At 47.1% G+C, this 137,981-nt stretch overlaps 14 protein-coding genes, 1 long non-coding RNA gene, 1 other non-coding gene and 1 pseudogene across 21 annotated transcripts; 12 read left to right on the top strand and 5 right to left on the bottom strand.

Moving 5' to 3' along the window:
• The first annotated feature begins 22,755 nt into the window (after positions 1-22,755).
• LOC112872390 (tropinone reductase homolog At5g06060-like) lies at positions 22,756-25,232 on the top strand. Its single transcript, XM_025935470.1, has 5 exons — positions 22,756-22,782; positions 23,721-23,783; positions 23,934-24,137; positions 24,552-24,878; positions 25,033-25,232. Exons 1-5 carry the CDS (start codon positions 22,756-22,758, stop codon positions 25,198-25,200), a joined length of 789 nt encoding a protein of 262 aa, XP_025791255.1. The 3' UTR covers positions 25,201-25,232.
• A 590-nt stretch (positions 25,233-25,822) lies between these two features.
• Positions 25,823-28,304, top strand: LOC112902683 (tropinone reductase homolog At1g07440-like). Of its 2 annotated transcripts, XM_025971851.1 has the most exons (4): positions 25,823-26,271; positions 26,358-26,583; positions 26,940-27,046; positions 27,973-28,304. In XM_025971851.1, the coding sequence occupies exons 1-4, from the start codon at positions 25,978-25,980 to the stop codon at positions 28,135-28,137; spliced, it is 792 nt and encodes a 263-aa protein (XP_025827636.1). In that variant the 5' UTR covers positions 25,823-25,977; the 3' UTR covers positions 28,138-28,304. The 2 variants fall into 2 exon arrangements, with proteins under 2 accessions (XP_025827636.1, XP_025827637.1); XM_025971852.1 differs by lacking the exon at positions 26,940-27,046.
• An 8,955-nt stretch (positions 28,305-37,259) lies between these two features.
• Positions 37,260-38,574, top strand: LOC112901963 (tropinone reductase 1-like). 2 transcript variants are annotated; one of them, XM_025970841.1, is made up of 4 exons: positions 37,260-37,657; positions 37,726-37,986; positions 38,063-38,178; positions 38,263-38,574. In XM_025970841.1, the coding sequence occupies exons 1-4, from the start codon at positions 37,387-37,389 to the stop codon at positions 38,428-38,430; spliced, it is 816 nt and encodes a 271-aa protein (XP_025826626.1). In that variant the 5' UTR covers positions 37,260-37,386; the 3' UTR covers positions 38,431-38,574. The 2 variants fall into 2 exon arrangements, with proteins under 2 accessions (XP_025826626.1, XP_025826627.1); XM_025970842.1 differs by having other exon boundaries at positions 37,262-37,674; positions 37,761-37,986.
• A 7,216-nt stretch (positions 38,575-45,790) lies between these two features.
• LOC112872389 (CASP-like protein 1U4) lies at positions 45,791-46,396 on the top strand. Its single transcript, XM_025935469.1, has one exon. The coding sequence runs from the start codon at positions 45,791-45,793 to the stop codon at positions 46,394-46,396; it is 606 nt and encodes a 201-aa protein (XP_025791254.1).
• An 892-nt stretch (positions 46,397-47,288) lies between these two features.
• On the top strand, positions 47,289-48,147 carry LOC112903258 (CASP-like protein 1U3). Its single transcript, XM_025972491.1, has one exon. The coding sequence runs from the start codon at positions 47,369-47,371 to the stop codon at positions 47,975-47,977; it is 609 nt and encodes a 202-aa protein (XP_025828276.1). The 5' UTR covers positions 47,289-47,368; the 3' UTR covers positions 47,978-48,147.
• A 3,714-nt stretch (positions 48,148-51,861) lies between these two features.
• LOC112903460 (CASP-like protein 1U3) lies at positions 51,862-52,903 on the top strand. The gene is made up of 2 exons (XM_025972732.1): positions 51,862-52,323; positions 52,418-52,903. Exons 1-2 carry the CDS (start codon positions 52,145-52,147, stop codon positions 52,806-52,808), a joined length of 570 nt encoding a protein of 189 aa, XP_025828517.1. The 5' UTR covers positions 51,862-52,144; the 3' UTR covers positions 52,809-52,903.
• A 2,015-nt stretch (positions 52,904-54,918) lies between these two features.
• Positions 54,919-55,646, top strand: LOC112872387 (CASP-like protein 1U1). Its single transcript, XM_025935468.1, has 3 exons — positions 54,919-54,963; positions 55,043-55,218; positions 55,298-55,646. Exons 1-3 carry the CDS (start codon positions 54,919-54,921, stop codon positions 55,644-55,646), a joined length of 570 nt encoding a protein of 189 aa, XP_025791253.1.
• Positions 55,647-66,264: 10,618 nt separating this feature from the next.
• On the bottom strand, positions 66,265-71,250 carry LOC112903290. Its single transcript, XM_025972529.1, has 6 exons — positions 71,165-71,250; positions 68,492-68,662; positions 67,736-67,987; positions 66,904-67,003; positions 66,610-66,817; positions 66,265-66,518 (listed from the first exon to the last, which is right to left on the bottom strand). The coding sequence occupies exons 1-6, from the start codon at positions 71,200-71,202 to the stop codon at positions 66,403-66,405; spliced, it is 885 nt and encodes a 294-aa protein (XP_025828314.1). The 5' UTR covers positions 71,203-71,250; the 3' UTR covers positions 66,265-66,402.
• A 1,944-nt stretch (positions 71,251-73,194) lies between these two features.
• LOC112872386 lies at positions 73,195-88,279 on the top strand (annotated as a pseudogene).
• Positions 88,280-94,031: 5,752 nt separating this feature from the next.
• LOC112872385 (protein FAR-RED IMPAIRED RESPONSE 1-like) lies at positions 94,032-95,254 on the bottom strand. The gene is made up of 2 exons (XM_025935467.1): positions 94,896-95,254; positions 94,032-94,326 (listed from the first exon to the last, which is right to left on the bottom strand). The coding sequence occupies exons 1-2, from the start codon at positions 95,252-95,254 to the stop codon at positions 94,032-94,034; spliced, it is 654 nt and encodes a 217-aa protein (XP_025791252.1).
• A 7,297-nt stretch (positions 95,255-102,551) lies between these two features.
• On the top strand, positions 102,552-106,485 carry LOC112902685 (kinesin-like protein KIN-14O). 2 transcript variants are annotated; one of them, XM_025971855.1, is made up of 13 exons: positions 102,552-102,720; positions 102,868-103,094; positions 103,194-103,253; positions 103,472-103,689; positions 103,793-103,876; positions 103,957-104,118; positions 104,188-104,294; positions 104,400-104,587; positions 104,681-104,845; positions 104,946-105,152; positions 105,279-105,316; positions 105,416-105,543; positions 105,629-106,485. In XM_025971855.1, exons 4-13 carry the CDS (start codon positions 103,575-103,577, stop codon positions 106,250-106,252), a joined length of 1,818 nt encoding a protein of 605 aa, XP_025827640.1. In that variant the 5' UTR covers positions 102,552-102,720; positions 102,868-103,094; positions 103,194-103,253; positions 103,472-103,574; the 3' UTR covers positions 106,253-106,485. The 2 variants fall into 2 exon arrangements, with proteins under 2 accessions (XP_025827640.1, XP_025827639.1); XM_025971854.1 differs by having other exon boundaries at positions 102,614-102,720; positions 102,819-103,094.
• Positions 103,883-104,482, bottom strand: LOC112902687. The gene is made up of 3 exons (XR_003230637.1): positions 104,356-104,482; positions 104,135-104,284; positions 103,883-104,028 (listed from the first exon to the last, which is right to left on the bottom strand). It is a non-coding gene; the product is annotated as an uncharacterized LOC112902687 (long non-coding RNA).
• A 2,656-nt stretch (positions 106,486-109,141) lies between the features above and the next one.
• LOC112902686 (sodium/hydrogen exchanger 1-like) lies at positions 109,142-113,450 on the top strand. The gene is made up of 13 exons (XM_025971856.1): positions 109,142-109,309; positions 109,418-109,536; positions 110,128-110,225; positions 110,305-110,364; positions 110,448-110,689; positions 110,761-110,807; positions 110,885-110,951; positions 111,059-111,159; positions 111,279-111,386; positions 111,469-111,607; positions 111,701-111,763; positions 112,565-112,648; positions 112,842-113,450. The coding sequence occupies exons 1-13, from the start codon at positions 109,142-109,144 to the stop codon at positions 113,184-113,186; spliced, it is 1,641 nt and encodes a 546-aa protein (XP_025827641.1). The 3' UTR covers positions 113,187-113,450.
• Positions 113,451-113,574: 124 nt separating this feature from the next.
• Positions 113,575-121,759, top strand: LOC112902684 (sister-chromatid cohesion protein 3). The gene is made up of 22 exons (XM_025971853.1): positions 113,575-113,735; positions 113,839-113,989; positions 114,387-114,499; positions 114,574-114,666; positions 114,834-114,997; positions 115,078-115,314; positions 115,484-115,628; positions 115,732-115,910; positions 116,420-116,565; positions 116,663-116,790; positions 116,891-117,064; positions 118,063-118,224; positions 118,304-118,504; positions 118,579-118,716; positions 118,811-119,011; positions 119,107-119,251; positions 119,390-119,496; positions 119,649-119,789; positions 120,430-120,695; positions 120,774-120,898; positions 120,978-121,265; positions 121,379-121,759. The coding sequence occupies exons 1-22, from the start codon at positions 113,703-113,705 to the stop codon at positions 121,390-121,392; spliced, it is 3,351 nt and encodes a 1,116-aa protein (XP_025827638.1). The 5' UTR covers positions 113,575-113,702; the 3' UTR covers positions 121,393-121,759.
• Positions 121,760-122,023: 264 nt separating this feature from the next.
• TRNAN-GUU lies at positions 122,024-122,097 on the bottom strand. Its single transcript has one exon. It is a non-coding gene; the product is annotated as a tRNA-Asn (tRNA).
• A 123-nt stretch (positions 122,098-122,220) lies between these two features.
• Positions 122,221-129,393, top strand: LOC112902682 (nodulin homeobox). 3 transcript variants are annotated; one of them, XM_025971847.1, is made up of 17 exons: positions 122,230-122,451; positions 123,515-123,640; positions 123,708-123,863; positions 124,240-124,323; positions 124,423-124,548; positions 125,368-125,583; positions 125,764-125,895; positions 125,993-126,088; positions 126,198-126,359; positions 126,468-126,756; positions 126,837-126,959; positions 127,047-127,116; positions 127,294-127,354; positions 127,618-127,728; positions 127,818-128,282; positions 128,375-128,409; positions 128,534-129,393. In XM_025971847.1, the coding sequence occupies exons 2-17, from the start codon at positions 123,515-123,517 to the stop codon at positions 129,072-129,074; spliced, it is 2,793 nt and encodes a 930-aa protein (XP_025827632.1). In that variant the 5' UTR covers positions 122,230-122,451; the 3' UTR covers positions 129,075-129,393. The 3 variants fall into 3 exon arrangements, with proteins under 3 accessions (XP_025827634.1, XP_025827632.1, XP_025827633.1); XM_025971849.1 differs by lacking the exon at positions 128,375-128,409 and having other exon boundaries at positions 122,221-122,451; positions 128,534-128,703; XM_025971848.1 differs by lacking the exons at positions 122,230-122,451; positions 123,515-123,640 and having other exon boundaries at positions 123,819-123,863; positions 124,406-124,548.
• Positions 129,394-134,379: 4,986 nt separating this feature from the next.
• On the bottom strand, positions 134,380-135,479 carry LOC112872384. The gene is made up of 4 exons (XM_025935466.1): positions 135,417-135,479; positions 135,143-135,340; positions 134,886-135,059; positions 134,380-134,817 (listed from the first exon to the last, which is right to left on the bottom strand). The coding sequence occupies exons 1-4, from the start codon at positions 135,477-135,479 to the stop codon at positions 134,380-134,382; spliced, it is 873 nt and encodes a 290-aa protein (XP_025791251.1).
• Positions 135,480-137,981: the final 2,502 nt, after the last annotated feature.

Here is a 137,981-nt window from a genome sequence, read left to right as displayed (position 1 = left end):
CTGTCGTGCAAACCACTTGACCGTTGTATGGGCAACGGCTTGGCCTAACCCCACTAGTTAGTCTGATAGCCATCAGGAGAGCTGGGAGCAACGGGTGATCAAGGAGACGGGATAAGCTCTGTGTGACTTATGCCCCGGTTAAACCTCGGTGTTAGGTCGAATGACCCCTTGATAGATCCCGTGGTGGCTAGTCAGGTCTAGCTAAGGTGGGTAAGGGCTTCGATGGGATCTGCACCGGCACCAAGGTGTTCGTGCTGTGGTACCCCGCCTGTGGGTAAAGTTGCACACCTCTGCAGAGTTAAAATCTATTCGAATAGCCGTGCCCACGGTATTGGGTAGGTTACGGTGTGGTCACATAACTAGTGTTTCTCTCTGGAAGGGTTGAACTGGTGTGAGTTGTTTGGAAAGTATCCGACAATGGTGCTGTTCGCTACGACGGACGGGGAGTCCGGTAGCGGCTTGAAACTTGGATCCGTGAGGATCGACATTGTGCGACACTTGAAAACTTGTTTTGGAAAAATGCTTTTAAAACGAACCCTTGCATATAATTGTGTTTCCGCAAAAGAACCGTAACTTTATCCTTGGATTATCCTGTGCATTTAACTCTGTTATAACCCCCCCCCCCGTGGGTGTGATTGGACTTGCTGAGTACGTTTGTACTCACCCCGTTCTTACTTTACAGTGGAGGATCCCGACTACATCCCAGAGAACGACGAGTAGGGTCCCGTCCTGCACCCAGTCTTGCCTGTGGGTGAGATCACCGTTGGAGCTCCGCATGGCGCAAGACTCTGATGATCCTTTGTTCGTAGCTAGTGTAGTTGTGTGGGTACTGGTTGTAATCCTCGCGATAGTGGCGCTTCACTGCCCATTGCCGCGTAGAGTTGTACGGTGATGTACCATTTGATGTAATAAAAGTGTTATCAGCCTCCTGGGACTGATAAAGTGACACTTTTAAGTCTTCCCCGATGGGGGGGACGCTTCAGGTGGTATCAGAGCCGTAGGCTGGCCGTAGGACGTGACCCCAGGAGCGAAACCCCTTTTAGACCCTAGGACTTGTTCTGACTTCGACATTTTTCTGCACGAACACTCACCACTGGTTTTTACCCTGTTCCAGATGGCTGACAACGGATGGGTCAACGGAGTCTGCTACGCAGAGCCTGGCCTTCCTAAGTTATTGTTGCTCAGCCTGGAACGCGTTGGGGTCATGGAAACACCGGAGTACGCCTACCGAGAATACATCTCCGGTGGCACCCTTCGGTGCGACATGATGATTTTTATGGAGAGAAGCACCCGCTACCCTGAAGTAGACCCGTGGTTCATCTCCACAAAGGGCTTCCGATTCCCCGACACCTACCGAAAGGCCGCCCGTAAAGCCCTGCGCCGGTTACGTGTGCTCTACAGGCACTACCTTCAGCGGACTCCTATGGGATTTTTCCCACCCGCTGAAAGAAGTGGACGCACTTGGATTGCCCGGATGAGGGGACTTGGACGAGAAGAAGAAGATTTAGAAGACGCGGTCTCCCACCTATCCATCTACCTTACTGGCTTGGATGCACTCTGCCACGAACAATCGGCACAACTGAAGAAGCTAATCCATGGGGTTGAAAAGTTAACCCAGGAGCTGGAAGAACAACGGACAAGAGCCGCAAACGCCGAGTATTCCTTAGCCGCCCTCCAAGCCCAGATGCAAGAATACGAGAGCCGCAACGGGATAGGTGGATGGATCGAAGAAGAAGAAGAAGAAGAACCCATGGAGACCCATTGGGATAAGGGTACTCAGACCGAAAATGAGATGGATCGGTTCCTTCCAATAAAGAAGCGCTCTATTAGGACTGAGGAAGAATCCCCATGATAGGATTAGCACCCCTAGCAAAAACCCTACCCTAATGACCACGTATCCATGAAAACTGTACCACCCTTGTTGTAATAATAAATATCACCTACTCGCTTTTGCACCTGTACCATGCTGTTTACCCTACTTCTGTTTCAGATGGCTGAGGAAGGATGGACCCAGGGCGATTGCCAAGCTGCGCCTGGATTCCCCAGCCTCTTGATCAACACCCTGGAGGACCTTGGCGTTACGAAGCGCCCAAGGTACTACAGCCGGGAGTACGAGCACCATGGTACCCTCCGCTGCAGGGTGATCCTGGTCATCGCCAGGAGCAACCGCTACCCCGACATCCAGCCCTGGCGGGCGACCGCCACAGGGTTTAGACACCAAGACACCTACCCCTTGGCCATCAGAAAAGCACTCCGTTACTTGTGCCGGATTTTTGAAGAACACCTCGCCCCTACACCAGCGAAGTTCTTCCCGCCGGCCATCAGAACCCCAGTCTGGGAAGCACGCATGAGAAATCTGGAGCGACGTCGCCACGAAGAAGGCCCCCTGTACCAAGTGGCCACTTACCTAGCCGCCCTGGACCAACTCTTTGACGAGCAAGCCAACCTTTTGAGGGAGCAGACTCACCGAGCCGAGCAAGCAGAGCTCGCGGTGAGGATACAGCAGATCCGAGCCGCCCATGCCGAGGCAAGAGCCGCAGCCGCGGTCAGTAGCGAAGCAGTCGCCCAAGAGAGCCTCAGGCAAGCCCGAGACCGGCGTATGCAAGATTGGACCCAAAGCGGAACACCAGTCCCGGCGATAGGGGAAGACCACGTGTTACTCGGGACACCCGTCATAGGGTGGGGATCACTCTTCGGGAGCGCACGAGCCCCACCCGAGAACCCTGAAAGCTCTGCTGCCGCCGGCGAAGGGGATGCTGCGATGCAACCCCCGACCGATGGGAACCCAGAAGACGGCGAGCGAGAACCTCTCACGCTTTCCGCCCCAGAAGAAGGCCTGCCCCGCGAGTAGCATGACCGACGCCACCCTAGCGGTGTAAACCCCAGCCCCTTTTTTTTTAAGCCGTGCCCTCGGGCGTGGCCCTGGACAAGTAGTGCGAAGCCTAGCCCTACCCCAAGCTGTACCCCCTTTCCGCAGTAATAAAGTTGTTTGTGCCTGTTGTGTGTGATGTTGTGTGCTGTGTGCTGCTTGTTTAAATATCTACTGGCAGGAAGTAGATTCCACCGTATATACGTATTAAACAACTTAAACATCACCTAATCGTAATCTTACTCTACCCAATCAACAGATAATTCCCCGGAGCGTCACGAGGGCCTCCCGTAGCCGGAACCCCGCAGCTGCTGGTGCCAGCGCACAGCCTGCTGGGCAGAACCCTCCTCAGGCAGAACAAGAAGTAAGCCAGAACCGAGGGGGAAGTCAAGAAGGAGAACAACTACCACCACCCCCACCCCTCGGAGACCTAGCGCAGATCATCCATAACCAAACCCTCATACTGGAGACTCTGGCGAATGCCCTCATTAACCGGCAGCCACGAGGGCAGAATATGAACGACAAGCTGACAGCCTTTCTAAGGACCAAGCCACCTACCTTCGCCGGATCCTGCAACCCGTTGGATGCTGACGATTGGTTGCGAGTGATTCAGAGGAAGCTCGAACCATTCGAATGCCAGGACCGGGATAAAGTCCTACTGGCAGCCCACCAGCTCACCGGAACGGCATTATCCTGGTGGGAAAATTATTGTGCTGCAGCCGAAGATGCCTCCACCATCACCTGGGGAGAATTTGTAAGGGAGTTCCGCCGCTACCACATCCCTTCGGCCACTATGAAGCGCAAGGCGGATGAATTCCGCGCACTACAACAAGGGAATATGACGGTGGAAGAATACACCCACCGGTTCATAGAATTGGCCCGATATGCGCCGGAAGAGGTGAACGACGACGATAAAAAGCAAGACATGTTCAAGAAGGGGTTAAGCCCGGAGCTACGGACCTTGCTTACTCCCCAGATCTATCCGGACTTCAACACCCTGATGAACAAGGCCATCCTCACAGAAAGGGCCAAGGCCGAAGAAAGAAAGGACAACAAACGCAAGTTCTTGGAAAGTAAGGCTCGCCAACAAGACCGTTTCCAGAAGCCGAGAAATTCCAGCTATACTGCACCAGGAACTCAGGCCCCGATGCAGTATAGAACTCAGTCCCAGGTGACAGGATCACAGGCCCCGCCTAGAAGCCAGAATACCTCGAGGGCCCCACAAAGCAGTGCAAGTCAGACCACCACCGACAACAACAATGTCAGGGCCTGTTTCAACTGCCGTGAGACGGGGCACTTCATCGCCAATTGCCCCTATGCCAAGAATAAGCCGGCCACGTCGGCCTTCTCCAACACGGTGAATGGGCCCAGACCAGCCCTGACTGGTGCTAACCGAGTGCCCGTCCGCAACAACGACGGCAGCCAGCAGGGGAAGCAGCAGTCATTTGGACGAGCCCGCGTCAACCACATCGACGCGCAGGAGGCTCAAGAAGCTCAGGGTGTAGTGCTCGGTGAGTACTTAGTCAACTCAGCTCTGGCGACAGTGTTATTTGATTCTGGAGCATCGCACTCGTTTATATCCTCGAGCTATGTGGAAAAACACAAAATACCTACAGTACTACTAAAAACACCCCTATTAACCCGGACGCCTGGAGGCGACATCAATTGCCAATTAGGTTGTTCACGGGTAAGGATCAACTTAAGTGGGGTAGACTTTCTAGCAGATTTGGTAGTACTTAAGCCTGGGGGAATAGACGTGATCCTTGGGATGGATTGGTTAAGCCGACACAATGGTCTTATAGGCTGCACTGACAAAGTGGTACACTTAACCAACTCCGAAGGGATACAAGTGATCTGCCATACCCGGGATAGTAAATTTGACCCAATGGTGTTTAGTATGGAAGCCAAACCCTTAGAAGGAGTTCCGGTAGTAAACGAATACCCAGATGTATTTCCTGAAGAGCTTCCCGGTATGCCGCCGGACAGGGATATAGAATTCGTCATAGACCTTATTCCCGGAACCTCTCCGATAGCCAAGAGACCCTATAGGATGGCGGCCTCGGAATTGACGGAATTAAAGAAGCAACTAGAAGAACTGCAACGGATTGGTTTCATCAGACCAAGCTCGTCGCCTTGGGGAGCCCCTGTCCTGTTTGTCAAAAAGAAAGATGGGAGTATGAGGATGTGTGTGGATTATCGGGCACTGAATGAAGTTACCATCAAGAACAAGTACCCTCTTCCCAGGATTGATGACCTGTTCGAATCAGCTGAAGGGAGCTAAGTACTTTTCGAAGATCGATCTAAGATCAGGGTATTTCCAGCTCAAGATTAGAGAAAGTGACATCCCCAAAACGGCCTTTGTCACCCGCTACGGGCAGTTTGAGTTCACTGTAATGTCCTTCGGACTAACCAATGCCCCTGCCTATTTTATGAACCTCATGAACAAAGTGTTTATGGACGAACTGGATAAGTTTGTCGTAGTCTTTATCGACGACATACTTATCTACTCTAAGAGCATTCAGGAACATGAGCAACATCTGCGGGTAGTGTTGGAAAAGCTGAGGGCACATAGGTTATATGCCAAGTTCAGCAAGTGCGACTTCTGGCTGGAGAGAGTAGCTTTTCTTGGTCACATTCTGACTGCGGAAGGTGTAGCAGTGGACCCGGAGAAGGTCGAAGCCGTTTCCAATTGGCAGCGACCAACTAACGTCAGTGAAATCAGGAGCTTCCTTGGGTTAGCCGGGTACTATCGGAGATTTATCGAGGGATTCTCCAAGATAGCCCGACCCATGACGGAACTTCTTAAGAAGGAGAAGAAGTTCGCCTGGACGGAAGGTTGTGAAAGAAGTTTTCAAGAGTTGAAACAAAGGTTGACAACTGCCCCAGTGCTGACTCTACCGGACATCCATCGGGACTTTGTCATTTATTGTGACGCATCCCGACAAGGATTAGGGTGTGTTCTGATGCAAGACGGGAAAGTCGTTGCATATGCCTCCCGCCAACTCAAGACTCATGAGCAAAACTATCCGACCCATGATTTGGAACTAGCAGCTGTAGTGCATGCCCTTAAGATTTGGAGACATTACCTAATCGGGAATAAGTGTGAGGTTTACACCGACCACAAGAGTCTGAAGTATATCTTTACCCAGCCGGATTTAAATTTAAGGCAAAGAAGATGGTTGGAGTTGGTCAAGGACTATAATTTGGAAATTCAGTATCACCCCGGAAAGGCGAACGTGGTAGCCGACGCCTTAAGCCGGAAATCCCATGGGCCCAAGGATGACAACCTGCGCGAGGAAATGGCACGATTAAATGTGCACGTTGTTCCTCGAGGTTCCAGCCATGTGTTAAACGTCCAATCAACCCTAGAGGATAGAATTAGAGAGGCTCAAAGCTCGGATCAGGAGTTAATGAGAATCTGCAAACAAACTGGAGAAAACAAAGCGCCGAGTTTCAGAGTAGACGATAAGGGGACATTATGGTACGAGGATAGGATTTGTGTGCCCCAGAATGGAAACTTCCGGCAATTGATCATGGATGAAGCCCATAATTCGGCTTACTCCATCCACCCAGGATCCACCAAAATGTATATGGACATAAGGCAAAAATATTGGTGGAATGGAATGAAAGCGGATATTGCACGATTTGTGGCTCATTGTGATACTTGCCAAAGGATCAAGGCCGAGCATCAAAAGCCGGCAGGATTATTGCAACCCTTGCCTATTCCGGTGTGGAAGTGGGATGAGATAGGAATGGACTTTGTAGTGGGACTACCCCGAACACAGAAGGGACACGATTCCATATGGGTAATTGTGGATCGACTCACTAAATCGGCACATTTCATACCCGTAAGGACCACTTATGGTGGAGAGAAGCTGGCAAAACTTTACGTGGAAAATATAGTGAAGCTACATGGAGTGCCCAGCAGAATCGTCTCGGATAGAGGGACCCAATTTACGTCTAGGTTTTGGAAAAGCCTGCATCAAGCCATGGGCACTAAGTTAGATTTTAGCTCCGCATACCACCCACAGACGGATGGTCAAACCGAGAGGGTGAATCAGATCATGGAAGATATGCTGAGAGCATGTGTCCTGACCTATGGAAACGATTGGGAACAGAGTCTGCCCTATGCAGAATTCTCGTACAACAATAGTTACCAAGCTAGCCTGGGCATGTCACCATTCGAGGCCCTCTATGGGAGGAAGTGCAAAACTCCCTTGACGTGGTCGGAAGTTGGAGAACGTGCACTAGAAGGACCCGACTTTATAAAAGAGGCAGAAGAAAAAGTAGCGGAGATCCGCGAGAAATTGAAAGCAGCCCAATCCCGACAAAAGAGCTACGCAGATAAGAGAAGGCGAGAAATAAGTTTCAATCCGGGAGAATTTGTTTATCTCAAGGTCTCGCCTATCCGAGGAACGCGGAGATTTCAGGTACAGGGAAAATTGGCCCCTCGGTACATTGGACCGTATCGAGTTCTGAAGAAAGTCGGAGCAGTGGCATACCGACTGGAGTTACCAGAAGGAATGTCAGATATACACCCAGTATTTCATGTCTCGCAATTAAGAAGGTGTCTAAGAGTACCCGAGGGAGAACATGTGCCGGTGGAAACAATAGACCTGCAGCCGGATTTGCGATATCAGGAAGTGCCGGTCAAGATTCTAGACACTGTCACTAAGAGGACCAGAAACTCTGAGGTGCGGATATGCAGGGTTCAATGGAGCCGACACGGAATAGAAGAAGCGACATGGGAACGCGAAGAGGCCCTAAAGAAGGAATTTCCCCATTTGTTCGAGAGCCAGCCGAATCTCGAGGACGAGATTCATTTAAGTGGGGTAGGTTTGTGACGCCCTGAAAATTCACCAATTTAAAACATGCGATCACAACTTATTCGTCGTCAAACCCTAGCCCTAACCCTCCGCATTTCCCCGCCACCCTGACGGCTGACGCGAACCAACCGCCTTTTCGTCCCGCACCGCTCGGCGGCTTGTCACCGCTCTCCGCAATCAGCGCCGGCGCGATGTTATTTTTCCCAGCGCAGCACTGCCGCGCGCGTGGCCGACCAGCCGCGGCTGCGGCCGCGATTGGCGCCGACGTGTCTTCCTTTCCCTCGCTGTTCTCCTCGCGCTACGTGCTTCCCCGCGCGTGGCCGACCGGCCGCGGTTACCGCCGCGACCGGCGCCGGCACTCCTCCCTCCCCCTTTTTCTTTCTCTCTTTCTCTCTATTTCTTTTCCTTTCCCTTTTTTCTTTTTCTTCCCTTTCCCTTTTTCCTTTCTTTCTTTCCCCTTTTTCTTCCTTCCCTCCCTTTTCTTTTCTCCCTCCTTCCTCCCTGCCTCTCCCTCTTTTCCCTCTGCTCCCGAGCGCCACGCCGCGCGCTGCCGTGCCGCGCACGCCCCCGCGTGCCCCGCGCGGCCGTGCGCCACGCCGTGCGCTGCGCCGTGCCCGCGCCCCGCTCTGGCCCGCGTCTCGCCGCGCCGCGCGCGCACGCGCCGCGCCGCCCGCCGACGCTGCGCCCGCGACGCCGTGCCGTCCGCCGTTGCCGCGTCCTCCCTCGCCACTGCTCCCACGTGCGCACGCCGCACCGCCCCGCCCCCTGGCCTCGCCGTGCCGCGCCGTACACGCACGCGCGCACAGACGCCGCGTCGCGACGACGGCAAGCGGCCAAGGCGCCATTAATGGCGCCCCTCACCTGCCGCCGCCGCGACCGCCCTCCACTGCCCCGGCCGCCTATAAAAGGGGCCGAGGAGCACCCCCGGCACCCCCACAAGCCACAGCGCCAGCTAGTCCCTCACATCCTTGCCCCCACCACCGCCGCCACGGACGCCATCACCGGCCGCCGCCCCCCCACCGCGGTCTCGCCTCCTCGCTGCGCCCCAAGCTGAGGTGAGGAGGGGAATACGACCCCCTCGCCTCCCCCCTTCTTTTCCCCCACCCCCGGACCGCCGCCGTGCCCCGGGCCGCCGCATCCGGCCGGCGCCGAGCCCCCCCTCCACCCTCCTCTGTTTCCTGTGAAGAGAGGAGGAAGAAGAAAGGGCATTTTGCCCGTAACCCCCTGCCCTTTCCTGTATTCTTCAAAAAGAACCCCCCCCCCTCCTTTAGCTACTTCTCTTTGCTAAATAACCCTGCTCCTTTTAATATTCCAAACCAAGCCCCTCCATTACGTAAACCCAAATATATTTGACATCCTTTAGCATACCCTGAATGTTTATAGAATTCGCAAATAAGCCCCTAATCTCTTTATATAATTATGAATAGGCCCCTGGACCCCCGTTTAAGCCCTAAAACCCCCTTTAGCGCGTCATTTTATGTGTGAAACAACCTCCGATTGACCCGAAACTTTACCACGCCCTTTCTAGTATAGTTTTAGCCATGCCATTAAGAAACCACCCAGAGATATTGCCCCTAACTCCGTAACTAAATTATTTCCGATTCAAGCCTATCGGTAAAAGCTTTTAGTTCTTTCGCTTGATTGTGTGTCTGTTTGTTTGCGTCGTAGGACACGGAGTGAACGACGAGGTTCCCGACCACGACCAAGCAACTGAGGACCAGTACTGCGACCCCGAACCCGAAGGACAGTGCTTCGATCAGGACTTCCCGCAAGGGTTTGACGATGGCAAGTTCAATTCCGCCCTTTGATGCATGTTTTTGTCCTAGTTTTTATAAACACAACCCAGTGGCCTGTTTTATAAAATTGCATGGTTTTGCATGTTGAAAACATGGTAGGATAGCCACCCTTGTTGTGATAACCATACCTTGAACTCCTGATTTTATAAAGGAAATGCGTGTGTGTGTGGGAAAGGATAAAAATGTGGTTTTGAAAAGCGAGTTAGACGGGATGGATGGCATTTCTGTGTGAATTGCTGTTGGTGTGCTCGTACCTGTGTGGTTGAGCGTGGAAGGGAGATGTCCGTCCTGTCACCCCTAAGGACCGAGTTGTTGTGACATCTCACCTAGCTTCCTGTCGTGCAAACCACTTGACCGTTGTATGGGCAACGGCTTGGCCTAACCCCACTAGTTAGTCTGATAGCCATCAGGAGAGCTGGGAGCAACGGGTGATCAAGGAGACGGGATAAGCTCTGTGTGACTTATGCCCCGGTTAAACCTCGGTGTTAGGTCGAATGACCCCTTGATAGATCCCGTGGTGGCTAGTCAGGTCTAGCTAAGGTGGGTAAGGGCTTCGATGGGATCTGCACCGGCACCAAGGTGTTCGTGCTGTGGTACCCCGCCTGTGGGTAAAGTTGCACACCTCTGCAGAGTTAAAATCTATTCGAATAGCCGTGCCCACGGTATTGGGCAGGTTACGGTGTGGTCACATAACTAGTGTTTCTCTCTGGAAGGGTTGAACTGGTGTGAGTTGTTTGGAAAGTATCTGACAATGGTGCTGTTCGCTACGACGGACGGGGAGTCCGGTAGCGGCTTGAAACTTGGATCCGTGAGGATCGACATTGTGCGACACTTGAAAACTTGTTTTGGAAAAATGCTTTTAAAACGAACCCTTGCATATAATTGTGTTTCCGCAAAAGAACCGTAACTTTATCCTTGGATTATCCTGTGCATTTAACTCTGTTATAACCCCCCCCCCGTGGGTGTGATTGGACTTGCTGAGTACGTTTGTACTCACCCCGTTCTTACTTTACAGTGGAGGATCCCGACTACATCCCAGAGAACGACGAGTAGGGTCCCGTCCTGCACCCAGTCTTGCCTGTGGGTGAGATCACCGTTGGAGCTCCGCATGGCGCAAGACTCTGATGATCCTTTGTTCGTAGCTAGTGTAGTTGTGTGGGTACTGGTTGTAATCCTCGCGATAGTGGCGCTTCACTGCCCATTGCCGCGTAGAGTTGTACGGTGATGTACCATTTGATGTAATAAAAGTGTTATCAGCCTCCTGGGACTGATAAAGTGACACTTTTAAGTCTTCCCCGATGGGGGGGACGCTTCAGTCGGCCTTGGAGCTCGATGATGTTCTGCTCGAAGCCGGCTCGCTCCTGCAGCAGCTCATCGATACGCCTGGTGGACTCTTCCAGCTTCGTTGAAGTCTTCTGGTTCATGTCCTACATGTTTTTGGGCGTCAGAGGATATCGATTACAGTTACCAGCGGTCCAGTCAATACTCACCAAAGCAAATGAGTCGATCGCCTTGATCATTTGGCGCAGGCGGCTCAGATCATCCCCTGGGAGGTGCACCTCTTGGAGCATATTGGTGTTTTCCCCTACAGGGGTCCGCAACTCGGGTACCTCGCAAGAAGCACCCGCACCCTCCAAAGTTGACGGCTGCGAGGTCCCTGCAAAGGACAAGTGTTAAAGTAGCAATGATTGTGGCACAAGGCAGTGGGATCATTTACCTGCACCGTCGGCGGGAATGGCGGTGGTAGCTTCGACTTGCTCATTGCCGGGGGCTTCGGCTTCTGTGTGCTGGAGCTCGGGTAGTGGCGAATCAAGCATGATTACATCTGCCCTCCCTGCTGGCTCCTGCGCGTCGGGTAGCCCAGGCGACAGCTCGGGGGCCGGTGGCGCCAACTCGAGTTCTGGCGTCACCGCAGCTGTTGATCTGCTTACGACAAAAGCACAACATTTTTACTGTGATCTTTACACATGGCTAAGGGCAAGGTCCAAGGCATTACTTACATCTGGGATCGCGTCATTATCGGCTTCCTCCATACCAGCTTCAACGGTTTCCTTATCACGGTACTCGTGGCTGGAGGAGTTGGTGTACAGGACGAGGGGGCTGGCAGCTCAGGCACGGCGATGTCTGTGACACCTATTGCCGGCGGCGGCGCTGTTTCGGTCGAGGGCGTGAGCTGCCCTGACATTGTGCCTGCCACGGCAATTGTCACATCGCCTGCGACAGAAGGCGATGGATCGGCCCTCTCGCCCTTTATGGGCTCGGCTTCTGGTGCACCTTTTCTGCTGGGGGGCACTTCCGCTACCTTTTGGCGCTGGGAGCCGGGCAAAGAAGACGAGGGGCTGCAAGACAGGGTTGTCATCAGTATTCAGCAAAACAACTCGACAGTTTTCATGTTTCGACAAACACTTACCCGGCAAGGTCAGTGGCGCTGGCTTTGCGTTTCCTCATATCCCGACGTCACCGGGGAATGAGAGGTGCGTCGTCCGACCAGTCCACGGATGATCCGGAGGAGTCGTCGGCTTGCACCCTCTCCCCAGCCGCCCGGCTGCCCGTAGCTGATTCGCTGCCAACTTGTTCTTTCTGTGCTTTGGCGGCACTGGGCAGCGTATGGTAAGGCCGGGGCAGATCGGGGTGTGGCGGGTAACTCCGATATAATGCTGATGTTTCCTGTATTAAGACAAATCGACAATCAGTTAGTATCAACTCTTCAGATCAAGGGAAGAAGTCGAGAAAGTCGAACACTTACTGCTGGTGGTCGATTCTGGGCTGTAAACCCTGCTGGAACATACGGGACAGCATCCACATCTAGTAGAATTCGCCTGACGCGAACAAGCGCAGCATCATCTCCAAGCTCTTCTGCGCACATACGGGATGGGTCTTCAGTACCCATGTACTCGAACCCTAAGGTATGGCGCTGTTGGATGGGTTGAATTCGACGTTTAAAGAATGATAGCATCACAGACGCCCCGATTACCCCCATCTCTTTGTGTGCGGCAATCAACTCAAGCAGCTCTTTTACTTGGTCCATTTCGGCTTCACTGGGCTCCAATGTCCACTCGCTGCGTTGAACAGGAGGCCTGCCGGACCGCACAGGGAGTTGGGGGGCATGGTTCGTAATGTAGAACCATTGGTGTTTCCACCCAGGGACATTGGAAGGAAATTTGTAAGAAATGTATTTGTCACTAGCGTGTTGCCTAAGCTGGATCCCAGCACCCCCAATTGTAGAAGGATTTTTTGAGGTGGGTTGGGGCTTCATGCGGAAAAGATAGCGGAAAAGCGCCCAATGGGGCTCAATTCCGAGGAAGGCTTCACAAAAGTAGATGAAGATGGAGATATGGCAGATCGAGTTGGGATTGAGGTGTTGCAGCTCAATCCCATAGAAGTAGAGAAGACCGCGGAAGAATGAGCAAGTGGGGAGGGCGAATCCCCGTTCAGAAAAAGAGCAGAAAGAAACAATCTCATCGACGCTTTCCATGGGGAAGGGATCACGAAAAGGAAGGCGCCAATTAATGAGATCCCTCTCTTGAAGCAGACCTCCCAGTACTAAACTCGCAAGATTTTGGCGAGAGCACTTACTAATTGACCATTCGCTGGTCGCCGCCTGCGCTTCCTTCAAGTCTTTTTGGTTGATCTTCTTCGGCGCCATTTCCACCCCTTTTCCGCCACGAGTTGTTCGCACAATGCTCGGGGGCTACGGTGGTGGGCTCGAAGTTTTTCGACTACGCAGGGCGGCGAGAGGGTGATGGTCGGACAAGTCAGACTCTAATTGGGATTTTGTTTTTCTGGTGGCGGCATCAGATCTGAAGGCACAGGAAAAACCCTAACTGACTGCGGGGTTAAATAACCAGCGTTCAGGCAGTGGTTTACTGTGTGAAAGATGAAGCGTCGTGCAATGGGATTAATTGGATACAGGCAGTTTTTTAGCAGATTTTTTGGGCCGTTACTCGATTTACCATTTTTTCTGGGTTAGTTTTCCCGAAAAAAGAGGTTTTTCGGGTTTCGAGTCTAATTTTTTGCTAAATTGCCTCTTCTTAGACTTTATTTTTTCAAAAGGAACTCTTTTTTGCCACGACCTTTGGGATCCTTTTTTCCAAAAGATTTGGATTCAAGGCTCGGGGGCTGTGGGACACGTGGCGTCAACTACTTATTTTTCGAAAGTACTCGAAGGATAAAGAAGAGAAGACTCAAGACTAATTTGACCCTCAGCCTGATTCTTTGATTCAACCTAAGGCTCGGGGGCTACTCCATATGGAGTGCGATTATTCATCGCACCCCATATAAAAGAAGGAATTCGGGGCATGAGCACCTCATAGCTTCGATGCAGCCAAAGGAGTACTCGAAGAAAGATTTCAACACAGAGTTGCGAAAGAAGTCGAAGACTACTTCAGAAGTACTCGAAGAGCCTGCAGCACTCAGCTACGAAGAGCTCGGGGGCTTGTCAGACCCGGGGCCACGGGGCTGTGTACATTAAGGAGTCCGTATTGGACTAGGGGATAGGACATGTCCTGTACCTCATTTATGTTGTATTCTACTCGCATGCGGAGTAGAACTAGTCGATACAGAAGGAAACTACTCGAGTTGTATTTGAGTACGATTCCTAAGCTAGTATCAGGCTAGGATTCATGTAACCCTGTCCCCCCGGATATATAAGGGCGGGCAGGGACCCCTCTCAAGGGATAAGATCACCAGATCAACACCAAGGCAATACAAACCATCATACAGGACGTAGGGTATTACGCATATTGCGGCCTGAACCTGTCTAAATCTTGTGTTGTCTGCACCTTCGAGTTCCTGATCTCGGCGCATCCCAACCCAAAACCTACCACCTTGGGGATACCCCTCGGTGGGCAGCCGGATAAAACCCGACATATCTGCTTCTTAAGATGCCAGGACTCGGTGGAGTACTCACCCTCCGTGGCGACTTGAAGAAGTCATACGACTGCAATCAGGAGGCGATCCAATATGCTTCGACTACTCGCGTGCCAGATGCTTCGGGAGAAGTACTCGCGGCCGCGCAGCAGCTTTCCCAGTCCGGGCTGGAGATCCCCTCCAAGAAGGCCAGCAAGTCGAGTATCCAGTCGACTGACGGCGTGGCCCTCAAGACGATCCAGCTCCAGGAGGGAGATTCATCTAAGACCGCCGTCATTGGCGCGGGCTTAGGTGACAAATAGGAACTCGCGCTCGTCAGCTTTCTTCGGGCTAACCGAGACATATTCGCATGGAAACCTGCGGACATGCCAGGGGTGCCTAGGGAGCTGATCGAGCACGCTTTGAATGTAGACCCGAAGGCTATGCCTAAAAAGCAGCGCCTGCGAAGATTTGCCCACGATAAGCGTGAGGCCATTAAACGGGAGATCGCTAAACTTCTCGCGGCTGGATTCATTAAAGAGGTAATCCATCCAGAGTGGGTAGCGAATCCCGTTCTTGTAAGAAAAAAGAATAATGAATGGAGAATGTGTGTCGACTACACTGATCTCAACAAGCACTGCCCAAAGGATCATTTTGGGCTACCGCGCATCGACCAAGTTGTCGACTCGACGGCCGGTTGCATCCTCCTTTGTTTTCTTGATTGTTATTCAGGTTATCATCAGATCGCGCTCAAGGAGGAGGACCAAATCAAGACAGCGTTTATCACCCCGTACGGGATATATGCCTACAAAACTATGTCCTTCGGGTTGAAAAATGCAGGAGCAACATACCAGCGTGCGATCCAGATGTGCTTCGCGGATCAGCTGCACCGGAATGTTGAGGCCTATGTGGATGACGTGGTCATCAAGACTAGGGATACAGATAACTTGATCGACGATTTGGAAGAAATATTTAGCAGTCTGCGCAGATATCGGTGGAAACTTAATCCCACCAAGTGCGTTTTTGGAGTACCTTCAGGGAAATTGCTCGGGTTTATCGTCAGCAACCGGGGCATCAAAGCCAACCCTGTCAAGATCACGGCCATCATTGATATGGAGGCTCCGGCCACAATCAAGGATGTGCAAAAGCTGACAGGTTGTATGGCGGCCCTGAACAGGTTCATCTCCCGACTCGGGGAGAGAGGACTACCTTTCTTCAAGCTCCTAAAACGCCAAGACAAGTTCCAATGGACGGAGGAGGCCGAGCGGGCTCTACAAGATTTGAAAACTCACCTTCAGTCACCTCCGATCCTTACAGCACCGCTACCAGAAGAGGATCTACTACTCTACATTGCGGCGACAACTCATGTTCTCAGCAGTGCTATTGTAGTCGAGCGAGGCGAAGAAGGCCATGCGTTTGGAGTGCAGAGGCCTGTTTACTTCGTCAGCGAAGTCCTTTCCGAGTCAAAGGTACGGTATCCAGCTGTTCAAAAGCTTTTATATGCAATTTTATTCACATCAAGGAAGCTGCGCTATTACTTCGATGAGTACAAGATCACTGTGATTACGGACTTCCCGCTGGCGGATATCCTCCATAATCAAGATGCCACGGGACGCATATCTAAATGGGCAGTGGAACTGGGGGCTTTGTCAATCGACTTCAAGCCACGCTCTGCAATCAAGTCACAGGCTCTAGTCGACTTCATGGCTGAATGGAGGGAGAATCAAGTCCTAACCCCAGTGGACAAGCCAGAGCATTGGACCATGTATTTTGATGGGTCCCTCAAGCTCGACGGTGGCGGCGCTGGTGTTTTGCTTATCTCCCCAAGAGGCGAACAACTGAAGTACGTCCTTCATATCCTATGGAAGGTATCCAATAATGAAGCCGAGTATGAAGCCTTGCTTCACGGGCTTCGTTTAGCGATATCACTAGGGATCAAGCGATTACTTGTGTATGGCGATTCTCTTCTTGTTGTTCAGCAGGTCAATAAGGAATGGGATTGCAACAAGGAGACAATGGACGCATACGTGCAGGAAGTGCGCAAACTGGAAAGCAAGTTCTCCGGCTTAGAGGTTCACCATGTGCTACGAGAACACAATGTTGGTGCGGATATCCTGTCCAAGTTGGGGTCAACACGCGCTCAGGTCCCGCCGGGAGTTTTCGTCCAGGAGCTCGAGCAGCCATCCATCAAACCTTCTCCGTCGGTAACCATCGATTCCGGTTCCCAACAACCCGATCGAGAGGTTATGGTGCTGGGGGAGGACTGGCGAGAGGCTTTTATCGACTTCATTCGAGACCAACGGCTACCGGCGGGAATCGACGCCAGGAGCGCAGAAGCAGCGCGCGTCTTGCGGAGAAGCAAGGGCTTCGTCCTGGTCAACGGCAAGCTCTATCGGCGCGGTGCTCGGTCAGGAGTTCTCATGAAGTGCGTCACAAAGAAAGATGGTTACGACATACTGCGGGAGATCCACGAAGGCGTCTGCGGCAACCACGCAGCTTCAAGAACGCTGGTGGGGAAAGCATACAGGGCCGGTTTCTGGTGGCCCACCGCAGTAATCGACGCGGAGGATCTCGTGCGCAGGTGCCAAAATTGTCAATTCTTCGGCAAACAGACGCATGTTCCGGCTCACAGCCTCATCACTATACCGCCATCTTGGCCCTTTGCTTGTTGGAGTCTCGACATGATCGGGCCCTTCATGATGGCGCCAGGCGGTTTTACCCATGTTCTGGTGGCTATCGACAAGTTTACTAAGTGGATCGAGTACAAGCCGATAACCAAGCTCACGCCAGACCGGGTTGTCGACTTCATCTTAGATATTTTGCATCGTTTCGGCTTCCCCAACACCATCATCACTGACTTGGGATCAAACTTCACGGCAAACAAGTTCTGGGAGTTTTGCGAGAATGCTTGCATCGAAGTTAAGTATGTCCCGGTTGCACACCCAAGGGCCAATGGACAAGTCGAAAGGGCGAATGGCTTGATCATTGACGGTCTCAAGAAGAGGCTTTATGATGAAAACAGCAAGAAGGGAGGCAAATGGGTGCATGAGCTACCACACGTCATCTGGGGGCTTCGGACCCAGCCGTCCAAAGCCACAGGTCATACGCCTTTCTTCCTTGTATATGGATCTGAAGCCATTCTACCAGCCGATATCATGTGGAAGTCTCCACGGGTCGAAATGTACAATGAAGGCGAGGCGGACGAGGCGCGGCAGTTAGAGCTCGATTCCATGGAAGAAGCTCGTTGCACCGCTCTTGTCTAGTCAGCTCGGTACCTGCAGGGGATCCGGAGATATCATGATCGCAACGTCCGGGAGCGGTCATTCAACGTTGGCGAACTGGTCTTGCGCCGCATTCAGGACGAGTCTGGCCTACACAAGCTCAACTCAAGGTGGGAGGGCCCCTTCATCGTCAAGCAGGTCACACGGCCAGGGTCATATCGACTACAATGCCCCGAGGGTCAGGACATCCCAAATTCCTGGAACGTCCAAAACCTACGCAAGTTCTACCCATAAGCAAGCGCCCGGTGATATCAGAATCCCCGGGGGGCTCGGAAGATCTCTTTTCCTCGGTACAAATTGGAGGCCGCGCGCCACAACATTCGGGTTGAACACTCCTCCACGGGCGCGCGATGGCCAGTGTCACGTGCAAACATGTGTATATATAAATCGACTTCTTGTCGCGCATGACGCGGGGGCCACAGCCACGGTCATCTCCCTTCGACTCCCGTTTCTGACGGAGCCCTCGGTTCCGGCTAACTCCTCGGCATATCGAGTTCCGCCGCGACCTTCGATGGTCGCACGCGACAGCAGTCGCATTTTTTCCAACACAGCCGATCCGTTCGACTGGCCTACACCTAGTACGTTGGAAAGGCTCGCATAAAGAGCTACATCGACTACATCCTGAGTGACTGAACAGTCTTGTTTTTGCCAAAAAGAGAATGGCAAGCTCGCGGCGCAGCCCGCACCCGCTCCTTGCAAGCTTGATCCGTCCGTCCGGGTCTTACCTAGCTTACGGAGCACGCTCACAGAAGGAGCGCTCTTCGACTACACTTCGAGTCGCCGTACTCGGGGTAGTCCCTTTTTCTTTGCCCTATGCGCGGCAACCCCGCGATGATGCTCGCATTCTTTCCTAACAAGTCTAGATCCGCTCGATCGAGTTGCGGCTATTCTGTTAGACGAGTACTAGTTACCCTTCGGGTCGTTGCACCCAGGGAAGCGTCTACTACTTGAGTCTCGTAAGCCTGGATCCCAATTCAGCTCAGACACACTAACAAGTAGAGATGTCGAATAAAGCATTTACATAAGAGAATGATTCATTGTTTCATACACCCTAATCCTGCAGTACACTGTGTACAATTTGCTCGGCTACAGGTTGGGCCTCTCGCAGGTACTCCTCGAACCGCTCGTCTGTGCAGTCCGCCGCCATCCCTTGCGCAAAGATGCTCAGCTGCGCGTTCGGCACGAAGGACTTCACATAGGCGAGGGCATTACTCACGCACGCAACTGGAGCTTCGGATAAGAATTTGAGCATTTTGTTTGTGGCCCCGCGGAGCCGCTCCAGCAGGGGCCGCGGGCCTGCTTCGCCTTCTTCTGGCGGATCCACCATATCCACCAGTTCCTGGGCGGCCCCCCGGAGATCCTCCAACTCCTTGCGCCGCTGCTCGTCCTTCTCGCCCAGCGCTTTAACTTGCTGAAGGCAGTCGACGAACTGACGTTCAGTATCGCCGATCACCTTCTGCAGCCGTTCGACTTCATCTGTACGACGATACAGCATATTCTTCACGTCAGTAAGCAGCTCCTCTTTGTGTTTTATTACTTTCCTAAGCTCTGTGGTGAAGATATTTCAGCAACAAGCGAAGTTATTAAGGAAAATTACTCGAGGGAAGCGGGGGCCTACCTTGGTGCGCCTTTCTCTCTTCCTTGAGCTGCTCCTGGTACTTGGCTTGTTGCTCCTTGAGCTGTTCTTGGAGCCCGGAGTTGGCCTCTTCAAGGTTCTTCAGGTCATTCTTGAGCAGCCAAGTCTCTCGAGTTCTTTCTTGTTTCACTATATCAAGCTCTCGCCGCAGATAGCAATTCTTCGTCTTCTCCTCGGAGATGCGCTCATCCAGGGCAGCTAACTCTCGCGCGTCACTCACAACCGCACGGAGTTTCTCCGACTTCTTCTGGGACTGGGTGATTACATGTTGCGCAAAAGGCGGAGATTGAAACGAAGAGTTCATCATACATCTACAACTGGAACATCACCCAAGCCTTACCATGGAGAAGTCGTACAGCTCCTTGAAGGTGCTCTTGAAGGTCCTCAAGTTTTCTGCTGTCAGCAGGGGGTCGTCCACCAGGTCGGTGGTGATGACGTTCTGGTACCCCGGCCCGGCCCTCAGCACCGCACGAGGACTCCCCGAGGACCCGGCGGCATCTCCGGACTGCGGCGGCCGGACACCTGCAGGTATCACCGATGGAGAATGTCAACACAATGTGCACAGATCTCGGTAATCAGTCGCGGGCAGGAAAGCGCGTACCTGTGCCATCGGTAGGAGCGGCGTCAGGGGTCGCGACTTGTTCTCCGCCACCAGGTCCGGCTCCTTCTTGTCGGGGCTCGGGAGGCGGCAAGTCGGGAAGCGCCGCGTCTGCCTCAGGGGCCGCCTCCGCGGGTGCTGGCCCTCCAGGCGCCGAGGGCTCGGAGGCCGCAGCAGCCGGGGCAGGCTCCGCGCCTGAGGGATCAGTCCGGGTGGGTGGCTCCGGGGCCGCAGCAGCCGTGCCCGGGTCCATCTGGAGTTGTACTGCGCTCGCAGCCCTGGCGATACCGAAGACATCGTTATCCAAGTGGGCAAGGGCAAAATCTTCAAGTGATCGGAGGAAAACTCACAGTGTCGACTTCTTTTTGGCGGCCTTTTTCACCCGCCAGGCCCGTCGAGGAACACTTGGTGCTGGCGGCGAGGCTTGGTCGGCCGATGGAGGGGTCCCCGCCACGGCAATAGTCACGGCGGAGACGGCAGATGGGCCTGCTTCCACCCTTTCGGGCTCGGTCCCGGGTGGCGGAGCAGGGAGACTACAAGTGGATACCGTCAGTATTCAGCATCATTGATACTTTGCAACTAGCCAAAACAGCAACTCAGTACCTGGAGGACTCGACTTCTTGGGCCTTGCGTTTGCGTATCTGTCGCTGGCCCTTCGGCACCGCTGGTAGAGCGCCGGCCAACTCCACGCTATGGTCGGAGGAGTTGTCCCGGCGCGGTTCCCCTTCGATTCCTTCGCTCGCCGGCGAGTCCACGCATTCGGTGGACTCGCTGCTGCCTTGAACCGCAGCAAGGCGAGCCGTCTTGGTGGCAACGGCGGCAGCAGGGTGTAGTCCTCCCTCGGCTTCTTTCCCCGCCTGCGAGTCCACGCATTCGGTGGACTCGTTGCGGCTTTGAGCCGTAGCAAGGCGAGCTTTCTTGGCTGCCGTGGCAGCGGAAGGGAGGAGGTGATATGCTCGGGGGAGGTCCGGCTGCGGCGGGTAGCTGCAGTACAGCTCCGTGTGTCCCTGCAGAAAGTTCTTCAGTTCAGTTCCGGTGCAGTAACAGATTTCTTCAGTGAAAGAAGTCGAAAACTTACCGGCTTGGGCGGATTTTATGCGGAGAACAAGGTGGGCACGTACGGCACGGCGTTCACGTCCAGCAGCACCCGCTGAACTCGCTGGAGCGCGACTTCGTCTGGCACCTCCTCTGTGCACATGCGAGAAGGGTCAGCGGGGCCGGTGTACTCGAAGCCCAGGCAACATCGTTGTTGGATGGGTTGGACGCGGCGTTTGTAAAACGAGAACATGATGGAGGCACCGGTCACTCCTTTTTTCTTCTGTGCCTCGATGGCCTCCAGCAGCTCTCTGACCTGTATCATCTCCATGCCGGAGGGTTCAAGGTTCCATTCCCCCCTCACCACTGGCGGCCTGCTCGACTTCGTCGGCAGGTGGGGAGCGTGGTTTTCGATGTAAAACCATAGGCTTTTCCATCCAGGAAGGTTGGAGGGGAATTTGTATGAAAGGTATTTTTCGCCGGCCTACTGTCGCAGTTGGATGCCGACGCCCCCCACCACGGCAAGTTTCTTTGTGGTAGGTTGGGGTTTGACGCGGAAGAGGAAGCGGAACAGATCCCAGTGGGGTTCGATTCCGAGGAATGCTTCGCAGAAATGGATGAAGATGGAAATATGGCAAATGGAATTCGGGTTGAGGTGATGGAGCTCAATCCCGTAGTAGTAAAGAAGGCCACGAAAGAAGGAACAAGTGGGGAGGGCCAATCCCCGTTCGGCAAAATGGAAGAATGTGACGATTTCGTCGACATTCTCCATGGGGAAGGGCTCACGGAACGAGGGGCGCCAGTTGACAAGGTTTTTCTCTTGAAGCAACCCCTCGGAGACTAGTTTTTTCAGATTGTTGAGGGAGCACTTACTGTGTGTCCACTCCGCGGTCGATGGCTCCGCATCCTTCTTCATTTCCTCGATCTCTGACTTCTTTGATGACATCTCCGATGCGCTAGCCACGAGATGCTCGGGGGCTGCGGGGGGAGGGTTGGGGAGGTCGGAGCGGGAGGATCTCCTTGAGGGGATGGCGGCGGCGTTTGGCTCTGATTAGGGCTTTGGTGGTTTTTGGCGGAATGCGGACTGAAAGCACAATTTTCCCTCCTATTGCCGCGGGGTTAAGTAACCAGCGGGATGGGGAAAAGTTACTGTTTTGAAGTTCAAGAGTCGCTTTATGGAATATTCCGAAGGTGAGGGGTCATTTGGTGATCTGATTGGATTAAATATTCGATTAATCATTTTTTCAGGGCTAATTAGCCCCAAAAAAGGGGTTCTCGAATCTTTGGTCTAATTTCATCATTTGTATCATCATTTTGGTCTCTTCTTAAGGTGCCATTGTTTAGCCTGCACGCCACGATTTTTGGACCCTTATCTCCAATTTTGCGGGATTTGGAGTCAAGGCTCGGGGGCTGCGGGGTACGTGGCATCGACTACTTATTTTTCAAATTTCTTTGAAGGATAAGGAGGATTATAGACAAATGGGACCCTCAGCCTGATTCTCCGATTCAACCTAAGGCTCGGGGGCTACTCTATATGGAGTGCGATTTTACAATCGCACATCATAACAAAATTTCGGGGCATGAGCACCTCATAGCTTCGACGCAGCCAAGGAAGTACTCGAAGAAGGACTTCAAGACGAGGCTTCAAAAAGAAGTCGAAGCCTACTTCAAAAGTACTCGATAAGCCTGCAGTACTCAGCTACGAAGAGCTCGGGGGCTTGTCAGACCCGGGGCCACCGGGCTGGGCACATTACGTAGTCTAAGAGATTAAGTTCGTCTTATCTCTTATTTGTTTTATTTATCTCTTGTTTATCCCGTTTAAATAGGAGATAGAGCTAACCAACACGGAGGGGATCTACTCGAGATATGATCTGGAATGATCCCTCGGCGGAGGTTGGTTAGCGCCCTTGTAACCCTGGCCTCACGGATATATAAGGGAGGTCAGGGACCCCCCTCAAAACAGAAGATCATTAGGTCATTCTACACCAAAGGCAATACAAACCATACAGGACGTAGGGTATTACGCTCCGCGCGGCCCGAACCTGTCTAAATCTTGTGTTCCTTGCACCTTCGAGTTCCTGATCTCGGCGTCTCCTCACCCAAAGCTTACCACCTTGGGCATATCCCTCGGTGGGCAGCCGGTTAAACACCGACAGCGCGAGGCGGCTGCGGCTTGGGAAAAAACCCTAGGGTACGGGCGGCTCTTATAGGGGGCCGCGGAGGCGCCTAGGCATGCGGGCCCGAGGCGGAGGCGGCAGGGACGGCACGGGGCGAGCCGGACTCGAGTTCGAGTCCGGTGCGGTGCCGGGGGGGGGGGACGAATGGCCTGACAGGCGGGCCCCGCCTATCAGCACGAGAGGGAGAGAAGGAAGGGAGGGGCGCGCACGGCTGGTGGGCCGTGGGGGGGAGGGGGGAAACGGCCGGGCCAGCTGGTGGGCCGCGTGCGGGGAGGAAAGGAGAGGAGGGGAGAGGGAGAGAGAGAGAAGATCGTGGGCCGGGTGCGAAGGGGAAAAGGAGAGAAAGAGAAGGGGGAGGAAGTGGGCCAGGGGGCTGGGCCCAAGGAGGAGAAAGAGAGGGAATTTTATATGCTATCCAAATACAAATGAATTTGAGTTTGAAGTTTAAATTCAAATGGAAAGCAAACACTGAAATAATGCAATGAGGCATGAAATGCACAAACCCTATATCTCCTTATATTTATTTTTATAGATAAATAAAAATACTTTTAATTCACGATAACCATTCTAAATTCAAAAGAATTTGAATTAAATATTATGAATTCTAAATAATATCTAACCAAGTTTATTTTAAATCTCTAGTCTGAAATTTAGGGTGTTACATGGAGCCTCGCCGGCGCGACGGCGCGGGTCACTCGGCAAAAGGCACTCGGCAAAGACGTCTTTGCCGATAAAATCGCTGCCGAGTGCCCTTTGCCGAGTGTTACACTCGGCAAAGCCTTTGCCGAGTGTAATCGGGGCTTTGCTGAGTGTCCCAGACACTCGGCAAAGGGTCTGAATCTGGTAGTGCGTTAATGCCGCAGGCATGCGATCGTGGAGGAGCTGGCCGGATTTGGGGCGCGGGTGCACACGTGCTCCCGCAACGCGGCGGAGCTGGAGGCGTGCCGCCGGCGGTGGGAGGAGAAGGGGTTGCAGGTCACCGTCTCCGTCTGCGACGTCTCGGTGCGCGCGGACCCTGAGAGCCTCATGGCCACCGTCGAGGCCACCTTCGGTGGCAAGCTCGACATCCTTGTAAGCATCATCAACCTCGAATTTTGAAAAACTATGATCAGTTAACTCACTAAACTAAGAGCCTCTTTAGTTTGGCTAGTATGGCCAGGAATTTCTTTTAAGGACTCGTATCATGTTGATGTAAATCTTTAGAAGTAATAAAATTTCTCTTATCCAAAAAGAGCCTCTTCAGCAGGTCTCCTAGATTTATTCTAGAAGAAAGTGTGCCAAACAGTTGTTTGTATATATGGAACCACTCCGGATTAATTTGGTGGGAGTGATTACTTAAAATGAAATAAGATGAGACCCTCCTAAAACTTCCTTCGTAAAGTTTATCATAGAGAATCAGGTTTTCTTACGTGATCGTATTTTTCGGGGAATCACTTTCAAGGAGACTTCAACCAAATATGTGCTAATTCCTAGGCACCCATGCAGGTGAACAACGCCGGACAGTCACTGTTCAAGACCGCCGTGGAGTGCACCGGCGACGACTACACGCGGATCATGGCGACCAACCTCGAGTCGTGCTTCCAACTCAGCCAGCTGGCGCACCCGCTCCTTCTCGCCGGTGGCAGTGGCGGCAGCGTGGTCCACATCTCCTCCATCGCCGGCTTCATCGGGCTACCGGCGCTCGCCGTCTACTCCATGACCAAGGGCGCCATGAACCAGCTCACTAGGAGCCTCGCCACCGAGTGGGCCCGTGACGGTATCCGCGTCAACTGCGTCGCACCTGGCGGCGTCAAGACTGACATCAGCAGTGATGTAAGCTTAACTAAACTTATTAATCAGTAGTTCAGTACCCAACCATCCATATATAATTATTTCTCTTCGTAGATTAATGATTTCTCGTCAATTTGATCACTATCTGATAGAAAATTTTTGAAACTAACTCTCGATGAACTGTCGGATTAAGCAGAAGACGATAGACCCAGAGCTGGTGAAGAACGAGATGGCGCGGCTTCCCATGGGGAGGATCGCCGAGCCGGAGGAGGTGGCGTCCATGGTGGCGTTCCTGTGCATGCCGGCGGCGTCCTACATGACCGGCCAAGTCATCTGCGTCGACGGCGGCCGTACCATAACTTAGCAGCCAGATACTTAAGCAGCCATCGATGATGTTCATGTGGGCCTGCTAATGAAACAGGCTGTGCAGGCATACATATAGATGTCAATATGTCATACACTTGAGTGCATTGTGCTGAGGATCTGATTTTGAGCCAAATCCTTTTGAAGAATACATAGATACATTCAAAGTAGATAAAGAAAATTATACACTATGTCCCAAATTATAATTTGTTTTGATTTTTCTAGATACAGATATTTTGTTGTGCACTTAGATATACACTATGTCTAGATACGTAGCAAAAATAATGTATCTAAAAAGGTCAATACGGATTGTAATTTGAGACGAAAAGAGTATGGCACAGATGATTCCAACGGCTCTCGTAGACGGATTCGACAACCAGGGAAGTGTGGAGGGACGCTCCAAGGTGTACCATTTTGTTCTGTTCCAGCTGATGAGCCACCTACTAATGGCCGGAAACTTATGTTATCTTAACAAGCCATACTTTCCATGACTGTGTCCAAAGCTATAGTTGATAAGAACAAAAATAAAATATTATTGCATCTGACTGATCAAGCATATCTTAATCCTTCTTCTATATGTGTGCCCCCAAATGTGTTTACGCATAATGTCGTTAGTTGTTGGAGTTTAGCCTGCTGCCATCACAATGCATCTGAGCATCCGTCTACTGAAAGCAGAAGAATCAGTCACCCATGCAGTTAATTGCCTGCTTACCTCGCTGATATACGCTGTAAACATACTTGACAGTAGTCAAGAACAGTAGGTTGCGGGCAGACGACGATGGCGGCCGCCGGCGGGAGTCGAGAGGAGAGGTGGAGCCTCGCCGGCGCGACGGCGCTGGTCACCGGCGGCAGCAAGGGAATCGGGCACGCGATCGTCGAGGAGCTGGCCGGGTTCGGCGCGCGCGTGCACACGTGCGCCCGGAACGCGGCGGAGCTGGAGGAGTGCCGCCGGCGGTGGGCGGAGAAGGGGCTGCACGTCACCGTCTCCGTCTGCGACGTCTCCGTGCGCGCCGACAGGGAGAAGCTCATGGACGCCGTCACGGCGACCTTCGACGGCAAGCTCGACATCCTGGTAGCATCGACGGCAAGCTTGCTTGTTTACAGTGGTCAGTGGTGTCGTAGCTGCCACTGACTGTGGATGCTTACATGAACATGCAGGTGAACAACGCCGGGCAGCTGTTCCTCAAGCCGGCGGCGGAGTGCACGGCCGAGGACTACGAGCACGTCATGGCGACCAACCTGGAGTCGAGCTTCCATCTCAGCCAGCTCGCTCACCCGCTCCTCCTCAGAGCCTCCGTCGCCGGAGGAGGAAGCGTCGTCCACATCTCCTCCATCGCAAGCTACCGGGGCTATCCAGATCTAGTGCTCTACTGCATCTCCAAAGGTACGGATACGCAGACAAGAGAAATTCAAAATGAAAACTTATGATACAAGTTTTTTTTGGAACGACATGATGCAAGTTGTGATTTAACTTGATCCATCGTTGCATCATTCCTCATAAGCACATAATTAATATAATTGTGAAGATTTGACCTTTGGAGCGAGTCGTCTAAGATAACTTTAGACTTTATTTTGTTTGGAAATAAATCATAAGATTCAAAAAATCTTACTCTCCAAGCGCATATATGTTATTTCAACAAAAATATGAGTTGTTTCAAACTAGAAAAAATTCTTTTTTGCATAACACCCCCCCCCCACCCCAAAAAAAAATTCCCTGACAAAACTGTAGCGTACGTGCAGGGGGAATGAACCAGCTTACAAGGAGCCTGGCTGCCGAGTGGGCACAAGACAAGATTCGTGTGAACTGTATTGCCCCAGGCCTTGTGACAACTGACATACTCAAACAGGTGCGTGTCAACTAGACAGAAAACACAATCAACTTAATTATGCATTATCCTTTAATGAAAGATCTTTAGAGCAACTCCAAGAGCCTCTATAAAATAAATTGGATCCGCAAATATAGCAAAACGGTGAAAAAACAATCCAACAGCCTCTGCATCTCGCTTGCTTGGCTATCCGGCTCGTCATCCCTGCTTCTTCCCTCGGCAAAAATCCAGAGTACGCTTGACTCGCCATCGGCCCTCCCGCGCGCGCCCGCCCGTGCGCGCTCGTCCTCCCGCGTGCGACGCCCTAGGTCCCTTCCACCTCACCTCCGCCGCCCGCCGCCCGTTGTGGAGCTCCTCCGCCCGTCGCTGAGGGTCTCGTGCTGCTGCCGAACGGATAAGGGTAAAGAAAAAAAGTATATGAAGAGTGAGATTTGCCTAGTCTGTTGGAGTGTACCCTGATATGGAGAGGGAATTTTGGCTAAATGGATAGGTAAATGGGAATATGGAGAGTGAGATTTAGATAAGCTCTTGGAGTTGCTCTTACCCCCAGACTTCTATCACACTTGTCTAACAGTTTAGTTGAAGTGGCCATCTAATTGTTCCTATAAATGGCAGATAGAGTGGTAGGGGAAAATAATAGATTTTTCTTTCATATTTTTAAAAATTTATTTCTCCATGAGGATGATTAGATACCCAATTAGAAACCTTTTTATCTCCAGAACCATGTGCGCATGAAACCCATATGCCAGAACAATTTTTTCTTTGACTAGAGCATTATCATCGTAAATCAGAAAATCTCTTTGCTAAAATATACAGAGACCGATAAATAGCATTTCTTCCTTAACTCATAACGAATTAGATGAATAATCTATACTCGTACTAGTAAACTGCCCAATGTACAAATAATGAAATTTATTCACTTCTCCAAATCTATATGGAGTTGACAGGTGGAGCGGGAGGCTCTAGAGCAAGAGATTTCAAGGGCTCCGATGCAACGGAGCGGCGAGCCTGAGGAGGTCGCATCCGTGGTGTCATTCCTCTGTATGCCGGCGGCTTCCTACGTCACCGGCCAAGTCATTCGCGTCGACGGTGGCCGCACCATAAGTGCGTGAGCCGCTAAATACCAACTTAAACATAAAACTTCCAAAGTGCGTCGATGTAATAATAATAATGTCCTCCATTGGAGGTCATGATATCCAGTGTATCAGGTGGTCAAGCTGTTAGATAACTAGGTAATTTTCGGTATATTTTAATTTTAAATATTACTAGCAATTTCATAGCATAAATGAGTGATAATGTGTGAATAAGATATGTGCATGTGTTCATGTTATTCTTACTAATAAATATGAACAAAAAGTTAAACCAGAATAGGTTTAGAGTGTACCCCAAGGCGGGACCAGTGCCGGAGGCACCGGTTGCGCCGTTACCAGCTGGAATAGACATGCTATTCGACTGGCCTTGCCTGAAGTAGCCGAACGATGTCGATGCAGGAAGAGGTTCGCAGTGCAGTCGCACGAACGGTCACCGGGAAGTAGACGAAGTAGTCGTTCGTTCACGCCGGGAAGTAGACCAAGTAGTCGATTGTTCACGCCGGGAAGTAGACGAAGTAGTCGATCAGGGAGCGAGCAGTCACTTTAAGACGCTCCCCAAAAATCTGATTGCCCGCGTCCCGTGCAGGACCTTCAGCGAGCAGAGGTTCCGGAGGCCTGCTCTCGCTAGCGATGGGAACGACAGAAAGCGGCAGACGGAGAAGGGAGAGATCTCCTAAGCAGGAGTACCTGGATCAAGTGCTGAAGTGTGTGTCTATGAGAGGAGGAAGGGGTGGTTTATATAGGCGTGAAGGTGCCTCAGGTTTAACGAACCTGGACGTCGTAAAGAGCTTTGACGAGCGGCAGTTACTTGTGTGATTCTCCTATCATTACTGTCAACGTTTATTCTCTGTTTTAATGCTCTTAACAGCAAAACGTTCTTCTCATCTCATCTCAGCACATCGCGTCGCATCCCACCGCACCTGCACGTCACGTCCGGCCTTGCCTCGCCCACGCCCACGCCCACGCCCACGCCCTCGGCCTCTGCTCGGCGACGCGAGCGAGCGCGCGCGCGTGTGGTTCACCGACCTCCTCTTACCAACTTCACAAGTGGTGTACACGAAGTCCACCCTTTAAGTCGGTTGAGATCCTCCTCAAATCCCGGTACGAAATTAAGCAATTGATTTCCTAGCATTTAATAGTGGGTTTTTAAATTCTTTTATTCTATTTATTAGAATAAATGGGCCAAGCCCATAATTCCAACAATCCCCACCAAAAAATTCAAGCCACACTAGAAATACCCTCATTCCCTCATTGATATACCAGTATTTGACAGAGACTGTTAAGTTGAACTTCCATCTTGGATAAAATCTACACTTATTCACAATTGTACAATGGACTATACCTTGAATTGCCAGTCTTGTGCAAACAAGTTTGACCAGAGCCCTACACTGGTACTATGCTGCAAAAGCATCCCCGCAGTTTGGAGCTTATAAGTCATACTCCAGGCCTTTCATGAGTTTCTAGAGAATATCCAGTTCTCATAGACCATGACCAGTAGTCAGACTCATATAGGTGTGTTCCTTTCAGATATTCTGTAGGACAACATCTTTGTTTCAAGAAAATAACTCATTCATTTTAAAGAAACCACCTGGAACACATTAAGATATAGACCAATCTGCCATACAGATTAGAAGAGAAATGCACCTTATACACGGAATGAGCCCTTTTCACAAAGGTTCTCTTCTCTCAGTCAGACTTTAGTTTGTTTCACCATCCTAATTCACGGGATCTCCGATCACATAGGACAGGTTTCCACTATAGAATGACTTATGTGGGTCTCAAGCCCAATTCCATAGATGTATTGTCTATCACATTTCGTGAAAGACCCTTTATAAACTGATCTGCCAGATTTTTAGCCGTCTGAGCATAGTCCAGAGCTATAACTCCAGAGTTTCTCAATTTTCTGATAGATTTCAACCATCTTTTCACATGTCTAGATGACTTCATGTTATCCTTTGAACTGTTCACCTTGACAATTACCGTTTGATTATCACAGTTCATTAGAATTGCCAGTATTGGTTTTTCAACTATCGGCAAGTCCATAAGGAGCTCAGGAAGCAACTTAACCTCAACAGTGGCGGTATCTAATGCTGTGAGTTCTGCTTCCATAGTTGACCTTATTAAGATGGTCTCCTTGCAAGACTTCCAGGAAATAGCTCCACCACTAAGTGTAAACACATATCCACTTGTGGCCTTTATCTCATCATCATCAGAAATCCAGTTTGAATCACTATACCCTTCTAGTACCCTTGGGTACCCAGTATAGTGAATTCCATAGTTCATTGTCCCCTTTAGATAGCGTATTACTCTTTCAAGAGCCTTCCAGTGATCGTCTCCCAGGTTTGAAACAAACCGGCTCAGTTTGTTTACAGCAAACGAGATGTCAGGTCTTGTAGCACTAGCTAAATACATCAATGAACCAATGACATGAGAATATCTCAGCTGATCTCGCATTATCCTTTTATTCTTCCTAAGAATTAAACTGGCATCATATGGTGTTGAGACAGGTTTATAGTCGCTATAACCAAAGTGACCTAACACCTTCTCCACATAGTGAGACTGTGTAAGAATCACCCCACCATTGCTCTCTTTTACCAGCTTTATATTAAGGATAACATCAGCTTCTCCCAGATCCTTCATCTCAAAACTTTGAGATAAAAACTCTTTGACTTCCTTAATCACATTAAGGCTAGTGCCAAAGATCAGTATGTCATCCACATACAAGCACAAAATCACTCCTTCACCCCCACCATAGCGATAATACACACATTTATCAGCTTCGTTCACAACAAAGCCAGCAAACGTCAAAGTTCTATCGAACTTTTCATGCCACTGCTTCGGCGCTTGCTTGAAACCATATAAAGATTTTAACAATTTACAAACCATTCCTTCTTGACCCTTTGATACAAACCCATCCGGCTGATCCATATAGATCTCCTCTTCTAACTCTCCATTGAGGAAAGCCGTCTTAACATCCATCTGATGAACGAGAAGATCATAAGAGGCTGCCAAGGAAAGTAACACTCGAATTGTGGTCAATCGGGCAGCTGGTGAATAAGTGTCAAAGAAATCTTCTTCTTTTTTTGGGTATAACCCTTGGCCACAAGCCTAGCCTTGTACTTTTCAATAGTACCATCTGGCCTAAGCTTTTTCTTGAACACCCACTTGTATCCAACCGGTTTACATCCATAAGGACGTTCAACGACCTCCCAGATCCCATTAGACATAATAGAATCCATCTCACTCCTCACTGCTTCCTTCCAATAGTCAGCATCAGGAGATGAATATGCCTCTTCGGTTCTGGGTGTATCATCTATGAGGTATACAATAAAATTATCACCAAAAGACTTTACAATCCTTTGTCTCTTGCTCTTTCTCGGAGCATCATTGTTATCCTCCTCAGGATTTTCCACAAGTGTATGTTCATTGTGTTCTATCGGCTCAGCAGAGCCATCATCCTCGATGAACTCTTGCCTAGATGAACTTGTTTCATCTCTCATGGGAAACATATTTTCAAAAAATGTAGCATCTCTGGACTCTATTATAGTACCAACATGCATATCAGGTACTCCAGATTTCACTATTAAAAATCTATACCCAACACTGTGAATAGCATAACCTAGAAAGATACAATTCACAGTTTTAGGTCCAAGCTTACGTTTCTTGGTTATTGGCACACTCATTTTTGCCAAATAACCCCATGTCCGTAAGTATGAAAGTGTTGGCCTTTTCTTCTCCCATTCCTCGAATGGTGTTTTCTCTTTATTTTTTGTAGGAACACGGTTTAGGACATGATATGCAGTCAATATAGCCTCACCCTACCATTCCTTGGAAAGTCCCGCTGTATCTAACATGGCGTTAACCAAATCCGTTAGAGTGCGGTTCTTTCTTTCGGCAACCCCATTTGACTGAGGTGAATAGGGAGGCGTCCTCTCATGAATAATACCATGTTCCTCGCAGAATAAAGTAAATAAATTTGAGAAGTACTCGCCACCACGATCTGACCTAACTCTTTTGATCTTTCTCTCAAGTTGGTTTTCTACTTCAGCTTTATAGATTTTAAAGTAGCGTAAAGCTTCATCTTTTGACTTCAACAAATAGATGTAACAAAATCTGGTACTATCATCAATCAAAGTCATGAAATATCTTTTACCACCTTTTGTCAACACTCCATTCATTTCACACAAATCGGAATGAATTAATTCTAAGGGTGCCAAGCTCCTCGCCTCCGCGGCCTTATGAGGCTTGCGAGTTTGTTTTGATTCAATACATACATGACACTTAGAATTTTTGACAAAAGTAAATTTTGGAATTAAACTCAAATTAGCTAAGCGCATCATACAACCAAAATTAACGTGACAAAGCCTCGAATGCCAAACATTTGTTTCATCAATGTTAATAATATTGTATGCAACTTTATTACAAACATCTAACAAAGAAAGACGGAACAAGCCTCCGCTTTCATAACCTTTTCCAACAAAAGTACCAAACTTAGACAAGATACATTTATTGAACTCAAAGACTAATTTAAAACCATCTCTACACAGTAGAGAGCCGCTGACTAGATTCTTCTTGATGGTGGGGACATGCTGCACGTTCTTCAGCTGCACGGTCTTCCCCGAAGTAAACTTCAGATTTACCGTACCAACACCAAGAACACGCGCATGCAATCCGTTCCCCATCAGCAAGGAGGAAGTCCCGCCATCCTGGTAAGAAGAAAATAAAGAAGCATCAGCACAAACATGAATATTAGCTCCAGTGTCAACCCACCATTCGGGTGAACAAAAGACCGAAAGAACTGTAGGTAATAAATTACCGTACGCCGGTGTTCCTCCAGGCTCGCTAATGACCATGTTGGCAGAGTCGTTACCTTTGCGGTTCGAACACTTTGCAGCAAAGTGTTCCGTACTAGCGCACACATAGCAAGCTCCCTTCTTCTTCGTCTTCTTGAAGGTGGTTGTATGCTTAGTCTTTGGTTGGTTCTGCGGTGGCTTTTTCTTGTTCTTGTGAGAGTTGTTCTTCTGAACAAGATTGGCGCTAGAAGCACCAACAACTCCTTTCCCATGTATGTCCTTTCCTCTCGCCTTCTCCTCAACATCAAGAGTCCCTATGAGTCCATCTATGGTGAACTCCTGTCTCTTATGTTTTAGAGAAGTAGTAAAGTCCCTCCAAGAAGGTGGCAGCTTAGAGATAATATCTCCAGCCACAAACTTATTGGGTAACACATATGGGGACTCTTTGCTACAATTTTTGAGATCTTTTGCCAGAGTATGTATTTCATGAGCCTGTTCCACCACAGAACGGTCTTCGACCATTCTATATTCAAGGAACTCCATCGTATACAACTCACTACCGGCATCAGACACTCCATATTGAGCCTCAAGAGCATCCCACAACACTTTGCTAGTTGGCAGCCGGACATAGGAATCCACCAGGTTTTCACCGAGAACACTAATGACCAAGCCTCAAAAGAGGGTATCAGCCTCATCGAACGCACTCCCTTCCTCTGGAGTGAACTATTCAGGCTTACCCTCTTTTACATGGATCACTCTCAATATTGTTAACCATAGTATGAGCCGCTCTTGCCAACGTTTGTAATTTGAACCATCAAAAGGTGGTGGTTTGATTGATGCAGCAAAACTAGATACCGAAAACCTATTAACAAATTCAGGTTTTTGGATTGTTAGATAACTAGGCAATTTTCGGTATATTTTAATTTCAAATATTACTAGCAATTTCATGGCATAAATGAGTGATAATGTGTGAATAAGATATGTGCATGTGTTCATGTTATTCTTATGAACAAAAAGTTAAATCAGAATAGGTTTAGAGTGTACCCCAAGGCGGGACCAGTGCCGGAGGCACCGGTTGCGCCGTTACCAGCTGGAATAGACATGCTATTCGACTGGCCTTGCCTGAAGTAGCCGAACGATGTCGATGCAGGAAGAGGTTCGCAGTGCAGTCCCACGAACGGTCACCGGGAAGTAGACGAAGTAGTCGTTCGTTCACGCCGGGAAGTAGACGAAGTAGTCGATCGTTCACGCCGGGAAGTAGGCGAAGTAGTCGATCAGGGAGCGAGCAGTCGTGTCAAGACGCTCCCCAAAAACCTGATTGCCCGCGTCCCGTGCAGGACCTTCAGCGAGCAGAGGTTCCGGAGGCCTGCTCTCGCTAGCGATGGGAACGGCAGAAAGCAGCAGAGAGAGAAGAGAGAGGTCTCCTAAGCAGGAGTACCTGGATCAAGTGCTAAAGTTTGTGTCTATGAGAGGAGGAAGGGGTGGTTTATATAGGCATGAAGGTGCCTCAGGTTCAATGAACCTGGACGTCGTAAAGAGCTTTGATGAGCAACAGTTACTGGTGTGATTCTCCGGTTATTACTGTCAACGTTTATTCTCTGTTTTAATGCTCTTAACAGCAAAATGTTCTTCTCATCTCAGCACATCACGTCGCACCTGCACGTCACGTCCGGCCGCGCACGGCCTTGGCCCGGCGCGGCGAGCGAGCGTGCGCGCGTGTGGTTCACCGACCTCCTCTTACCGACTTCATAAGTGGTGTACACGAAGTCCACCCTTTAAGTCGGTTGAGATCCTCCTCAAATCCCGGTACGGAATTAAGCAATTGATTCCCTAGCATTTAATAGTAGACTTTAAATTATTTTATTGTATTGATTAGAATAAATGGGGCAAGCCCATAATTCCAACACAAGCATTCTCTAAAGAACATCCATATGAGATGGGAGCTGATGTTGTAACCCAGCTTCATTTTCTTGAAAAGCTTAGAAAAGGACATCTTCTTAAATCTCCTTTTGCCGTATAGTATGTAGCTATAACCAGCTACGTGGCCCGCACAAATTACTTGAATGGACTGTGATCTCCTTGTATCTGCTGGTCTCGAAGCTTGATGATTGATGAGTACTCTGAACTTGTGTTCAGAAACTTTTGGCAAATCATTGGCATGGCATGTAGACCGCAGACCACTGAATCGGTGAGTGGCTCGTAGCGGAGAAGACGCGAGCTGGCAGCGTACACGTGGCGTGCAGAAACTGGGTAGGGTCTACGTGGTGCATCTCTGCCGACGTGTCTGTGTGAACTTCTTTTTTTTTTTGGCACAAAGTCTGTGTGGACTTTAATCGAACCACACAACAGACAGTCACATCTTACCTCTATCCAAGCCGATTCAACGTAGACATGATATTTATATATGTTTGCTTGCATTTGCAATGTACTGGGTAAATATGCCCGTGCTTGCTACGTATAAAGTTGGTATAAGTATCGGATACGTATAGTTGTCCCTAGGTTAATTTGTAGGGATCTACGTGATCGAGATCGTGGACGGAGGGCTGGTCCGACTCGCATACGGGATGGACCAAGGTCCATCTGTCAATGACACAAGGCGGACCAACCAAAAATTTAGGTGGAAATCTTATGTGCTTTAGAAATAGTTATAGATGTAGAAATACTTTTGATGGAGTTGATTATCTAAATAACTAAACAAAATTATTTGATTCATTATCTAAAAAGGCACTAGTTCAGTTTATTTTATTTTATTTTTAGGGGAGCTACCGCAGGCAAGCTGTCAGCCTGAACCATGTATTATAAGATATGGCAAACCACAAAGTACAGCATAAACTGCTAGCGCAGCTCAATACAAGAGGAATAACAAATTACACACGATCGATGTTGTACACCGGCCGAAGGCAATCCACCATTCTCCATTGAGCACCGCGACCAAGAACATACTTGCTGGCTTCGCAAAAACCAATACGCTACCCACCATCCCTCATAGCTGCGCCTCACCGTTGCCGCCCTCCATCATCCAATAAGGGAAGGAAGCCTCGAAGGAATGAGGGACCGCCACAACGGGAGGGGACTAATGATGAGGGAGAACACTCATCAAAGCTTCATCGGAAACACCAATCTCCCTTCAAGCTAATGGCAGCACCTTTCGCAGCACATCCAGGTTCCCGTCTACTGCCATCTGACGCCCAACAAGGGGAGGAAGCCTCGAAGGAGGGAGCGCTGGCAGCAAGGAGCGCCCGGCATTTGATTTGATGAGCCACCAATAAGGAGAGCAGCAACGAAGAAGAGGTGCCAGAAGCGGGCACAAAATGAACCATGAATGCCATCAAAAAACACGCAGCTCAAGGACCGAGGCCAAAGGAGAAGAAGACCCTGTAGCTTAGGGAGCAGGAAGAGGGGCAGGACAGCAGCAGCCGCGGCGGCGTGGAGGCGCGCAGTGGCATGGAGAGGCGGCGGCCGCAACGGTGTGGAGGATAAGGACATGGAGGAGAAGGGCCCTGTCGCCGCCATCGTAGCAGCCGCTCCGACTTCCGGCGGCTGCTCCGGCAGTGGCGAGGGCAGGGGAGCTTAGGAGGGGGGGGGGGGCGAGGCGCTCAGGTCCGCCCGAGTCACCCCTGAGGACGACGTGAGTGTCTGTTTCGGTTTTGTTTATCAGGTCCCATCTAGTTCATTTTATTCACTTGAACCAGATGGAATTGATGGCTAATATATAATTATGCATATATATATACATAGATGCTCATATAATTTTTGCGAAAAATTCTGTTGCGCCGGAGCAGGGAGCCAGCAGAGTCGGCATCCGTAGTGTGTTTCCATTTTTATGTTGGCAGCCTCCTATGTCACCGGAAGCGGTTGAGAGGGAAAGAAAAAGAGAGAAACTTATCTTCACGACAATATATATCTACTTAAAAATAAGGACAATATATATATTGGATTCTACTTAAATTGAGATGTTACATGTATCCTATGAGACTAACATGTGGACCCAAGTCAAGATGGGTTTTGGATACGTGCGGTTCGTCCGTCCAAACCAAAAAAAAAATATCCTCCATGCATGTGTAGTTTTGTAAAGATTATTGCAATGTCTCTGCTTAAGTTAACAACTACTAGGAGGTTAATTCTATACAAATAAACAAGCCGTTCAACAGCAGATTTTGTTTTGACACTGACATAATAGACGTCTCGGCTCTATGTGACATAACAGATTGTTTGATGTGTAAATGTAGCTTTCGAGAGATCGAGTCCGTATATCCTTTGGGTATGTGTGGCTCGTGTCAGATCAGACCAAAAATGGACCCCATCGTGGTCCTTTTGTGACCAAGGACACAAATGCCCGTAGCATTTGTACAGGGAGAGAGGGAGAGAGGGAGAGAGGAGATACGGACGCTCGCGGGTGGCATCATCGTCGTCGCAGCATCCCAGCATTGTGACCACATAGCCAAAGCATCATCGCGGAGAGAGAGACAGAGAGGAGATGGCGGCGGCGGGCGGGGGCGAGAGGTGGAGCCTGGCCGGCGCGACGGCGCTGGTCACCGGCGGGAGCAAGGGGATCGGGCACGCGATCGTGGAGGAGCTGGCAGGGTTCGGCGCGCGCGTCCACACGTGCTCCCGCAACGCGGCGGAGCTGGAGGAGTGCCGCCGCCGGTGGGCCGAGAAGGGCCTGCGGGTCACCGTCTCCGTCTGCGACGTCGCCGTGCGCGCCGACAGGGAGAAGCTCATGGACGCCGTCAGGGACACCTTCGCCGGCAAGCTCGATATCCTCGTAAGTTGCAGTGCCTACGGTCGGACTGCGGATCACCAATAATAATGGCAGGCGTACGTGCGTGCATGGACGGCGATGACGTACAGGTGAACAACGCGGCGCAGGCGATGGTCAAGCCGGCGGTGGAGTGCACGGCGGAGGACTACTCCGGCCTCATGGCGACCAACCTGGAGTCGTGCTTCCACCTCAGCCAGCTCGCGCACCCGCTCCTCCGGAACTCCGCCGTCGCCGGCGGGGGAAGCGTCGTGCACATCTCCTCCATCGCAAGCTTCCTGGGCTTTCCAGGGGTCGTGCTCTACAGCATGGCCAAAGGTACGACCAATATATGCAAGCACATATATTTTTCATATACGTTGGTATTTTCCCCATCGTTGGTCCTTGCACGCAGGAGGAATGAACCAGCTAACAAGAAGCCTGGCTGCCGAGTGGGCCCGCGACAGGATTCGCGTGAACTGCGTCGCACCAGGCCTGGTCATGACTGACATGACGAAAGGCATCGTAAAAGTGTGTAATTAGTCGAGATATATTCTCTGTTAGCGAGTTCATCGGTTAACCCTCCTGATCTATATATCTGCTGAGTGCACACAGGTAGACCCTGAAGTCATGGAGCAAGAATTTTTGCAGAAAATACCATTGCACCGGACCGGGGAGCCGGTGGAGATGGCATCTGTGGTGGCGTTCTTATGTATGCCGGCGGCCTCTTTCGTCACCGGCCAAGTCATCTGCGTCGATGGCGGCAGAACCATAGGCGCTTAAGCCGTTCCATGAGAGTGACATGTGGGGCCCACGTAACTCAGGATGATGATTTGTCCAAAAGAAAGATTGATCTATGTAAAGACTTCTGTAAAAGTTGCGTCTAAATGAGCACTTTTTTTTTGCCAAAAGATATGCTGCTCTGCATGTGGTCTGCTCTATATCCGAGTTGCAGAAAGTGCAGGTGGCCGAGGGCTCCGATCAGCATGGAAGGTGTTCATTCAGGTTCAGGAATTCATCGTCGTCGTCAGGTTCAGAAATCAGAAGTTCGCCCTGACCGGCCACCGGGCGGTGCTCCGCTTCCCACAGCAGACGGTTCTGAAACCTCCTCCCTTTCTCTTCATATGTGTGATCTCCTGCAGTTCTCTGGCTGAATCTGTCGAGCTGAACTCAATGCCTGTACATGGTTCATTTAGTTTTGCTCAAGATAAGAAAAATTCAGTCGCGCATTGTTGTGCAGAACTACGTGTCAAAGCCTGACAGTTCTGTTCTACCCGACAGTGCTAATTAGGAACTATCTCCGCGTAGTCTGTACAAAGCAGCATGTTCTGATTCATGAAAAGAACGAGAAAACCGCGAGAGCTAAACGCCCTGAAAAATGCTGGATTCTTGTCTTGATATCTTGGAACTTGGAATCTGAAGATGCAGAAATTGAAAGATTAAGTGACAGGAGAAAAGATAGCTTTTCAAGTTTTCAGTTATAAATTGTCTTGTTTAATTAGGAATCTCTTAGGTAACATCTACTGAACTTGCAGCCATGATCTGACGTGCAAGCACGCGATCCTTTTGTGAGTAGTATTGCAAAGCTATACCTCGGTAGAATTGTCGCCGTACAATTGCAGTCGCACAGAGCTATCTCGGTAGTGAAAAATAAATAAATCCCCTCACCAACACAGGAAGAAGAAATCCTCGCACAACTTTTCCTTGTTGAGCAAGCGGAGACGATGAGGTCTCTGCCGTTCCAGCGAGCCATCTCGGTTGAGCTTGGCACCACCGGTCTCTGCCATGACCTGCCGTTCCTTCTCCTTCAGCGAGCGAACAGAGCAAGCTGAGGCAGAATGGCGTGCGGGTGCAAGGTGAGGCGGCTGGGAGGAGGGGGAGGGAAGGGAGAGACGGCCGGAACTCGGCGCGAGGCGGACGTCTGGCGGCGCGGAGAGGCGGAGATCCCTGTCCACGGCGCCGACGTCGCCGGCTACCGTGAGGGCAGCGGGAATGCTTGCCGAAGGTCACTGGGAAATAATGGTCATATTTACATAATGCCCCCTCGATTGGATCGCGATTAATAATTGCGATCCGAATATTTTCATATGACCCCCTACACGTTACGTGTAACCCCTACAACGGATTGCGATTACTAACCGCGATCCGAATATTTGCAAAAAGATCCCTCCATTTTACATATACACCTCTAGTCGGGATTGCCTCCTCGCGCGCCGTTCCTCGCCGGCGACAAGATCGGCCGGTGTCGGAGATGGTGCCAACAGTACCAGCATGCCGAGGCGCGCAAGGATCTCGCCGTGTCGCGGCGGTAAAGCCGGCCGACGATAGCCGGCCGCGTACGGGCTCCGGCGCCCATGCCGGCCACGACGGCAAGCCGGCGTTCCGGAGCGATCAAGGAGGAACGCTCGGCAATAGAGATTCCATGAGAAATAGTATCTCACAATCAATCCATTTTCGGTGTCAGACGGCGTGGATGCAGGCCGGAGGTGCGTCGGCGGCGGCGAGGTCCAAGGGCGGCACTGACGGTGGTCGGCGGCCCGGGAGTTGAAAACCCCGCGGCGAGGAGCGGGATACGGCGGGCAAGGGAAGGTTGAGGAGCAGCCTAGGGAGGTGGAGAAGCCATGGCCGGAAAGGATTTGATTTTGGTGGAGGAGCTCGCCGGGATTTGTAGCCGGCAGCGGTACTGCTCAGGCAGTTGGCGCGAAAAGAATGCATGGCAGGGAGAAAACGCAAGGGGGAAGGAGGCTGCCGAATTCCATGGCGCGGTGCTCCGCCGGCTCCAGCGAAGCAGGGGAATGCTCACTAGCTTGGCCGCCGTCGAGAGCGCCACCGGCGACGCGACCTTGGGGTTGCTCAAAGCTCAGGTTTTCGGTCTAGCTTGACGTCGTTATGAACATAAAGCCCTAATGCTTCGTAGATAGCACATCAAACATTGAACATTAGCCTGTACCTGTTCCTGAACATTAGCATAGAGTGATCGGGCAGTAAAACTGCAGAGATCTGGAAGGTTCAGGAACAAATGTACACATTGACATTGGAGTCAGAAATACAAGACTGTTAGTCCCAAAGAAGATAATCTGTTCGGTAATGATCATTTAGTTGGGCGACAAGACATTAGCTGAACGACTGTTATGATAACTTCAGGCGATGATCAGAACTGAGAATTCAGACGACACGGACGAGATGTTCCTGCTTGCTGAGTCGGATGCGTCCGCTTTGCACGGCTCGTTTGTCTTCAGAAATTACGATTTGCAGCTGATATCTCTTGGTTTAATTTGGGCGTGCGGTCCGTCTGCATCAAGTTGCTGACTATACTCTCTGATCAGCCCGATAGGATTCTGAACATTGTGTTCCTGGCTTCCTGCTGACGCGAGATGGGGGCTGAGGTAAACGTTGCCGTGTAGTGCAGAGAGACAGGCGCACCGACGACCTTGCCAGTCAAGCTCGAGCAGACCGCCCAAGCTTAGCTCACGCGCTGTTGCAGACAGGGACATGGCGGAGGCCGCCGGTCACCGTCGCCGGTTACCTCCAAGGACAAAAGCATGGAGCCCCATGGGGACGAGGCGGCGGCGACACGCGCGTGCGCGGGGCATTCCGCGGCGAGTAGGCGCGAAGGCGCCGGCACCGGAAGGAGGCACTTTTGAGCACGGAGCGGCGCCGTCGAGGAAACGTGGATGAAGGCCTCCGGCGGAAGCACGGCACATGTACACGACGCTGTGACCTCCGACGACGCCGAGCGCGGCGGCGGCGGCGAGCGGGGCGCCCGCGCTTGGCACCCGGGGTGGACGGTAAATGGAACACCGTGGACGGTACGGTGTTCCATTTACCGCCGGGCTCTAGGCCACGTGGACCGTCGGATCTCATTCCTGCGGCCGGGATCTCTCAATACCATGTCAAAGCGGAGCTCCCCTCACTGCTTCTGTGGCCCCACTTGTCAGATCCGACGCCCCACTTGTCATCATCTTCCTCCGCGCGGCGCTCGCGTGCAAGCGCTGGGGGCGCCTCTTCGCCGCCCCCATGCATTCTGGGCTGGGGCTCCTCGCCAACCTCATGCACCCACACCGGCGGCATCGCCCGGTTCATCCCCACGTGCGGCTTCTGCCCAGCCCGCGGCCGCGTCCTGCTCAACCGGGTGCCGGGGAGCGACGACGTGCCTGCCCCCCAGGCCAGGACTCCGCCTCGGCCCTCGCCGCCTGGGACCCCACCAACGACGAGCTGCGCACGGGGTTGGTCCCATCCCATGGAGGTAATCTCTTCAGTGATGATCCTTCGTGTCGGAGCATTGAGAAGCGCATCGACTCATCTTCAGAGCTGCCCAAGTACAGCTCCCATCCCATGCATCCGCGACCTGCATCTGCTCATCTTGTTCACATCAAACAAGATGATGTGCAAAAGTCTGAAAGTTCTGTTCTGCCCGAGAGTGCAAACTAGGAACTAGCTCTGTATAAAGGAGCACATACTGAATCGTGAAAGAGAAAAAGAGAAACCACGAAGCTTCAGGCAAGCAGCGAGCGTCAAATGGCCTGAGAAAAATGCTAGACTTTTTTCTTGCTATTGTGGAACTTTGAATCTGAAGATTAAGAATCTGAAGTATTGCACGAACTGTGACCATCAGGTTAATCGACTCTCCATATTCGCCTTTCCTTAATCCATCACTTGCTTAAATATTTGAAACTGCCTTTTAATTTTTAAATTCTGCAGAAGAACTAGAGCATCTGTATGTAAGGGCAGCCACTCAGTTTTCTTGTTCTGAACGTGCGAGGACCCTGCAAGTCTGGAAGTACCTTGTCTGAAACTCTGCACTCTGCACTCGGCAGGAGGTGTCCGACAGCAACTGCGTGTACCGGAACGTGGCGGACCACGCCGCCGGCGAGTTCACGCAGGTGCTCTTCGAGGACGTAGCCTCCGACCCCACGCTGCCGCGCACCAAGTCCGTCAGCTGGTGCCGCCTGCGGCCACGTCAAAGCCGTCTTCTTCCATGTCAGCATCATGCATGTCCTGTCTTCTTCAGTGATTCAGACTTCAGAGTTCAGGCCTCGCAGTGCTTGAATCGTTTGTGAAGGAGACGGCGAGGGGCGAGGAAGAAGGCATGACGCTCTTCTTCGTCTGCTGCAACCTAGTGTGCGCGGCCCAGATTGACTGGATCACGGAAGGAGGATCAAGGCGCGCTCTGCCTCGTCAGAGTCTCAGTCGGACGCCGGGCCGGAGTGAGTCAGAGGCCGCGGCGCGATCCTCCACCGGCTCCGGCGAAGGAGAGCGAGAGGAGGGATGCTCACTAGCTTGGCCGTCGTCGACAGCGCCACCGGCGGCGCGACCTTCGGGTTGCTCACAGTTCGTGAAGATGCTGCGCCACGGGCGGCTGAGGGCTCCGCTTGGCAAGCCAGGAAGGAGTTCGTTTCGGTCTGCTGGCTGGCTTCTTCCGGCGAGCTTTGGCAGAAGTTCACCGGCCGGAACATGACCCATCTGTTCGTGAAGTCTCAGGAGAAGCAGAGAAGGGACAGCTGCTTCCAATTCCATAGCCGCCGCCCAAGAGCCTCCATCTGCACGCGAGGCCTTGATTGGAGGCTGGCCTGGAAAGATGCGACGCGCGGCGCGGAGAGGCGGAGTTCCCCGGCTGCGGCGCCGACATTACCGGCTGCCGGGAGGGCGGCGGGGAATGTTGGCGATTGATCACCGGGAATTAATGATAATATTTATATAATACTTCTGGATTGGATCGCGATTATTAATTGTGATCCGAACATTTTCATATGACCTCCTATACTTTACATATAAGCCCCTGAATCGGATAATTGAAATCGGAATATTTGCAAAAAGATACCTTTATTTTACAAATACGCCCCTGGTCGGGGTTGCCTCCTCCTCACTCTCCATTCCTCGCCGGCCGGTGGCGGGGCTGGCGGAAAAAGTACCAGAATGCCGAGACGCGCAAGTAGATTGCCTCAGCGCGGTGGTAAGGCCAGACGATGATGGCCGGCGGCGTACGGTCTCCGGCGCCCATGCCTTCCACGACGGCAAGCCGCCGTTCCGGAGCTACCAAGGACGAACGCGCGACATTAGCTAGCGCCTAAGCACGAGGTGCTCCCCATAAATCCATTTGCGGTTCGGATGGCGTGGAAGGAGGCCGAAGGTGCCGCGGCGGCGGCGAGGTCCAAGGGCGGCAGTAATGGTGGTCGGCGGCCCGGGATTTGAAAAATCCCCGGCGAGGAGCGGGATACGGCGGTGGATCAACCCTAGGGAGGTCGAGAATCCATGGTCGGAAGGGATTTGATTTTGGTGGGGAGCTCGCCGGGATTTGTACTTAATCGCGGAAGGACTTGGCAGACAGAGTCGAACGTGGGACAGGGGAGGCTGTGCCGCGCTGCGCTGTGGTCCGCCGGCTTCGGCGAAGCAGGGCAAGAAGAAGGATGCTCACTAGCTTTGCCCCGTGGAGGGCGCCACCGGCGTTGCGACATGTGGTTCGTTCAAGCCTGCAACCTGACTGGCTTCTTGTCGCAAGCTTCGGAGCTCTTCTTCCTCCCCTGGAACAGTTTGCCACTTTGCCAACAGAGTAGTGAGTCGTCAACTCGTCATGCTCAGATGTTCGTCGATTCCAAAATGAATTTTCCTAGTAACAATTTGATGGATAAACCTTCAAAAGGAATCTGAAAATCAGGTCGCGATATGCAGGCCGCTGCTGGCATCTGAGAAGTATCTGAACCTGCCTGATGACTGAAGCAAGCATGACTGAACCTGCCTGGCATCTCTGACGAGCACCACCAGAACGAGTCGATTCAGACACCGTTCGTCAACTCCAAAACGACAGTGTTTGACCCGCCAAAACTCCCAGAAATCGTGTATAACCGACCCAACTTATCTGCATAAAAGTTGTAGTCCTGAGAAGCATTTGCATGTTTCATAAGGAAACTTGGATAAAAATCCCACTTTCTGAAAGATATAGAGCTCCAAATTAGGGAAAAAATATACCTTTTGCTGAAAATTCAGACATGTGCAGAGAGTGACTTTTTTTTTGCAAACTTTGGGCTGGATTTCGAGGTCCAATATGTGGTATATTATGGTCAAACATACTGTTAATGTCAATATGGAACATAGGAATATAAGTTCTTGAAAGAAAGTTTGGAGAGTTTCCGAGCAAAGTTTGTAGAAAAACTAGTGTCCAAGGGGTGGGTTCAGGCTGTTTTCCAGAGACGATTTTCAGGTTAGGGCTGAATACATGGATTTGACAAGATTTTGACTGCGTTTTTTAAAGTCTAAGCTAACTTCTCACACGTCCACAACAGAACTAGATCAGAGTATATATGTTGTTATACAAACTTTATATTTGCCAAGAGTGAAGTGTTTAGGCAAAATAAATTTTAGTAAGCACTCAAACATGGCTAGTTTTCAGTACACTAACACTTAGAATTTATCAAACGAACAAGGATACAACTTCAGAACTTGAGTTTGTTTCTTCATATAAACTTGTTCGAGGTTAAGATTTGCCCATAACAGTATTCATGATACCAAAGAAGTTCCAAGTAGTTTAACCCCCTCAACGAAATCAAATCAGTTCAAAACGGAACATAAAGAGACCCATTCAAACAGTGATGCTTTGCAAACAGTGCAGTCGCCTTGTGTTCTACCATGCACTTAACTTAATGCAATCTATGTCATTTTTTTTTCAAAATACAAAACTAGCAATGAACCATGGAATCTAATCATTTCATCGTACTCTCGACTGAGAGGAGCTACTGGCTTAGCACAAAACCAAATGAATGAGTCAACCAGTGGCCAATCATGAACACAATTTGTTTGTTCAAAGACACCAATGAGCAACTTTTGTAACTACTTGAAATTGAAATGAGTGAGATTAGATATATGCCAGTTCATTAGGGAAGAAATTAAAAGAAACTAGTGTACGAAGAAGTGGTCAGCAACCTAGCTTAGCTAACACGTTAGTTCAGCATGAGCACACACTCCTCCATTGGTCTCCCAAGAATTATATACAAAGATTCATCTCACCGTCGTCACACTACTCTTTCTTTACCATCCACTTCATTTCTTTGCACATACATGTATGTGTATATATACACATGAATGCCTGTATGCCGATCATCATCTCATAGATAGCCATAGCCTCGATCGATCGAGATCATCGATCACCATGTGCGACGAGAAGAAGTCCGGCGGCGGCGGCAAGTGGCGCCACCCCGTCAGCCTCGTCTTCCGCATCGCTGGCATGGGGCTGGCGGTGGCGGCGGCGGCGGTGATGGCCACGGCGAGCGAGTGCACGGTCTACGGCGACTACTACGGCGTGCGGCGCCCGCGCACGGTGACCTACCGCGACTTCCCGGCCTTCGTGTACCTGGTGGTGGCGGCCTCCATCGCCGCGGCGCTGGAGGCGGTCGCCATCTTCCTCGGGGTGTGCAGGAAGGGCAAGGCCAGGAAGGCCGGCGCCGTGCTCGCGCCGCTGCTCGCCGCCGCCGCGCCGGCGCTGCTCTACACGTCCGCCGGCGCGGCGTTCGCCGCCGGCTGGGACATCTACTACTACATGGAGCCCAGCGGGCGGCGGCTCAGCGTCTGCGCCAGCAGCGTCGGCGCCCGCTTCTGCGCGCTGGTGCATGTGTCCATGTGGCTCTCGCTGAGCGCCGCCGTGGCCGTGTCGCTCGCCGAGTGGGCGGCGGCGGCGCGGGGGTGCGGCGGCGGCTCGGACTCGGACTCGGACTCTGACGACTCCGTCTGCGGGCACGGGTGCCATTCCAAGCATTAGCAGGTTCCTTTTTTTTCTTTTTGAGAAATCAAGAACTGTAATTAGATTTGCTTGTGTGATGATTGATGAGTGATTTGTTGTTCACCCATTTTGTAATTAGTAACCACCACTTGGTGGACTATTTGTATGAACATCGACATGAAGAACATGTTGGATATTGCTATATACATAGTATGCTGTGGTTCAGCTTCTTGTCTTCATTCTAAATTTCGCAACTTTTTTTTGGAGAGGTCACGACTTTTCATATTCTTGACTCGATTTTTTTATATTTCATTTTTCCTAAAGTCTATTAAGGTATAATTTTGATTTTTTTCATGGTATCAATCAGCTTGTGTTAATTATGATCATTTGACTTTGGCCAACAGATAAGTAGCTCTGCAAAATTTACTGCAAGCAGTGTGTAGTAAGAAAAACAGTGGACTGGACCCAGAGTCATGCGACTTCCTAACGAGGGTTGTGTCTGGGCTGGGCCGTCTGGGCGCTCACTTGAGGAGGGAAGTGCTGGGCCTGGGCCCATGACTAGACTCTGCTGAGCAGAGAGCTACGAATAAACCATGGAATCTAATCATTGTTCAAGCTCTCATAATCTAGAGAAACTGGTTGGTTAGGCGCAAAAAACAAAGACATTTTGGTGATTAAACTAGTTCCTAATCGTCGATATTATCTCTAACTACTAGAAACAAGTGAGATTAGACGCCAATTCATCACCGAGAAACTCAAAACAAATCGGAGGTGAGCTAGCGAACGTTAGTTGAGCATGCACACATTGCCTGCCCCCAATCACTCACATCTGACCCCATCTTCGTCATCCACTTGTTCGTCGTCATCGAATTCGCATACTTGTATATATACATCTACCATCATCTCCCGGTGCAAGCCCTCTTCAAGTCAACAACCAACCTCGCAACCATCGTCGGTCGATCCCTAGCAAGCTAGCTAGCCGGCCGGCGTGTTCATCGGTTGGCACCAACCATGCACGACGAGGAGAAGAAGGACTCCAAGTGCGCGACGGCGGTGAGCATCGCCGGCCGCATCTTGGGCATGGGGCTGGCGGTGGCGGCGGCGGCGCTCATGGCCACGGCGAGCCAGTGCACCGTCTACGCGGCCTACGGCGCGCGCCCGCGCACCGTGACCTACAGCGACTTCCCGCCCTTCGTCTACCTGGTCATCGCCAGCGCCATGGCGGCGTTCCTGGAGGCCATAGCCATCTTCCTCGCCGTGTGGAAGAAGGGCAAGGGCAAGAAGGCCGCGGTGCTCATGCCGCTGCTGGGCGCCGCCGTGCCGGCGTTGCTCTACTCCTCCACGGGGGCAGCGTTCGCCAAGAGCGCCGACATGTCCTACTGCTCGGCGTACGGCCAGCGCGTCAGCGTCTGCGCCGGCAGCGCCGCCGGCGGCAGCAGCAACTTCTGCAGCCAGGTGCACATCGCCGTCTACCTCGCGCTGGCCGCGGCGATCGTCGTGTCCGCCGCCGAGGTGGTGAGGGCCTTGGGAGGGGCGGCGGCCCTCGGCGGGTCGGACTCGGACTCCAGCTCCAGCTCCGAGTCGGGTGGCTGTGACCATGGCTGCCACCACAAGCATTAATTAGGTTTTGCGTCTTCATTTTTACATGCTTTATTTAAGAGATTAATTAGTCGCTGTAATTAGTTGGTGTGCTTTACTTTCGCCTTCTGAATTAACGGACACTTTGTGGCCCGTTTGTATGTACCTACAGTCCATGGAAATAATTATGTTTGAATATTGTGGTGTTGACATGTTGTTATCTTGGCCACTTTTTGCATTTTTATTTATTAACAAATTTTGTATGTGAAATTCTTCTTGCTGCTAAGTAGAACGAGTTCTGAATTTTGCCACCTAACATGTCGATGTTTCACTTTTCTCAAACCTATTCGGTAACGGCGTTTGTTGTTTTTGCCACCATATGCTCAGTCACTCCAGTTGACTAATACGTATCTTATTTTTAAATGTATGACATTTAGGACAAACTAATTAGTAATATTTTTTTGAATACTCATAAATACAAAATCTATACTTTTATGAAACTAAATCTTGAGAAAAATCCACTCATTTTCAAATACTCGAACTCAAATCCTAAAATGATAGTTTGTATAAATAAAGTTTTAAATTGTAGGCTTTGATAGCCCTAAACTCGCACGAAGTTTTAAAAGACATTTGTGCCTAGAAGGAGTATATCCTAGTTGGCCAAAAATGAAAATGTTAAATTCGTGACATACTGACATACCAAAAATACCCTTAATGCTTGTTAGTAAGGTGTAGAAAATGAGTTGCGTGAACAAATACTAAAACGTCCTAGGAGGGACTAGGTGACATTGTGATAATAAGAGAATATGCGTAAAAACTTCAGTTAAAGAGGACTCAACCTAATTGTAGACACCCAAACTATCCTTAATTGAGTTGCGTAGCACTGGTTGGTCCAACTCCTCTTAAGAGGTTTCATGGAGCAAAATAGTACGTATGATGTGAAAAGAATCGGTGCTCGTAGCTTAAGAGGAGGAGGGGGTGAATTAGACAAACTTAAACCTTAACCTATGGCTCAAACAAGATTGCACAAAATATAAACTAGAGCATTCTATCTAGATGTGCAGTTACAGTTCATTTAGTGTGAAACTCTAATTCTAAAATAAATTTTGCAACTTATAGCCAATTTTAACAAGATACTACACTAACAAAGTAAAGGCACACGAGTTGCAGAGAAATGTGAAAACATAAAGGAGGGGATGAGAGGAAGCAAACTCTTGACGTGAGAATTTATTCCGTGGTATCGGTAGGTATTAAGTCACCCCTAGTCCATATTGTTAAACCACTCACTAAGATATTGCTTTCCGGCCACCAAGTCTCTTTCGGGACAACCTTGACGACTTGCCACAAAGGTTTGGCCACTAAGACTCACGCCAAGTTTTCCGGTCACCTTGATGCCACTTTTCACTAAGGAGCTTCTCCATGAAAGATGGGGGGTCTCTACATCCTCCGTACAAGATCGTCCACGCCGCTCCACACCAACCCGGAGGGTCGAAAACTTGCTGGTGCGGTGAGTCTCCAAGACTCCAAGAGATCGGCTCACCAAGATACAATTTTTAGGTTCACTCAAGAATAGCACAAGGCACAACACCTTGCTCTCTCTCACTCTCTCTAGAGCTTACCTAGCACTAATCACTCTCTAAGTATGTACTAAGGCCTATGGATTTAATCACTAAGCACTTTGGTGGATAGAGCTTGTATCTATGTAAAAACCAAGCCTATAGCTTCTCCAAGCTCTAACACACATGAAATAGCTGGGTGGAGGGATATTTATAGCCCCAACTAAAGAAACTAGCCGTTGCAAACGCATTGCAACATTCTGCGTACCACCGACTGATTCGGTGCGCACAGGAGGGGTACCACCGAATCAATCGGTGGCCTTCACCTTAGCTAGCCGTTGTTAGCTAATGAGAGGCTGACTAATGAGAGGCTGACTTCTGGGCCCCACAATCACCACCGACTGATACGGTGCATGCTTCTTATGGACCATCGAATGATAGTGTCAAACTAGAGTTGATCTTCTTCCTTCTACCACCCTCACTGACTGGTTCGGTGAATATCCTCATGTCACCACCGAACCATATTGTTAGTACAGAGAGGTTTGCAAGATTTGATACCCTCACCGACTAATTCGGTGCTCTTTTCGGTGCACCACCGATTTAATATGTCAATTGCGTTGGTCAGGAATCTTTTGCTTGTTTTGATCGTAACTTTTTGTTCGGAACTCCGATTTTGATGATCTTGAACTCTATGGAAAGCTTGTGAAATGCTCTACAAGATTCTTCAGAAATATAACCCATTTGATCAGTCAAAATATAAATATCCATGGGACTCCAATTCATTCCTCTCGTTGTCTCGGCTTTGGAGGTTTTCTTTGCGTTCATCTTTGGAACCTCTAAAATCCTACAAATATTCATTCTTGATACACATATTACTCCTGATGACTATGTTATTACTCAGTCACCAAAATCACAATTATGGTCTAATGGGATCATATTTCTTACATGATGACATCACAATGGGAAAAATTGTGATTTTACCTGTAGTATTATATCTCGAGATGGCCAAAGCAAATAAGCAGTCAATGTTGAAAAATAACTATGGTGAAAGAAAAACAAAAGACAAAAAGAAGCTATATGAGTTATGACTTTACTAGCGTCTAGTTGTTCCTTGTCTTGAATTACAATTCTATATTAAGGAGATAGACTATAGCTTTGGACGAACAATCTTAAAAATTAGGAAAGGAAAGAAAAATAGGACCTCGCTAATGGTAGAAAAACATGATGTTTTCCAAACTATGTTGATGGGCATTGACTGATGTTGTTCTTGGTGGCAAGTGCCAGGAAATGTCGTATGACAGGTCTGTATTGTTCAATTGTTAGAATAATGGTACTTGCATTGTGTAACATGTTCTTTTAATATGTTTTTGCAAGACATTCGTGCCTACGTACTTAACAAGTACATGGTTGTAGTTGATGGAAGACCTTCTAACTAACTTCTGTTCGAGGTCAAGTCACACACACAACCCTATAATACACACCAGTGCATAATATGGAATATAATAATAATGTTGATTATATGCACCGGTTCAGAACACTCCATGTGCAATCATTCTATCATAACATGGAAACTCAGACCAGCTACTACCATGGTTTTAAAGAACGATAATTAAATAAATGAAAATATTGCCCCAATATATCCGTTTTTAGTGCAAGAGGGGAAAAAATTATCACTAGCTCCAATACACGCAGCAATATGTGGTACGTTTTAATTGCAAGAGGAAAAAAAGAATCCTTAAGTATCTTAAACACACGCCAATCGATGGTACTTTTTAAGTGAAAAAAGGGAAAAAAGGTCATTACTGGGTCGGTAAACAAACATGAATATAACTCAAACGGGTTCTAATGCAAGATCTCAGATAAAACACATCCACTCAAAAATGACCGTAACTTGAAGTCTCTTCTGGACAAAAGGAGACCCTTTTTTTTTCAGCAACTCTAACAAAATGTCAACATTTTTGCAGTGCCAGTAGCCAATTTTGAGAAGCATATATAGACAGAGAGATGTAATTGATTTAAGTAGTTGTGCTTATTATACAAGCGAGCTCCTACTCAAAATTTCTTTGGTGAACAAAATAAGTTCCCTAGAAATGGAATATGACACAAAAGAAAAAAATGATCCAGTGTAAAATACAAAGTAAGCAATCTTCGCAAGTAGCAATAGAAAATGGTTAGCAAGATGGTTAGTGATTGATGTGCCTGAAAAGCCAAGGCACCACCTTGCTCACTGGCAGAGACGTACCGGGTCCAAGTCAACGGTCGACTACCTTATCAACTTCACCCTTTTATACAAACCATTGCGAAAATTGCGCTTTTACAATGTAAGTTGCTCGTGAGAGTAGCTAACCACTTCATCGCAATGATCTCGATCACATCTTCGATTAGACGATTACCATATGAAGCATTCACCCCATTCGGCAGCGAAAAATTATCTACTGATTTTTTTTATTTTTCTAGATGAGTAGTAGTAGTTCCTAACTGCTGTCAGAATCATTAGCCAAGAAATAGTTGGGAATAAATGCTCCATAATTGGACTAGAGATTGCTTAATTTTTTTTCCGACCAACTACTTGCTTGTCTTGCTCATACAAGCGCTTAATCTGTGGTGTGTAAGGTGATGCCTTGCTCGTTGATGTTGCTCTGAACCATCAACCATGGCTGCTGGCAAGTCCGACGGGTCGTCGGACGCGGCCAGCCTCGCCCTCCGCATCGCCACCGTGGCGCTGTCGGTGGCGTCGGCGGCCATGATGGCGTCCGCATCCCAGCGCTCCTGCGCCGGCTGCGTTCCGGCGAGCCAGGTTTCCGTCTCCTACAGCGACTACAGCTCCCTCAAGTACGCGCACCGTACACGCATTCTTCCTCCGGCCTGTGTCTCCATTGATGCGCTGACCATGGAATTGGATTCATGTGCACGCACGGCGGTGCAGGTATTCTCTCGTCGCCAATATCATCTCGGCGGCGCTGCAGGCGGCGGCGGCGTGGCTGGCGGCGCGCGGCAGGGAGGGCGAAGGCAAGGCGGCCAGGTCGCTGGCCGAGCTCGTCGACACGGCCGCGCAGGTGTTCCTCTACTCCTCGTCGGCGCTGGCGTTCTCGGTGGACGACTTCGGCACCTGCGGCCACAGGGTCGCCGGCGTCTGCAAGGGCTCCGGCGAGTTCTGCCAGCGGGTCCGCGCGTCCGGTGCCGTCTCGATGGCGGCGGCCGTCGCCCTGGCTGCGTCCAAGTACCTGAAGGACGTGCCGGTCTCGACTTGGTTCAAGGGTGATGAAACGAAGAAGGCGAAGTCGGGTTGTGGCCGCGGCTGCCATTGCCACCATTAGCTCAACTTCGTCAGATTATGAAATTTGCAGAAACTTGTTTCGCTTGAGTTGTTCAGTTGATTGATTCCTACTTTTCGATTGATTTTACCATGATCTGGAAACAAGGAGCAGGATATGTTCTTGGGGAGTTTCGGTTTTGGAAGTCAGCCTGGGTAACTCATTTTTTATTGTACATGTGCTGCTATCTTTTTAAGATGTCACAATCAAACAGATAAACGAACTGCGGCTGCTTCCATGTGAGTACATCCAAATATGATTTGGGCCTTCCCCTTGCATGCCTTCACATTGCAACCAAAAAACAAAAACTACTTGAATAAATTATGACAAATTCAGACAATGGTGCAAGTTTATCCTATAAATTATGACATAATTGAAAAAACATACAAGGGGAGGAACAGACAGCTACACATATCTGAAACATGACTCATCTTCAGTTCATTTAAAAGTAGTTAACTTGACTTCGCTGAGATCATACGCATCAGATCATTATCACGTCGAGAGAATTAGGAAGCTGTCCTCATCAAGCATTTCTGGCACCATTCAGGCAGTAACCATATGAACCTGAATATGTTCAGGTTTCATGCCCCCTGCAGTTCAAAAGGCTTACCAAGTTGCTGGTTTCAATCAATGACACTGTCAGCACAGACCTGAAGTTAAAATTTTCCCGGTTGTTATGTGATGCTCTTTTGCTTCTTCTTCATGGATCAGGGTATTAAATTTAGCCCGTGTTCATTGAAGGTAACAGCTCTTTGTTCTGATCTCAATTCTCAAACACATTGTATCTATTCATTTTGGAACGTTTCCAATTAGACATAAAATTTACATGTTTATTTTCAATATTATGGTTACTGAATAATACAACCAATGTATTGCCTCTCGAACCTCAAAAAACTTGATCATGAGCAAACATTTCTGAATTATTCCTTATGGAGGCGAAGCCTCTTCCCGGTAGAATTAACTAAAGTAAACTCTGGACACCAAAGAATTTAGAAGGAATTAGGCCTATTGGCCAGACAAGTATGCATTTGTTGAGTGTCTCGCTCACCCATAGACCTCTTCCCATACTACCAATGTGACTGCTTTCGTTAATATATACTACGATGCTGGTTACATTATCGCTGACATGGTCATCTGAATGTTTGCTTTGTCTTGGAGAGCTCATGATTAGGTGACCAAAGAGGCCAAAGAGGAAGTCAATTCTATTTTTTTAACAGCAACTCTGCAAGAGGTGATTCAAAATCAGGATGATCTTTAAATTTTCATGATCCTTGATGCGATATTATATGATTGAAAGGAATCAGTGCTCGTAGCCTAAGAGGGGGAGGGGAGAAATCACAATTATGGTCTAATGGGACCATATTTCTTATAATGATTCTTTTTACTTGAACCCTTACAATACTGTCTACTGTCTCAAACCCACTGAATTCTATTCACTTTGGAACTATTCAAATTCAAGGAAACTCTGCTGTTCATTAAAAGACATTACTGAATAGAAAGATCAGTGTCTTGCTTGCCTCGGACCTTGAACAACTTGAACAGTTGAAATGAACAACCTGTTTCTGAATTCCTTATGGATGCGGCATACCTCTTCGTCGTCAAATTAACTAAAGGGAACTGCAACTTGGGTCATTGAGCAAGACAAGTTTTTGCTTTAATAGAGTGTCTTGCTGAACAATAGACGTCTTCTCTTTCTACCAGTAATTCAGTATAGCTACTGCATCAATAGTATATATGATACACTTACATGCCTCCTTTCAGAGTTGTCCACCAACACAAGCATCTGTTCTTGCTGGTGGCAACCAAACTTTGCGCCAACAGAATGTTTGCTTCTGTTGAGTGTCTTGCTCACCCATAAACCTCCTCCCCTACTACCAATCTATCCTGAATCTGAATTTATAAGATACAAGTCACATTCTGCAGATATCTTCAAGTTCAGAATAGTAAGATACTGCAGGCGCGGTTTATCTGAATGTTTCCTTTGCCTTGGAGATCACGTAGTTGGGGGGCCATGGACGAATTCCCTGCTAATTTTTAAAAGCAAGGGGAAATTCAAATTCTTGATTTGACATGAGCCTTAGGATGACAAATTGTTGGTTGCTTGCTCGGTTACATGCATCCATTCAGAGTTCACCACCATTGCAAGCATCTGGACCCGGTTTATATAGCTTGGTTTTTCTTGGCGTTGGTCTTGTACTCTTGCTGTCGCTCCATAGTCCATTCACTTTTCGATCAAGATGGCCGACGGTGAGGCCGGCAAGGCGGTGAGCCTCCTCTTCCGCATCGCCGCGCTCGTCCTGTCGGTGGCGGCCGCCGTCGTGATGGGCACCGCCAGCCAGCTGGTCGTCGGCGGCGGCGACCGGGGAGCCCCGTCGAGCTACGCCGTCTCGTGCAGCCAGTACAACGCTCTCAAGTAAGAGGCTACTCTGCTACACGCTCACACAGTTGGCCACGCGCATGTCGACGGCGTTCATTGAGATGAGCGCGTGCAGGTACTTCGTGGTGGCCGGCGCGATCTCGGCCGTCTGCTCTGCGGCGGCGCTGTACCTGTGCGCCGTGCGCGCCGCCGCCGCGATCGGCTCGCTGCCGCTGGTGCCCCTCCTCGACGCCGCGGCGCAGGGCCTCCTCTTCTCGGCAGCCGGCGCGGCTGGCCCGTGGGGCAGCAGCGGGGTAGACGTAGGAGGCGGCGGCGGCAGCGTGTGCGACGCCGCCGGCGCGTTCTGCGGGAAGGTGAGCGTCGCGGCGGGCGTTGGCGCGTGCGCGGCCGTCGCCGTCGCCGTCGCGGCGCTGGCCAGGGACGCGCGCCGCAGGGGCAGCTCGGGAGGGTCGTGTGACTGGTGACAAGCTCAACCCCCAGGCTGTGCTGCACCGGCGGCGGCGCCATTGCTTTGCTCGCATCCTTCTCAGCTGAGTGAGAATGCTGGGGCACCGCAAGCTAGCAAGATCTTTGGAGAGTGAACCGTGAGGAGTGTTGTATTAAATTGCAGTACCGAAATGTTTTGTTAGCTCAGAAGATTCAGACATTTTTTTAACAAACACGCACACGCACCTTCTTCTTTAGGAACAGGACGCCAACAATCTTCATGGCAGAACCGAAAACCCCCTGGCCTCTCATTTCACATCCCAATCGCGACTGAAAATGTGGGAAATTTAAGCAATCTTATGAGGAGAGAAACAGACAGGTAGACAGCTGCACGTCCAAACTCTGAACCCCTTGACAGTGTAGTTCGATTTACAAGGGTTTCAGCTGCCTTTGCTCAAACATTAAGCACCAAATGATCACATAGTTTTTCAGATTTGGAATCTGAAGTCGTGAGATACTCGCCTATCTATGAAATCTGAACTCTATAGTCAAATCTTTCAGTCAACGTTCAGGCTGTAAGGCAGAGTAACCTATCACACGATCCTGAACTTGTTCAAGAGGAGTGAAAACCAAAGCAGTTAAAGGCAAACCAAGCTGTGGCGTGCCGGTAGATACGGTCATACGGATCGATACCATTGGCAGCAGGTGAAATGTACTGGTGGATGCTGAAAAAGAAAGCTGCTAAATCATCTTTAAATTTAAATAACCTTGCTGCGTTGACTGAGTACAAATGACACAGAAATAATTTAAAAGGCTGTTAAAACGTTGAGCCAGATAACACAATTACATGCATGTATGCATTTGTTGAGTGTCCTGCAGCCCGAAATCATGTGTGTGTGTGAATTGTAATAACACGGTGTCACAATTAGGGTCCCTTTGGTGTGTAGCTTTTCTTTCAAGTCTCATGTTTTGTCACTAATAAACTCGTGCATGCTCGATCTTTTTTAAGAAACTAGGCTATGCAAGAGTCTGACCAAAGTCTTCTAGCATCATGAAGAGGTGGGGCCCATGTGTCATGGGCTCAACCATAATTTATGTAATAATATATGTCGGCACATATTATCTTTAATTTTACCATATCTCGTTGTATTATTTTTTTTATCATCAAACAACACGATTGAGATTTGGAAAGCACTTGGCATGAACTTGAAAGGGGTAGAATTCCTCCGGGCCTCGGAAGAAATTGATAATCGCGGCAATGAATACTCATCTTTCAGAGGTTGTAAATAACTTATGGTATGGTTATGGAAACTAACTTTTTTTCCTTGATTACTGCACGGGTGTTGCCAAATTATGGGTCGAAGCGAGAAGGATGCCCTGACTGCTGCCCAGATTATGTATCCCCTCATGCAGTGTGCTCATATATTGTTTCTCAAGGTTAGTTGGCACTAGGCAACCTAGCAAGTATATCTAGTGCAAATTCACATGATGCATTGTGTGCAAAAAGGAAGCCTATAAGTATTTATTTAGTTCTTTTAGCAACTTAAAGAAAGCTTATAATTGTTTTTTTCAAAGTGTTAGCTCAGCAGATTCAGATATTTTATTTTAACAAACACGCACACGCACCTTCTTCTTTAGGAACAGGACGCCAACAATCTTCATGGCAGAACCGAAAACCCCCTGGCCTCTCATTTCGCATCCCAATCGCGACTGGAAATGTGGGAAATTTAGGCAATCTTATGAGGAGAGAAACAGACAGGCAGACAGCTGCACGTCCAAACTCTGAACCCCTTGACAGTGTAGCTCGATTTACAAGGGTTTCAGCTGCCTTTGCTCAAACATTAAGCACCAAATGATCACATACTTTTTCAGATTTGTAATATGAAGTCGTGAGATACTCGCCAATCTATGAAATCTGAACTCTATAATCAAATCTTTCAGTAGTCAACGTTCAGGCTGTAAGGCAGAGTAACCTATCACATGATCCTGAACTTGTTCAAGAGGAGTGAAAACCAAAGCAGTTAAAGGCAAATCAAGCTGTGGCCTGCCGGTAGATACGGTCATACGGATCGATACCATTGTCAGCAGGTGAAATCTACTGGTGGATGCTAAAAAAGAAAGCTGCTAAATCATCTTTAAATTTAAATAACCTTGCTGCGTTGACTGAGTACAAATGACACAGAAATAATTTAAAAGGTTGTTAAAACGTTGAGCCAGATAACACAATTACATGCATGTATGCATTTGTTGAGTGTCCTGCAGCCCGAAATCATGTGTGTGTGTGAATTGTAATAACACGGTGTCACAATTAGAACAGCAGGGCATCCGAAGAAAGGGAGAAGTGTGTGTGTGTGTGTGTATGCATGTATGCATCTGAAGAACAGCCGCGGCGGACATGCCCAAGCCCGGCCCATCACTATCAGCCTGCAAAGCCACACGGAGCGTCAGAGCAGGTAGGTGCCTCCAAAGACTAAAGAGGAGCTACAGTTACTGAGCTAGCTGGTTGAGGAGACGGATCAGCTGCTGGAACCCTATATACTGATCAAGAAGACAATGCATGAAAGACTGACACACAATGACACACAAAGTGGCGTGTGAGTGGCAATAAAAAGATCGGTATCTTTCATTAAAAAAAACAAGATATCCAACAAGTATCCAGGCCCATAGATCATCTACCAAGGCAAATAGGCAAGGCTCCATGGCAATGGCGTTCCATGCATCGTTTGACCGGCGGATCATGGATGCAATTTGTTACAGTGGCCTTGCATTGCCCAGATTAGATGGAAAGGACAGTTGCTTTCCAAAGGTGGACTTTTAGAGTCGTTCATCACGAGCAGGGACAAAAGCCAAAAGCCAAGGACAGATACAGGCCGTGCCAGAGGAGAGAGATATAGAAGAGACCAAATAAATAAATCGCTTACTTGCGCAATTGTCACCCCCATTTTCTTCATCTAACTCACATTCTCAGTGTACCTAAAGCATGTTTCATATGTTAGCTTCACCAAAAAAAACACGGTTTAATACCTAAATATTGTTCCAGCTTAACTAGACAGAGAGAGTCGAGAGAGAGAGAGAGAGCTTCCATTGGTTTGATGTGCTGGTGTTTACATATATTTTAGCAATTCCTCTGTGAGGAATATATATAAACAAATTGATTGATGTGCTGGTGGTCTTTAATTTGCAGGTTTCAGAATTCAATCCAGTCTACAGGTACTATGGTTATCTTACTTAACATTTCATTTGTAAATATAATTGACATTCAACTTTTTGTAGCCAAAAAGAAAAGGAGACATTCTCTGTAGCTCTAGGCTATAGCCCATATATAACTTCCTGGGGTGGAGTGAAGGAGCAGACTGTAAGAAGACAGGCATCATCTTGCACGGGCCACAGGGTAGTACTCGTAGGTAGGGATGCAGGAGCGAGCCTGTAAAGCCTAGAGACATGAAAGTAGATGGGCCCTGCGCAGCAGACCCTGCTTTAGGCCCAAGGCTCCAAATAAGGCCCAGTACATGAGGACATCCAGAAAGCAGGGTGGCATTTTATTTTATTTTTTTGAATCAATGGTTTCCCGCCAGAACGATCAAAGAGAGGAGGGGATTCCACCAACTGGACTGATAATGCAGTTTTCTTTTCTTTTTTGAGAACAGACAGATAATGCAGTAGAGTAACACAGCTTGTATGCAGAATTTTGGATTAGTTAATGAACACACAGGAATGATCAGACCACAAAATTAACTGAGCGACCACCACACAGTCCACAGCATCATCATTGCTCAGCTTTCGCTCTCCACTGGTCTGTCTCTCCTGCCAACCGAGCTTGATCACCGTGTCTCTGTCCTACAAGAAACTGGGTGCAGCTTGCAGCCAGGTCTGCTCACCACCGCTGCTGCCAACATCTGATCTAGCCTGTACTCGCTCTCAGCTCACGATCAGCCTCGCATGCCTCTCCCCTTCTAGTTCTCTCTCTGTCAAAAAAAACATGCATCCGCCCAGCTGGGCACAGCAAGTTCGTTCTCACCTCATCAGATCAGATCAGATGCTGCACAGTATAGCGGCGCTGCATCAGCTTCTCGACATGGTCACGGTCACTCGCTATCGATCTGTACATCAGAAGCTAGCTAGCCATTCAGCGGCTTTCCTTGACTGCAAGGAGCCGGCTCCGGCTTGGGCTTCTCGACCTCGATCAAGTACAGGCCGTCGACATCCTTCTTGCTGACCCTGCCGATGCCGTTGACCCCGAACAGCCGGCCCTCACTGTTCTGCATCACCATGTGGTGGCAAAGTTGGCTGGAGGCAGCCGGCTGGTGCCCGATGCCGATCATCATCACGGCGTGGGACACCGGCATCCACGACCTGGGGTGCAGCATCGGCTTCTCCTTGTCGAACACGTACACCTCGCCTGGCCTCAGGCTGTAGTAGTTCCGGGACAGCTGTTCCCTTCCTCCAGGAGCCTCTCCACCCGCTCCGTGTCCGTGGGCGCCACTTCCTCGTACGACAGGATCTTGAATACCTCAAACTGCAACATTACATTACAGCGCAAATCTGTGCTCAACTCCATATCATATCATATGATATCGAGGCGCATTCGGTATTTACACATGCATAACACACGACCAGAATTTCGATGTTTATAGTTGAAAAAAATAACCTATTAACATTTTTTAGAAATGTAGGAGATTTAAAGCAGTATGGTATCTACAGAAGCATATGTTTTTACTTCCCAATGGGCTGACCACGCCAAATCTTTTCGCGAATATGCACGAGAACTCTGCATATTACACTAAGATATATATAGGCCAAAAAAATATTCAATCACAAACCATTCTATGGCACTGGTTAGTTTTTGTTGCGCATATGTGCCATGGAAAATTTTGAAGTAGATTGATACCAAGTTTTTGGCTTATCAAAACTGTCCATGGCTGATTAAAAGAAGTAAAATCATATCTCACCTCAGTCCCAGATTCGTTGGTGGCCTTCACACCATACTCTTTAAAGCTCTTGAGCACAGCTCGAAGCCGCCTACGCCCCCTGTCAACTTTGTTCTCAGATTGAAGTAACTTCCCTACACTCTGTTCATACCGATTCTTCAAATCATTCACAATAAAAGTCCATTTAAATTCTTGTGGAGGTATCAAAGACGCATTGTGAAATTTCATCAGTGACTCCACTGCTCCACAGCTTGCTTGCATAGTGCAAGTGTCTGCATGTAAAGATAAATAAACAAAAATGCTCAAATGCAAGTATTGAGTTACCAAAATAACATCTACAAGGCCAGGTACAGATTCCAATATAATGAAAAACATACCTGGCTGTCCTCTTTGGTCCCGGACATGAGCTAGAATATATTCAGTCCCTTGGGGTCTATCCGCCCAAGTGAACTCCTGTCCTGGCTGCAGAGGATCGCAATCATTGATCAGAGATAGAGAGATGTGCAACCCAATGAGGACAAAAGTATTTAGAAGTGGTTGCCCATAAAATGTCCATACAGATCATGAAATATTTTGGTTGTTGTTCAATCATACATAACCAAAGTAGTAATTCAAAATTTTGTACTCTTCTGGAAAATAATTTGATTGTTGGTCATCTTAAATTCACAAGGTATATCTCAAGTCTCAATGTCTTGTTACTGGCAAACAAGTTATGGCTACGATAATATATATCTAGTATTTATATTCAAACTTACCACACACAGTTCACTTGAAAGTCCACAATTAGAATCACTGGAGTGATTTGCAGTATTCACTTCTAAATCTTTCATCAGCTGAATGAGTTTGTTTGCTTTTATCGGCTTTATTAGCCCTCGAATTCTTGCGTCATCAACAAGTTCTTTCCAAATGCCACTGCTCTGAATCAAAGTCTCATATTCACCCACCACGCAACAGCAATGTCTGAAGAAATATATACATTTGTCAACATATGGTTCTATAGCAAGAAAGAAATATATATATTTGTCAACACATGGTTTTATAGTAAGAGATATTCATAATAGCATGAGTAAGTTGTTGAGGGTCAGCTGTAGACACATACCTCGCACTTGTGTGAGCTATATTCAAACTATTTCTGTTGACATTGTTAAGCTGAACATTATCCTTAACAATTGTTGATACAATTATTACATCAAATAGATCTCCTTCCAAGTTACCAATGAACTTTACTTCCAGATTCACTTTATCGTGTATTTTTCTCTTAGTGCTCAATTGATCTCTAACAGCAATGGCTTCATTATCTGACAAGCACACCACACCAACTTTCAAGCTTTTACTAGTATTGGTCAGACCTACAACAAATAAAAAAAGATCAAAAGGCAATTAGTCCATTAACCATTGATTAACAGCCTTTTAGTTTGCAGTCACTAATTTCCCACATCTACTGAGATTTTACCCGGGTTAAAATGTAGCACACAGTATCTATGAAAAAGAAGAATGTGCTGTGGGAGATGAAAGCAAAAGAAGCATACCTGCAGAAAAATGTTTTAGTATGCCATATATTACAGCTGAATTGATATCTCCATTTTGTGAAGAATGCACCAACTCCATAGAAGGAATATCCATGAAACTATATATAGGAAACTTTATAGATTCAAACACCTTGTTGTACTCAACTGACTGAACATTGGGACCATTCTGAAGTTTCCCATTGTAAAATTGATCATTTGTGAATTTACATATTAGTGGATGCATCACAAATTGATGTGTGAGCATATGCTTTTCAGAAGATAATTTTTGCAGCCTTTCATAAATGCTCACATCATATCCTGCTTCTTTACAAATCTAATAATCGATAAGAAAAAAGTTCATTTAGATATCAAGGCATAAGATTATTTTGGTCAAGACTTAAAATATTATAAATGGATGGAATCCAGATATAAACAAAAGATAGAAAACTATATCATGCATACATGTGAGGGAGAAAGAGGCAGCATGTGAGAAGAGAAGGCAGCGTATAAGAGGAGGAAGGAGGCGGAGGGGGCGTGGAGAAAGGAGAGAGAAGAGGAAGACAAGAGGTGAGGGATTCCTGGGTGGGACCATATTGTTAGTGAGAGAAAGGAAAGGTAGAGGTGATGTCTGGTGGATCCCACATGCTATATCAGCGAAAACCACATCCAAAACTACTATAAACTGTTGCAGGGGTAATTTGAACAGTTTTGAGAGACGAGGGACGTATGGTGTCTATTTCGAGTTTAGGGGGCAAACTATGATAATATTCTGAAGAAAACATATGTACCTTGCTATGGACTAAAGGCTGTATATGAAGATGGTCGCCAAAGAAGACAATGTGCCGTACAGGAAGCAGAAGAGGGACTAGCAGATCACATTCTTTAATTCGACCAACATCACTGATTATTAGGATATCAAATGTATCCATGTCCAAGCCATGCAACTTATTTGTGCCATCAACAGTGGTAATAATGATTCTAGAATGTTCAATGCAAAACCCGTCAATTTCATCCCTGTCTTTTAACTGAGGCAACTTCAAAGACTTGATGAGTTCATCCAATACTGTTATGCAGCCAATCCTTTTTTCATCTGTAGCAATAACATCTGTAGCAGATGTAAGTCCGAATGCTGCTGCAACACAGTCATCCGTCAAATCCTTATCCAACAAAACCTCAGTTATTTCTTCCATGAGATGCAGTAGATCCACAGGGCTGCCACTATCTTTTTCAGGCAAACAAACTGCTGAAGGATGGTTGATAAGGTAAGCCAGAGAATCACGAATATGATCCAAAAATGTGCGAAACTTATTTGTAAATAATTGGATAGAGAATGGAGACAATTTAGACATGCTGCATCGTTCACATGTTTCAAAAACTGGGCAGCGTGTGTGAGGAAATGCACTCAAGCTTAGGAGGCCAGACATTGCTTTCATCCAGCCAATGGACTGTGTCAGACAACAAAAAAGCTCTTGTGATTGATTTTCCAATAAGGCTTTCTGAATTTTGCTACAGTTCTCCATACTCCTAACATTGTGTAGCACAATAACATCACTAAGTGTATCAGAATCAGAAGAACCAAAAAATTCCTCTATATCCACCAAAAAGTCAGGAAGACAAGCTTCAGTTGGAAGGCAAATAAGGACTTTCAGATTCAGATGTGGAAAATCTTTCATAAGAGTACCTATACAACCTTTTAGAGATCCTGAAGGAGCCCACACTAGCTGAGTGTTATACTGGTGTGAACATCTAAGACTTGAAATGACAGATTTAATACCATAATCTCCCTCTTTCTGGCTGATTGAATGCACTCCATCTTGATAATGAGTCAATCCAGCACAAATGGTGCAATTTTTTCCAACCTAAATAGCAAAAAAAAAGGACGAAAAATCTCATTCAGGAATTAGACTTCAAAGAGCGTTGGAAATGAGTACTTACCACTTTGTATAACCGAAGGATTGCTTGAACAGCAGTGCAGTTTTTCTCATCGTGGCCAGAAAGAACACTGGGGGTTTCCATGTTCACTCTTATGTTGGTCAAAAAACTAACAAACTTAATGCTTTCCGGCTGAAAATCTTTATGGTTGGACACTTGGACTCTAAAGCTCCTCTGAAAATAGATATCTCGGCCAACTCCAGTTACAATTGCAAGGGAGCAAGACTGAATATCCAAAGTAGAGTCTCCAATAGGTGCAGAACTCAGGAGACACACGTCTAAGTCTTTGAATATGTGATGGCACTGAGTAGACCTGGTCTTAGGAAGATCAATATCTAGAAAATATAGAGATGATGCATCACACTGCTTAGCTGAGAGCAATTGGCAGTATTGTATTTCTGCATGATTGTGTATTGCTGAACAAACTGTAGATCTTGTTTCCTCTAGAAGTAACACAGATTGCACATCAACGAATTGCTCAACTGAATCGTATGCAGGAGGAATTTGTTGAACCTAAAGAGAACAAGAACAAGAACTAAGTCGCAATACGGCTGTTGGACTATAAACTAATGAATTAATCATATACCAGAGCAAATCAGCCGGCGCAACTGCACTGCACGCTGAGGTCTGCTGTAGGCAGCTAACCATACGAATGGAATGACCAGGGACGGGTGAGGTTTGAGTGCAATCAGTACCTTGTTTTTGTAGAGACCTTCGTCGAGTATGTCTTTGATTGTCCAAGGGAGCACAGCCACGGACAAGAAGCTGCTCCGTGGCAGCAACGTCGGGGTAACCTGGGGTGCGGCCCTCGCCTCCGGCTCCACGGCGGCGCAGAGGGCATTTCTCTCTACGTAGTGCCTTTCTTGCCTCTCGCCATCGCCGCCATCGACTCCACCCCCGGGAAAGCCCGCGACTTGACTCCCTTCGGCTCCACCGCGCTGGAGGGCAGCTGGCTGCTCGCCGCCGCGCCGCCCTGGCTGTCCGCCCCGACTTCCAAGAAGAGGAATTTCTTGCAAGGCATCACAGCTGTGGCTCCCTCGATGACCGCCACGGCCTCCGCCGCCGCTGCCACTTTCTTCCTTGTTGTGGCGCCTTCCTTGCTCACCGCGGTCGCCGGCTGGGTCTCCGCCGCCGCCGGTAGATTCACCCTCGCCCTCGGGCCTAACCTGCGACTCGCAAGCTGGGCCTCCTAGGCGGGGGGCCTCGGCGTCGCCGTTGTGCCTTCCTCCGCGTCCCCCACCGCCACCACCTCCTTCGCGGCGACCGTTTCTTTCCTCGCCGTTGCACGTCAGCCTTCCATGACCGTCGCCAGCAGCGTCGCCAGGACCAGGACTTTCTGGCTCGGGTTGGTTGTGCGACCTTCCTCGGCGACCTCCACCGCGGGCCGGCACACCGTTGCGCCCGCCTTGATTTTCCATTGCTATTTCCAAGGCTGCAGCTAACTCTGCCAACTCGCCGCGGGAACCACACCTCGTGCTCGCAAGCCCCGCAGCCGCCGGCCGGCGTGCCCTTCCAATCCCCTCCGCCCGCCCGTTAGTCCCAGTCCCTCCCTCGCTGTTGTCGCCGTCCCTTCCTAAACCCTTGCCGCCGGCATCCTCCCTCCCACCACCTGCTCGGAGCCAACTTTCTTTGCTTTGCTTTTCTTTTCTTTTCTTTCGTTTTCGTCTCTCCCGTCTTTTACAAGAGCGCAGGCAGAGTTTGTTACGGTGGAGGGAGCCGAGGAGGGCACGCCGGAAGTGGGTCACTGACGTGTGGGGCCGGGTCCACATGCCGGTGACCCAACTGCACCATGCAGTACCAGCTAACAAGTAGTAGTATTGCGCTATTGCTATACAAGTTTAAACTTTTGTGAAATCTTTATCATCCGCACATGACCCGAAGTATGGATCCATTGTGAAATCTAACTTGTGATCCAATTCCAAATGCTCAATGCTGTTGTCTAGCTTTTGCGGTCTAGATTATGGAATCCCACAACATGCAACTTGCTTCTACCAGCTTGCGTTATACAAACCACCCCACAATTCAGGGCCAAACAATGTAACCCTAATTTTCCAAATCAAATTATTTAATGTTCAACGGTTTTCAAAAACTAGAGTAAGTTACGAGATCCAGTGATAGGTATGTTTTTTACTAATCACAAAGCATGGTTCACCAAATTAACAAATATGTTGATTTTTGCAATAATCACTTAGCTTGGTCGGGTCACACAGAAAACTATATTAATATGCAAACATGCAATCCGTCTTCATCGAAGATCCACAAAATAATTCACCATATCATCATCATAAAATAGTCTACAACGCTTCCAGTGTGCGAGAAAATAAATTACCATCCATATATATTAGAACTTCGACTACAATACTCAAGTTCATTGGACTTGATACAATGCCATAGTCTCACTAGTTCAATAACATCATGTTTTAACATCAATCTTCTGCATACCCAAACAAGGTAGCATCAGTGAAGCCCATTTCATAACAACCCGCTATTGCAGGGTGCCTCAAGTCTTCCACTCCTTGCTTCATGCATGCATAACAAGGACCTATTAAGAATAATGTCCGGCAGAATGTATTAAAACACTATATCCATTCACATATACTTCAAAGATTGTTTCATTAGACAAGAGTTAATACCGTCTTCAATTGGTTGTAGGGGCCAGCAAAAATAGTACTTTCTCCCAAACATCTCTTTCACTTCAGCAAAGTATAATCTCACCGTCCAATCCGCTGAATCAGGTTCTCTCGTCTTAACTTTGAAGTTGTAATGGTGAAAGACTTTGTAATGATCCTCTACATTATTACAACACTGATGGCAAAGTTCATCAAATTGGCCTTCAAGCATCTGAAAACAAATCACCACACTGTTAGCAAAGTTGCTTGCAGTTTCTAAAAGAATGAAATATCTACTATCTAGCTTGTGTACCTTACCCTGTACGGCCTCTCTGCATATTTTCTAAAACACATCATCACCTCATCATGCATCCATCTCTTTCCGTTCTCAATAATTTCTTCCATTGAAGCTTCATGGCTGTATTCACAGCTAACTTGATTTAGTCAGTAGGTAATGATAAAGTAGTATAGAATGTTTGCATTGAATAAACAATTTTCTAGCTATAAGTGTTGGTGCATATGCAACTTGTTTAGAAATGTATCACTTGCCAAGGCTTTCAAATAATTTCTCCAATTGAAGCTACATGGCTGTATTAACAACTAATTTGATTTAATAGCTAGGCAACTATAAAGTAGTACAGTAAACTTGCATTGAATCAAACTAGCTATACGTTCAAATGTTGCTGCATATGCACCCTGTTTAGAAATTTTCCACTTGTCATTGCCAAAGTCCCCAATCCATTTTATGTCACAGGAAAAGCCACTGCAGAGAACAAAACTATGGTGCCCAATGAGACATACGCACTTACCAACAACCTCAATTTTCACCGAGTAAAAAAAACAAATAGGGTAAAATATATCAATGTATAGCATAAAAGAGGTAATTGGATAATTTATAACACATACGCATATTACAGGGTCCTATCTTGGTTACCTCCCAACTTAAACCGAATTATGGCAGACCAAATTTAAACCACATGCCCTACAACCAATATAGTTGTATATATATAAAAAGGACATTATTTGACACTCGATAAAAAAATGGAAATGCTTAGGGAAAAATTAAACTGATGCTAATTATGAGCACTAGAAAGTCACAGCAATACAATGAGAAAAGAAAGATAAGAGACCAATAGGTTAAAACCTTTACCTTGGTTGTCTTGGATTTATACTCTCAGGCTGAGCAACTGCAGCAGAAGCATGTTCTTCTGCCTCAAGTGATTGGGTTTCCTGATCAACTGGGAATGGTTTTCTTGGTGGTGGTGGCTCTGTACCCCACTCAGCAGCTAGGGCAGTAAGGGTAGCATGTTCAACAGCTAAAAGTTCATCAATAGCCTGCTCGAGGCTGGTAGGAGGATTCTTGACATAGTATTCTCTCATCAAACGCATTGATTCTTCCTTGCTGGATAAAAGCATGCCCATATGTTAGAAGGAAGTAATATACTAGGATCTAAAAGGGAATTAGACAAACAAAAAGGTTATGGAATGCAAACTGTATTGAGCAAGTGCATTCATTTCTGATTCCTCAAAACAACAGAAGACATGAATACTAAAAATGAACAGCCAATAGCAGCCTAACAATATTTATTACCAAAGTCACTTGGATTGCTTATGCATGCTAACAAGCAGTACATCCACTGCAACTCTACGCCACTTAGCAAGTTATGTGTTGACGGTGCTATTTTTTTTTTGAAGTTAGAAAAATGACATATGAACTTATGAAGTATAAAGCTTAGATTATATCCACTTGGGCCACTCTATTGCTTTTTATGTTATTTAATGCATGTGTGTGCAGGTAAAAAAAATTTTGTGAGTTAATGCTTCTGGCTATTTTTACTGTATTTGAAATGCGTCAGATAGCAAACAACATAATACTCAACATTAAAAACACTACAATTGTACATACTCAGCATCTGAATCTTTTGGGGGCTTCTCCTCAGTTGATTGAGGTATAAAAGATGAGTCACTCGCGGACAGGAGTGGGCGGTCACTCAATGATAACGCCTCAACTGTTGGCAAATCTATAACTGCCCTACCAAGTTCACTGCTTCTCTCCTCACGGGTAGACTCCTCTGCCCTGATCAAAGCATATTAAAAAGAGATGGCAATCATTGCAAAGAATAGCTAGGAGAAAGGTGTTATGAATTTGTCACAGAAATAAGCACAACCCAAGTAACAAACATATAAAGATAACAGCTAGGAAAAGCAATCTTGTTCTATCACCAATTCACCATGAAAAGCAAGAAAGTATGTTAATTAGAATTCTTTTATAACAGCTAGGATGGAAAAGCATTTGCTGGACAACATTCCTATGCAATTCCAAGCCTTTAAAGCCTGAACACATCAAAAGTTCCCAAGTCCCTCAAAAAGCCTCGTACAGTTAGGATCCTCTGAAAGAACTTCTTTTGGCTACTTAATCCCGGAATGCTAGAAGGGTCTGAAAAGGCAGCACGGCTTGTCACTGGGTACAGGTCAAGACTGTTCATTGCTTGTTTATTAAATGACCTCTGGCTAGGTAGTAGATACACATGGTGTTTCTTATAGTAATGCAATTTGGTTCACAGGCCAAGTGGCACACTCTTGCCCAGAATGTGTTGCCGACACGCAATTGAGGCAGTTTGGTGGCTAAATTAGGAGGCTTGAAATGGTTCTCTTAACAGAAATGATTTATAAATATGCAAGCAATATCCTCCATAACCCACTCATATGGAAAAAAAAATGGAATCTCTTGGGAGCAAAAACAACTCGAAAACACTCTGGATAGCAGTTCTATGCAATTTCCGAGCTTGTGAAGCTAGAACACATCAAAAGTTTGCGGATCTCTCGAAGGGCGTCAGATGCATTTAAGCCCCTAAAAAGATTATTTTCCCTGCAGGTGTTATTTAATTGTGAAATGCTAGAAGGGTCTGGAAAGGCAGCCTAGCTTGTCAAAGCTGTGTGCAGTACAAGATTGTTCATTTCTTGCTTATTCATTGTCATCTGGCTCGATATACATATTGTTTGTTCTAGTATATGCAGGTTGGTTCACAGAGCAAGTGATGTCCTGTTGCCCAGAATGTGTTAAATGGTTGCTGCTGAGCAAATGAAGCAGCGCAGTGGCTAATTAGGGCGATACAAATGCTTCTTTTAACACTAATCATTTGTAACCAGGCAAGCAACATCCTCCACAATCCACTAAAAATGCAATCTTTTGGGAGCAAGAAACACCAGCAACTTCAAAATTTGCATCCCATCATGACAGCGAACTAAAGACGCCAATTAGCAATTTTACTCGGACTTAGGATTAAAGTTAAAGGAGGAAAAATATTTTTTACTTTGGTGGTGGTGTTGGGGGAGGGGGGGGGGGTATGAAGGTAGGGTGCTATTGCAAGAAATTCTACATTGTTCCTCGGTAAATTCGGAAGAGATGGCCTACGGCAACTGAATTGGAACAGAAGAAAAGAACTCACTCGGAGCGCAGTGCAGATGAGTAGGGTAACGCCTGGTTGGGGTTTCCAGCTCGCCACAGCGTAAGCGGGAGACGGGCAGCAAGATCCGAATCGGCGGCACCGCCGTCCACCGGCGGCGCAGCGGAGGATGATGCCTGGGACTAGGAGCGGGTCCCAGATCGCCGGGTGCGGCGGCGGCGGCGGCGGCTGAGGCCGCTCTCACCGGCCCCGAAACTGGTTTCCTCTTGGGTGCTTGGGACTCCCCACAAAGGACCGTCCCCCACGCGTACAGGTGCGGGGTGGCGGCTGCCGCGGCGGCGCGATTGGCCCCGGGAATCCTCCATGGCTGCTGCCGCGGGAGCTTTACGGTGGTGGACTGGTGGGTTTGGGCGTGGTACGTGGTGGCGTCGCTCACAGGCCTGACTGCTCCCATTCCTCTCTCTCTCTCTCTCTCTCTCTCTCTCTCGTGGATTGTTCTTTCCCATATATGCTCGTAGAGAGTCCAGAGACAAGTGGTTTTCCAAAGAGACTATTTGCCAAGCTTAGAGCAAGGCCAATAATTTAACTAGCTGTTAATCTAATAGCCTGTCCATACGATAGTTGATTGTATGTATGGTAGAATCATTAACTACTAGTTCATCTCCACTTAAATATATAATACTTTAACTATAATATGATATGGTACTCTATTTAGTCTGTTTATATCGTCCCACTGTACTTGCTCTTGGAAAGCCGATCGAGAAGATGAGTGGTAGCCAAGAAAATGAGGTATTCTAAAAAGGATGACCGCAATGTCCACAACAAGGATGCCACGGATTTGGCGATGAAGGAATGCGCCGGGACATTGCCTAGACAAAAATGAGGGTCGCAGGAGGAGTGGAGAATGTCCACAGCTAAAATAATAACGTTAGAGCGAGGCAAGGGTGAAGATATAGGACAGGGTTGCTAATATGGCTAGATCGCTACGTGCCTAGCTAAATCAAAGATATAATAATAAGATCAAGATCGCAAGTTTAATTTGTATTTCTTCAACATAAACCAACGAGGGAACAAGGCAAGTATGATCAAGCACAGCTCCAGAAAATATTGAACAGAATCTAGGAGTAGACGGCTGGGGCCAGGTTCGATGATGATCCAAACAGCAAACTCACCGTGGGTTGGAGGACTTTGATGTCCCAGCAGGATCCATCGATCGGGCGGCGAGATAGGCTGCCTAGTCTCGCTGGATCGATCGAGCTGGCGGAGGAGGTCTAGATCGGAGGCGTATGCACGCTTATATACATCGGTCATGAGATCGACGGCAAGTCCGTTCGTCCGTCCTAGTTGGATCAAGACTCCAATCCAACCGCTCGACCAAATCGTGTAGTTTTGAAATACGTACGTACGTACGTAGTGTATACGTACACGCCGGCCGACTGCAGAGTACGAATCTTTTTTTTTTCTTTTGGAAAGGGAGCAGAGTACGAATGCGAAGGAGGAATCAGGAGGCAGACTGCAAACCCATCCGCTTGCTGCAGCTTGCTTGCGTAGGCCACAATTGCATTATCGTAGGGATGCAGGGCTAGGGCCTGTTGTACAAGCCTAGAAGGGATAGCTAGCTAGCTAGCTGGATGGGTACAGAACAGGTAGACGTATGCACACAGTAAACTAATCTGCTGGATTTTATCTCCAAGCCGACGTATATCTCGGAAATACTGTTGAACCAATGCAAGTCAGGTCTACTCCAAGCTAAGGGCATGTTTGGGAGCACTCCACTCTATAAAAAATTGCTCCACTCCACTAACTCTACGAAATTGCTATCCAAACATGTACAGCTCCACCAACTCCAGCTTCAGAAAAAAAGTGGAGTTGAGAGCCATATCTACGTTTTTTTGTGGAGTACCTCAAGAGGTGCTCCAAAAGTATTAGTTTTGTACCAACTCATGGAGTTGCGAGGTAATTACCACCATACCACTAGTTACAAGGTAACGGTTGGATCCATCTCCTTCTCCTTTCCTCATCCCGTCGCCTCCTGCCCCTCCCCTCCATCCGCCCCTGCTCCCACCAGCCCGCACCGCCGCCGCACCTTGTTCCACCCGCGCGCCGCCGCCCCCTCCGCCCCCCCCCCCCCCCCCCCCGCGCCCGTGCCGCCGCCCAGGTTTTGGGAAGTTTAGGAAAAAACCATTGCAAAACGAGGATGATTTATCAGTGATATTTGGTGATATAATTAATGATCAATCAGATCATTGGAATCCTATGAGCTCTAATCCCATCATTCCGCCATCTCAAGAGGCGCCTGCTGATGTTGATAATGGTAATTTGCATGAGTTCCCAGATGATTGTGACCATGATGCTGCTGTTGGGGATGAATCAGATTATGGATGCCTTTCGTGATGTTGATGTTGATTATGGGTGCCTGCTGATGTTGATGTTGATTATGGGTGCCTGCTGATGTTGACTATGGATGCCTTTTGTGATGAGTTGGCCACATCACTCTCTATCGCTTGGAATTAGTTTGTAATGAAAATATTGATTTTGTACCATAGTTATTGCGATCTTTAATATTATTTGGTTGAACAATGACATTGGAACATGGTTGGGCTAGTTTTTCGGAATGAACAGTGCTGGGTATAGCAACGGAAAAAAACAAACCAACCCTTCATCCAACCACCATGGGCAAAATAGACTATTCCTACCAAGTTATCATATTTCTCGAGCTGGAGCACCATAATCTCCTAAACACGTACGTCAGCTCCAAGTTTTCGTAGAAAAGATAGAGTGGAGCTGCTAAAAGGTGAAGCTGGTGGAGTAGAGTTTGTTTTCGTAGAGTGGAGTGCTTCTAAACATGCCCTAACAACCAACTTACGGCTCCAGTTAAGCACCTGGACGTGCTAGCTTTCTCTCCACAACGTGAAGTGCTTATCTCAAGTAACCAACTTGGATACGGATCGAAACTAATTAACCTCTCAGGTTAACTTGTTGCATCCATGCTTACAGGTGGGCCAGCTTCTAGAGAACCCAAACTGAATTAACTCATAATACATACACGTGCCTGATCAGAGCTCATCCAATGGCGTGTAGCTTTTCTTTCAAGTCTCATGTTTTGTCACTAATAAACTCGTGCATGCTCGATCTTTTTTAAGAAACTAGGCTATGCAAGAGTCTGACCAAAGTCTTCTAGCATCATGAAGAGGTGGGGCCCATGTGTCATGGGCTCAACCATAATTTATGTAATAATATATGTCGGCACATATTATCTTTAATTTTACCATATCTCGTTGTATTATTTTTTTTATCATCAAACAACACGATTGAGATTTGGAAAGCACTTGGCATGAACTTGAAAGGGGTAGAATTCCTCCGGGCCTCGGAAGAAATTGATAATCGCGGCAATGAATACTCATCTTTCAGAGGTTGTAAATAACTTATGGTATGGTTATGGAAACTAACTTTTTTTCCTTGATTACTGCACGGGTGTTGCCAAATTATGGGTCGAAGCGAGAAGGATGCCCTGACTGCTGCCCAGATTATGTATCCCCTCATGCAGTGTGCTCATATATTGTTTCTCAAGGTTAGTTGGCACTAGGCAACCTAGCAAGTATATCTAGTGCAAATTCACATGATGCATTGTGTGCAAAAAGGAAGCCTATAAGTATTTATTTAGTTCTTTTAGCAACTTAAAGAAAGCTTATAATTGTTTTTTTCAAAGTGTTAGCTCAGCAGATTCAGATATTTTATTTTAACAAACACGCACACGCACCTTCTTCTTTAGGAACAGGACGCCAACAATCTTCATGGCAGAACCGAAAACCCCCTGGCCTCTCATTTCGCATCCCAATCGCGACTGAAAATGTGGGAAATTTAGGCAATCTTATGAGGAGAGAAACAGACAGGCAGACAGCTGCACGTCCAAACTCTGAACCCCTTGACAGTGTAGCTCGATTTACAAGGGTTTCAGCTGCCTTTGCTCAAACATTAAGCACCAAATGATCACATACTTTTTCAGATTTGTAATATGAAGTCGTGAGATACTCGCCAATCTATGAAATCTGAACTCTATAATCAAATCTTTCAGTAGTCAACGTTCAGGCTGTAAGGCAGAGTAACCTATCACACGATCCTGAACTTGTTCAAGAGGAGTGAAAACCAAAGCAGTTAAAGGCAAACCAAGCTGTGGCCTGCCGGTAGATACCGTCATACGGATCGATACCATTGTCAGTAGGTGAAATGTACTGGTGGCTGCTGAAAAAAAAGCTGCTAAATCGTCTTTAAATTTAAATAACCTTGCTGCGTCGACTGAGTACAAATGACATAGAAATAATTTAAAAGGTTGTTAAAACGTTGAGCCAGATAACACAATTACATGCATGTATGCATTTGTTGAGTGTCCTGCGGCCCGAAATCATGTGCGTGTGTGTGAATTGTAATAACACGGTGTCACAATTAGGGTCCCTTTGGTTGAGCTGTGGATTCCTGAGAATCTGATTTCAGCCGCCAGCTGTGGGAAATCAGCTGTGAGGTGCCAGCTATGGGAAAGCTGAAAGCTGTTTGGTGAAATAGCTGTCAACTGTGGATTCTAGATACAAATATCTGTTATGCCCCTATTATGTCCCTGAGTTGAGTATTAATGTTTATATGTACTTAAGTAGCAATATGCAAAACTATTATTTATTCTAGAACAAGTTTTATTTTAAAACTAGCCAATAAGCTTGTAGAGGGACTCCATAAATTTTACGTTGTATTTTTATGATTTGAATTTTAAACGAATTTATAGGTTGCAGCTCTATATAACTCTATACAGTTTTTAATTACAACTAGGTCCCTGACTTTATGCACCGAGAACCCTGAAAAGATTTTGATCTTTGCAATGTGGTCCTTGAGCACAGCTGCGCACCGGAGGGGCTTCAAATTCCGGCGATGGGAGGCTCGGCCGGCGGCGAGGGGCGGTGGGGGAGCACTAGGTCCGCGAGGGGAACTCGTTTTGAGGGTCGGCCGGAGGCGGGGCGGCCGGGGGCGGCGCAGGGGCGGGGCGGCCGGGGGAGGCGCGACCGGGGGCGGGGCGGGGCGGGGCGGCCGCGGACGGGGGCGGGGCGGCCGCGGACGGGGCGGGGGCGCCGCGGCCGGGGGCGGCACGGCCGGCGGGGAAAAGAAAACGCGAACCGGTACGCACATAACCGATGGCATTGCGGGTAATTTCATCCGAAACGCAGTGAAATCGGGGTATGGGGCGATTCTCTCCGTGAACTAGGAAACGCGGCTGCGTTACCAAAATCGCTGCGCGTCGTGAAGCCGTTTGGTTCGGATTTTCGCGTTCTGGACGCGAATTGGACACAGAACGCCCAACCAAAGGGACCCTTAGAACAGCAGGGCATCTGAAGAAAGGGAGAAGTGTGTGTGTATGCATGTATGCATCTGAAGAACAGCCGCGGCGGACATGCCCAAGCCCGGCCCATCACTATCAGCCTGCAAAGCCACACGGAGCGTCAGAGCAGGTAGGTGCCTCCAAAGCCTACAGAGGAGCTACAGTTGCTGAGCTAGCTGGTTGAGGAGACGGATCAGCTGTTGGAACCCTATAGACTGATCGAGAAGACAATGCATGAAAGACTGACACACAATTGACACACAAAGTGGCGTGTGAGTGGCAATAAAAAGATCGGTGTCTTTCATTTAAAAAAAACAAGATATCCAACAAGTATCCAGGCCCATAGATCATCTACCAAGGCAAATAGGCAAGGCTCCATGGCAATGGCGTTCCATGCATCGTTTGACCGGTGGATCATGGATGGAATTTGTTACAGTGGCCTTGCATTGCCCAGATTAGATGGAAAGGACAGTTGCTTTCCGACGGTGGACTTTTCGAGTCGTTCACCACGAGCAGGGACAAAAGCCAAAGGCCAAGGACAGATACAGGTCGTGCCAGAGGAGAGAGATAAGAAGAGACCAAATGAATAAATCGCAGGTACAGAAGAGACCAAATAAATAAATCGCAGTTATGAAATTGTTTATTCATTTCCGTCTGCAGGTAGATATATGCCAGAATGCCAGATGGGTTTGGATCAAAGAAAGATGAATACGCTTGCTAGAGACTATTGTGAGGCCAGCAAAAAGAATAGCAGGCCGATTATTCTATCACGCCGTATGTGCTTATATCTACTGGATGTGGTTAGATTTATATTTTCATATGGTTCAAAGTTAGTGCTCCGTTTGTGAATTGTTTTGCCCATTAATGTCAATTGCAGATATGTTGCCTGGTATTAAAGAAGGTCAGCAAAAAAATGTCAAAGAGCGATCCATCCTCGGCTATTTTTATGGAAGACATTGAGGTTATTTCTCTTGATATATGTCATTTTTTAAATATCAACAATCAGATTTTTTTCAACAACCTGAATAATAAACACATCATCTATCAGTCATGAGACACCCTTTTTTGTACAGAAACATCTGTCAGTCAATGTTTTATGCCCTTTCTCTCGCTGTGGTGTTCATGATCAAGTTGCTTACTGCAGTCTCAGGTGAATGAGAAGATAGGACTGGCTTTCTGCCCTCACAAAGTTACTGAAGGAAATCTATGCTTAGAGTACATCGAGTACATAGTCTTGCCCAAGTCCGGAAGGTTTGCTGTGCTTTGCAAGGAAACTGATGGCAGTAACAGGTAATATTCAACTACAAACCAGAATCCTTTTTTCTGTTTATACACACACCATTCGAGCGGGTATAATGTGCAGTTCATGTGAAACGGCATACTCTGTCAAGCAGGAGCTCAATTCATTCGGAATCATGCACCAGTTAGGCTATGCTTTTATAACACCATAGGCGATTTTAAGGTTGTGTTCAGATGTGACATTTGCTGCTGTGAAACAGGACCTACAGTAAAATAGAACAACTCCATGGAGAATACCGTAGTGGCACTCTCCACCCTGATGATGTGAAGCTCGCTCTCGCAAAAGCAATAAACGAGATATTGCAGGTTTAAACCCCTTCCCTGCTGTTAACCAACCTTGCGAATTAGTACTGTCTCTGTAACATCCCAGTTTTCATCACTATTGAAAGAAATGCAAAGTAAGGGTGTTTGCGTAATTTTATAAAAGTACAAGTCCTTTTATGCAAATATTGATTTACAAAAAGTAACTTTTAAATTTACTCAGGACTAAAGTGTAAAAATACGAGTCATAATGACATGTCTATCCAACCATTATGACGAGTCTATCCCGTCATAATGACATGTCTATCCAACATTTATGACGAGTCTATCCCGTCATCATGACGTGTCATAAATGCTTGCATTTAGGTCCTGAATTTTATAAAGTTTTACTCTTTAGGACAAAAGCAATTCAAATCCGACTTTTGTTCCAAAAATTCATATGTAAAAACATAAGTTTTGAGTTTTTGAATTTGAGCCCTAAAGCAATGTTGTAGAGTTCGAAAAACTCTTCAACTTTCGTTTTGGGCATTTCTTCATTTGAGTTTTAGATTGATTGGAAATTTCACCTTACAGATGAGCCCCTGCAGTTTTCTGAAATTGCGCATAAGTCCTTGGGGAATTCGATTTCCCTTTCCCCTCTGTTTTCCTTCTCCGGTGCTTTCTTTATCTTCACTAGCAACACCATCCCCTTGATCTATAAATAGGACCCCCCCCTTCTTTTGCCATCCACCCATGAGCAAGTTGTGGTAAGCTTAGTGTTGGACTAGCCACTTAAAGTTGTGCGTTCCTTCGTGACTTTGTCGCTCCAATAAGGTACGTGTTAGTCTCCTGGTTAAACTTGAGTACTTAGTATATAGGTTGTGATCATCTGTTGGTAGGCTCCACCTCGCCATAAATCAGGGTCGTCGCACACAGCGCCGGCCGAGATATTTTTCCGCCGCGCGAACCGCCTCACCTCATTTAAAAAGGAAGCCGACGCACCTCCCTGCCGTCCCCCACCCGTGCTCGCTTTCGCTCGCGCACGCGCGACACACCGGCCCCACGACGGGACCGCGCACTGCCGCCGACACCGCGCCGTGCCGCCCACCTCCGCGTCCCCACCTCGCCCACGCCGCTGCAGCGTCCTCGCCGGCTTTGCCGCCTCGACGCTCGCGTCTTCAGTGCTGCCACTGTGGGAGCTGTCGGCGAGCTGCCGCAGCCCACGCCGTCGCCCGTCCCTGTGCGACGCCGCTGCCGCCTATAAAAAGAGCGAGGCCGTGATGAGCTCCATCATCAGCCCAAGCACACCGAGCCGTTTCATTTCACTAGCTAAACCACTTCTCCCGAGCCCAGTTCACTCACGAGACGAAGCTCCAACAGTTGACCCTCTCCTCAAATCATGTACTATCTATTTCCCTATTTTCATCTCCATTTGAGCTTATTTTATAGCTTGCTTGTGTTGTTTGCCGGTTGTGCCGTTTCCGCCCGTAGATCACGGAGTGACCGAGGAGGAGCCGGCCAAGGAGTACGAAGGTCAGTACAGCGGGCCGGAGCCAGAAGACCCGTACCACGAGCAGGAAGCCGCCGCCGCCGACGCGTACATAAGCGAAGGCAAGTTTCATCGACCCCTACGTGAGCGGTTGCATCCATGTGAGGACGTCTAGTTGTAGCTCTGGTTTAGGATCGATTACATATACCGATGCTTGAGTGATTGAGTGTGCTCATACATGCATGTGAGTAGTTATGCATATCCAGAGTTGAGACTAGGATATGAAGGGATTTGGTTGAGGCTAGGGCAGCTGGGTATGTTGGAGCCGGCGCTACCGTGGTGGTAGACTGGCAGGTGAGTGCTACCGTGGAGGTAGGCTCGAGTTGACATGTTGAGGGATGGCTGCTGCCCTGGTGAACCATAAGGACCGAGTTGTTTTGACATCTCACCTAGCTTACTTTAGTACGACCACAGGTTCCGTTATGGGCCGGACTTAGCCTAATCCCACTGGTTAGCCTGACGGTCGCAGGGATGGTTCACGGGTATAGACCATTGGGGTCAGGACCCGAGGGTTGTGCGGCCGGGCTGGGGCGTGACCACGGCTGGGTGTCGGCTATGTCGGTTGTCCGTTCGGGCAGTCGAGCTTGTGGGTACAGTGTACGACCTCTGCAGAGTGTAGAATCCATTCGAATGGTCCGTGTCCACGGAATGGACAGGCTACGGTGTGGTCCTGACAACTAGTGAGCTACCTACTGTGGGTTGTGTCGGGAAGAGTTGCATACTATAAGTTGCATCACTAATGTTTTGTGATTAATGTGCATCGTGCATATCATTCCCCTCCCGTAGGGTGAGGTGGAACTTGCTGAGTACTTTTGTACTCACCCGTTTATGACTTGTTGCAGAGGATCCTGATTTTGTGCCTGAGGAAGGCGAGTAGTTCGTGCCCTATACCCAAGTCTGGAGTGGTGCCGTCGCAGTAGAAGCCACCATGTCAGATGAAGAGTTTACCCTCGCGTTTATCACTGCTATTGTTGTATTCCTAGTTTATGTTATTATTGTAATCGAACGCATTAAATAAAGCTATGTATGACTGTGGCACCACTTGTGTAATGTATTTTCGCCAGAGACTGCTTTCTGGTGTTTAAATACATGTTTAGCTCCGGTTGTTTAGACCGGGGTGTTTCAAGTGGTATCAGAGCCATGCTTGGCTGTAGGACACGAACCGGTAGGAACGATGACCGTAGGAGCCCTAGGATGGTCAATCCTTGAAGCCCTATTACTCCTTAAAACTTTATCCTTATTATGCTAACCCTACCTTTGTAAGTTAGATGGCGGATGACTGGACCACCACCTACTGCATCAACGAAGATGGATTCCCAGGGTGCTTTATGCTGCCACGGTGCGACTAGGTATTCCGGAACGACCGGAGTACGTGGGTCGCGAGTTCATGGAGCATGGCACCGAAAGCTGTGAGGTCACCGTCCATATTGGCGCCAGTGATAAATACTTGGAGATGCAACCCTGGAGCATCACCGCCACTGGAGCCCGTATGCCTGACACCATTCAACTTGCAGCTCGCAAGGCACTGCGGTACCTGTGCCAGATGTTCGAATGGCACTTGGGTTCCACGCCCATGAAGTACTTCCCACCGTTGGATCGTAGCCGTCCTGCTTGGGCAGCGAGGATCCGCAACCTGGAAAGTCCCGCAGGGACAGAGAAGAACCCCACAGTTGTCGCTATGTCTGGCTATTTGCTTAGCCTCGACGATTTGTGCGACCAACTGCATCAGCATGTGAGAGATTTAATCCAGCGTGCTGAGGGAGCGGAGTCCCGCTGGCATAAGGCTAAGCTGGCCTTAGCTCAGGCAGAAGCCCGAGCGGCTGAAGCTGAAAGCCGCCTCGCCGTGGCCGAAGAAAACCTTAGGGAACAAGCCGATCGCCACAGCCAACTCCTTAGGGGTGTCTACCTAGTGGACCGCGCCAAGCGCAAGGAACACCATCCCAGGATTGCCGCTGAGTCGCCAATCCTGGAGGGGATTCCACTGTACCCTTTGTCCCAACCGCGCAGGAGGATTTGCGAATCAGTGCCGCCCACGCCTCCCGCATCTCCCCGAGATCCTGGAAACAGTGACCCTGAAGACCGTGTGGTAGGGCTCAGTAGTCGAGTCGTCCCGGCCGACCCTTAAAAGTCGAGCCGCGTTATTGTAATCCGTCGTGTCATGTATCCCTGCTGGTTTGAATGAATGCTTGGTGCTTGAATGATTTGTTTGTGTTGTGTGCTATTATATATATATATATATGCAAATTTACCCTAGTAATAAATTAGGAGAGCTACCTAATCGTACCTTATCCCTTCTTGACCGCAGATGTCCCGTCGTTCGAGTCGAGTCCAGGGACTCCATGCTCAGGAAGACGGTGACGAAGTCAACCCGAGAAACCAGGCCCTTTGAACGTAGCCCCAGGAGCACCAGGAAATGGACACCCACCACCGCCACCTCCCCGTGCCCCAGCACCCATTGATCTGGCAGCCATACTGCAGCAGCAGAACCAACTCCTTCAAGTTCTTGTGACCACGCTCACAGCTCAAGCTCAAGGCAATCTTGGCAACAACAGACCTGCAATGCATCATGGCAATGGCAGCAGGATTGCAGATTTCAACCGCTTGCAGCCACCTAAGTTTGGAGGATCTGATAACCCTATTGAGGCAGATGATTGGGCTGCGAGAGATTGAAATGAAGCTCGAAGTGGTCCATGCAGATGACAGAGACAAAGTTTTGCTCGCAATACAACAGTTAAGGGGACCAGCCCTTGCTTGGTGGCAGAGTTACCGGGAAATAAATGAAAACGCTAACGAGATGGTATGGGCTGACTTTGTCAAGATCTTTAGAGAACATCACATCCCCAGCAGTGTCATGAAGCTTAAGAGGGATGAGTTCAGAAAGCTTCGTCAAGGTGGTATGAATGTGACGGAGTATCTCCATAAGTTCACGGAGTTATCTCGTTATGCACCAGAGGATACCAATGATGACGAGAAGAAGCAAGAAGCTTTTCTTGGTGGGCTAAACCCTGAAATCAGGACCTTGGTTGAAGTCACCACCCACAGTGACTTTAATGCCATGATCAACAGGGCTATCACCACTGAGAGAAATAGGAAGGCAGAACTCAGTGAGCGCAAACGACGGTTTGAAAGCAAGAAACCCCAGCAGACGGAGAAGTTCCAGAAGACTCAGTATCCGGCTCACTCAGGCCAGAGGAGCCAGGGTGCAACCTCATTCAAAACGCACCCCGGTTCTTTCCAGAAGCCAGCCCAGTCAGCTCCGGTTATGCAGACCCAGAATGCCTCCCGCACCCAACCGACTGGCGGAAGTCAAGTGACCAATGGGAAGGCCTGTTTCCACTGCCGTGAAGTCGGACACTACAGGGCCAACTGTCCGTATCTCAATCAGCCGGCCCCTTCTATTTTCTCCAACTCGGTTCAAGGACCAAAGCAGCCGGCGGGAGCCAACCGTACAGCACCAGCTAAAAGCCAGCAGCAGTCCTTCGGCAAGGCAAAGGTGAACCATGTGCATGCTGAAGAAGCAGAGGATGCACCAGGAGTGATTTTCGGTGAGTTTCTGGTCCAATCAACTCTAGCCTCAGTACTCTTTGACTCTGGAGCATCGCATTCCTTTATATCCTCCCACTTTGTGGAAAAACATGATATCCCTACTATAGCCCTTAAGAGGCCGTTAATGACACGTTCGCCTGGAGGTCATATACCTTGCCACTTAGGCGTCTTAGATATCCCTATAAACCTAAGTGGGGTAGTATTCCTTGCCAACCTAGTAGTCCTTGCTTCCAAAGGAATAGATGTCATACTCGGTATGGACTGGCTCACCAAGCACCGAGGAAACATAGCCTGTGCTGAGAGAGCAGTGACAGTCACCAACCACCAAGGGTCAACAGTCACATGCCTAATCCAGCCTAGCCTACCAGACTCCTTGGTGAACCACATTCAAGCAGAATCCCCAGAAGACGTGCCAGTAGTTCGGGAATTCGCAGATGTATTTCCAGATGAACTACCCGGTATGCCTCCAGAAAGAGATGTAGAGTTCACTATTGACTTAGTCCCTGGAACCAAGCCTATAGCAAAGAATGCCTATCGGTTAGCAGCCCCAGAGCTTGCCGAGTTGAAGAAGCAGCTTGAGGAGCTCCAACAAAAGGGATTTATTAGACCTGCTGCTTCTCCGTGGGGAGCCCCAGTGCTCTTTGTGAAGAAGAAGGATGGAAGCATGAGACTTTGTGTGGACTACCGTGACCTGAATGCAGTCACCATCAAGAACAAGTACCCTCTGCCTCGGATTGATGACCTGTTTGATCAGTTGAAGGGAGCTAAGTTCTTCTCCAAGATAGATCTGAGGTCAGGTTATCATCAGCTCAGAGTACGACCAGAGGACATCCCTAAGACGGCCTTCAGGACCCGTTATGGCCAGTATGAGTTCACAGTGATGCCTTTTGGTCTAACTAACGCCCCTGCCTTTTTCATGACCCTCATGAATAAGGTGTTTATGGAAGAGTTAGATCGGTTTGTCGTGGTATTCATAGACGACATACTGGTCTACTCTAAGAGTGCTGAGGAGCATGGACAACACCTTAGAGTTGTGCTGGGAAAGCTCAGAAAACACCAGTTGTATGCCAAGTTTAGTAAGTGCGAATTCTGGATGCAGAGAGTCAGTTTCCTGGGTCACGTCTTAACAGCTGAAGGTGTTGAAGTAGACCCAGAAAAGGTCAAGGCAGTATCAGAATGGAAGCAACCAACCTCAGTCTCGGAGATTAGGAGTTTCTTGGGATTAGCCGGCTATTACCGGAGATTCATAGAAGGTTTCTCTAAGATAGCCCGGCCTATGACCGAGTTGCTCCGAAAGGATGCAAAGTTTGTCTGGTCTGAAGCTTGCGAGGGAAGTTTTCAAGAGTTGAAGAGGCGACTAACTTCTGCCCCGGTGCTAATCTTGCCAGATAATCAGAAGAGCTTTGTCATTTATTGCGACGCATCCCGACAAGGATTGGGTTGTGTGCTTATGCAAGAAGGAAGAGTTGTAGCCTATGCCTCAAGACAGTTGAGAACACATGAGCAGAACTACCCCACCCATGACTTGGAATTAGCCGCGGTGGTGCATTCCCTCAAAATTTGGAGACATTACCTAATTGGGAACAAGTGTGAGATCTACACGGATCATAAGAGCCTGAAGTACATTTTCACCCAGTCAGATCTCAACCTTAGGCAGAGAAGATGGTTGGAGTTGATCAAAGACTATGATTTGGAAATTCATTACCACCCCGGAAAAGCTAATGTGGTGGCTGATGCGCTCAGTCGTAAAGCATATTGCCATCACCTAGTTACGCAAGCCCCAGAGCTGAGTGAAGAAATGAGGAAGTTAAACCTAAGGGTTATACGCCACCCTTGCAACCACAATCTTAGTGTTCATCCCATCCTGGATGACCAGATTAAGGAAGCTCAGATGGAGGATGAAAGATTGGTATGGATTAAAGATCGCAACAGTGAAGGCAAAGCCCCAGATTTCAGGATAGATAAGGATGGAGTCTTGTGGTTCAAGAAAGATTATGTGTGCCTAAGCAAGGTCATTTTCGCAGGACCATCTTGGATGAAGCCCATAACTCCACTTATTCCATTCACCCCGGCACTACGAAAATGTACCTGGACCTTAAGGAGAAGTATTGGTGGAATGGTATGAAGGGGGATATTGCCCGATTCGTAGCTCATTGTGATGTGTGCAAAAAGGGTTAAGGCAGAGCACCAGAAACCCAGTGGATTACTCCAACCGTTGCCAATTCCAGTATGGAAGTGGGATGAAGTTAGTATGGATTTTATCACCGTCTACCAAGAACCCAGAGCGGCCATGACTCGGTTTGGGTAATTGTCGATCGACTTACTAAGGTGGCACACTTCATCCCAGTACGTACCAGTTACGGAGGGGATAAATTAGCCAAATTATATATTGAGCGTATTGTGAAGTTGCATGGAGTACCTAAGAGGATTGTGTCAGATAGAGGCACCCAGTTCACTTCGAGATTCTGGGGCAGGTTACATGAAGCACTTGGTACAAAGTTGGACTTCAGTTCAGCATATCATCCCCAGACCGATGGCCAGACTGAAAGAGTTAATCAGATCCTTGAAGACATGCTAAGAGCCTGTGTTCTTACTTATGGCAAAAATTGGGAAGATAGTTTGCCATATGCGGAGTTCTCCTACAACAACAGCTACCAGTCCAGTTTAAAGATGTCGCCATTTGAAGCCCTCTACGGGAGGAAGTGCCGCACACCTCTCATGTGGACTGAAGTCGGTGACCGCATTATTGAGGGTCCAGATTTTATTAAGGAAGCAGAAGAAAGATAGCGGAAATCAGAGAGAATATAAAGGCAGCTCAGTCCCGCCAGAAAAGTTATGCTGATAAAAGAAGGCGTACTCTCAGCTTCGAAGTTGGGGACTATGTGTACCTTAAAGTTTCCCCAATCCGCGGCACACGCAGATTCCAGGTACAAGGAAAGTTGGCCCCACGTTACATTGGACCTTTCCCAATTATCAAGAAAGTGGGAGCAGTAGCCTATAAGCTTCAGTTGCCAGCAGAGATGTCAGATGTACACGATGTATTCCACGTGTCCCAACTCAGAAAGTGTCTGCGAGTACCAGAAGAACAGGTGGCCCCAGAAACAATCGACCTGCAGGATGATCTCAGATATCAAGAAGTACCAGTAAAAATTCTAGATATTGTGACGCGAAGAACCCGCAACTCAGCAGTCAAAATTTGTCGAGTCCAGTGGAGTGGGCATTCTGAAGCAGAAGCAACTTGGGAGAGAGAAGATGCGCTCCGAGCCGAGTTCCCCAGTCTCTTTAGTGGTGAAGCTGAATCTCGAGGACGAGATTCAACCTAAGTGGGGTAGGTTTGTAACATCCCAGTTTTCATCACTATTGAAAGAAATGCAAAGTAAGGGTGTTTGCGTAATTTTATAAAAGTACAAGTCCTTTTATGCAAATATTGATTTACAAAAAGTAACTTTTAAATTTACTCAGGACTAAAGTGTAAAAATACGAGTCATAATGACATGTCTATCCAACCATTATGACGAGTCTATCCCGTCATAATGACATGTCTATCCAACATTTATGACGAGTCTATCCCGTCATCATGACGTGTCATAAATGCTTGCATTTAGGTCCTGAATTTTATAAAGTTTTACTCTTTAGGACAAAAGCAATTCAAATCCGACTTTTTGTTCCAAAAATTCATATGTAAAAACATAAGTTTGAGTTTTTGAATTTGAGCCCTAAAGCAATGTTGTAGAGTTCGAAAAACTCTTCAACTTTCGTTTTGGGCATTTCTTCATTTGAGTTTTAGATTGATTGGAAATTTCACCTTACAGATGAGCCCCTGCAGTTTTCTGAAATTGCGCATAAGTCCTTGGGGAATTCGATTTCCCTTTCCCCTCTGTTTTCCTTCTCCGGTGCTTTCTTTATCTTCACTAGCAACACCATCCCCCTTGATCTATAAATAGGACCCCCCCCCTTTCTTTTGCCATCCACCCATGAGCAAGTTGTGGTAAGCTTAGTGTTGGACTAGCCACTTAAAGTTGTGCGTTCCTTCGTGACTTTGTCGCTCCAATAAGGTACGTGTTAGTCTCCTGGTTAAACTTGAGTACTTAGTATATAGGTTGTGATCATCTGTTGGTAGGCTCCACCTCGCCATAAATCAGGGTCGTCGCACACAGCGCCGGCCGAGATATTTTTCCGCCGCGCGAACCGCCTCACCTCATTTAAAAAGGAAGCCGACGCACCTCCCTGCCGTCCCCCACCCGTGCTCGCTTTCGCTCGCGCACGCGCGACACACCGGCCCCACGACGGGACCGCGCACTGCCGCCGACACCGCGCCGTGCCGCCCACCTCCGCGTCCCCACCTCGCCCACGCCGCTGCAGCGTCCTCGCCGGCTTTGCCGCCTCGACGCTCGCGTCTTCAGTGCTGCCACTGTGGGAGCTGTCGGCGAGCTGCCGCAGCCCACGCCGTCGCCCGTCCCTGTGCGACGCCGCTGCCGCCTATAAAAAGAGCGAGGCCGTGATGAGCTCCATCATCAGCCCAAGCACACCGAGCCGTTTCATTTCACTAGCTAAACCACTTCTCCCGAGCCCAGTTCACTCACGAGACGAAGCTCCAACAGTTGACCCTCTCCTCAAATCATGTACTATCTATTTCCCTATTTTCATCTCCATTTGAGCTTATTTTATAGCTTGCTTGTGTTGTTTGCCGGTTGTGCCGTTTCCGCCCGTAGATCACGGAGTGACCGAGGAGGAGCCGGCCAAGGAGTACGAAGGTCAGTACAGCGGGCCGGAGCCAGAAGACCCGTACCACGAGCAGGAAGCCGCCGCCGCCGACGCGTACATAAGCGAAGGCAAGTTTCATCGACCCCTACGTGAGCGGTTGCATCCATGTGAGGACGTCTAGTTGTAGCTCTGGTTTAGGATCGATTACATATACCGATGCTTGAGTGATTGAGTGTGCTCATACATGCATGTGAGTAGTTATGCATATCCAGAGTTGAGACTAGGATATGAAGGGATTTGGTTGAGGCTAGGGCAGCTGGGTATGTTGGAGCCGGCGCTACCGTGGTGGTAGACTGGCAGGTGAGTGCTACCGTGGAGGTAGGCTCGAGTTGACATGTTGAGGGATGGCTGCTGCCCTGGTGAACCATAAGGACCGAGTTGTTTTGACATCTCACCTAGCTTACTTTAGTACGACCACAGGTTCCGTTATGGGCCGGACTTAGCCTAATCCCACTGGTTAGCCTGACGGTCGCAGGGATGGTTCACGGGTATAGACCATTGGGGTCAGGACCCGAGGGTTGTGCGGCCGGGCTGGGGCGTGACCACGGCTGGGTGTCGGCTATGTCGGTTGTCCGTTCGGGCAGTCGAGCTTGTGGGTACAGTGTACGACCTCTGCAGAGTGTAGAATCCATTCGAATGGTCCGTGTCCACGGAATGGACAGGCTACGGTGTGGTCCTGACAACTAGTGAGCTACCTACTGTGGGTTGTGTCGGGAAGAGTTGCATACTATAAGTTGCATCACTAATGTTTTGTGATTAATGTGCATCGTGCATATCATTCCCCTCCCGTAGGGTGAGGTGGAACTTGCTGAGTACTTTTGTACTCACCCGTTTATGACTTGTTGCAGAGGATCCTGATTTTGTGCCTGAGGAAGGCGAGTAGTTCGTGCCCTATACCCAAGTCTGGAGTGGTGCCGTCGCAGTAGAAGCCACCATGTCAGATGAAGAGTTTACCCTCGCGTTTATCACTGCTATTGTTGTATTCCTAGTTTATGTTATTATTGTAATCGAACGCATTAAATAAAGCTATGTATGACTGTGGCACCACTTGTGTAATGTATTTTCGCCAGAGACTGCTTTCTGGTGTTTAAATACATGTTTAGCTCCGGTTGTTTAGACCGGGGTGTTTCAGTCTCTTCAAAAGGGACTTGTCTGAATTTATCTTTTAGAGTTGAGGCGTCCATTCATACTAGAAGAATATACTCATCCGACCTTACAAATTTTTGTTTTTCCCCAGCCTGTTCGCGATCACTTTGGAAAGCATCCCGACGCCCAAGCTCTGCTTGATACTGTCAAGGTACATTCTCCTTCTTAGATCAGAAAAAAATCAGCAGCATGACTAGATTTGTTGGCAAGGCACCATGTTCCTCCCTCATGCCCACTGCATGATCCGAAAAATCTTACTACTAACTAGATGCATGATGATCCGGTACCATTCTTGTGCAGGCGTACAGAAGAACCGGTGGGTCTCAAATGCAGAGTGGAGGTGATCATACCAGCAAGGAACCTGAACGCCGTAGTGCCTGAACCATGTGTCGATTCTGCATCAGCACCCTTGATCGAGTGTAAAACTTGTGGCGTTCTTTAGCCTGGTTAGGGTAGCCACATTTTTCCTAGCTAGATTTTTTTTGAGAAGGGGTGAATTTATTTATAAGATCAGACATACATAGTTCATACAAGGACCATACAAGAACCTGTAGAAAGGATAAAACATTACAACACACGGTTCTTGCTCATCGACACCCCAGACTTCACCTTCGACTGCCACCGCCGACTGGATCGAAGGAGCCGAATAGACACTTCTTCCACTGGCAAGATGGGACCATTGAAGGCCATTATATTTTTCAGAAGCCACCGTAAGTAACGCTTCAAAACGCTGAACGGGGATAGGGCAAATCTCGCCGGATGAAGAAGGATTCTCCTTCACATTTTAGGAGGAAATAAAAGTGCAGCACTGAAGCGTCCCCCCATCAGGGAAGACTTAAAAGTGTTACTTTATCAGTCCCAGGAGGCTGATAACACTTTTATTACATCAGATGGTACATCACCGTACAACTCTACATGGTAATGGGCAGTGAAGCGCTACTATCGCGAGGATTACAACTGAAACCCACACTACTACACTAGCTACGAAAAGAGGGTCATCAGAGTCTTGCGCCATGCGGACTCCGGCGGTGGCCCTAACCACAGGCAAGACTGGGTGCAGGACGAAACCCTACTCGACGTCTTCGGGGATGTAGTCGGGATCTTCTGCTGTAAGAAGTAAGAATGGGGTGAGTACGAACGTACTCAGCAAGTCCAATCACACCCACGGAGGGGGTGTATCAGAGATCAATGCACAGGACAGTCCAAGGATAAGGTTAGGGTTCATTTACGGAAAACTCAGTTATATGCAAAGGTTCGTTTAAAACAATTTTCCAAAACAAGTTGCTAAGCATCAGGGAGCACATGGTGTTGATCCACACAGGATCCAAGTTTTAAACTGCTACCGGACTCCCCGTCCGTCGTAGCACACGGCACAACTGCCGGACACTTCCCAAACAACCCACACCAGTCCAACCATTCCCCGAGAGAAACACTAGTTATGTGACCACACCATAACTTGCCCAATACCGTGGGCACGGCTATTCGAATAGATTTTAACTTTGCAGAGGTGTGCAACTTTACCCACAGGTAGGGTACCACAGCACGATCACCTTAGTGTCGGTGCAGATCCCAACAAAGCCATTACCCACCTTAGCTAGACCTGACTAGCCACCACGGATTCCATCAAGGGGGTCAGTCGACCTGTCTCCGAGGTTTGACCGGGGCATAAGTCACACAGAGCTTATCCCTTCTCCTTGATCACCCGTTGCTCTCAGCTCTCCCGATGGCTATCAGACTAACTAGTGGGATTTATGCTAAGCCGTTGCCCATACAACGGTCAAGTGGTTTGCACGACAGGAAGCTAGGTGAGATGACACATCAACTCGGTCCTTAGGGGTGACAAGATGGATATCTCCCTTCCTCGCTCTACCACACAGGTACGAGCACACCCACGGCAATTCACACAGAAATGCCATCCATCTCGTCCGACTCATCTTTCAAAACCACATTTTATCCCGTCCCACACACATATTTTCTTTATAAAACCAAGTGGTCAAGGTATGGTTATCACAAACAGGGGTGGCTATCCTACCATGTCTTCAACAAGCAAAACCATGCAATTTTATAAAACAGGCCGCTGGGTTGTGTTTATAAAAACTAGGACAGAAACATGCATCAAAGGGCGGGATTGAACTTGCCATCATCAAACCCTTGCGGGAGGTCCTGATCGAAGCACTGTCCCTCGGGCTCGGGGTCACAGAACTAGTCCTCGTTCGCTTGGTCACAGTCGGGACCTTCCTCGTTCACTCCGTGTCCTACGACGCAAACAAACAAGCACACAATCAATCGAAAGAACTAAAAGCTTTTATCGTTGAGCTTGAATCGGAAATAATTTAGTTATGGAGGTAGGGGTAATATTTTTGGGTGGTTTCTTAATGGCATGGTTACAACTATACTAGAAAGGGCGTGGTAAAGTTTCAGGTCGATCGGAGCTCGTTTGGCGCATAAAATGACGAGCTAAAGAGGGTTCAGGGGTTAAACAGGGGTCTAAGGGCTTATTCGTAATTATCCGGAGGGAGTAAGGGCCTATTTACGAATCCTAGAAATACTCAGGGTATGCTAGAGGATGTCAAGTATATCCAGGTTTATGTAATGGGGGGGGGGTTTGGTTTGAAATAGCGGAAAGAGCAGGGCTTCTTTTGCACAATAGAGTAAATAGGGGGGTTCTTTTGGGGGAAAAACAGGAAAGGGGAGGGGGCTTTGGGCAAAAAGCCCCTTCTTCCTCCTCTCCCCCTCGTGATCGAAACAGAGGAGGGGATTGGGGGCGGCGGGGGCGGCCTCGCCGGCCGGCCAGGGCCAAGGGCAGCCCGGGGCAAGGGGGATGAGGGAGAGGGGGGCACGGGGATCCCATCCCCGGTCTCACCTTGGGCGGAGGTGGAGTGAGGGGGGCGTGCCCACGGGAGCAGGGGCGGCGGCGCTAGGTGGCTCGGTGGGGCGGCGCCGGGCTTGGGGAGGCGGGGAGTTGGGTGGCGGTGGAGGCCGTGGGGAAGGCGAGCTGCGCGGGGGCCCTTCTTATAGGCCAGGGGAGGCGGTGGAGGGGCGGCCGCGACGGTGGCCGGCGCGGAGCGCCATTAATGGCGCTTCGGCCCTTTGTGTGCGTCGCGTTGTGGCGTGCGGCGGGGCGATGTCAATCACGTGGGGGAGGAAGGGACCGGGCGCGGTGCGGCACAGGGCGGGGAAGCGACAGCGCGCGCGGCGGGGCGGGACACGGCAGCGGCGGGCGGCGCGGCTCCGGGCGCGCGCGTGCGCGCACGGCGCGGCGAGGCGCGGGCCAGAGCGGGGGCGCGAGCAACGGGCGGCACGGCGCGGCGCACGGCCACGCGTTGCGCGTGCGCGTGCGTCGCGGCGCGGCCGGGGCAGAGTAGGCGCACGGCCGGCCAGTGCTCGGGCGCGCGGCAGGGGAAAGGAAAGAGAGGGAGAAGGGAGGAGGGGGAAAAGAGAAGAAAGAAAGGAAAAGGAAAAAGGGAAGAAAAGAAAAGGGGGAAAAGGAAAAGAAGGAGGAAAAGAAAATAGGAGGAGAATGGAAAAGAAGGGTAGAAGAAATGAAAAGGAGAGGAAGGAATGGTGAAAAAGAAAGGGAGAAGGAAAGGTGACGCGCGCCGGCGATTTTCGCGGCGGCGACCGCGGCTGGCCGGCCACGCGCGCGCGACATTCGCGCGCTGCGCGAGGAGAAAGGGATTGCGTCGGCGCTGATCGCGGAAGGCGGTCGCGTGCGGTCGTCGGACCACCGAGCGGTGCGGGATGGGACAGTGGTCAAGTTCGGTGTCGGTCGGAAGGGGTTAGGGCTAGGGTTTTGACGATGAACGGTTTTGAAACGAAACACTCTAGCACGCGATTTAATTTGGTGAATTTTCAGGACGTCACAAGCACCATCGGGAGCCACCACGGCAAAATCAGCAGATCGAGAAGATCCTGTAGCCAGGGGTATCAAACCATGTTCACCCCAAAAAACCCAGGAAACAAAACTTGAGAGCTTCAAACCAGCACCAAATGTCGAAAACACTGACACTGGAATAGAAGCACCAGGAACAAACTAATCCCTCCGCCGGCATCAAACATCCCATCTCTATAAATGATTCACACACCAAAAGAAAAGGAGGTATGGAACCGTGGCCACGTCGCCGGCGATTTCCGGCCATCGGATCGGCTGGGCGGACGGCTCAGATCATGCGAGTCCCTGTCATTTTTGTAAAAAAAATCTCGAACTTTAGAGAAATCAACCCACAGCCCGGCCTCCTCTCTCTGGTAATTTTACGAACAAAATCATAATTTTTCTCAAAATCAACCCGCAGTCCAACCTTCCCGGATCAAGAAAATTTGCAAAGAAAACCTTACGTTTTCATAAAATCAACCCGCCGTCCTGATCCTATCTCAGAAATTTTTTAGGAAAACCCTCGGATTTTAATTAAATCAAACCACAATTCGTTCCATCCGTTACTTCTACACAAGCAACATTATACGTATATTTTGAAACTAAAAGTTGTTCAATATAGAATTTGAAAAAATTCAAAAACCAAAACTTCATTATAGAGCAAATTTTAAAATTCAAAATGCTTTCATAATTCATTTGCACAAATGCTTGTATGCGATCCGCCGTACCTACAATACGGACACGAAAACATCTTCAAATTAAAAAATGTTCGATACAAAAGTTGCTCAGAATTTTAAAATCTACAGTTTTGTTATATATAGTATAATTTTAAATTCAAAGAAAATCGCGCCTGAGGATCCACTTCACGTTCTCTTCCCCGAAGAAATCAGCGCAAGCAACGCTATCATCGGAGAAGGAACGGCAAAAGAGCCCAAGCGAGCACTCCAGACTGGGCACATCTACTACAATCCTACCTAGAACTAAGCTAGAAAGGAAGAGTGTATACATCGGCCACCTGATTCGTAGCTCCCCATCACCTCCGACGCCAAGAAGACCGCCGGATGCGACGGGGAGCCGGTGAAGACGGCGCCGGAAGATGAGTACTGTAGCAAAGGGAAACGAGAGGCTTCTTTTGCCTGGCAAAGTATCGTATGCACGCGACGCCCTCCGTGCACATTTGCACGCCTCAAATCCAGCCCGTCAAATGAAGATCCAATGGCCCGAGCACGTTTTGCAATGAAACCCTCCCGCAGCTGTCCTTATGCTGTGAAACCTTTTTGCGAAAACCCCCCCAGGTGCCATGGCCTTCTTCCAAGACGCGCCTGCGCCTATTCTCCCGGCCACAGAGGCGCCATGGCCCTAGTACCGCCACCGCCCCCTGCCTGCGGCGTCTCCGGCCTCCGCCACGGCCCTTGCCGAGCACCACCTCCTTCTTTGACGGCCGCCGCCTCTGTCCCTCATCGACCGCGACACCGGGTGCGCCGAACGCTGCGGCCACCTCGCCGAAAGGGGCTAGGGTTCCCGCCGCCTACATCCACTCCTCAAGCCGGGCGCGGCGCCTGCGAGGGGCTTGGGTTCCCACGATGACGCGGTTCCTAGCTCTGGGGGTTGGCGGCCTGCCTGTGGTTCCCATGGTGGCCTGCGGTTCCTCCCACCATGCCGAGCGAGCAGAGAACAGAGAAGAGAACAGAGAGGCAACTAGTTCATTTTTTTTTGTAAAGAACTCTGTGATTGTAAGCAAATTGTAAAGAATATAGTGATTGTGCTAATGATTGAGTGTTTTAGTGAACAAAAATTGAGCCAATATTGTGATTATGCTGATGAATTCATACAGGACCATAATTGAGCCAAAATTGAGCCAACATATGCAGGAAATTGTCATCTTGCTTATCTTTCTTCATACAGATTATCTTTCTTCAGACATATGCCAAGTACCGTATATGCTGCTTCATACAAGAAAGCTAGCTATGACACCAAGTACTGCAAATGCGACTACTCCTCTTGTACAGAGCATGGTAGTACGGGGAGTACCAGGAGGACAAAAGCACAAAATAGCACAAATGTGTCATCTTGCTTACATTCAGGCCAGAACAGAGCATAAAGTTCAGAATTATCATCTTGACAAAAGCACAAAATAGCAAAGTAAAACAGAGCTAAATTAATCTCCTGAAGTCCCTCCTTCATCAACTTCTTCGCATTGTTTCCTTTACGAGGCTTCGGTAGTTCTTTAGCCCTCTTAATTCTTTTACACCTTCCCTTTGATCAAACATCATTTGGCGGATGTATTTGTATTTCTTCAGGAATTTCACAACCAACAAAATTCTCATATTCATCTTGTCTTTGTGGCACAGCACGAAGTATCATATTGCCCAAAGAAGCATCTATATTCAAGACACTTGAAAGTAAGAAATTCATAGCATCATTCGAACTCTTTGCTTTTTGAATAGCATCTTCAACCTTGTTTCGCACCATTGCTATCTTTTTCCTTTTTTCCACTTCAATAGGATCTTTTGGCTTCTCATCCAATACATTGCCTTCATCATCATACAAAATCTCTCTAAGGTAACATGTAAAAAAGATAGGTAAGTAGGATGTACAAAAAAGATGAGAAAAGTAAAGCAAAGTGTGATTCTTTTTTACCTCTTGCATCTTGTTTCCCATCTCTTCAAAATATAAGATGTAGGTAGTTCATATATCTTTTCACTTCTCAATGTCAAAATAATATGGCGGCATGGAATTCCTATCTTTTCGAATATCTTGCAAGAGCAACAGCCAAAATTATTTGATGTGCTCCACTCAACCACTCTATCCTTCATCGACCCATCATTAACCATAACTAACTTAACATCCAGATATTGTGTAGTACCTAGAATAGAGCAATGGTCTCTAGCAACAACCACTTCTTCTTGAAATATGTAGAACATGTTATGCGTGTACAATATACTTGCTTGTTTCTCCACATCCCATGGGGTACGCAAGAGAGGTGTGGTATGCATACTAACATTATCTGCCTTTAGCTCCTCATGTTGTTGGCATTCCAAAGCCGTATCAAATCTAAGCCAAAACTTAACAAAGCATAATTTTCTATGGATAAAGTGACTGAAGAAAGAATTAGAGCTTTCAGACCTTGAAGTAGTTCTTAGGACTCCTGCAAGAGATATTTCCATAAAGAATGCTGGAATCCATGACTCTCGAATTTGATATCTGTTAGACAACCACTCATTGCGCTCAAGACCATAAGCGATTATGAGAGAATTCCACCGCATCTCGAACTCCTCTCTAGTTTCTGAACCCCATACACAATTGTTCAAAGCAGCCCAAAACTCCTTGTCATGATTTATGGGAGGACCAACCTTCTCAGAAAACTTCTCCATAATGTGCCACATGCAGAACCTATGAACTGTATCTGGGAGAATTGTTCTAATTGCTGATTTCATACTAGCATCTTCATCTGTTATGATAAGCCTTGGTGCTTTTCCTCCCATTGCCTCAAGAAAAGTACGAAACAACCACTCATATGACTCAATATTCTCATTTACAAGGAAAGCAGCTCCAAAGAAAATACTTTGCATATGATGGTTCACACCAATAAAAGGAGCAAATATCATATTATATTGGTTTGTGCTATATGTTGCATCAAACGACACCAAATCACCAAAATGACTATAATTCTTTCTACTTGTAGCATCTACCTAGAAAATGTAGCGTAACTTTCCATGCTCATCCACAACAAAATCATAGAAGAAGGCAGAATTTGCCTCTTTCTTTCTATCTAATTGTGCCACAAATAATTGAGCATCAGCATCCTTTATTTTGTCCCTGAGTCCCCGATAGTAATTCTGCACGTCCCGCTTCATGCATCCAATATTTTCAAATCCATCACTAACTTGTAAAAGTCTATATGCTTGCAAGGTACCGATACTAGCTTTGTGGCATGTGAATAAGGTAGTCTTGACTTTTTGACTGATTGTACGGTTGGATCGGAGGAAAGGAATTTTATCGGGTGATACTAAACCATGGTTATGCTCTTCAACAAAAGAAGCGATATAATACCTTTTGTCCTGACCCAACCTCACATATATGCGTGCATAACATCCACATCTTGTCTCGGAGTGCTTTTTTTGCTTGTTTGGTTCAACACGTCTCTTCGTGAAACCTTCTCTTGAACACACAAATCTCTTATTCTTAACCACATCACTTTTCTTGGCTTGAGCTCCAACACGAACCGAAAACCTGCTTTCATGTGCGTATGCCTTGTAGAATTCTTCCACTTCATCAAGGGTATCAAAGGACATTCCAACTTTTGGCTTGAGTCTCTCTTCCTCGCAATGAGGTAAAAACCACGATGACTGCAATTTGAAATACCAATGATTTATCAAGTCCAAGTGTGACATAAATATCATGAATTTCAACAAATTAAATTAGGGACAAAATTGCTCACCGATGTTGGACCTTTTTTAGGTGTACTGAATCCCCCACAAGAATCAACAGGGTGCAAGGCTTGATTTTGAACCGGGGCATAGACAGGAAGGGGCGGGGTCGGTTGAACCTGAGCATCGGCTTCAATAGGAGCGATGGGTTGAACGGGGGCAGGGCCTTCAACGGGAACATCCGCGTCGCCACTAGAAACGGGTACCCATCATGCATTCATGGCGTTGAGGAGCTCCATCATGCCCCCATGGGTAGGGCTAGGGCATGCCGGTGGCGGTTCTGCCATGCCGCAGCGGCCTCGACCCTTGACACAACAGGCAGCGGCGGCGGGGGTTGTAGTCCCTGGCGTAGGCGGCGCCGGCCACCGGCAACGGCAGCGGTAGGTCTGGACGGTGGCGGTTGGTGTCCTTCTAGGAGAAGCCACGCGTGGGTCTGGGAAGAAGGCCATGGCGCCTGGGGGGGTTTTCGTAAAAAGGTTTCGCAGCATAAGGACAGCTGCGGGAGGGTTTCATTGCAAAACGTGCTCGGGCCGTTGGATCTTCATTTGCCGGGCTGGATTTGAGGTGTGCAAATGTGCACGGGGGGCGTCGCGTGCATAGGATACTTTGCCCTGCCTAGCTAGATGAGAGTTGAATCCGCAATGTACTGAGCTACTGGGCTCAACAGGTTTCGTGGGCTGGGCTGGGATAGTGCGTGAACCGGATCTGCTGCTGAATAGGCCGTTTGCACCTTGGCCCGCTCGGCCTCCATGCGCATGCTTGGGCCACCCGCCTAGCCCAGCAGGCAGGCCTCGGGCTGTACGTATTATGGGCCTAGAGGCCCGTTTAGGCCTATACAAGCGACCGCACAAAGATCTCTTCCTAGGCCTTTTTGCATCAAGAATAATCCTGGGCGGACCCTCCTTGCCCTGCGAGGTGGGCTGCACCGCCATGGGACTCCTTACACTGCCCACCAGGCTCGTTAGCGCTTGATGAAAGGTCACGCTCCTTATCTCTCCAACCTCTTTCTCAAATCCCCTAAAAAACCTTTTTTAAAAAATAGAAATAGAAATAAAAATTTGAAACCTGTATCTATATCTATATCTATTTCTAAAGCACGTAAGGTTTCCATCTAAATTTTTGGTTAGTTCGTCTTGCGTCATTGACAGGTAGATCTTAGTCCATCCCGTATGCGAGTCGGACCAACCCTTCGTTCACGACTCGATCACGTAGATCCCTACAAATTAACTGACGTACGAATAACTATACGTATCTAATACTTATATCAACTTTATCCGTTGCTAGCAACGTACGGATATATTTGCCTGGTAGAAAAAAAAAAGAAATTTTCTCTACGATGGACCGCTAGCGGTAGCTGGATGAGACGGCTCAACCCAAGTACTCCAGGTAGTAAAACAAAGCAATAACTCACAAACACAAATCTAACCACGATGTAATTAGCCTAGTCCGAAACAATATATACCCAGATACACTCTGTTGCCCTTGTCTTCTCCGTCTAAAAGTTACCGATGGGACACGCTGCCAAAAATCACTTTTTAAGTTTTTATAACTCTCAATAATTTCCAAAAGGAGGAGGCGCAGGCACCTTTATTTTGGGCCATCAAGCAACTGAAAACACAAACCACATGTACACCTCCTCTTCAGTCTTCACTGCATAATAAGGCTGCACATAGAGGCAGGAGGTGTGTGATCCGAATCAAACCAATTAATAAGCAAACAACGCGAACAACAACAGCAGCACAACGAGTGAAGTGACGGACTTGGCGGCCGGCGATGATCGACGGCGAGCGTGATCGTCATGAGCAGCTAGACACAGACACAGTGCAAGCAAGCTACAGGAAGTAACAGCATCTGCAGTTCATGGATCCGTCGGCGTCCAGGTAGCACGTGCCGAACCGGTAGAGTAAGTTGAGGGACACGCAGGCGTCGGTGCAGGCCACGGTGTCCTCCGCCGAGGCGCACGGCGAGAACCCGGTGATGTCGGTGCACGACGGCGAGCCGCCGCCGTCGCCCAGCACCGGCCCGGCCTCTGCATGCGAAGCACGCACAGACACATGACACGGTGAGGTACATGACTACTAATTGTGTGTCTCTCGATGCATACCTGTGGCCACAAGCAGGACGACGACGACGGCGAGGGCGGCCGCCGGCGACGAGGGAGCGCCATGAATCGATGATGCAGCATACCTGGCCGTGGTTGCCATGCTTTTTATTTAGGTACATATGCTAGATAGATCTCAGCTGCGGAAAGTCCTAAAATAATCATACTTATTCGCTGCCACCGTGTAGTTGACAATCCGATTAGGATCTGATCGAAACTAATTGATGGATCAGATCATACCGAAACTAATTGATTTGATCAGATTATATGCTATAATGCTTGCTTACGTTTCAATTATCTTTAGACTTCCAATCAGGCAGATCAGCTGCTAGTCCTAAAAATATGTATGTACATGCATGTGCTCCAGCCTCTAGTGCTCGCGTTGACATTTCGTCCTTGGGCTGCTGGGCCCACCGTTGAAGACGTACCATCTGGGCCAGGAATTCTCTTCCTAAACTACTACTCAGGGATCGCCATGAATTGGGCCCGGTGGGACTGTGCATCTGCCCCTGGGCTGCACCGGCCTGGGCGAGTCGCCAAGCCCATCAGGCTGCTCAGCTCTTTCGTTCAATCCTTCCCTCTCTCAAAAAAAAAAAAGAACCCGGAAAAAAACGAAAAAGAAATATTCTCTGTGGCAGACTGCTCGTCGTACCTCAACAAGGCTCAACGCGAGTGCTCCGTGTAGTAAAACCCAACAACGAGTCACAAAGCTAACCACACAATGTAATTAGCGGTAATCAGATACAATACATCTCCACGTAATCAGATACAATACATCTCCACGAAAACTCTGTTGCCTTTTTTTTAATCTCTCTAGAAGTTACAGTTGGAGCACGCTGTCAAAAATCCCTTTTTATCCTCTGTCTAGGGAGGCCTGCAATGTAATTTCCCAAAGGAGGATGCTCCTTTTGCCCATGATGACATGGTTGCCCACAGAGCAAGCAACTGTTCCATGGGAGATGCCTTACCCAGTTTTGCAAGCCATCCAAACACAAAGAACGGCAGGCACAAGCAACCAGCACCTGGGAAAGAGCCAACCTGAGAGAATCCTACAGCTAGTGGCTAGTGCCTAGTGTGTTGAAAAGTTGCTGAGCCAAAATTTTCAAAGGTTGCAAGGCTGTAATACTACTAATCATATCTCCACAGCTAATCCGCCATTGCTCTGGAGAGTTCCAAGGAAAGGTAGAGAACGTGCAGATCATGGCCTAATCATGCATGCCTTGTTGTTAGTGGTTACCTTATCCTATCCTATTCCTAAACCCTGATCCAGATTCCAGTAGCATGGATCCCAAGGGCACATGCTCAAGAGAGAGAAGGATGCAACATGATGCAGTAATTAAACAAATTAAAGTAATTAGCCCCCTCCAATTCACACTAGTGCTGGCATTCCTAGCCAGTTTTACTACTGGCAGGTCAAAAGGGGCAAGTAATTTCTTTTTCATTTTACTCAGCAAACATGAACCATCGGATCCCAAGTGAAAACAAAACACAAACACACCTTTCTTTTTCACGGCAGAAGGCTGCACATGCAGGTGTGTGTGACCTGAAGTGTGGCCTCGTATCACTGACTGTGCAAGGCTTGTCTGGCTTTGACTCCAAGCCAGCCTGCACCAAGCTTTGCATGCATGCACACACAGCACTGTCGAGAACTACCACTGCACACATGGAGTTCAGACTGATCAACCCAACCAACCCTGCACAAACCCAAGCCATGCATGCATACTGTGACTGCGCAGTGACCTCACATGGGAGGGCTGCAAACTGTTGTCAGCTTGTCCCTGATGTGTCGCCCTCTCTCCAATCTTCCCGTTCTCTTTCACCTGGTGGTATGGCAGCCCGGATGCTCTTCAGTTTTTACATTTACTCCACTGGACAATTCAGGACAATAGGGGCAAAATGCAGTAGTAATGGAGTTTGCACTGGGACGGTAACTGATGAGCAGAGTTGTGACTCTGTCTGAACCCTGAAAAGAGTACTTGATCTGGTGGTACAATTCATGTCTCCTCCTCATTTTTTTTCTTCTTCAGATCTTGTATATTGGTACAGTGCTGGTACCACTACTGTTTCTCTTTTCAAGTACAAGAGATCAACAAGGGTGCTATCTGATGCATGTAATACTGTTCTGCTCACATCAATGTGTGAAAGGAGCCGCATGATGTCTCCATTGTTTAGATTGCTCTGAAAGGTGACAAATTCAGTAGTTAGCATGTCTTAAAAAATGATTCTGGATAGCAAACCACTGCTTGTCCAGATTAAAACCGCAACAATGAAGATATGCACATCCGCAAAAGGACGTAAGGAAATGCCTGCAAGTATGTCATCCAATGCAATTGGTTGACAGGATAGGGGTGGTTAGTTGTAGGCAGTTTGGTCCATATCTTAATCAGTTCAAATCTTGGCCTTATTAGGCACAGCACCCTGTTTTTTAGGGTTGGCGTCCACTAACTTGCAAAACACAAGCATACTTTACACAGGAGATGCAGACTAATCTTGTTTTTTTTATTTAGGTGATCAGGACATGTTAACCATCTGAACGTGGCAGCAATGCAGGAATACTTGACACAAAGTTGCAGTCTGAGGAAAAATACAATATGAATAAGAGAGGTACATTTTTGGATCTTCCTCAAATTAAATTTACTATAATCCTTGCAGAGAATTGCTATCGAACAACAAATCCTTGTTAAGGTATGACAGGACTTGCTATCAGATGAAAGGATTTCTATCCAAGGATACATTTTATTTTTATTAGCATCCAAGTGTTCATGATAAAAGACTTGTGATGGCAGGGGCAGCCGAATGTGTGGTGATCTTTATCCTTGGACTTCTAGTACGATTTGCTTCTCTCTTTTTTCTTTTTGAGATAAAGACATTTCACATTCAGAGTCGTCTGATATTTTCTTGAAAAAAGGAGAAGTTTGAGGACCAAGGTTCACTTCTCTTGACTTCTGTGCCATCCCCTTTGTCATGCAAAATGTGTTTCCGTATAACGCACTGCATTCATTGCTTATCAAGTGACATAGGATGCTGATATTGTCTCGCTGCTAACTTTGGTGCTAGAGCAATTTGGATGGATCTAGCAGTAAAATACTTGTGCTTGTTCGTTCATTTATATGCACGGATAGCCGAAATGGAACATAAGATTTTTTTTGAGCCAATTCTGTATGGTTTGTAACCATGCATGTGAAATTCTTCTAAAATGTGTGCATTCCAGCTGAAACATCTGTGGGCTCCCATACCGTCAGAGAACTTTACTGTGGCGTTTTCAATTGAAAAAAAGACAGTGGAGGTGCCTTTTTTTGTATTTCGTTCATGTGAGGGAAAGAAATATGTTACATGCAATGTGGTTTTACAAGGAGTATAAGGGAGCTTCTTTTACTGCCAGGTAAGATCTACCCAGTTTGATCCCATTGATTACCATTGATTATAGTTCTTCTAAAGTCTACTGTAGTTCGGATCCCTTTGTAGGATTGCAGTTCCAGAGTCAAATTCATGGACCATATACTCCTATAGTCCATCACTGGGGTATGTAGGATACTTTATCAATTATTATGAAAGACTGTAGGGATTTTCTGTGACGCTTCATTGTGCTACAGTTGTGGAGGAGCAATGCACTTTTGTTCAGTTCGTGATCATTAGTTTGAACGAATTAAATGGAATTCTTTGGTACCTTGCTAATACTACCGGAACAAAAAGTCAATCGTGCGTATCAACTAAAACAAAAAAAAGCAGGGACAATGATTCATTTATTATGAACTGAAAGTACAACGTAAAAAATCATACCTTGAAAGATCAAAGATACTGCAGCATAAAGCCATAAAGTGACAATGTGCAGCATCATGAAAGCAAGAACCGAGCTATGATGCCTCGACTCAATTCTCAACCCCCATAACATGCTCTGTTTCCAATATTCCAAGTAGAAGAATAGTTCAGTGCTTTTCGACGTCAGCTTTTCAAGAACAAAATGAAACAAATTACCAACAGGCTCCCAGCAAATCAGCCGTTAACTGTATCCCTTTTTCAGCCAAGCCTCCTGCAAATCCGTCACACTGCCACCGCTGTCAACAACCAAAGCTTAAATCCAGCAGACAACACAGCAAATGCAGCTCAAGAGAATTTGACAAAAGCTGGGAGACACACTGTCCACCACAAACGATCCGGCCCCCACCCCTTTGCGCTCCGGCTTCGCTTTCTACGAGTGGTGGGGGCCTGCCGGCTCCCTGATCCTCACCACGCCTCTTCCCTGGATCTTCTAAATCCAGGCAACCTCCACGCCACCCAACTGTTTTCCTAATACAAGAATACTCCCTATACTAATGCCAGAGACACATGCTCTCTTTCTCTCTCTGATCCCACTTCTCCTTCCTTTGATGATTTCCCTAGTGTGATATTGCAAAGATCCCTTTCGAGGCTTCCCAGTGTGGTGCGTGTCACTTTTTTTTGGGTGAATAGCTTTGCTTGCTCCATTGCTGCGACTACAGTGGCTTGAGAGATAGGATTCTTCTTCATCTTTGTTCACAGCTGTTAGCTCTGAGCTTTTGGACTTTAGTAATTGCTGCCACTCGCACAGCCCAACTTTCGGCATCGAGATCCAAGAAAGATCAGGGGCAAAAGTCTTGGGCCGCAATCATTAGGAGCTAGCTGCATTGCAGAGATTCTCTACTTGGCTGTTGGCTTACTCCAATTCTACTCTTCCCTGTTATCTCGCACCTTCAGCGCTCCTCCTTCCTAGCCGTTCTTGCTCTGGCATTGGGTCAAGTCAAGAATAAATTCAGGAAGCAGGAGATTCTTCTCAAGGTACCAATTCAAAAAAATTCTCTTGGTCATGTTTCTAGCACTTGAGACGGAATCCTCTTCTTGATGCTTCCTACAATCATTCTCGTTTTTTACCTGCAGAGGTTACATTGGAAAAGGAGATTGAGAGGCAAGAGAAGTCCAAGATGCAACAATCACAAGGTATTGGGGAAGTTTGTTAACGTTCTTTCCTGTAAAGATTCCATTTCATGCCCCCGATTTGCTGTCTTCCAGCCCTGCGGAAGTGCAGGCTAATCATGGAAAAGTGAAGGAATAGATTCCTTCTGCTGTCATCCTGTGTTCATTCTTTTCTTGCTCTGGGCCGTTTCAGATTCTATCTACGTAGTTATGCTGATAGCAGGTACCTTTTTTTTTTTCAGTTCCATTGGGAGGAAAAAGCAGATAAAGATGTTCAATAGGCTTCTTCTCTGATCAGCAATCAGCTTGTCTGAACTCTGAAGAACAGCTCCTGTTTTCCATTGCATGGAGAACGAAGCCATGGGAGGCCATGTGATGGTGCCATTAGAGAGCTTGAGCTTGGAGCTCCCGAATGGGGAAATCTTAGTGGGCTACGACAAAGACATCTCATCTCTGCAAGGTTGGAGCAGCATCAGTTTACTTACTGTGAGTTGCCCGTCAAGTGATGGTGACTTTGCATCAAGCCCTGATGGAGTTATTATCTCAATCCCATGTTGTTTCAGAGGACATTTCAGCTCTACGATCAAGGCAGCGACATCTTGACCGGAGAAGACGAGAGGCACTCGACAAGCTCATTGACCTGAAAGGTACAATCTTCAATTCTTGATAGCAGTTGTTGTTTCTTGAATTTCCAAGGATCTGAGCGCAGAGCTTGGCCAAAATTCAGGAAGTATTAGAGTCTTCTGCCGGGTACGGCCATTGGTCCAAACGAACAATTTGAAGACCAAATCACCGGTTACTGTCGAACAAGAGAAGATTGCAGTCAAGTCAGTGGGGATCAAAAAGGAGTTCAGTGTTGATAGGGTTTTTGATCAGGAGTCAACACAGGGTAATCTTTCACTCACTTGTCAGTTTTTCTCTTCGGCAGTATGATTCATTTCAGTGTGGTCCCATGCAGAGGATGTTTTCCAAGAAGTAAAACCAATCCTCAGATCTGCACTTGACGGGCACAATGTCTGCATTCTCGCTTTTGGCCAGACTGGGACAGGAAAAACCTATACAATGGTTGGTTGGTGCTTGTTCTGAATAGATTTGAGCTAAATTTATGGCAAATCTGTACACTCACCTTCTCCCGGAAGTTCTGATAAATGAAGATATAACTGATTGCAGGAAGGAACTGATGGTAAGCTCGGTATTGTTCCTCGAGCTATTCAAGAACTGTTTTCTCATGCTTCAGAAGACAGTTCATCCACATACTCTTTCTCCATAAGCATGCTTGAGGTTTACTTGGGGAGTCTCAGGGACTTGTTGGCACCAAGGCAGCCTCTATTCAGGCCAACGGAATGTAGCACAGCATGGTAAGACTATATATATTCACAATTAAACTATGAAGAAAAACTACCAATTCTCAATCTGGAAATGTCGATGGTCAATTTCTTTCTATGCTTCAGTAATCTCAGCATTCTGGCAACTAAAAGTGGTGCTGTGGAAGTTGAGGGGCTGACCGATGTCTCAATACCGGACCTGAAGAAAGCCAACCAGTGGTACTGCAGAGGGCGGCGTGCCCGATCAACATCTTGGACAAATGTCAATGACGTCTCGAGCCGGTCACACTGGTGGGTTGACAATCTGTTTCAACCACAAACTTTCAGTTACAGCTGTATGGTAATTTGAACAGTACCCAATTTTATGTGCCTTAGCTCTGTCTATGTGTAGCTTGACAAGGATAACCATAAGAAGGCATGGAGCCACTGAAGAAGTCAGCAAGCTCTGGCTCATCGATCTTGGAGGTAGCGAGCGGTTGCTGAAGACTGGTGCATCTGGGTTGACAATGGATGAGGGAAAGGCCATAAACCTCTCCCTATCAGCATTAGGAGATGTTATTGCTGCACTTAGGAGAAAGAGAAGTCATGTTCCTTACAGGTAACAGCTGACTTCTTCAGTCAACTTATCATATAAATTTCTAAGTGTGCTAGGGGAAAAAGGAATCTAACATTTCAGTTACTAATTAGTGCTTATGTTCATACTCGCCTTTTTTTACTCCTGCAGAAACAGCAAGCTTACCCAGATTCTCAGTGATTCACTTGGTACGGAACATCTTTTATATCAGTTTGGATCTTTTTTTTACAAAAACAATATAACCTGCCAACATGATAATCTGAAATTAATCTTATTCTAAATAACAGGTGATGGTTCAAAAGTTCTAATGGTGGTGCACATCAGCCCTTCTGAGGATGATATTGGCGAGACAGTCTGTTCCCTGAGCTTTGCAAAACGAGCAAGATCAATCGAATCAAATAGAGACATTCCAGAAGTAAGTAAACAAATGGAACTAATAATTGTTACCATATTTGCAAGATATTCATTATATTTAAAGATTGTGCCTTTCCGTGATGTAGGATCTGAAAATGCTTAAGCAGAAGCGGATCGCAGAGCTTGACAAGGAAGTATGTGACGCCGATGAAGAGCTAAAGTATCTCAATGAACAAATAAGGAGAGCAGAGATCTCGCTTGAAGAGAAGAAGAAGCTCACTTCATCTATTTGTCAGGTTCTCAGTGATGAGAAGGGGTCACCAAGAAGCACTCTAGTGGTAGGTCACATTGATGCCACAGAGAGCCCACACCCAACTGAGAAGGCAAAGATCAGGATTTCTCATGGCTCAGTGCCTCACTTCATGTCATCGACAGTGTGTAGCCGGCAAAGACATAGCGCAGGAAGCCATTCTGTCAGTAAACCGAGGCTGACGAAGTCAGTGAATAGATATCCAGCTGAGCTGACTGGGAGCCAGTCATTCAGCTACTCCAGCTGCAAGAATGCAGCCAAGGCTAGGTCAGTAGCATTCTCAGCCAGTGTGCCTAAGATGAAGTGCTTGCCAGTGAAGTCCGACCTGATCAACATAAGCAGTAATAGCATTGACTCAACAGCCGCATCAGCACCGCGGCGGAGGGAAAGCTTCGTCTCCCGGCCGGTTCAAAGAGCACCCTTACATCAGCACAGGAGACGGATGTCTAGCCTAACGTAGCCATACATTAATACCGATTGAACAGTTCTGATTTTAACTTGTTTTAGTGGTGAAAAGGTTCTAAAGGTTGTTTGTGGTTTTGTGGGTGTTTGATGGTATGTTTGTTAACTTCACAGTCCTTGACTGCTGTAACTATCTTAGGCCCTTCGTCTGTTGTTTTTGGTTTGACATGGAAGGGCAAAAGGATGTGAGGGATATTGGTAAAATGGAAACATAATTGTAATTGGTACTAATGCTTTTGGTTGTGATGGTTTCGAAATTTTTTAAAACAAAAAGAAACATCCTACAGTATCATAACTATAACATTTTGGTTCCGTTCCACTATCACTTTTGTTGTTTTTTTGGTCCACCAGAAAAGTATATAACATATTTTGTACAACAATCCAAAGATTGTAGGAGATAAAGTTAAAATTAACGCTAAAAAATAGTAATTTCTAAAAGTTACTGTGCTGAGAGCTAAAAGGCACCTGCCGTCATTGCAGTAAATTAGACAAAACACTTCTTAAGTTCTTTCTAGGGAGAATAATTTCATAAGTTCATAGACATGCTTGAACTTTTTTTTTGCTACAATGATCTGGCTTATCAATTATCATGTCCAAACACATACTCAGCCTACTAGCTAGAAACATGCATGCTAAAAAAATTATTAAGCGACAACTTATTGTTCAACAATTGTTATTAGTTGGGAGAAATATTTAAACATGATACAAGATCAAAATGTAGGTGCTATTTCACAAATAAACTAATGAGTCAACAAAATAGACGGTCAACCACCGTGCATGATCCGATGAAAAGGGCATTCAATGTAGCTACAGCTTGGCCATGTGAATTAAAGCATAAGGACGCGGATGGACCCCTACTTGCTTCTGTGATCCAGTAAATTACTCGGATGTTAACAGGACAGGTAATGTTCAGCGCCATAAAAACGAAAGAACGTGCTGCTTGTCCTATGATTCAGATGGTTACCTGGAAATGACTTTAGAGTGTCCGTTGTTCAATCTGCTCGCGGTACAAAATTACCAACCCTTCAGTTAAATATTTAACCATGGCCCGGTCGAGGAAATAAGCTGCCTGTATACCTTGGTATGTTCTGATCTCCTCGCACTTGTAAATTGCAACTCCATCCGTGGAACTGCAGCCAGGAAACTAAGCAATCAATGAACGAGTACTATATTAAACGTTGCATGGTCTTTTTTCTTTATCTGTTTTTAAGAGCAATCTACTGAGTTGTACATTGTTTTTCTATGAAGCAGGCTGCATTGGCAAGAGAAAAAGAAACCAGGGTGAACTCGAGTTCCAATGTGGAATCTCACTAAAAATGTTCCAACACACAGGGATGGATTGTAGTGGAAGTCCCGTAGGAATCTTTTTCTTCGACACATGAATAAGCAAGTAGCCGACATTGCCTCCTTTGCTTTTTGCATCAGCTCACCACACTAAGTCATGAAAACCGGCAGTTCTGATGACTTTCAGCGACAAACTGAATCTACGGGAGTGAAAGCTGAAGCATCGATCCCAAGTTCCAGGTGCTGCTACAACATTCTGAACATTCAGAGAAACTGAACAGCGCAGAACACCGCCTCAAATCACCAGAGCAGAAGCCTGAACGTTGTGCGAGCCGCAGAGCCACTGGCCATCTGGTTTGCGATTGGAGTGTCTCTCCTGATGGAATTTGGAATAGGCTGCAATCGCAAGATCCTAGGCAGTGCCTTGAGCTTCATGGCAGATCGATCAACTTGCGGGACCTTTCGCTGTGCCCCGTGCCCTCTCCCAAATCCAGATCAAACCACACCACATCATCAGCAACAGCAACCCTCTCGTCAAGGAGGACAGAGTCGAGTGGGTAGTCAGGGGCGAGCACAGCCACGATAAAGAAAACGAGATCGCGACGCGATGTCTCGGGATCGGCATTGGGAGCTCAAAGACCGCGCGGTCACCAAGGAAGGAATGGGGGAGGATAAAAACCAAGAGTTCGGCAGAATCCGGAGCTCCTCACCTGCAATCCGCGTAAAAATCCTCCCAGGCTCCACCGCTGCCGACCCCGGCTCCGGCGATCGCCGCCGGCGAGGGAGCACGGGGTAATTTGGCCGCCAGGGCTTCGGGTCACGCGAGGGCGCACGGACCCAACCGGCACCTGGGCCCACGCCCGCTTACGCCGCCGAAACCAGTCACTGACGCGTGGGCCCCTAGCCTGCACTGTAGGTGACACTTGGCCCCTGGGTCCCACGTTGGTGGGTCCAACCGGTCGCGGCACGCGCGGGCCTGGGACCACGTGTTCTCCTTCCCGCGCGGCGGCGGCAACTACCCCCCATCCCACTGGCACGTGGGCCACCCGCACCGGACCCGGCCTCCGCCTGGCGCGCCCTTCCCGTCGCTTCCGGATTTCAATCGTACCAAACTCCAAACAGAGGGAAAAAAAAAGATAATAAATATAATAAAAAATCGAAATCCCGTTCGAATCAAACCTCCGCTTCGCCTCCTCCGGCCTCGCCGTGGCGCGCCACCCGCCACCCGCCCGCGCCGCCGATAAACCCTCCGCGCATCGGCTACCCGCCCCGCCGAGATTCCCTCCGGTTCCCGCCACCCCAGCCCGAATCTCCGTGCCCGCCCCCCAGATCTCCCCCGCTTCGGTCCACCGGCCCCGGACCATCGGCGCCGCCTGTTGTTAATTCCGGCGGCCTAGCGGGTCCATTGCTATTCCTCGTACTGGACTCGTGGTGGGTCGGGCCTTTTTTCTCGGCCTAGAGGGTTGCGTGCGGGCGGGCGGGCGGCGTCGCTTGGAAGCGAAGGCAAGCGAGGGCGGAATCGGGTGCGGCCAGGGGGTCGTGTTGAGCGGTGGTAGACGACTAGGGTTGGGGTGAGTGGTGGAGCTGCGAGGGAGGCGGGGTGATGGGGCTCGGGGCCGCGGCGGGGATGGCGCTGGGCGACCCGCCGGCGGACTACGGCTCCATCGCGGCGGTGGGGCTGTTCGTGGCGCTCATGTGCGTCTGCATCATCGTGGGGCACCTCCTCGAGGAGAACCGCTGGATGAACGAGTCCATCACCGCGCTCTTCATCGTGAGTCGAGCTCGGCGACAGCTCCACACGTTTCTTGTGTGTTGTGTGGGAAATTCTGTGGGGAATTCAGGTTGATTGTGTGTTGTGTGCTCTGTTCGTGGATCGCAGGGGCTGGGGACTGGAGCGGTCATCCTGTTCGCGTCGAGCGGGAAGCACTCGCGCGTGCTGCTGTTCAGCGAGGATCTCTTCTTCATATACCTGCTGCCACCGATCATATTTAATGCAGGGTATGGTGTTTATGCAAGTGAATGCTATGTACTAGTTTTATGGTGCGAGTATTGTTTAAGTTAGAGTAGTTCAATATCTCTTTCTGCAACATAAATAAAGGAAAGCATGAAGAGCATGTCAACTAGGAAGTTGAGTTGCGTAACGTGTTGGTGGTTACGAAAACTGTTGCGGTTTTAAGAATTGTTGTTGAAGAGCGCTGTTGTTGCCATGCCTGTGCTTGAATTGATCCCTTATTTTTTTTTTCCATCTAACTAACACAGCAGCACTCGACAGATGTTTTTCCTGACGCATATAATTATTACATCTATTTGGTTATCTATCTATTACTGTTTTAGGACTTGTTTGGTAGAGTTTATTTGTTTGGAGCTTTGCTTGAACTAAAAATCCCAAAAAGATCCCCCTCATTTAAACACTTCTGTAGCAAAGCAACTATGTTGATATTGAATGAATCAGCAATTGCTTCACTGAATATTTGACGTTGAGCCTGGGTGTTGTATCCTGTAAAATTGACTGTATATCTGGCACTAAAAACTAAAAACTAAGAACCTAGGTTCACAATTCTCCTTCTTTTTTGTCTTTTCCTTAACCAGGTTCCAAGTAAAGAAGAAACAGTTCTTCCGTAATTTCATTACTATTACGCTATTTGGTGCAGTTGGGACCTTGATCTCTTTCACTGTAATATCTCTTGGTATGTTTGCTCCCACATTTCATTTCTACCATGTATTTCAGTTTCTATCTGCCTCACTCACTCACTCATTTGTTCACAGGTGCTCTAGGACTAATATCAAGGCTTGATATTGGTGCACTCGAGCTTGGAGACTATCTTGGTCAGTTTTTTATCCAAAGAATGGGCACTTCTGTTGCTTGTATATAGTTCTTACTTTTCTGGCTGGTGTATCTGAAATTTCAGCACTTGGGGCAATATTCTCGGCAACGGATTCTGTATGCACGTTGCAGGTGCTAAGCCAGGATGAGACACCCTTCTTGTACAGTTTAGTGTTTGGTGAAGGTGTTGTCAATGATGCGACATCAGTTGTGCTGTTCAATGCAATCCAGAACTTCGATCTTGGCAATATCAATACTGCCAAATTACTAGAATTTATTGGCAACTTCCTTTATTTGTTCAGCACCAGCACCATTCTTGGAGTAGCCGTAAGTTGTTTCCTTCTCCTGCCTTTATCTTTGCTGAAACTTTCTTTACACTAAGTATGTTATGACTGCAGGCTGGACTTCTCAGTGCTTATATCATCAAGAAGCTGTACTTTGGCAGGTTTATACTTGACACAACAAATGTTTTGCTTACTTGAAATTGATGTGAGTATTCCTCTGATTTGACATGCACCCCAGGCACTCGACAGATCGTGAAGTTTCCATTATGATGCTAATGGCTTACTTGTCATACATGCTAGCAGAAGTGAGCACCCTGTACTATTAATCCCCTGTAAATATTGCATATTTTGTTTTTAAGAAAACAGCTAAATGCAGCCTTAATTATCATTAATCGGTTGCTCTGTGTGGCAGTTGCTTGATTTGAGTGGAATCCTCACAGTGTTCTTTTGTGGTATCGTAATGTCACACTATACCTGGCATAATGTAACAGAAAGTTCCAGGGTCACAACCAAGTAAGTAGCTTCATTGTTTCCCTATGTGGACATTTGTGTTTGGTTAACTTGGATGGTTTTGGACTTGTATTGTTCACTATGGTTATGCTTTTACTAATGTACATTTGGATGGACAACAGGCATGTCTTTGCGACGTTATCATTTATCGCTGAGACTTTTCTATTTCTCTATGTTGGCATGGATGCATTGGATATAGAGAAGTGGAAGATTGTCAGTCAAACTTACAGGTATGCTCTTGTCTCTTTCTCTCTCCATTGCTCAAGTAGAATATTATTTTCTGAAACTTGTCACATTTTCTGTCATGTGCAGCCCAGTAAAGTCTGTTGCTTTGAGCTCCACCATTTTAGCCTTGGTGTTGGTTGCAAGAGCTGCTTTTGTTTTCCCACTATCCCTTCTATCAAATTGGACCAAAAAAACTCCAGAAGGAAAGATTTCTTTTAAGCAGCAAGTGAGTCTTTAACTGAGCAACATTGTAGACTTCTTTTGTCCTCTTGAAGCAGTTCTTATGTTCCTTAATTCTTACATGATATTGGTCATTCAGGTAATTGTTTGGTGGGCGGGTCTCATGAGAGGTGCCGTGTCCATTGCGTTGGCTTACAATAAGGTAAAATTTTGTGTTTGATCTGTCTGATTTGAGCTGACATGAAAATTCATGACTGCTTTGGTATAGTCATGAAGTTTTACCAGTTTTTGTTTGGTATGACAATTAATGCATACCATTTATTAGATCATTATTGTGCTGTAGCATTGTAATTGGTTGGCTTAACTATGACTGTACCAAAAAAATAAACAAACAAACGTTGCATTAATGCAAGCATATCTTCTTTTAGAAAAAACTAGGACTCAGACCGTTGAGCTAGTCTTCTTTTGGAAAACTGACATGGACATTATGGGCTGTTTGCGTTGGTATCGTGTTCATTCTGAAACTTCTATTTCATAGACTAGTATATTTTCAGAAAAGTTAGAACTCGAGAACTTGAATATAGTTGCTATTTATCATTGATTAACATCAGCAAAATAGTTATTTTTGCATAACCATTTATAAGCCAAAACATGTTATACAGGCATGTCTGTGTCCATAGAACTTGTTTGTGGTTAAGTACAACACTTTATAGTTGTCATTATTCTACTGAAAGATAATTCTTTCAAAAAAGAAATCTTTATTTATCCATTAACTATGTCATATATATAGAGCCCCAATTTATTCCCATGTCATGTGCGCGTTTCTGACAAGACACATGCAGGTGTCTGGGCGTCTTGTTTTTGTAAATTGAATTTCTGTCTGAAAGATTGGTTTTCTTTGCTCCACTTGTTTATATTCCTGATAAAAAAAGCCTGGGACATTAATGGTTCATTTGTCTGCCATTTCATGCTTTGATCCAACCAGTGGTTTTCTAATTTGCAGTTCACAAGATCAGGCCATACTCAGCAACCTAGCAATGCAATCATGATCACCAGCACAATAAGCGTTGTTTTTTTCAGCACAATTGTAAGTTCTTTCTCAAACTCCAATGCCCACAGGTTACTACAAACACATGGTATAACATGCTAGACTGTTTCAAGCTGATATTGCAGACAAGTATCAAGCACAAGAACATGAACAATCTGAAATTTTTAGTTTTAAAAAAATCGGAAATTTTATTCCTAACCTGGCTCTGAACAATTATTTTCTGATCATGCAGGTCTTTGGGCTACTGACCAAGCCACTTATCAGGCTCTTGATCCCGCCAAGGCACCTATCCAGGGAACCAAGCGCTCTTTCTGAACCATCCAGCCCAAAGTCCTTCCTTGAGCATCTGGCTGCGAACAGCCCTGGTCACCCCGATCTTGAGAATGGCATAAGCCTCCGCCGCCCGTCAAGCCTCCGCCTGCTCCTGGTGAGCCCATCACGGTCAGTCCACCATTACTGGCGCAAGTTCGACGACAGCTTCATGCGGCCTGTGTTTGGCGGCCGCGGCTTCGTTCCCTTTGTCCCTGGCTCGCCAACTGAGAGCAGCGTGCCGCTACTTGCAAGAAACGAGAACTGAAACCAGCACGGCAAGAGGATGAAATTCAGCAAAAGTTTTGTAAATTAGCTTCGTCTAGTATAATTGGTGTAGATCTGAGGTGGTAGATTTACATGGTAGCTGGTACACGCTGATGTAGGCTAGTTGCCTGACCACATGGCTGTACATATCAACACCTGCTGTTCAGTACATGTTCTTAATTAATCTGTATTTATATATTGCGTATATTGGATTACAAAAAATGGACCCTCCAATTTAGAAAATAAATCGTGCTGAATCTTTTTATGAGTCGTATGTCATTTCAAGTGAACTTTATTATGCCTAGATTTTAAATTATGCACGAAAAGTTTAATAAATATTTCACTTCCACTTGGAAGACGGGCTTGAGGTGTTTACGCCTTCTCAGTCCTCCCTCCCTCTGCCCCCTTCCCTTCCGTCCCGACCCCGCCTCTTTCCGTTTCCATTTCCCTCGCAAACGCGCCCCAAAATCTCCTGCCTAGGGTTTGCTCCTCCGGCGCCGCTAGATCCGGACCCCCGATGGAGGAGACGCTCGCTTCCCTCCGCCGCCCGGTAAGCCTCCGCCCCGCCGGCTACCCCACTGGACCCCTTGTTTGCTCGGATTCCGGTGAGCACCTGCCGAATTTCCTTTTGTTTTGGTGTGTTCGTGCTGCAGAAGCGCGGGCGCCCGCCGAAGCCGCGGGAGGAGGACCACGCGGACTTCGAGGAGGAGGCCGACGCGGAAGCGCTCGCGCCGCCGCAGTCCAAGAGAAAGCGCGCCGCCTCGGCCACCGCGGCGGCGGCTCTGGAGGACCAGCCACTCATCGGTCAGCTGCCGTCACTCTTTCTCTCTCTCTCTCTCTCTCTCTCTCTTTGTGATTTTGCTGAATTAGTGACATTGCTTTTGAGTGTGAAAGAATAATGACACATGGTAGACCAAAAAAAAATGGTAGCCCCCTTGGATGTGTTAAGAGACAGGGAGTTAAGATTTGTGAAGACATAAGCGACCCCATCCGATATGGTTCTTGCCCTAATTCATCCTCTGCTCATATAAACATCTGGTTGCTTGTAGGAAGGTAGCTTTAACGGAACTGTTAGGTAGTCACTATTTAAGCATTTAAGGGATGGTATCAGGACACGCCCGAACTAAATTCTCTTGAAGTAAATATATCATCTTTTGTCTCTGCAAAGCTTTCTTAATTCTTACAATCTCGCAACTTGCAGATATTATCAAACACAATGGCAGGCTGATCAGCCATGCTGTCAAAAAGTTGGTTGAGGATTATGAATCAAACAAAAATTCGGTGACGTTTCAAATATTAGCCATGCTATTTGAGGTAATACTAGCACTTGGTATAGTTTTTGTTGCTGCTGCATTCACTTATTAAACCTGTGAATCCTGCTGTTACAGGCTTGTGGTGCCAAGCATGAGATTTATCCAGACTACCTTCATGAGTCAGATGTGGATGACATTGTATTGTCCCTTGTTGAACTAGCCCGAAAAGTATCCTTTTTTGACCTGTTCAGAAGAGTGAACAGAGAATCATTGTTTGTAATCTTATAGGTTGTCCAATGTTCATATTCAGGACATCATTATTGTATATGTTGCCTCAAAGTCAAACTAACATATGTTTTCTCTTGAGCAATTTGTGAGACCTTAACTCAAAATAGGGTCTGGTGGAAGATAATTATAGCACAAAACAGAAGGACCTTAAACACTTCAAGGAGAACCTGGTTTCTTTTTGGGATAGCTTAGTCCTTGAATGTCAGAATGGCCCACTGTTTGATGATACCTTATTCCAAAAGATCAAGGATTATGTGGTTGCTTTATCATGGTAATTTGGGCTCACTGTCCGCGTTTGTTTTTCATTCTGTTGTATGCATGCATGTAACATGCTGATTTGGTATCTCTCAGTACTCCTCCAAGAGTATATCGTCAAGTAGCTTCATTGGTTGGGCTCCAGCTTGTAACATCATTCATATCTGTTGCTAAGACTCTTAGTGGACAACGCGAGACTACTCAGAGGCAATTGAATGCAGAGAAGAAGAAGCAGAGTGATGGACCACTTGTTGAATCTCTCAACAACAGATTAGCTCTTACTCATGAAAACATTACATACTTGGAGGAATTGATGCGGAAGATATTCAGTGGGTGAGACCTTTTACAAATCATATATGCACTTGTACTTTAGTGTACATATTGATTTTTACTACATCTTGTGATTTCACACGCACCCAAATAAACTCACTTGCATTTGATGTCATGTATGTACATTCATGTTAGCTTAGATGGCTGCTGAATTTTTCTTTACCACTTGTAGGTTATTCATGCACCGTTATCGTGATGTTGATCCTGAGATCCGGATGTCATGTATCAAGTCCCTTGGTATTTGGGTTGTCTCATATCCATCACTTTTTTTGCAAGATATATATCTGAAGTATCTTGGGTGGACACTAAATGACAAGGTAAGAAATATTTTAGTTCATTCATTTTTTACCTCATTAGAACTTCTATTGAGTCTGACAATCAAGACTTACAATCTTTATTTTGTTCATTCCATTGTTGTAGAATGCTGGAGTTAGAAGGACTTCCATTCTTGCCTTGCAAAGTCTGTATGAAGTGGATGAGAACATACCTTCCCTTGGTCTCTTTACTGAGAGGTTTTACGCCAGGATGATCCAGCTTGCTGATGATATTGATGTTTCAGTAGCTGTGTCAGCTATAGGACTCATCAAGCAATTACTGAGGTGTGTTTAGGCAAGATATGCTTTTTTACCCTTATTATCCAGTTCCCTGCAAGGCATGCTTAACTATTTTGCCTTCACATTCATGTGCTAGATTCCAACACTCCACCTAGCAAAAGTTTCATGTTTTGGAATCTGTAGCCTTTGTTAATATGGCTTTCTAACATGCTTAATTTGCATGCTCAAATGGCAGTAACGTGATGCTTATGAAAAAGGGTACAATTTAGTTCTAGTCAGCACTCATTTCGTTGTTGAAAATGAAGTGTAAACAATATTTAGGCTTTAGAGTTTAGACCTTTGGGTTGGAGAGTGAGTGAAGTGATCACTCCTCAGGAAATTCTCGGTACATACATGCTTGGCATGTTGCATAAGATTTATCTGGCCTAATATGACTAAGAGTCACTTGTCCTATTTGCTAAACAAGTCCAGTAATCATCTCACACAAGGTAACAGGAGAATATAGCCTTTTGGTTCTCAAAACAAATGAAATATATTGTTCCTTTTGTTTTCAGGCATCAGTTGTTGAGTGATGATGATTTGGGCCCACTATATGATTTGCTTATTGATGAGCCTCCAATGATCAGGCGTGCGATAGGTGAATTAGTATATGATCACCTAATAGCGCAAAACATCAAGACATCTCAGCCCGGAGCTAGAGGTACTTTCCTGTGCAAGCATTCTACTTTCATGTGCCAAATTACCAAAGACCTATCAAACTCCTTGGTCAGTTTGGTTATTAATTATATGCTTTCCAGATGGGGAAAATGAACCCTCTGAGGTTCATATTGGCCGAATGCTGCAAATCCTTAGAGAATTTTCAGATGACCCGGTCCTTAGTTCATATGTCATTGATGATATTTGGGATGACATGAAGGCCATGAGAGTATGCTCCTCAAATTCGATTAGATTTATTCTTGAAAGATTTATCATATATTGTTGTGAGTGAGCCATTACTGATGGAACTTAAATATGATGATTTATAGGACTGGAGGTGTATGATCTCTGTGCTTCTCGATGAAAATCCAGGAATTGAGCTTACTGATATGGATGGAACAAACCTAGTTCGAATGCTGCACGCCTCTGCAAAGAAGGCTGTTGGGGAAAGAATAATTCCTGCAATGGACAACAGAAAGTTGTACTATAATAAAGGCCAAAAGGTGCTTAGTTCATTTCTGCGGTATCATATTTTACTTTAAATTTGTCCATGATTGGTAGTTCCATTCTTTAACATTTATCGCACTGCTTGATTAGTGTTGTCGTTGGCCAGTTGATTTTTATTTTAGTTCCAGCTTGGGATATATTAGGTCTTCAACCATTCTACAAAGAAACTAGTTGAAGTTTATTGAATGCTAACAATATCCTAAATTTTGTTGCATAATAAAATATTCCTTTTGATTAGTGAATAGTGATGATTATTTTTGTAACCTTTATTGTATTATTCTGTAAAAATGCACTTGTGAGCTAATTTTCTGGACTTCAGGATGTTTTTAGTGTTAATTAGCTCTACCTGTTATTTTTAAAGGAGTTCTGGGTTAGTCAGTTTGGTTGTGAACTGAACTGCCAGGCTGAGCTGGGTTTAGGATTGGATTCTGCTGCTTCTGTGGTGCAAATGAGCTGGCACATGTGCTAGTTACAAGCAAACAGGGCCCGTACGGTTTCAGCTCAATCTGCAACCCTGGTTTATTGGGTGTTCTACTAACCAATCCCAACCCATAGTAACCAACATGAACAGTCTGATCCAGTTAAGTCTTGGTGGGTTTATAGTTACTGTTGTTAACTGTTAATGCCAGCTGTCTACTACTTACCGGAAGGAACCCAAACTATTCTGAATAGGTAGACATCCTTGGATCAGCTAACTTTTAAACAAAAGACACATTAGCTAATTTGTTGAATTCAAACTTCTATGTTCTGATCTCTGGGGAAAACCATTTTAGTTCTAAAAGCATCTAGGTCCTACAAATCTGTGTTAAATTTCTTTCTTTTGTCCCTTATCCCCTTGACTGCTTCAGCTTATATCTGTGTTATTTTCAGATTCTTCCTGATCAAGTCTTGATTAAATGTTGCTCATGTCATAAACGCTTTTCTTTGGAACAATTTACACTTTTGACTTTTCAAAATTTTCTACTGTTATTACTGAGGCATAAAAGTATTACAGGAAACATTGGAAAATAGCAAGCGTGAAATAACAAGTGCCTTGTTGACGAGGTATCCACATCTTTTGAGAAAGTACATGTCTGACAAAGCTAAGATATCACCCCTAGTTGATATGATGGTCCTTTTGAAACTTGAGATGTATTCATTCAAGAGACAAGAGAAGGTCAGTAGCTAAAGTTATATCTTCTGCTTACACTTGCTGTTGAACTTGTTATAACAATTTTTTGAATATCTTCCCTCAGCATTTCAAGGCAGCTATAGATCTCATCACTGATGCCTTCTTCAAACATGGCGAGAAGGATGCGCTGAGATCTTGCATCAAGGCAATTACTTTCTGTTGCACTGAGTGCCAGGCTGATCTTAAAGACTATGCTGAAAATAAACTTAAGAATCTTGAGGATGAGTTGGTTTTGAAAGTCAAAACTGCAATCAAGGAAGTAGAGGTATGTCTTATTCGTGTAGTTTTTGCCTGTGCCAAAGTCATGAACATAATAATATGGTACGATTGGCATTACAGGCTGGTGATGATGAATACTCCCTCTTGGTTAATTTGAAGCGGCTTTATGAACTTCAGCTGTCAAAACCTGTTAAAAATGATAGTTTATTTGAGGATATGTACCGAATCCTCAGTCATCTAAGAGATATGGACAATGAGGTACGAACCCTTTCATGTTTGAGTTTGAACACTCTTATCTTTTCAGTACAATCAGCTGTTGCTAGCATATTGAGCTTGTTTTCATGATTTTTAGGTGAAGAGCTTTCTGCTCCTCAATATGTACCTTCAGGTAGCATGGTGCCTTCATGCGATTGATGGTGAAAACCCATCTGAAACATCTATTGATGAACTTTTATCCAAGCAAAGCTCACTTTTCGATCAACTATATTATTATTTGGTGGTCCTGCCTACTTATCAAAAAGAGGGGAGGAGCACCACTGTACTCTCTTGCAGAGTAAGACTATTGAATTCTGAACTCAAAATATCAAGAGCATGTTGGTATGCCTCTACAGTTACATTGGGCTAATTGACTTATTTGTTTGCTTTTAGGTCTGCATCATTACTGCAGAAATGTGGTGCATGTTTAAAAAGTCCAAATATTCTTCGACAAGACTAGAGAGTTTGGGTTATCTCCCACAAGTAGATATGGTTCAGAAGTTCTGGAAATTCTGTGAACAACAGCTCAATATATCAGGTCTTGTAGTCACACTCCTGCTTTGGATGTTATTAATTAGTGTATCAAATACCAGCTTTCTCATGATATTAGCAGAGTATGTATCTTTTCCGTTGCTGATGACTGAAAACTGAAAATTGATCAAGTATCTGCCCTCAGATGAAACAGAAGATGAAGATGCAAATGAAGAATATATTGAAGATACAAACAGGGATGCTGTCATGATTGCAGCTGCAAAGCTAGTGCTTGCTGATACAGTACCAAAGGTTTGTACTGCATTCTCTTCCGGTGAATGGTGATAGGTTCTCAACATATACTTCCTACTACAATGTTGCCATGTTAACCTTTAAAAAAACTTGGTTGCTTTGGATTCTTCTTGACAGACAAGTAAAATTCCATTGTTTCTTTCTGTTTGCAGGACTACCTTGGTCCCGAGATTGTTTCTCACTATGCATCTCATGGAGCAAGTACAACTGAGATAATCAAGCATCTAATTACCTCTCTAAAGAAAAAGGCAGACTTCGATATGGGAGCTCTGTTTTTTGAGGCATTGAAAAGGGTAAATATTTGATCTCCTAGTGCAAATATGTTCATAAGACATGAGGGTAATATTAATTATTAGTAGTGTGTACTCAGCATGAACAACTATATTTACTCTCTTATATAATTTATTTATCATTAGTAGTATATCCCAAAGAAATACTGAATACTAACTGTTTTGGAGAATTCAGTTCATCCTGCATCGTCAAGGTCAATGATGTACATTAGTAATCTATAAAACTGGAAAACAGAAGAAGGAAATCACTAGCTAGTTAATCTCTCATTGGAATATCTACACTGATTACCTAGGACTATGAGGTACTTCCTCATAAAGAAAAGTGACATCCCAGAATATCTGTAGGCTAACTCTACAAATTTTCACCAAAGGTTTTGTTTAGAACTGTATAAAAGTGCTTCTGAAATGAAAATTGATACCTTTTATATTTTATTGGAGGGGGTATTATGGCTCCTTTAGCTTGTTTTACCACCGGTTTTTACTTTTGGTTCATCGTTTCCAGTTTTTAGGTATATCGTTTCCAGTTTTTAGGTATTTGCTAACTGAAAATTAAGAATATTACTTTTATAAGTGCACCAGTTTATCTTGCTTTCGTGTTTGAGTTTGTTTTGAGTAAATCATTCTATGTTTTTCATCCATATAGGCATATGAACGGTACATGACCCATGTTAATGATGGAGAAAACCAAACCCTGACTGGCAAGTCTTATTCGGAATGTCAAGATCTTGCTAGTCGGCTGGCAGGGTCCTACATTGGTGCAGCCCGCACTAAAAACAAGTCTGAGATATTGAAGATTATCCAAGATGGTGTTTCTTTTGCCTTTGCAGACCTTCCAAATCAGTTGTCATTCCTTGAGGCAGCTCTTCTGCCATTTGTTTCTAAACTTCCATCGGCAGATATACCAGACATGTATGTCATTGGGCTGCATGCTTTCTTGTGCTTTGCTTGCTTCAAAACTTTAATTTTGAGTTATCGTTTTGCATGTAGCTTGGCAGATGTAGAGAAGAGGACTCAAGATGCAAATATGGATGGAGATCAAAGTGCTTGGCGCCCATATTTTACATTTGTGGAGCACCTACGTGAAAAACATGCGAAGAATGAGGTTTTGCACGGTGTGTTGAACTCCCTCTTTGTTGACTGTGCCTGTCTCTTTTTCTGTATATTGTGGCTGATACCTTACTCTGAATCCAGAGGAGGAAAAACCTGTGAAGCGACGGGGCCGACCGAGAAAGGTTAGAGATGTACCAAACGTACCAGCTGTACGTGGGAAGAAACTCTTTGAAGATGATGGGCACAACTCTAGCGACGAAGAGTCTATCAGTGGCTCTGACCATCATGGCCATGGTGAAGATGAAGACAGCGACGACGATGCAAATCAGCCCCTGATCAACACGATCAGGTCTTCTGCCGCTAAGCTACGATCACTGAAGGTGTCTCAACAGGGAACAAGCAGCCGCAAAGGGGCTCCTAGGCCGTCAGGTAAATTTCAGGATTTTCTCTTATTTATGATATCCTGATGAAGTTGTTGGAGAATGAATGTAGGATGTTTTCTTTGAGTCTTCCCCCTTGATAACCTGAGCATGCCATTTCAGGAAGCAATAGCTGAGAGGGTGCAGCAGCGTAGCAGTCACGTTGAAACTCAGCCTTGAACGACTTGATGAGGGCATCAGACCACAAGGAGTTGCAGTCTTCATGTGCCGGTTAACTGCTTGATTTATAGACATCTAGGTCTTGTAGATGATTGTACTTAGGTGCTCACTCGCTCTGTACACCACGTGTCATGTGTCGACGCGTTAGGTCATGGACTCGTGTACATGTTTTTGTTCCTTGGTATGCTAGCATCTGGCTGGTGCTTGTGCTAGATCATTACAGATTTTGTATCTAGTCATGGTATAGTAGCTCTGGTTGCCATGCCGATTTGACGATCAGATGATTTAACGTGATGGTTCCTCGGGTGTCTGAATTTTGTTGCATGAGCGGATCAATGTTCTTCAGATGGAAACTCGGTTCAGCTTGGAGCCTGGGAGTGCCGGAGGTGCTTCCCGTAGAGTGCATGTTGGTGACCGCTGCCGGTTGAATGTGTCACTCAGTACCATGTATGTTGCAGTTGGAACATGACAATAAAGAATCAGGCGCAAGCTCATGTTTTTAATTTGTTTCAGCTGATTGAAATCTGTTATATCAGGTAGAGAAGCAAATAAAATATTTAATTCTGATAAAACGTTGAAAAAATAATGCGCTAGAAGGAGGGCTTGAACCTCCGACCTTGTGGTTAACAGCCACACGCTCTAACCAACTGAGCTATTCCAGCAGTTGTGATCTCTCTTACTTTATTCCTCTCAAGTACGTAGAAGGCAAAACAAGACGACGACGGATTTCCGCCGAACCTTCTGGTGGAGCCCTAGAAACAAAACAAATCAGTCCACCTCGTCGTGCTCTCTCTCTCTCCCACCTTCCCCTCCCCTCGCCGGCCGCCGAGCCCGCCCCCGCCTCGCGCCCTCCCCTCCCGTCCGCCACCCGCCACCTCCCCGACGGCCTCTCCCTGCCGTGCCCGCCCTCCTCCCCGCGGCCGCTGCTGGGCCTGCGCTGCTGCGGAGCGGAGGGAGATCCGCCCGGCTCGGGCTCCATCTCGCCGCCGCTGCCACCGCCGCGGCGCCCGCCGAAGGTCAGTCTCCCCCACTTCCCTGCCGCTGCCCGGGTCTCCCTCCCTCCCTCCGCGCGATCCGCCGCTCTCGTGCTGCGCGTGGTAGTGGTGCGTGCCTGCTAGTGGCAGCTTGCTCTGCTCGGGGCTAGGTTTTGACCCGGATTTGGTCGCAGCTGCATTTCGTAGCTTGTTGTTCTTAGGTGCCCCGTGCAGTCTTGGCTTAAAAATACCAGCTTGGAGAACTTTTTCCAACTGTCTGTGGCCTCCATTTCCTGCACTGGCAGATGAGGATGACCAGCAGAGAAGGTGTTGTTGACCTGTTGAAGATATATTTTTGGGGGGAGTTGTTAGGGTCTTCTTAGTTCACTAGAAACTGTTCAGCGTGCCCCGTACCATGGGCCCCATTGTTTCACATCCTCTGCGCCCGCGTACAAAGTCCTGAGCTTGTGGAGAGAAGATGCCTCACATAGATTTTGGATGGATGTGGTTGGGCGTGAGCAATCAAGCTCATGCAAGTTCTCTGCATTTTGTGTCTAGCTTACTGCACTGTTTATGCAGAGCTTGTACATTAGTGGTTCTTACTGAATCCCATAGGAATATGAATGCAATGTTCAAAATTTGCTGTCTTCCTAAATTTCCCTGAAGATATTTGTTGCCTCACATAATATAACACGGAATTCGAAGTAGTAAATTTTGGCTAGGTGCTTCAAACTTCCCCCTTTTTTTGTGGATAGGGCATGAAGACTGAGTAGTTAAAGATTTATTGCAGTGTGCTCAAGAGATGTTATTGAGCTGTGTGCTTGGTGAACATACTTTACATGACACATTGATTGCTTCCTGCATTCCTTTGCCATAATGGATCTTATACCTAGTAAATATCTCAGTTCTCATTAGATACTTTTCAAATATCATAGATACATATTGTTTGATCTGCCAGGCAGCTATTTTTTTGGCCACTTCATGACTGCACAGGATAGAAATATTTGTTCTAACTTCTGGCTGATTAGAATAATAAGGATTTTTCGCCATAGAATTTTCTTGACCTTGCTGGATCACAAGAATTTCCATGTTGTTTTGGGTTCAGATGATAGACATGGTGTCTGCTATTGAGGAGCTTAGTGGGCTGACTACTAAAGAACTTAGTGAGATGCTGAAGGAGTCGGACAACTTTGTTTTGCAGTCCAAGGCAGAAGATGGAGGTCCAAAGCAGGTACTTATTTTAGAATGTTTACATATGTTGCAATGCCCGTTTCCCTGACATATGTGCTTCGTTGTAGGTGGACATGGAAAAATTTGTGTCCTCACTTCCTCTTCATCTCCTTGCTGTATGTTTGGAGCTTGGGCAAGGCTCGGATTTGGCATATGTGCTTCGTGGTGTGCGCTTTTTGCATAGTTTGTCTGAGTTAGCATCCCGGCATACTAGACTGGAGCAGGTTGCCCCTTTCACTATGTCACATGAGTTTCACATCTAGCACCATCCTTATATTTCTTATGGAATATGGATTACGACATGCTTTGAGGATTTTTTGTTTTATTATTCCATTTTGAAAGTTAGCTAGTGAATCACATCACACAGATAGGACACTAGTGAAAGTCTTATTTTTTCATTACGATTTAAACTGAACCAATTTAAGCTATTTATTCTGAGGCTGTTTGGAATGTAGTGGAGCTCCATTGTTATCTTTAGACTGATAATCTTTGGTTCCAATCAATCCCAACTTGTTCAATATTTGGAGTTTTACGTTCTGGTTAATTTATTTTAGCCAAATGATGAGCACTTAGCTTAACACATATATTATTTCCATGCAGGTTCTTCTCGATGATGTCAGATTATCCGAACAAGTCATGGACCTGATATTCTTCCTACTTTCTATTCTTGCTCAGCGGAAGAAGGTTGCAACAAGTTCAACCAAAATATCTATTCAGTCCTGTGTGCTCCACTTCAAATTATATTTGCTACTAATTCTGGTAACAGCTGTTGTTTTAAATTAGGAGAATAATGTTGGTGCTTCTCCGCTTGTACATGCGTCACTTGTAGCAGCGAGTCTTCATCTGTTGACAAGTTACTTCTCCTCCCAGTGGCATGAACTTGTCCATATTCTTCTTGCACATCCAAAGGTAACATGTGTCTTTATCATAGGATCACTCTTCAGTATCTTGTGATGTTTTAATTTTATCTGAAACGTTGCTTGTGAATTTTTCCAGCTTTGCTTTTTATTTTGCTTCCTGATCTGCTAAATTTATTTATGCCATCTTCGCTAACAGCTTCTCTATTCGAAGTTTATTTTTCAACAAAGTTTGGTTCTTGGTTTATCCTCTGTATGAATTTTGAATGTTAACCTTATTCTGAGGTTCCATTCAAGGTTCTTTTCATCTATCCATGTGTGGCATTTTAGTTATTCAGTCAGATCAGCAATCACTCTTGGCTGCCATGATAATTGTGAATCCAAACTTTCTGTATCAGAAAGTCTCGCAGTTTGATTTTAGACTCTTTTTGTGCACTGGATTTATTCTGCTTGAATTTTGTATACCTACATACATGCCTTAGCAACGCCGTTAAAACTTAGTTTGTTTGTCTGACCTATATTACATCGTAGTATAATATAGTATGATAGATCCTTGGTAATCTTACTGACTTGGTATGATAGATCCCTTGGTAAACTAATAAGAAAATATAGTTTATGCTAAAGTTTTGCTGGCTATTTCACAATATATGTTCTGTGTGTTATGTAAGACTGTGATTCAGGTTTTTGCTTGTGTATGTTGTTCTGAATGATTCTATCTGAGCACATGTTTTGTCCTTTTCGCCCTTTGTGTACTTACTGATTCACAATGGTATTCTTTCAAAATACATGCCATTGCAATATTTATATCTGCTTATGAACACTTGTAGTATATTATTTGTCTCCATATTAACATTTAATGTTTCATGGTCAGGTTGATATCTTTATGGATGTGGCCTTTGATAGTCTGCATGAAGATGTGAGGTTGTTGAGTTTCAGATTATCATCAATGAGCTTTGGTTCCATTCCTATTGGTTCATTGGAGTGTCGTCTTGCTCACTTCATCTGCCAACAGTGCGAAGCATCATTGCAATTTCTTTTGCTGCTGTGCCAGCAAAAACTGTTTCGAGATCGTATTTTAAAAAATAAGGTACTCACCTATCTTTCAAGGTGTCGTTTTTATGCTATTGAGGGGAAAAAAGAATGCTTAGTGCAATTTCCTTTTTTTCTGCATTATGAGAGATCAGTAGTTGCTATCAGTGATACTATAGTTTACATGGATGCAATGCTCTTGGAAGCTGGAATCTTAATGAATTTATCACTCATGCAGGAACTCTCTAGGAATGGAGGCATACTTTCACTTTCTCACACTATATTAAAGTTGGTTGTTCCTTACTGTTTGAAAGGATCAACTGATATTGTTGCTTCCATTTCCAGGCTCAAGGCAAAGATACTTTCTATTGTAAGTTAACCGCACATGATTTATCATAATTGGAGTGGAGTAGCGCATACCTAGTATTGGGTTACTGATTAAATGGTTGATATAAACAAATTTCCAGCTGTTGCAACTTTGTGAAGCTGAAAGCGTTTCTTACCTTGATGAAGTTGCCACTTCACCAAACAGCATGCGACTAGGGCAAACCTTGGCTCTAGAGGTCAGTTCTCATGTGGCTGATCGCTGCCCACGAATATATTACTATGTATCTGCTGCTACACAAATTACGTTCAGTTTCTCCAAATTTTTATTTTGCATGATTGCTGCAGGTTCTTAATTTGCTGAAGACTGCATTTGGAAGAAAACAACAAAATACTTCTGATTCCCATGATAAGAGTTACCCCATGGGATCTGTGCTTATCAGTGCGTTGCGTCTAGTTGATGTTTTTTCTGATGATTCAAACTTCAGATCATCCTTTATGACTAACACTGTAAGCTTTTTACTTAGTAGCTACTTCCACTACCTTTTATGTCCTGCATTTTCTTTAGAACCTCTTTTTAAGTCAAGACAATGCTTTATTTCAATTTCAATTTTGCAGGTTCCTTTTTTGACCCAGATTCTAGCAATTCCTCATGATGAGTTTGTTTTGAGTTGGTGTTCGGTCAATCTACCAGTGATTGAGGAAGATGCAAATCTAGATTATGATCCGTTTGGTGCAGCCGAGGTGGCACTGTTAGCTTCTGATAATGCGTTGACTGAAGCTAGAGCTAGCTATTCATGCCCTTTTCGCCCTAGCCTGCCTTCAATGGCATACGCTCAGACAAGAACATCATGTGTAGTGAAAATAATAGCAAATTTGCATGTCTTTGTTCCAAATATATGTGAAGGTCAGACTATTCTTACTTGTTATGAGTTCTACTAATTTGCGAGACATTGTTGAAAGCAAGTTCTATTGTACTGTCAACAGAGCAAGAAAGGGATCTTTTTCTTCATAACTTTCAAAAGTACTTGGTGTCGGGGAGTCCTAGACTATCAGCGGATCAGCCTGCTTCTAATGATTTTAAGGCCGCTAAAGTTTGTAAGAACTTAGGTAAAGTTAGCTCTGCTATTTCTAGCTATCTGTTGGTTAAATATATTCATTAACTTACATGTCTAACCTCTTATTTGGATTTTGTAGGATCTTTGTCAGATTATGCTAAAACTTTGATTCCTAACTTATTGAATGAGGAAGACGTGCAATTGTTAAGGTGCTTAAAGCCATTTTTTTTACTATGTTTTATATTATATATCCAGCTGACCACTTTTTTTGTTACATGCCTGAATTTTCTGTTCATGTTTTGATTATACTTTATTGTGTACTCTTTGATAATTTACTGCTCTGAATGCTGTATAACATTTCTAAGCTTTTGTCTCTCTTTTGGCAGTGAGTTTTCTGATAAGCTACAATCTTGGTGTAAATCACAAGCTGGACAGGCGGCACTACAGGTTTGTTTTCTTTACTCAATGATTATGAGAATAAGATAGATATCAACAATACTGAAGTGTTACATTTTGTTGGCAGCCAAATCTCATTTGTATCAGTACAGATATTTTTTTTAGCCATCAGTTCATTAAGCACTCTTTACTTGTGGGGTCGCTGATTGCTTGGATACTTGCGTTGGGTGGTCAATTTGCTGTAGCAGTTTGCTTCAAATTCCTTTTTCAATCTGTGTTCAATTGTTGGATGTCCTCATTATGAAATGTTTCAGGTGGTGCATACTGATTCTCCATCAGAAAGCAAGGAAGGCATGAAGCTGGTGCAGCAGTCCTTGCCCACACAAGCAAGCACTCTGGACCCCAATATGAATAACTTGCCGAAGGTAAATACGTAGTTGATTTCATCAGTCAAACATCACTGGTGATTGCGTTCATTGTGAGTTGGATTCTAATCAGAACCTGATGACAACAGGATGTGCAGAACATGGAAGTGTCTATACCAGTGTCCTCGATAAAGCCAGAGGGAAACGCTAAGGATGAGACTCCAAAGAACTGTGTCGCTAGAAATGGCAGTTTCCTGCAGAATGCAGTTGGTCAAGACCTAGTCCATCTTGGTGTTGCAAGAACAGCGAGTGCAGGCTTTTCAACCGTCTCTTCTGGTGTCAGTACTGGACACCAACGCAGCAAAATGGATCTCGATCCAGCATCCAGCAGTGTGGATCATTTCAAAACACCGGAACTCTCAAAAGAAAATGGTCTCCAGGAGGACGAGAAAGGAGAGAGTAGTATGTATGATGAGAGGCAACCTAAGAGAAGGAAGCGGACCATTATGAACGATGAGCAAATAGATGAACTAGAGAAGGCTCTAGTAGATGAGCCTGAGATGCACAAGAATGCTATTTTATTGCAGAATTGGTCAGAGAAGTTAAGTGTGCAGGTATAGGTCTTCTGACTTGGACATTCTCTTGTTAGGTCTGACTACTCTCTATGCATTTCTCATTCATGAAAAATACGGCCGTGCTTTTGTAGGGCCCAGAGATCACAGCATCACAACTTAAAAACTGGTAAAACTGTGAATCTTCTTTAGTTATTTGTCCTTATTTGAAGCTACTTACATCAATTCTATAACACTGTTGTTTTGCTTTCCATCAACCGCTATTTGTAACAGCATTTTCTTGTAAATTCCAGGCTAAACAATCGGAAAGCTAAACTTGCTCGCATTGCGAAAGAAAGAGGAGTACCATTTGAGGGGGAGAGTGCTGATAAGCCATCTACACCAGCTACTCCCCATCCTGGTGAGTCCTCTGAAAGTGCGGGGGAGGACAGCTATATGCCCCCTGCAAGGGTGATGAACGCAATATCCAAAGGCAGACTGGTGAGCCCAGATGGCAATGAGCAAACATCGCAGGCCGAGTTCTCCCAGAACATGATGCTGAGCCGCCCATTCACAAGGTCCTTCTCGCTCGAGCCTGGCCGCCTCGTCTCGCTGGTTGACGGCGACGGGAATGAGGTTGGCAGGGGGAAGATCGTCCATGCCCCGCCGGTAAAAAGCGCTGCGGAGACCCGCCTCTGTGTGGTTGATGTCACCGAGCTCAGGATCGAGAAGTGGAGGGAGCTCCCCCACCCCTCCGAGGCATCCGGGAGGACGTTCCAGGAGGCGGAGGTGAGGAATGGCGGTGTGATTAGGGTCCCGTGGGATGTTGTCAGAATAGCACCTGTGACACAGTAGGTAAGAGGCAGAAACTCTTCGTTGTCGGGGTGGTGGAGGCAGAAACTTTGGATAGCATACACAGCCGTGCAGGGGCTAAGCTTTGGTTTAGGCTGAGAGACCAGAAGCTGATGGGTCTTTGGGAGCAGTTGGTAGGGCAAGCCAGCTGCTTAACAAGTGACTAATTTTATGTAAAACCTGTCATTAACGGTGTCTGTTGTATCCGTGAACTGAATGCTGGACATGTTCACTGAGTTATGCCGAAGATGGCTACCAAATGTTACTGCTATAGTGTCTGCGTACTGGGCACCTGCTAGAAGTTCAATGCTCTACTTCTTTTCCTGTGTTTTTTTTTTGCCTTCGTTGAAGTTGCATGGTATGGATGCTGTGTAGGAACACATGTGAAATAGCTGAGCCGTCAACCCACCCCCACCCCCATTCAGTTATATATATTAACCTCATGCTAGGGCCTTCACTGATCAAATGGGATATATTAAACGCATGGATTTGTTGGGACTCTTGCCTATGAACTCGGAACTGCTGAGCCTGAGCATATATAACTTGGAGGGAGGGGTTGCTTTAGGGGCAACATGAGGATGACAAAATCCTTAATGGTACATTTTTTTTTCTTAGTGAGGTTTTGGGGGGAAACAAAAGCCTGAAAATGTGCCGGAAGAAGTGTGTGGCACTGCCATGGTCGCCGACTGCAGTTCGGCTGCATTTGATCGAATTGTTAAAAGTGAATGTAAATGAACAGAGATTTGGGAACAAGTATTGAATGATTTTATTGATCTTTGAATATATATATATATATATATATATATATATATATGTACAGGGAGAACTGGGAGGATGCGTCTCTTCACCAAAGGACGCGACCGTACACTGGAGAGTTGCGTCCGTACACGGAGGGACGCATCCGTACACCAACGGACACACCCGTTGGGTTTACAAGGTTAACTGCTAATCAGTTATTGGTCTAATCTAATGGTTAGGATTAGCCCTAACCTATGGATGAGATTATCTCTAATCTTCTGATTTCTAACACGAATCGCACACAATCATCAGTTGCTAAGTTGACCCTCGCAGCAAGCAGTAAAGACATGAATTTGAAGGACTGGTTCTATATGCTAGACATGTATCATAGGTTTACTACCGAGCATTCGATGGTATATAAATTATCATCTATTCTTGTTCTTGCCAAGTGTGCTAGCTGCAAAAACGTGGCGATGGGGACAATTGTACATGGGGTTTATTAAAAGTTTAAAACCAAGGATATGTATATGGATACTCTGCAACGCATTATTTGTCCTCAAAAGGTTGAGCATGCTGATACCTTAACAGCGTTGTCTAATTCAGTGGACTCAATCTATGGTGGATCGTAGATTTATCATGATAGAAAACTTAAAAGACAACAAGGCCACTTGTAAAATTCTTTATTCATTCGAAGCAAATTTTAGCATTATTCGCTTCAAAAAGTTGCAAAGCCAACTTCTCGCCGCCGTGTGCGGCGTGTCTGGCAGCACGCGCGCACAGCCCACTCATGGATGTGTTCGTGGCAGCGGTGGAGCGTGAAGCCAAATCAAGCTAAAGGAGACCCACTGATACCTACGCCTGCAACTCCGATAAGGTCTGCACCAAGAGAAACGCTCGGATCCAGAAGCAACAATCATGTTTTTGAAGCTAAATTAACAATGCAAGCCTGCAAGGCTCATGAAATTTGTGCTCCGACTCCTAGATAGATGTGGTTAGTTCATCCCTTGTTGGCGAGCTACAGCAATGACCACACATGTAAACTGAACGTACATACACAGATGCAGAGACCCCGTTTGCATGAGACGATCACTGATGATCACATTCACAGGAACACCATGACATTGTGTAGATAATGGTGCCGATTCATGTGAATTAGCTGAGAATGCATGTTAGCACTTCACCTCTATATATCTAGCTACCTCATGCTACGCCTTCAGGTTGCTGCTTGAAGGAAAAAAGTTACCATGTTCCTTAGAGAGTTCTCATTTCGGGTTGAGATATTAGAGGAAACCAAAGAGACTTCGACGAATCTTTCTCCATCAATTTGTCGGAGAAAGCCTGCAGCATCAACCATGGGTGTGTCGTGAATTTCATTTGGCCATAGTAGGTCAATCTCTTGCATAATCCTATCTGCTCTGAAACATTTATCATCTCCAAACGACAAGTTGAGCCAGTGAATCACAAGAATTATCTTGCAAATAGGGTTTTGAAATATGAAGTTTGATAGAAGAAAATGTGTGGTGTTTTACGGAGACATGGATAAAGAAGAGATGGCAAGGATTTCGAGTCTTCCATTTACATATTACCGTGTTGTTTAGTACTACAATTTTCATGAATCCAATGCGCAGTATGGCGCAACATTTTGTAGTTGTATATCTAGATAGTATGTTAGCTTATGCTTCTTCTGGATGGACGTAATTACATTGTTTGATCTGTTTGTTGGGCGATTAATGACAAGGCTACATGTAAATTTCTTCATTTGTTCACAACACTTTTTGGCATGTCATTTCAAAATTATACGGTCTAGGTGGAACTATACCAATGTTTAAACCAGAAACTTGTGAAAAAGATGGGCTAAAATCTTTGCATGTCACATCTCACTTTAGTTAGTTATTAAAGATTACATACTTTGTTAAAACTCTATTACAAGGGACGAGCTATAACAAAGCAAGTCTCCTTTAACTTATCATCAAAGGTGACAGGCCTTGATCAGATCCAAGTCAGACCCCGACCTGAAGGTCCTAACGGGTGATGGGCATCTGTGATTTGTCCTCCACCTCTATTGTTACATGCAACCTTGCTTTCTGCGTTTTCACGAGTATTAGCTATTTTTTTTTCGAAACACAGCACACGCATACGCTTCACGAGTCACTCTGACACCGGCTATGAAAAAACTGAACTGTTATAGTAGGCAGATTGCAAATGCACTAAATATACTGAAATTACAGTGGAGTGAGCACTAAAAACGGAAGAAAAAAAATAGAAACGTCGTAGCCTTTGCCCACGGAACCACACTGTCGGTGTCGAAGCAAGTTTATTTCATGCAAGCACGCACGCACGGTTGGTAGTTACTGAACGATCATCTCGATCGTTTGGTGTAGCGACAGATCTAGCTAGCTATCAGCAGCAGCTAGCCCGGCGCCGGCGTTGCAGCAGCAGACGTCGCCTTTGACGTAGCCTCCCGGGTGGCCGCCGTACGAGCACCAGGTGTCGCAGTCCGGCGAGACGTCCGGCGGCCCCACCAGGGGGTTGCACTGCGGCAGCTCCCCCTGCGGCGCTGCCACTGCTTGCCCTGCACCTGCACATAGCACACGCCCAGCCAAGCGATCCTGATGTCAGGTCAAACTTGATCCAATCGTTTGCAGAAGAGAGGTTTTACTAGCTTCACCAGCAAAGGAGAAGAGGAGGAGGAGGAGGCCGAGGACGAGGACGATCTTGCCGGCCATGTAACGGAACTTGGCTGCCATCATCTCCGGCCGGCCACCTCCGTGGATGCAAAAACTAGCAATGCTAGCTGACGACGATCAAGGTCGAATACTTATTGACCTCTGGCCTCTGGGTGTGTGGTTGTTGGTTTCTGTGGTGCAGGGCGTCTACATATACAGAAATGGTGCATGAGGATACCAGGCCGTTTTCTGAAATTTCACGTCGAGGACAAAAGGATGTTATTATGATTGTTCAATTTAGTCTCCTCGTGTAGCACAGTTCTTGCAGGGTAAGTAAATTGCAAAACACGTTTGTGTTGCTCCAATCCTGATCGTACTGTCGCGTTACTGCTGATCCAAGACTGAATACTGTTCCGTCTCTGGCCGGGACCATATCATGTGTGCATTGCTGCAGTTGGAGCTGACTGTAAAGCAGACTCCTCGTGCTGCATACCATGTTCATGGTAGTTGGGAATGAAGAAACTAATGCCCAAGCCAGTCATGCGTGGCCACACCAAACCGAGGAATGCTTCTACACGCGCAAAACGTGGGATAATTCTGCTCCCTAATAATTGCAATCTCAGTCTGCATTAAGCTGTAATTAGTTTGATTACCAACGGTAAATATAGGTTGAAGGATCGGCCAAAGTACGGTAAAAGTTTAGCATGATTACGAACTTTTTTTCCTGCCCTTTTGTAGAACCTCCATTTGCACGTGTAGCATCGGACATATTTTCATTCTCATAAAAAATATCTGGTAGTCCCTCCTTTTCAAACTATAGTTCACTCTAACTTTGTCTTTTCCTAAGTCAAACTTCTATAAGTTTGACTAATTTAATCACTACCGGACGCGGCTGATTTGCCGAGTGCCCCGAGCACTCGGCAAAGACGTAAAGGCACTCGGCAAAAATTTTGCCGAGAGCCCCACTCGGCAAAGGGCTCTCGGGGAAGCCGGGGTCGGCAAAGGATACTTTGCCGAGAGCTTCTCCACGGGCTCTCGGCAAAAGGTTTACCGAGAGCCAAAAGCGGCACTCGGCAAAGAAAAGTAGCCGTCACGGCGCGCCACCGTGGACGGATCCTTTGCCGAGTGTCGCCGTCAGACTCTCGGCAAAGAACCGCGTCAACGCCCACCCTGGACGCCTTCTTTGCCGAGAGCCCGGTCAATAGCACTCGGCAAAGAGGGCATCCAGAGCTGCCCCCAGTGGCTCTCGGCAAAGAGGCAGGATTATATTACGCAGTAACAATTGGGCCTGAGAGTGCCTGGCGGACTGTCCGCCAGACCTGGCGGACTGTCCGCCAGGCACTCTCAGGCCTGATTGTTCCCGCGAAAAGTAGTGACGTCAATAATTAATCCAATGGGGCTCAAACTTTGTAGGTACATTCACTGTAGCTAAGTATATCACAAAGTACACAATGAACAATCAAAGTACATGCATTCAGTCTAGCTAAGTCTCAAATGCAAATAACTCCATCATCTATGCCGAAGGTGGCTAGTTGTTCTGGTTGGTCTGATTTGGAGAAATATACGGATCATTGGAGGCCGCCGACTGATTCTGCAACATATAGATGAAATGTATGAGTGAAACGACAAAATAAACGACATATTGAACATTGCATACTCACTGAAGTAGAAAACGGATCGGTGGGTGGTCTAGGTGGGGTGACGAAGGGAGGTGGCGGAGGTAGACCCGTCGCTGCGCCAAGACTCTGAATGTACGCGAACATGCTCGCCATCCTCTGTCGGTCAGCCTCCCGCTCGGCCTCCATCTCCGCCCTCATCCTTGCCTCCAACTCCATACGTTCTCTCCTCTCTTCTTGCAGCCGAGCCTGCAAAATTTTTACCCCAATTTTACAATAATACAAAAGCTAAGTTATGTAATATAATAGATAAAAAACGTATGAACAAGCAACAACCTGGAGTGCCTGGACTTGGCTCGTCGAACTGTCCGGACGAGGTCGGATGCCTGCGCTCGAGCTCGTTTGCCGTGCTTTTATCTGAGATAGAGTCGGAGTAGAAGAGGAGTCGATCGCGCCGTCGCAAATCCAGTACCGTCCATGCTTCTTTCCTCCTCCGACCTTCATGACAATTTCAGCGTCAAGATCCTCCTGGGTCGGATCGTACTCTTGGCCGTGCACCTCCCTCGCCATCGATGTGTACTCATTGAGGCGAGTATAGATGCTCGGGTTGCTGTACGCCTCGGGCCCGTCCTCCGCGTTGTAGCTGACGCTGGATGTCGCTTTACCCTTGTGGGATAGAGCATACGCCATGAATTTGTTGCACTGCTGCCCTCCATGTGCCGCCGACTGCGAGAAACAAGATGATGAGAAATCATGCATAGTTGAATAACCACAAAACAAGTAAAGTCGCGTACCCATGCTTGGGCGTACTCGGTCAGGTTACGGTTGCCTTGGTGGTGTGGCACACCGGCCATAGTCAGACGGTGCTCACGACGCTCCTGGTGCACAGCGTTCCAGTCGTCGGATAACCACTTAGCAACTATCTGCTGCCAGCACTCAGGAAAGTGGGCACACCAATGAGGAACCATCTACATGACATCAAGTAGAAGACATATTAGTAGAGGACATTAAGCCAACTTAATGGTCAAATAAATCAAATTTTGGTATTTACCTGCAAGTACTGCTCCTCAGTCAACGTCATAGTTCTTGCTTGCGCCTTGGTGACCTTCTGTCCAAGGACGACGGCGTGGTAGTTGATGATTGACTGGAGGCGCTGCTCGTAGAACATGTCGGTAACGAGCTTTTTGCAGCGATACTCGGCAACCACATCCGCCTGCGCGTCCATCCCGGCCTGTAGTCTGTAGAAATCCTGCAATAAACACGATATCATTATTTCAATCATATTATCAAGGATGTGCAACGAATGCGATATATTGATCACTTACCCAAAGCTCGCCCTTCACTCGCTCAGCCAAGTTGGGCCACTGTCTGCCGGCAACATCCCGCATGTCGGGGACGGCCCGGTAGTGCTCCCACGTATAGGCCGGACCTGGCTCTCCGGCCAACGTGACCAGGCCAGGGAAGTGATCCCTAACCAGAAGACCCAAGATGCCATTCACATGGCGTCTGTGAGCACCAACGGGCCTCTCCACAACTATCCAGTTCCTGCACAGGTGATTGATAAAAAATTTTAATTTCTACCACAAAATTGAAATTATACCGTAAACATGTACTGAAAACATGTAAATTTACTTACTTATCCCCTTGGGGAGCTATGATCGGGCGTTTTGCTTCAGGAATCGGTCGCTGGGGGAGACTCGCCGGACCTCGCTGGTAGACGGTTGACGAAGCAGAGGCCTCCGTGCCCTCCTCGTCCGCCTGCTCGTCGTCCCCTGGCCCCTCCTGGTGGACCACCTGGTCCGCCTGCTCGTCCTCCCCTCTGGGAGCGCCTGCTCCTCCTCCGGGAGCGCCTGCTCCTCCTCCTCGGGCGGCACCTCCTCCTCCGGGAGGCACCTCCTCCTCCGGGAGCGCATGCTCCTCCTCCGGCGGCGCCTGTGTCATCGCCCTCCTGCCACTCCCCCTCCTCCTCCTGTAAGACGGTCCCTCAGCCGCCCCGGACGTCGGCTCACTGCTCCCCCCCGAAAACCTCTTGTGAAGGGCCGCTACACTCTTCTTCATCCCGCGGCCCACCATCTCTGGTGAATCCCCTGCAATTAAAAGAAAATTAATTAGTACAGATAAATATATAACACATACTTAGATAAATACATAAAGAAAATAGAACATAATTACATAATAATTATGTGGATGAAGAGAGATAGAGGAGCTTCATCCAAGATAAACACATAAAGAAAACCGAGTTGTGTTATGTGGATGAATAGAGATAGAGGAGCTTCATCCAAGAGTTATAGGGGGTTTTGGACAGCCTCCCACGGACATAAGACGATGGGCCCACGAAGAGATACTTTGGATGAAAGAAAAATGATCAGTTCTGCTGGCTGATCCCGATCTGTCCTGGCGGACTGTCCGCCATTCCTGGCGGACAGTCCGCCAGGACCTCTCAGCCAGCCAAAAAACCTTCTTTAATTCCAAGGGATTGATCCAAACTTTAAGATATCTTAGAGGGATGATTGGATGTATATGAGACAAAGCAGAAGACAAATAAAACACAGTTTTCAAGACAACATAAAAAAAGTTTACCACTTTAGAGCAACAACCATAATTACGTAATAAGTACAGATAAATATATAATACATACTTATAGATAAATACATGAAGAAAATAGAACATCAATACGTAATAATATAGTCTTACATTGACTAAAAATATTCATCGTAGTCGGGATTAGCTGGATCATAGTCCTCATCATCACTATCAATCATGTCGTAACCAATAAGATCAGAAGACTCGGTGTCTTCATTTGCATTGTCTACTTGTAGTCGTTCTAGCATGTGTAAATCCTTAACGCTCTGCACCTCTTCCTCCTCCCCCGCATCATCAACTGCTTCAACTTCCATTTCGTTTGCCTCGGTTAATTCTATCTCGAATCGCCCTTGTAGCCCCTCTTCTTGAAAGAACTCTCCGTCATATATGTTTGGATCTAAGTTGTAATCATCATCGTTAGGGACAGGTACTCTACCGTGCGGTGATGTCTTGTACACAATATACCAACCCTTAAGATGCTCTTTGCTTTCACACGCATATGGGAGATAATAAACTTGTATAGCCTGTTGAGCAACAACATAGACATCGTCTATGGTCATGACTGAATCCTGTCGAATTTCGACTAGCCCAACATTAGAATGCGTCCGTCTCATTGCTTGAGGGTCAAACCAATGACATTTGAATATCACGGGATTAAGTCGTTTCGAACCATAGTAGCTGAGTTCGTATATTTCTTCAATTCTTCCATAATACTCAATCCCATCAAGGCCGGGAGTAAACACCCCAGAATTTGTGGTCTTTCGATTGGGTCGACAATCCTCATGACTGCTTGTACAAAAACGATATCCATTCACGTCATAACCAGAATATGACTTGACCTTATATCCAAAGCCACCGGCCACCTGTCTCAACTCGGCACTCAAGGTCGCATCGCTAACGCCCTGCAAGTTCAAGTACGATTGGACAAACTAAGTAAAAACAACTTAGAGTGAAAAGCTAAGTACGGGCTAGATTGGACCGTACCTTCTGTTTGAACCAAGAAATAAAATTGGGTGATCCATTTCCTGCACCTTGTTTGAGCAGGGTATCTAATTCCTGCTCCGTGATATCCCTTGATTGACGCCAGAATTCTTGAATAAATTGTTGCATGTACGGTGTCACCTCGTCAAGGTTGGTCAACACATACAGCATGATCCGACACCACTCTTGATGACTCAACCTCTTGGTGGTCGAACCACTTGCAGTTCCAAGCTGACCTTGAAAAAGGCTGAGTCTCGAGTCATTTTCGCTAGCATTGTAACGAGCCGGTGGATTATGCACACTAGGTAGGTTGTCACCATAGTATA

This window comes from Panicum hallii, chromosome 8, assembly GCF_002211085.1.
Source record: "Panicum hallii strain FIL2 chromosome 8, PHallii_v3.1, whole genome shotgun sequence".
NCBI lineage: Eukaryota > Viridiplantae > Streptophyta > Magnoliopsida > Poales > Poaceae > Panicum > Panicum hallii.
Note: the sequence above shows the minus strand (reverse complement) of the source record. Positions and strands in the feature narration are given on the sequence as shown.

Excerpts from the sequence above, each read along its gene's own strand:
- LOC112902685 (XM_025971855.1), top strand. The coding sequence starts at position 103,575 with ATGGAGAACGAAGCCATGGGAGGCCATGTGATGGTGCCATTAGAGAGC. Across the intron at positions 104,588-104,680 it reads ACGGAATGTAGCACAGCATG|TAATCTCAGCATTCTGGCAA; the intron begins GTAAGACTATAT and ends TCTATGCTTCAG. Across the intron at positions 105,153-105,278 it reads AGAAGTCATGTTCCTTACAG|AAACAGCAAGCTTACCCAGA; the intron begins GTAACAGCTGAC and ends TTACTCCTGCAG.
- LOC112872387 (XM_025935468.1), top strand. The coding sequence starts at position 54,919 with ATGCATCCATTCAGAGTTCACCACCATTGCAAGCATCTGGACCCG. Across the intron at positions 54,964-55,042 it reads ATTGCAAGCATCTGGACCCG|ATGGCCGACGGTGAGGCCGG; the intron begins GTTTATATAGCT and ends TTTTCGATCAAG. Across the intron at positions 55,219-55,297 it reads AGCCAGTACAACGCTCTCAA|GTACTTCGTGGTGGCCGGCG; the intron begins GTAAGAGGCTAC and ends GAGCGCGTGCAG.
- LOC112901963 (XM_025970841.1), top strand. The coding sequence starts at position 37,387 with ATGGCGGCGGCGGGCGGGGGCGAGAGGTGGAGCCTGGCCGGCGCGACG. Across the intron at positions 37,987-38,062 it reads GCTCTACAGCATGGCCAAAG|GAGGAATGAACCAGCTAACA; the intron begins GTACGACCAATA and ends CCTTGCACGCAG. Across the intron at positions 38,179-38,262 it reads TGACGAAAGGCATCGTAAAA|GTAGACCCTGAAGTCATGGA; the intron begins GTGTGTAATTAG and ends GAGTGCACACAG.
- LOC112903460 (XM_025972732.1), top strand. The coding sequence starts at position 52,145 with ATGGCTGCTGGCAAGTCCGACGGGTCGTCGGACGCGGCCAGCCTCGCC. Across the intron at positions 52,324-52,417 it reads AGCGACTACAGCTCCCTCAA|GTATTCTCTCGTCGCCAATA; the intron begins GTACGCGCACCG and ends ACGGCGGTGCAG.
- LOC112872385 (XM_025935467.1), bottom strand. The coding sequence starts at position 95,254 with ATGGGAGGAAAAGCACCAAGGCTTATCATAACAGATGAAGATGCTAGT. Across the intron at positions 94,327-94,895 it reads GTCCTAAGAACTACTTCAAG|AGAGATTTTGTATGATGATG; the intron begins GTCTGAAAGCTC and ends ATGTTACCTTAG.
- LOC112902686 (XM_025971856.1), top strand. The coding sequence starts at position 109,142 with ATGGGGCTCGGGGCCGCGGCGGGGATGGCGCTGGGCGACCCGCCGGCG. Across the intron at positions 110,365-110,447 it reads CGAGCTTGGAGACTATCTTG|CACTTGGGGCAATATTCTCG; the intron begins GTCAGTTTTTTA and ends CTGAAATTTCAG. Across the intron at positions 110,808-110,884 it reads AAGAAGCTGTACTTTGGCAG|GCACTCGACAGATCGTGAAG; the intron begins GTTTATACTTGA and ends CATGCACCCCAG.
- LOC112872389 (XM_025935469.1), top strand. The coding sequence starts at position 45,791 with ATGTGCGACGAGAAGAAGTCCGGCGGCGGCGGCAAGTGGCGCCACCCC.
- LOC112872390 (XM_025935470.1), top strand. The coding sequence starts at position 22,756 with ATGATCTGGAATGATCCCTCGGCGGAG. Across the intron at positions 22,783-23,720 it reads GGAATGATCCCTCGGCGGAG|GGTGTTACATGGAGCCTCGC; the intron begins GTTGGTTAGCGC and ends TCTGAAATTTAG. Across the intron at positions 24,138-24,551 it reads GTGGCAAGCTCGACATCCTT|GTGAACAACGCCGGACAGTC; the intron begins GTAAGCATCATC and ends GCACCCATGCAG.
- LOC112902683 (XM_025971851.1), top strand. The coding sequence starts at position 25,978 with ATGGCGGCCGCCGGCGGGAGTCGAGAGGAGAGGTGGAGCCTCGCCGGC. Across the intron at positions 26,272-26,357 it reads ACGGCAAGCTCGACATCCTG|GTGAACAACGCCGGGCAGCT; the intron begins GTAGCATCGACG and ends ATGAACATGCAG. Across the intron at positions 27,047-27,972 it reads CAACTGACATACTCAAACAG|GTGGAGCGGGAGGCTCTAGA; the intron begins GTGCGTGTCAAC and ends TGGAGTTGACAG.
- LOC112902684 (XM_025971853.1), top strand. The coding sequence starts at position 113,703 with ATGGAGGAGACGCTCGCTTCCCTCCGCCGCCCG. Across the intron at positions 119,012-119,106 it reads CCACTGTACTCTCTTGCAGA|GTCTGCATCATTACTGCAGA; the intron begins GTAAGACTATTG and ends GTTTGCTTTTAG. Across the intron at positions 119,497-119,648 it reads TTGCTGATACAGTACCAAAG|GACTACCTTGGTCCCGAGAT; the intron begins GTTTGTACTGCA and ends TTCTGTTTGCAG.
- LOC112872384 (XM_025935466.1), bottom strand. The coding sequence starts at position 135,479 with ATGCGGGATGTTGCCGGCAGACAGTGGCCCAACTTGGCTGAGCGAGTG. Across the intron at positions 135,341-135,416 it reads GAGTGAAGGGCGAGCTTTGG|GATTTCTACAGACTACAGGC; the intron begins GTAAGTGATCAA and ends TGTTTATTGCAG. Across the intron at positions 135,060-135,142 it reads CTGAGGAGCAGTACTTGCAG|ATGGTTCCTCATTGGTGTGC; the intron begins GTAAATACCAAA and ends GATGTCATGTAG.
- LOC112902682 (XM_025971847.1), top strand. The coding sequence starts at position 123,515 with ATGATAGACATGGTGTCTGCTATTGAGGAGCTTAGTGGGCTGACTACT. Across the intron at positions 126,360-126,467 it reads CATCCTTTATGACTAACACT|GTTCCTTTTTTGACCCAGAT; the intron begins GTAAGCTTTTTA and ends TCAATTTTGCAG. Across the intron at positions 128,410-128,533 it reads GCATCACAACTTAAAAACTG|GCTAAACAATCGGAAAGCTA; the intron begins GTAAAACTGTGA and ends TGTAAATTCCAG.
- LOC112903258 (XM_025972491.1), top strand. The coding sequence starts at position 47,369 with ATGCACGACGAGGAGAAGAAGGACTCCAAGTGCGCGACGGCGGTGAGC.
- LOC112903290 (XM_025972529.1), bottom strand. The coding sequence starts at position 71,202 with ATGGATCCTGCTGGGACATCAAAGTCCTCCAACCCACG. Across the intron at positions 67,988-68,491 it reads CCAAAAGATTCAGATGCTGA|CAAGGAAGAATCAATGCGTT; the intron begins GTATGTACAATT and ends GCTTTTATCCAG. Across the intron at positions 66,818-66,903 it reads ATGCAGAGAGGCCGTACAGG|ATGCTTGAAGGCCAATTTGA; the intron begins GTAAGGTACACA and ends ATTTGTTTTCAG.